Genomic DNA, 118788 nt, shown 5'->3' with positions numbered 1-118788 from the left:
CACATAATAAACTTTATATGTGACTCACTGTGTTTGCGGATCAAAGTTTTTATCCCCTGAAAAATCTGAATCATCTTTATTGCCATACAAACAAGGAATTTGACTCTGGTACACTTTGCTCTTTGGGATTGTTTTTGCATTACAGAATATACATATTTACAATTTACACAGGGGTTGAACACTGAAACTGAAACACCTGTCATTTTAGTGTGGGAGGTTTCATGGCTAAATTGGACCAGCCTGGTAGCCAGTCTTCATTGATTGCACATTGCACCAGTAAGAGCAGAGTGTGAAGGTTCAATTACCAGGGTAAGAGCACAGTTTTGCTCAAAATATTGAAATGCACACAACATTATGGGTGACATACCAGAGTTCAAAAGAGGACAAATTGTTGGTGCATGTCTTGCTGGCTAGCCAAACCTTTGGTCACTCATGCCAATGCCAAATGCTGGTTTCAATGGTGCAAGGAGTGCAAATCTTGGGCTGTGGACAATGTGAAACATGTATTGTTCTCTGATGAGTCCACCTTTACTGTTTTCCCCACATCCAGGAGAGTTACGCTGTGGAGAAGCCCCAAAGAAGCGTACCACCCAGACTGTTGCATGCCCAGAGTGAAGCATGGGGGTGGATCAGTGATGGTTTGGGCTGCCATATCATGGCATTCCCTTGGCCCAATACTTGTGCTAGATGGGCGCGTCACTGCCAAGGACTACCGAACCATTCTTGAGGACCATGTGCATCCAATGGTTCAAACATTGTATCCTGAAGGCGGTGCCGTGTATCAGGATGACAATACACCAATACACACAGCAAGACTGGTGAAAGATTGGTTTGATGAACATGAAAGTGAAGTTGAACATCTCCCATGGCCTGCACAGTCACCAGATCTAAATATTATTGAGCCACTTTGGGGTGTTTTGGAGGAGCGAGTCAGGAAACGTTTTCCTCCACCAGTATCACGTAGTGACCTGGCCACTATCCTGCAAGAAGAATGGCTTAAAATCCCTCTGACCACTGTGCAGGACTTGTATATGTCATTCCCAAGATGAATTGATGCTGTATTGGCCGCAAAAGGAGGGCCTACACCATACTAATAAATTATTGTGGTCTAAAACCAGGTGTTTCAGTTTCATTGTCCAACCCCTGTACACATATCTAATAAAAAAGGTACATTTGCAACATCTGTATGCTGTTGTTTTGTACTCTATTAAATGTTCAACAGAGAAACAGCTTGGGGGAAGAAACTGTCTCTGTGGCGGCTGGTTTTAGTGAACAGTGCTCTGTAGCACCACCTGAAGGTAAAGCTCTGAACAGTTTATGTGCAGGGTGTGTGGGGTCTGCAGAGATTTTTCCAGCTCTTTTCCTGACCCTTGACCTGTATAAGTCCTAGATGGAGGGAAGGTCAGCTCTGATTATTCTCTCTGCAGTCCTGATTATTCGTTGCAGTCTGGACCTGTCCTGTTTGGTGGATGATCCAAACCACACTGAGATGGATGAAGACAGGACAGACTGAATGATGGCAGTGTAGAAGATGACCAGCAGCTCCTGTGGAAGGTTGAACTTCTTGAGTTGTCTCAGGAAGTACAGTCTCTGCTGGACCTTCTTTTGAACAGTGTCTGTGTGAAGACCATCTCAGGTCCTCAGAGATGGTGGTTCATAAGAACCTGAAGTGGTCCACGGCCGATACAATGTTGTTGAGGATGGTGATGGGGGTGTATGGGGGTGGTGTTCTCCGAAAGTCCACCACCATTTCCACAGTCTTGAGTGGGTTCAGTTCCAGGTAGTTCTGACTGCACCAGTGGACCAGCCGATCCACCTGCTGTCTGTATGCAGACTCATCACCGTCCTGGATCAGTCCAATGACAGTGGTGTCATCTGCAAACTTAAGGAGTTTCACGGACGAGTCCGATGAGGTGCAGTCATTTGTGTACAGAGAGAAGAGGAGAAAAATCAGAACTTTTGATGAAGTCCAGGATCTGTTTGTTTCTTTTCTGGTTTTAGATGTTTTGAATGTTCATCATCTGTGCTCTCTGGAACTAACAGAACTGCTGGTTCCAGCTGCTCAGGTGGACCACCATCTATGCAGGGGGGCGGGGTTATACTTTAGCTGTTCAGGTGGAAAAAACCAAACCTGAGTGAAGTTTTTAAATGTTCAATTTACTTCTCAGTGGAAACCATGTGAGCTTGTTTTCAGTCGGGTTTGAATCTGTGAAGAAATTATAATTATTGTTAAACTGAAACAAACATTAAACCTGTCAGACTGCTTGATCTCTTCATCCTCATCATCAGAATGTTTAATTGCAGGTTTTTATAGATCGATATTTAAGGAAGTCTTCACTAGAATAACTTCCTGGTATCTGCCACACCATCAGAAGCTGCTGAGGTTCTGAAGTTTCAGAACATTCTTCCTCAGGTTCCTTCAGTGTTCTGTGCTTTTAAAAGAGCCTAATGTCTCCTGACCTGTAGGGATGTACTCCTGAGTCACCAGTGTTGAGATGTTCCATCAGAAGATGAGCTTCAGAGTCTGGACTCGAAGAAACATCTGAAATCTGTTCAGACTTCAGTTTGAGATCCAGCTCTGCCAAAATCAACAGCAGATTAGGACTGTGGGAACCGAGCAAATCACATCCGTTTGGGTCCTGATGGAGGAACAGGAGACAAGGCGCCATCATCTGGCCACATTTGGTACTGCATTAAACCAACAACAGCCGATTTCAGGTCCAAGTTGTGTACCTGTTCAGGGTGGTTCTGTGTGATTTACATCAGGTTCTGTTCTGGTTTTCATGTTTGAACTTTGATGCTTGTAGGTTTTTGGTGAGATTTGCTGTAATTTTTGCTGAATCTTCAGACTGCTTAAATCAGCTCCTCTGATGGAAAAAGTTCTATCCTCCTAACTGGATTATTGGACTAGACCCGTTATTATCTAGACCCAATGCTGCTGCAGTCAGTGGACATGAGTATCAGAACTGGACCGATGGAAGGGTGACATTAAGTTCTATATTGATTCAACATCGGAAACTTTTACTTCCTACATTTATTTGATTTAACAATAAATGATGATGCAAAACATGGAAGAAGTTTCTATGCTGACGCTCATCCAACCAGAAACACCCGGATGTTACGTGTTGGCGGATTAACTCAAATCAGTCGGAACCAAATTAGCAGAAAAAGAACCAAAGGCGTAGTTACTGTGGATCGCCTGCAGGAGGCGGTAAATCAATGTGTTTATTTCCAAGTGTTCCTGAGAAGTTTGTGTTCCTCGTCAGAGTAAAAGCATCTTTGAAGTCATCCAGAAAAAAAAAACTGTGACCCAGTTAGAACACTGGGAACACTGGGACCGAAGATTTTTATGGTTTGCATTCAGTTTGTTGGGGAACATTTGTTCCATCAAATAAACAAATCCTTTGACAAAGGGTTTAATTTTTATAATACTTGTTCTTACGGTGCATCACTAAACTATATCAGGCCTTTGATTGGTCTCTACTGATGCAGGAAGAAGTCTTGAAGGACCAATGTTTAATCTGCAGGATCAACAAAGTTCTGCTGTGTGTTGATGACCTTCCTGAGGAAACATCTGATTTGTTTTTGTCCTGAAACTTGTTGGAAACATTTAAAAATACTTAATAGGGTCTGAATTGTTATGCTCAAGTTATGTTTAATAATGTCTGAAATAAAATGTATTGTGTGGCTTGGTGGCCTGGTTGGCAGGCCTTCTGTGTGTGTTTAACTTAGATATATCAGTCAGTCCAACTGACACTTGATAGAATGTGTGTTTTGTTTTTCATGGACATGCCCGGCTTTTCAATAAAAACTGCTGAAGCCGGGGAGAAAGGCAGAAGCGTTCGTGGTGAGCAACAACGGGGCTGCAGCGTTTCTCCTGGCCGGCCAGAATAACTTGACTGCGCAGTCTTTTTATTTTCTTTTATTATTTAGTTTTACTAAAACAGTATAGCAGGACTTAGCTTTACCAAAACAAATGAGCACGCAGGAGTTCTAGGTAACAAACTCCAACAAACTCCAGGAAGGGTCCAGTTAATGATCCTAATCTGTTTGCTTTTTGACATCAGACCGGTTTTCTGCTGGTTCCTCGTTATCAGATCTCAACCCCCCCCCCCCTGTCAGCATGCAGTAATCAGAGTCTTCCTGCTCAGCCCTCCATCTATCTCTATCCACACAGAAACTTCCTGTAGAAGCCCCACACTGGCTCATTCACAGCGTCAAGCTTCAACACAGCCGTGGAGACAGTGTTGGAGAACCTGTCATCTTCCTCAACGTGGGAACCAGGGCCAGAAAGTGCTTCTGTGATGATACATTAAGGACCTGAATGTTTAGATGTTCTTCTGATTTGAATGCATGAGTTAACAACAGACTGCTGCAGAATTTCACACTTGATGGAGCAGAAACATCTGGTCTTAAAGAACCAGAGTTGGCCTTCCCAGCTGTAAACTCAGATTGTACCTTTACTCTGGAAACATTTTCCTAACCCTTACTACATCACCACACATCCAACCCTAAAAGCCAAGGTGGTTCTTCATGCTGAAACCTCACCTTCATGTTTTATAGTAAATCAAACCAATGCCATCACCTCAAACCAGACTGTAGCCTGTAACCTAAGAACTGTCCATCATTTTGACCTTTGACCCCATGAGACTAGTAACTGGAGTGATTAGGATAAGCCCAAACCCGGCGGGGTACACCCCGGACACCGGTCCATCAAAGAGCAACATGGAGACAACCACTGGTACCAGAGAGCAGTTTAGAGTAACCAGTTAGCCTAACAGTCATGGATTGTGAGAAGAGGCCCGAGAACCCAGAGAGAACACTGAAATCTCATGTTTAAATTTGTTTTGACATTGGATTTTTTCCACTACATAAGGATTCTTAGCTTACTTTAATTTTAGGGGAAAGGTTTGGAGAATGAGATTCACACCGAGTCTGAGACCCCGTCAGTCTTAGAACGTCCAGATCAGCCGGACAAAAATCAGGAATATAAGAGCAGAGAGGTCCCAGCTGATAGTAGATCTTCCTGGTCTGCAGTCTAGACTCCTCCTAATGAAACTGATGCAGCTGATAGGAATAAAACTGAATTTGTTCACATTTAAAATGTCTGAGAGCTCAGTGAGCGTCCTCCCAGCCTCAGCCTGAAGGGATGTGGTGATCACAGAATAAAGTGAAGAACCCGACACCATAGCTGAATCCTGCTTCTTACTGAGGCCTTCACTAACCTTTGCTTTCAAGCACTGGTTCCTCATTCTGGTGTTGTCTGAAGAAACCAAGGTTAGCAACAGACTGTTCTGATTCTAGACATTTCTCCTGTTACGTCAGTGGACGCATTTATTGGAGATGTTTAAATGTGATCCCTTAATTCCAGCAGAAAGTGGTTATACTTACCAGGAGTTACCAGTTACCAAGAGTAGGGGCATTAGGATTACCTGGGGCTACCAGGTCTACATGTCGGCATTAAACTTTCCTCAGATTCCAGGTCCAGTAAGATCCCTTTGTTTTATTGTCCTCTTGGGGTCATGAGGTCAGATTATTTCACTGCCATTGAGGTAGTTTCAGGTAAGGTCAGGCCCTTGATGCCATTTAAGAGCCCCTTAATGTCTGGTTCAGGTCCTGGATGAATATTTTAACTACTTTTGAAAACCTGGTTACTTTTTCAAAACGTTTTAGATCATCGATGACTGTGTTAGGTAGTTTCAGACACTTGATGACAGTTTATGGAGGCTCCTGGTCATTCGTTGCTGTTTCAGGATATTTTCGACCATTTAAAACGGTTTCAGGAAGTTTCAGAACCTTGATGACTGTTTCAGGGAGTTTTAAATCCTTAATAGCTTTTCTGGAAACGTTAGACTCTTATTTCTGGAGGTTTTAGACCCTTGATGACAGTTTCAGGAGGTTTTCAAACTTTTGCTGACTTTTCAGGAAGTTTCAGGTCTTGTGTGATTGTTACAGGAGGTTCTGAGTGACAGATTTTTGGGTGCCCTGCTGTTCTATGCCTTTAGGAACATTGTTCTCTCTCTAAACGTTCACCATGTTTCCATGTGTTGCTGAAACACACAAACGCGGAACCTTTGAGCCGTCTTCATGCAGCAGCGCCTTTACTGGTCTTTTTGTTTCTATGCCAATGGCAACGGTGAAGCTCAGGTTTGAATGCTCGCTGATGAGGTGCTTCCTGTCAGCTCACCTGAAAGCCTTTCATCATCAGAGGGAACAGCTGCCACCTCTGATTGGGTATTGTTCGGCTGACAGCGGCATCAGATAACCTGTGAGATTTATCAGTTCATCTTTCGGAGGAAGCTCTGGTCCTCACCTGAACTGAAGCTCTGTATCTGAATCAAATTATTCAGTTCTTCAAAGACACAACACTGGCAAATCCCTTGACTTCAGGAGTATTTTCTTAATTTGATGATCAAAGGTTACTTAACAGCTTTAGTCTGGTTACTATCAGCTAAAACTAAACAAAATGCTTTAGTAGATTACAGAAAGTCTGGATCACAGAAAGAACCAAGGGCTGGATTAGAAGTATGAAAAGGACTGTATATTCTGTCCTGTGGATTATCTCACCATCTGTGCCAAGAGCCCACAGGAACGTCTAGAGAAGAATAACATGTCTGATTTGGAGTCTTCCTGAAGGTAGAAAAGAAAACCAGATCAGTGACCAGCAACTGCAGGAAAGAGGAGGTTAAGACAAGCTGCAGATCCACCAACCATAGCTGGCAATAGAAAACAAAGCTTTTCTCTAAACAGCTTCAATCTGCAGCTGAGTTAATGGTGCAGGTTGATCTTCAGAAGACATGCTCAGATTATGCACAGAGGTGGGAGTGTGATGATGAGTGGCTGCAGGACAAGCCTTGGGGATCTGTGGAAGTACATGATTCTACAGGATTCTGGTGTTTCAGGATCTGCAGCATCCTGCAGCAGGTCTGCAGAGAAGCAACATTTTAAAATAAACACAAAGATCCAAAACATGACAGATTTTCTCAGAACATCAAACTGACCTTGAAAAAACCCTGAATCTGACTGAACACCTTCAGAGGATAGAAACTGATGATGTTCCAGAGTCAAAAAGGGAAAGAAGAGAATGAATGCACAGAAATATTCTGCAAATTTTATGAACAGAATTATATATAAAGGGGTTGTCAATATTTAAAAACTGTGACAAAAATGGTCTTCCATGAAGCAACGTGGAGTCTATTAGAGCTAAAGCTGATCTGTCCAAGCTGATAATCCGGTTGATAAACGCATCCTTGATACAGATAAAAAGTCCAGATCAACACCTGACAGGTGTTAAATGTTACTGAGCGTGCTCAGATGTTTGTAGAGAGGTGTTTGTAAAAACCAGAAAAGGAGAGCGGAAGTGAGACAAAGACAGGAAACTGAAATAAAATGTGAGCTGAGAGTGTGAGACAAAATTCAGTTTCACACACACACACACACACACACACACACAAACTTATAACAGGAGTGTGTGTGTGTGTGTGTGTGTGTGTGTGTGTGTGTGTGTGTGTGTGGGTGTGGGCGGGTTAACTCACTCACTCAGACATGATTTCATTTCAGGACTAGCAAGCACAGCTTAAGAATAAGAATGAAGGAGAGAGAGAGAGAGAGAGGGAGGGAAGGAGGTGGAGAGACTTGATATAGACAGAGGTTCATCTGAGCGCGTGCAGAGGAGTGTTTCAGCAGACGGAGAAGTCAGACTGTCTGCCTGCAGAGGACAAGGACAGCTGGACAGATCCCCTTCATCCACAAACATCTGGAAGCATCTTCAGTCTAAAGACCAACAGGTCAGGGTTCCTCCTGTTTCTGTAAGCTGACCGAGCTGCATTTATTTATTAGCTGCCTTCACTGTTTAACAGGTTGCAGGACATCTATAGCTCAGAAAACCTCAGAGTACTACAGAGTACTACTGGGCAATGGTACTACAGCTGTTTTTCAGTTTGTTGTTTAACCAAAGGGAGAACATTAAACTAAAGTAATGATTGAGATTAACAACAATCAAGTTGTTAACATATTTTTATCAGAGGAACTGAAGCATAGCTCCGGACAGAGGTTTCCATCCACTTCTCGTGGACATGCTTGTAATTGTCCTACCAGTTAAAATGAATGTTACCAATTCTGCCAGGTAGACTGGTCAGATATCAGCCAGAATGATGCCAGAAGCTTGTTCAGAGATACAAAAAGCCTTTGGTTAAAGTACAACGTTCAAAGAAATATTAAAGAAAATATTAGGGATGATGTTTTTAAATATATCTGTCCTCTTCCTAGAAGCTACACCTGGCCTGGCTCTGTGTCTACCTGTGACACCTTCCTGGAGAGGGGCATCGTCTGAGCTTCTGCTGGCAACAACTTAATGCTCACCTTCTACAGATGATCCACATAGCCCTGTCTTTCAGTGTTTAACCCTTTCTCTCTCCTAGACATGGCTACTGACTGAGCTTCTACTGTAACTAACTCTATGTTCTCTCTTTCAGACTCTAACCTTGAAAACTGGCTCAGAGTTTATCTGTTCTTTCTTTCTAGGTGAAACGACTAAAGGAGCTACATCCATTAACATTTACTTTTCCTTCCCATAGAAAGTACTCCTGGATCAGTGCTTCTGTGTTCTCTTTGTGTCTCTGCTCTGTTCTCTCAAACCCCCAGTCGGTCGTGGCAGATGGCCGCTCACACTGAGCCTGGTTCTGGTTCTGCTGGAGGTTTCTTCCTGTTAAAAGGGAGTTTTTCCTCTCCACTGTCGCTACATGCATGCTCAGTATGAGGGATTGCTGCAAAGTCAACGCCAGTGACTGTCCACTGTCTCTACATGCTCATCCAGGAGGAGGGAATGCTGCAAGTCACTGACTGGATGAAATCTGCTGGGTTTCCTTAGACAGAAAAACTTTTTATCCAATTTGAATAAATAACTGAATCTGACTGCACTGTTCAATTGTTAGGATTAATAGGAATGTATGAACCTGACTTTGTAAAGAGCCTTGAGACGACATGTGTTGTGAATTGGCGCTATATAAATAAAACTGAATTGATTTGAATATTTGATGCTGTGTGAAAAGACTGGCTCTGATTAATAATCAGATAAAGCTCAAGTGGTCTTCATGTAAAATGATTCAAACTGGTGACTGTAGACAAACAGCAACAGAGTTTGTCTGAGAACATGAGGCTATTCCACCTGAACTGACAGACAGCAGTAATGATGGAGATTGGATTAAGTCTCTTATTAACATCACAGATTGAAGCGAACAGGTGAGATCGACAGACAGGTGACAGCCAATCAGCTTGGAACATTCTTCAGGTGATTTCCGACCGCTGTTGCTCATTGGGTCGAGCAGTCTGACAATGAGAAAGTTGTCAGTTGGATTCCAGCTCCCCCCAACACATGTTGAAGTGTCCTTTGGCAAGACACTGAACCCCAAGCAGCCTGTTGATCTGTGTACAGTTGTATGAATGTGTTAGTGTGAATGGATGAATGAATTCAGTCCTTTCGCCAATAAATAATTATGATTTCATTGTTCAATCCATACCTTCAGCGATGTTTGACTCAGGCTCTCATTCCTCCCAGGTCGTCATGACAGTAGAAATGTTTGTACTGCTGAGCGTCTGCCTTAGTACATGTGTGGCTTTCAACGTCGACATGTCGTTTCCGGTGCTGAAGACAATCGGAAGCAAGAGTCTGTTTGGATTCTCAGTCGCTCTGCATGAGGATCTGGAGACGGGGAACTTCCTGTGAGTGAACACTGCCTTTCTAATGCATACACTCCCACCAATCTGTCCCTCCTGCTCCGTCCGTTTCAACTGTTGTGTCCTTGGGCAAGACACTTCACCCGCCTTGCCTGCTGATGGTGGTCAGAGGGCCCGGTGGGACCCATTGTATGACAGCCTCACTTCTGTCAGTCTTTTCTAGGGCAGCTGTAGCTACAGTGTAGCTCACCACAGTCAGTGTGTGAATGGGGGGGATAACTGATTGTAGTGTAACGCGCTTTGAGGTCCTCGGACTACATAAAGCGCTATACAAGTGCAGGCCATTTACCATTTCTCATGCGCACACCTGCACCCATCAGCTACACTTCTCCTTCTAATGCACACACCTACATACACCTGCACACGTCTCTCAATCCACTCCTACTTTTGCACATACATGATTATCTGTCCCTCACCTGAACGCACCTGCATGCTTCCTTTTAATCCACACACCTGCACTCCTGTACACACTCTGTATTGCTGGGAGAACACACCTGAATCAAACAAATGGTACCTTGTAGGGCCTCTGTAGAACCTTAGGAGATGCTGAGTAGGTAATTTAGCCATTTGATTCAAGTGTATTGGGTAAGGGACGTTTCTAAAACATAAAGACACTGGGCTCCAGGGACTGGAATTGGACATTCCTGGTTTAGGACCATCAGAACCATCTAAATGGATCTTTAAGAGGGTGGCTGATGATGCACAACATCCTCTCAGTAATTTGTAGGATCTGAAAATCTGTCACAGAATTCATTTCAGGATTTCTTCCAAACGTCTGAGAATTATGGAGCGGATTAATTATTTTTACATTTTAAAGATGCTCAGAGCAAGCTGGCATCCTAATGTTCAGAGGTAATTTAGGGTTTTAGGTTTCAGAAGCACAGTTGAAGGTTGTTTGTTTGGGGTCTTCTGTATGTTTCAGATCTGTCTACCTAAATGCAAACTGCAGCTCAGAAATGAGCTGTTCCCATCGCAATCTGTTCTAAAATAAAAGAAAGCTGTGCCCTGACTGGCCCTCAGATGCATGTACTAAACATACGTGACTAAACATAACAGCGGTTGTATCAGTTTCCTGTAATGTTGAAAGTGTTCAGCCATGCAACACCGAAATGTGGTCTGATATGTTCTTCAACAGAACCTCAGTTCTTTTCAGTCTGACTCTGACACCGAGTCAGTTTCCTTTTTTACAGAGACAAAAAGCTTTTATTGAATGGAGGTAAGGTTAATACACTGCTCAGACAGCCCAGTAGACCAGTCCCCATCTTCATCCTTTCACCACAGGTGGGCACCAGCTAGTTACAATTGTTTGAGTAACTGTTAAAAACATTTACTTCTAGGAGTAGTTTTACTTTATGTTTTTACTTGAGTAAAGGTATTCTGAAACATGCTTACTTGAGTACAGTTTTTGGCTATTTCTACCCACCTCTGACCTTCGGCAATTAACAGCCGAACTTCCTACCTATCCACAGCTACTTTTTCCTTTTCTTTGTCCATTTCATACCTGGAAGCAAACCATGTCACACCAATCCACTGAAACAATGGAGAACCTGTTTATGTTGTTAAATATTTTAATGAATTGGTTTCCTGTTTAATCTGGTTCTGATCATCAGTTGGACCAGGGGAAACCAAAATAATTCTGAGCTTCTTCCTGCTTGTAGATGTTATTAAGTGAGATCATCTAACCACTCTTTGCCACCGCAGACTGTGAACTGATTATAGAAATGTACTTTATTGGTTCATTGGTTGTGAAACCAGGTACAAAACGTTCTGCAGACGGGTCCATGTTGATGCATGGGCCGCATGAAATGTCCTGTAACAAAGAGTTTTATTTCATACCTGGACATGTCAGGTACAAAATGACCAAAGGCATGAACTGACCAGCCCCCCATCAGAATCCATCCAGTATCACCATCTTCAATTACAAGAAATATCCACACGGTTCATCCAACCAGCCACCAACCAATGGAAACTGCTGCTTGCCTGCAGATTCTAACAAACCATCTGGGTCTGAACACACTCAGGACACTCTAACCCAGGTCAGTCAGGTCTAGATCCCAACAGCAAGAACCAGGACTCAGTGGTAATAACAGGTCCAGCCCAGACTCAGAACTGTAGGAGACAGTCTAACATCAGAATATTTTTGTCTTGGTGTTGAAGGAGTTGTTGCTCAACCATGTCTGGGTCGGACCCGATCAGTCTGGGAATGCTGTTTCCCTTCAAAGGTCTGGAGCTCATCTTTCCATGCAATGTTGATGGTTCACTGCTGTCTTCTGAGTGGTTCTTCTGGTTTCTCCACTGATGATGCTCAGGCACAGTTTTATCTCCCAGTTTGTGATAACTGGTTTTTCTCTGAGGAGGCTGACTCCATCCAGCTGTTGCAGACCCGTCTCCATCTTCATGAAGCCTCTGAGTCTGCTCTGAGACTCACGCAGATAACTCTCCATGACGAGGAGGGTTCATCAGATCAGATCCCAGTAGAGTGCTGCTCTGTCTGAATGTGCTGTGCAGCGCACCGAGTCAGCTGAATGCCCTGCAGTGTTAATAATGTGTCTGAATTCTCCTGCAGCCTGAGAAAACCGCAGCAGCCCGAGCAGAGCGGGGCCAGGGAGGGGCCGGAGGGATCATTCTGGACAACAATCTCGGATCAGAAACGATGGGACTGAACGGAAAACCCTGGATGGAAAGCAGCAGCTTTCTTTTTCATATTCTATTTTTTGTTAGAGATTTCATTTGCAGCAAATTAAATGTGGGGCTAGCATTGAGCTACATGAAGGGATCGTCCTTAATTTGATACTAAAGCAATCTCCTTGAAGATCCTGGTTTCTGAGGATCAAATATGTTCACTTGGTGTGAACCGCGTAAAACCAAAGAAAGATTGGAAGGGATTTATGTCTTCCTCTACCCAGGAGAATATGTTAAAACCATACAGAGAATACAGAGACACGTCTGCACCAGGACCTGCTGATAGCTGTTAGAACCATGGAGCAGAGATTACTTTGGGACACCTTCGGCCGTGTGTAAAATATAGGCTTATATTCACAAACTTTACTGAGCAGAGGTGGAGCCAGCTTCTCTGGGCTCAGAGGCTTCTGGGATGGACCATCACACTGTGGGAACATGGATCTGATGGATCAGTCCTCCAGATGTTGCTGGAAAAGGAGCATTCAGCCTGTTGTCAGCAACCAGTCCCTGCAGCCAGACTCTGTGATGGTAGGAGGGTGCATCATGGTATGGGCTGGGATCATTTCCTCTTCTCTGATGGCAGCTTTGACGCAGAAAAATAAAGCATCTTTAGAGCAACATTTGCAGCCTTTAGGACCACATCTTTTCCAAGGACATCCATGACAATGGAAAACCACATTTTAAAGGCTGACTGTATTGTTCAAGGGTTAGTTATTAATGCATGTGCCTGACTTGAAATCTATATGATTCGATTGAATTGACTTAGCCCATTTTAAAATTACCCACCTTTCACACAATGCAGCAGGAAACAACACTCTCCCAGTATTTTTACCTCTGCCTTCCTCCCTCCCTGTTGGTTGGAGTAAGGGGGAGTCAGGTTTAGCCTAAACCGGCTCAGTTATGGTTGAGGTCCAAACACACCCTCCATTTCTGCTACCTGTATGACCCCTTCTCTTTTCCAATGGTTATAATCAGTCTGACAGAGGGAGGTATCCTGATTCTTGTGGTTTTTACTATAACAATGACCATCAGTGGGCTCTAGATGGACACACTTTATCAGTTTATTATTTTACTTTGTACCCCTATACGTGACCCGTTCTAAAATAGCCGAACTCTAACACCCAGTAACAACCCAACAAACCTATACCATTCCAAACCCTTTATGAAGTGCCTTGAGACGACATGTGTTGTGAATCGGCGCTATATAAATTAACTGAATTGAACTGAACTGAAAGGCCTTGTGAGGAAGACCAGGGTACAGCTGCTGGACCGGCCTGCCTGTAGTCTTGACTGGTCCCCAACAGAGAATGTTGGAGGAGACACCGCACTGCTGGACCCACGAAGAGATGTTTGTAGGAAGAATGGGACAAAACAACTGGGACTGGGATTCATTCTTTGGTGTCCTGAATGACAGAGCAGCTTTAGGAAGTGTTTCAGAAGGAAGATCAGAAAGTTTATTTTGGACATGCTGCAGCCTGAAATGCAGACATACAGCCATGCTCTGCCTGGTTCTGGGAGGGTTTATCTCGTACAGCATGTTGTCTGCCGGTGCGTCAGCCTCAGACTCAGTGTGATTTTAAGCAGTTTCAGACGCTGACAGGTCACATGGTACCCCTCCCATCCCGGTGGTACAGGCCAGAGGACTCCCTGATTGCACCGTGTTACTCGGACTCTGAACATACGTGTTTCATTCCACACTGAGCTGCGGCTTCCTGAAGGAGATCCTCAAACAGCTCAACCTGAGGTCACCCAGCTGCCTGTCTCCATCGTCACCATGACGACTGTCTCTTTATGTTCACTAATTAGATTGGCTGTGGGTGTAGCACACACAGATTGATGTTTCTCTGGAGGTTCAGGTGCTGCTGCTCCCTGCTGCTCTGGGATTGGCTAACCAGCGGATCAATGAGCTTTTATTGATTCCTGAGGACAGAATATAGACCCTGAAGAGCTTCCAGGAGACCACTGATGAGGTCCTGTTTGTACAGAGGAATGTTGGATAGCTGCAAGGGCTTGTATTTGTTTCTGGATGTGGTTCCAGCACTGTGTCCTGGAGGTTCTGGAGTTCAGGAGGAGGCAGGATGAATCCATGGGGTCTCACAGGTCCTAAGTGCTCCCTGGAGACCTGGAGGATGTTGCAGGAATCAATAACTCATCTCATTTATATGCTTCTGTTGCTGATTGACACAGCTGTGATGTCATCACCATGAGAACCTACCTGAGCAGAGAACAGATTAGAGGTCACAGAGGGAACACAGGAAATGATCACACCCACAGATTTCCTGTCAGCGAGAAGCACAACGGTCTCTCACTGACGCCCCATCACATAAATGGGGTGTCATCTTTTCTCCATGTGGACCTCTAGTCCTCCCTATGCCAGACCTACATCCCAATAATCCCAGTAAACCCTCAGCCTGGTTTCATGCTCCTTTAAGTGAATTCCCAGCTGTTTGGACACATTGTTCCAGTGTTTCCACTCCAGTCCAGTCCAGTCAGGATGGGTCCTATCCGGTCATGTTTGACTCACACTGACCTCTAAACAGTTTGTTGTCCTCCAGCTGATTTGTCACATGACCTCAGCCAATCAGAAAGAGCTACTAGTTCCCAGCCTGTCATTATGTCCATTACTGAGTGTCGTGTCTGTCCTTCAGACTCATTTATTCTGAGACACCAAAGGAACATGACTCAAATATAAACACGGTCAGTTTAAAGCTTCAATGACCTCCAGGAAGGTCAAAGACTCCAGATTTTCAGGAACATTCTTGGTTCCTTCAACAGTTCACCAGCAGCACTTCTGAGTTTTTCCTTCTGTAATGTAACTGTTAGCTTCAGTGTGTGAATATGCAACCAGCTGTTGGGAAGGTGAAGCTGTAATTCTGGAACTCTCCTCTTCATCACCTGCAGCTCGTCCAAAATGTTGCTGCCTCTCTGCTGACCTGTAAAAGAAGATGTGACCACATTACGTTCATTGTCCTCCTTGCACTGGCTGCCTGTACGTTTTTAAGATTTTACTTTTGGTTTTTAAATGTCTAAATGGTCCGACACCTCCTTACTTATCGGACCTCAGGCATGTTCCCAGCAGAACTCTGAGGTCAGGTAACCTGCTGCTTTTAGATGTTCCTAGGACTTGCCCGGCGAGCCGAGGACACAGAGCTTTCTCTGTTGCAGCTCCCAAACTTTGGAATGATCTCCCACTCGCTGTAAGGATGGACCACACCTGGAATGATTTTAAATCTCCTTTATAGACTCCAGTTGTTCCAGTTGAGCAGAGGTATCAGGCTGGTTTTATTAACAGTTTTCTATTTTCTTATCTTTTTACGGTTTAATGCCCTCATTCTATTAATTGGACTATTGTTGTATTTTATTGCCTATTTCATGTTAATCTTTTTTAGTATTTTATTTTATGGACCTATACAGCATTGATTGATTGACTGACTGATTAATAATGTAGAGATCCATTAGGGAAAACCTTTAGGACTGAAAACACGGTTCCATTAATGCTTTAAAGCCTAATATAAAAATTAAACATCGGATTTTAAAAATCTTCTTGGACAGTTTTTTGTATCATAACTGATACATTAGACCTCTTAGGTCATGCTTTTATCATATTTTCAAATGAATGTCATAAAAATATCCAATAAAAACAACTAATACACTCACCAAAACAAATAGACCTAAATTCTCACGATTGATTCACAGTTTTTCCATCAAACATTTAATGATGTTATTTTCAAGTTTTATGACTCTATTTCCAGTTTTTAAGACTAGTTTTTAGGTATAATGAGTTTTCAGAAGAAGGATTTAGCCACCCGCATCGAATCCAGGTCCCTAATGTACAACTCCCATCTCCTTGAATGCTCTCCCACAGGCTGATGGGAGAGGACTCGGTCTCTCCATTCTGCTGGCAAGGCCTACACCACGCTGTAGACCATCCAGACGCTCCTCAATGGTAGAATGACCTACCAAGCGCTACCAGAACCGAGGCAATCCCTGTCTATCTCCAAAAAACTCTTGAGGACCCACCTCATCCTACCCTGTACTTCCCTATCCCTTCTACTGCACTTCCTTCTGTGCCTACTATCTATTTCTACACGGTCTTCATGACAGAACCTCAATAGAGGTCTTCCTTCTAAGTAGCTGATTGTTAGCTTTCATATGGTCTGCATTGTTACATCATCATTAGTAAGTCACTTTGGATAAAAGCATCTGTCCAATGCAGAAAGAGAAACGTTCTCCATGAAAACTCTGCTTCTGAGAAGGTTTGATTAGCTATACTGGACTTCAATCTTCTCCCAGACGGCAGAAGATAAGCCTAGGATCCAACACAACAGGTTTTTCAGAAACGTATCACCTTTTTTTTAAGTGATAAAGGTCCAAGAAATGCAAAGATTGTTGGTGCTGCATTATTCCTAATGTTCTGGCAGCTGTTTCTAATCTTCCCTGTGTTCTCTCTGTCATCAGTCCAGTTTACATGGAGACATGGTGGATTTGGTGATTTCAGAATCTGTCCAGCATCTTCAGATTTTGATCGAGCTTCCTTGCGGTGTCCAACTAGAGTCCATTCCTCATTCAGGAAACCCCTCCATTTCTGTGCTGTTGTTCCCAGTTCTGGACTAGGACTGTGTCAGAAATTGGGCTTGGGTTGAATTGAGTTTATAACTCCAGTCATCTGTTTTCAGAACACGTTTAGAGATTCCAGGATTGTTTTAACATCTGGAACTCAGTCCCAGGAACAATTAAAGCCATTCCCACTGTTTGGAGAAACATTTAGAGTTAGCTTTCAGATGAGACCAGAACCAGGCATTTACTGAGGATGGTCCTGGAGCAGAAGGTTCTGGATTACACAGTTCTGAAACACATGGTACCAGAACAGAAGGTTCTGCTACATATTCTGTTGAAACAGAATTCTGGATCCTGTTGGGATGTTAAAATAATCAAACAGGTAACATTGCCCTCCTTTGTTGCTGACAGGCTATTGGTGGGAGCTCCCAAGGAGAAGGCGGAGCCTCATGTTCCAGCCAATCGAACTGGAGGAGTGTACAGCTGCCCGGTCACAGCTAACCAATCAGACTGCAGTAGGATGAAGCTCATAGACCCAAGTAAGTTTCCCCTGTTAACATGTAACTTGTGTCGTTTCACAGTGATGATACCATGAATGAATGCTGAAGCCTCAGTGTAAAAAATATTTTTGCAAAGTTTATAAAGTTTCAGAATTCGCAGGTATGGAAAAACTGCAGATGACTCAGACCCGGCATGGTCTCCAAATTTCCAGTAGAGTTTAATAGAGTTCTCTCAGTCAGATCTTTGGGAATACCATTCCAGAATCTTAATGTTTGCCTGATTTATCCATGAATATCTAAATCATAAAAGTCCTGACATTATGTTGCATGCTGTCAAAAAATTTATAATAACTAAAGAAACTTTGATCAGCGCTGCCAAAATAAGGTGGAGAAACGTATCTAAGTTGACCCTCACTGACCTCTCCCTGAAAAATAACAGCAAAAATAATGGTCCAAATTAAATTTGGGCCCCATTAGGATCGCCAAGTCTGGCAGTTATATAGCAACTAATCCCAAAAAACAACCCTCTGAGTCTTGAAATACTGGTGAATATTTGAAGGAGTTTGCAGGATTTTGGGACGTGTTTGGAGCTCATCCTGAAGTGTGCTTTGGTTTGACACACAGGTCCCACTGCAGAGTGCCTTTGGATTTATAGACTGATCGAGTGGGCGGTAGAATCTACATGAATGGGTTGATCCAGGAAGTCCTGTCAGAACATCGGACTGTAATGAGATCATCTTAGTTATTAACTGCAGTTTTAATGTATCCTAAGGACATAATTAGACATTTAAGAACAGAACTGTGGTTTAATGGCAGCTCCTCTGTGACAGGTGAGCTCCATGTCAACCAATCATAGAGATGGAAGTGGAATAAAGCCTGACAGTCATGACTCGGGGAAAAAAACCCTATTTCAGCTGCTTGTTTCTGGACTTTCAGCTGATTAGGTGACTGATTTGTTGCAGCTAACGATGAACCCGACTGCTGCCTGTGATCTTATCGCCATCTTGGTGCATTATGGGTAGTCCATCAGTCATTGAGCCGTGACAGCCGCTGTCTGTTTCAGGACAACACAACAGCACTTACACATGATAAAGATCCTGAGTGGGACATGTTCAGTAATAACCATATATATATCCCAGAGCTAATATTTAACACACCAAAAATAAACAAATAGAGAGTATAAAGCATGACACCTGGTCCATGATGACTGAAAACCTCAAACAAAAATATATTTTACCTCCTGGTGCTGTTTTAGTTTACAAAAACTGATCCAAAAGGAGAAGCAGGGTATGATCCACACAAAAGGATCAAACTCTTTACAGGCAAGACTCTGCAGGTATCAGACAGCATGTTGGATGTTAAAGTTCATGACAGGACAGGTAGAGAAACACTGAACCGTGGCCAGTATGGCTGTTTGGATGGGCTGAGGGAGAAATCCTCAATATGGCGGCAGGATTTAGATTTAGGTTGCAAATCTGAGTCTGAACAAAGAACAAGACTTCTGGAATAATCTCCTTAGAACAGATCAGACCAAAGTTGAGATGTTTGGTTATTATGCACATCACCATGGTTGGAGAACATCAAACACTGTATCAGCAAAAACACCAGCTCTATACCCACTGTAAAGCATAGTGGTGGATGACTGATGGTCTGGGCTAGTTTTGCAGTTACAGGATCTGGGAACCTTGCTGTTGCTGAGAAGACCTTGAACTCATCTGTATACCAACATATTCTAGACTCAAATGTCCCACAGCTGAAGCTTGGTCCAAACTAGGTCATCAATAGGACAATGGTCCTGAACATAGGAACAGATCTACAACAGAATGGCTGGAGAATAGAATCAAAGCCTAGTCAAAGTCCAGACCTCATCCTGATACACATGCTGTAATGAGAGTTGTATCTCTGGTGGGATACATCTCACTAAGGCCAGGCTATGGCTTTCCATCCTTCACTCTTCTGTCTCTGTGCTGTAGCAGACCTGAGGCCCTCTGAAGACCTGATTGAGGATATGTGGTTGGGAGTCTCAGTAGCCAGTCAGGGCAGACCTGGAGGGAGGGTCCTGGTGAGTCTTTGTTCTCATTGGCTGATTATTCCTGCCTGGTGACCGGCTGTTTAATGGCTTCTTTAGCTCTCGCCAAACTTGACTGAACTGAACCAGAACATTGTGGTTTACCTCCATCTCTGTAATGAAAATGCCTGAGTAACTGACTTCATGTTCATTAACCACCAGCTGTAAGTTATCCTGTGTCATATGTCCTGGCAGGCCTGTGGTCATCGGTTCGTTAAGGTGCACAACGGGGATGGACGGATGATTGGCCAGTGTTATCTCCATAGAAACGGCCGGCGTTATGTTGAAGATCAGATAAACTGGCAGCAAATCCAGCAGCATTGCGAGTAGGTCACATGGCCTAGCGTTATTGTGTAAGAGGAAACCTCAGCTGACGCTGAGCCTGCTCTACTTACCTGTGTGTGTGTTCAGTTACAGGGAGGATCATACCGGTGAGGGCATGTGTAACATCGGAATCTCTGCCTCCATCACGCAGACCGACGCCATCTTCGGCTCACCTGGGAGCAACGAGTGGCGGGGTACTTGTTCTGTTCAGTCCTGCCCTTCTATGATGTCACCTTCACCTGTCTGGTTACTTGTTACAACCTCACCTCCAGGTTTCCACATCCATGCGCCTCCAGGCGTTCAGTCCCTACATGGTGAACCGGTAGCGCAGTCAGGCTCCAGGGCGTGGATGAACCCTGGACCCTGTGTTTGATCTCTGTGGTTTCTCATGCCTGAATGACTGAACATGGCTTCAGGTTCAGCAGAGAGAATCAGTGAGGTCCAGTTAATGTTCATGAACACAGAAACCTCAGAGATCATCTGAACCCAGTGAGCTGGATGGTGCTGAACTTCCTGCATCATGCAGCTCAGGATGGCAGCTCACGTGTTCACCGATGGTTCCTGGAAAGTATTATAAGAATTAAATCAAATCAAATTAAAGGTGAGAGAAAAAATGTGAGGAATGGTTATGGGAACCTGTGATTCCAGGATTACAGTGTTTTAGGAAACTTTGCTTGTTGTTTCCTTCTCACTGAGCACCTTTCCAACCCAGCCAACCAGCTGTGGAGCTGCTCAGGGGATTCAGTTATATTTAAGTATGACTTGGTTTGTTGTTATTTTTTATTTATTTATTAATATCTTATTCAAATTACAATCTTGTTCTCAGTAATGTCCCAGAGACCTGTTGACGCTGCAGTGTGTGAACAGTGTGTGAACAGCCTATTTCAGGTCACCCCCAACATCTCAATTAGACCAAGATCTGGCCTTTGACTAGGCCCAGAATGTTCCATTTCTTACTTCTCGGCCAGTCCTTGGTGGATTACTGGGGTGTTTTGGGTCATTGTCATGTTTTTTTACAGATGGCGTCACATTTTCCTCAAGCTCCCTCTGATACACGGTAGAGTTAATGGTGAACTCTGTGATGGTGAGCTGGACAGGTTCTGATGCACCAAAGCATCACCAAACCATTAGACTTCCACCCCTAGGCTTCACAGATAAGATTATCTTGCCCAAACACATCTGTCCAAAGAACATTGTTCTAGGTCTCATCTTTGTTCTATGTTCTCGCTGGTGAACTTTAACCTGGCCTTCATGGTGTTTTTCTTGGAAAGTAAAGGGTTCCTCCTTGCACACCGGCCATGGAAGTTAAACGGTCAGTCCTTCTGATTGGGTAGTCAGACCTGGGCATGTTGGCAGATGGTTTGAATGTCCCCCTCCTCTAGACTGTTTTCACTACACTGATTTAAGTTTCTTCTGAGACCTCTTTAAATCCATTACCAGATCCATAAGCTTCTACAGTCTTCTTCTTGAAGGCCTCAGACAGATCTTTGGATCTCCCCATGGTCTTCACTCTCATTTCAACAGTTAGGAGCACCAAACTAAAGGTCTACGGTTTAAACAGGACAAAACTCCTTCAAAATGCAGAATAATGATAATGATAAAAGTCCTCTAATGGTTTTAATCACACCCTCCTGATGTGATTAACCTGTGTGTGATTTTAGCCATTTTAAGTGGAAATATGAGGATGTCCTAATTTATTCTTCAGAAATTGTATGTTGAGTACAATGTTAATGGTCATTTCTTCAGTTTCTGCTGTTTATTCATATTGCTTGAGATTTTTCACTATAGCTAAAATGTCCAAGAATGATACACATACACACAGGCTGCTGCAGGGTGTACATATCTGATCAAATCAAATGAAGCACCTTATACCTTCACTCTATGCTCTGTGGAACTTCTCCATGGTTCACATGTGGCTCAAATTCAGGCAGATGTATTTAAGTTTAAATCAGAGCTACGTGTAGATTTCAGGTTCAGTCACATCTAAAGGTTGTGTGTGGAGCATCGATGCTGAACATGCACGTTTGCTCAGCAGGACCACATGCAGCATTGTGTTGCTCTAAATCCACACAGTTAAAAAACTCTAAAGTGATTTTTCCAATGAGTAGAAACAAACTCCGCCTCTAGTTTCAGCGTTTTTTTTCTCCGGGGTTTTATTCATGTTGTAATTGTGTGTGTGTTCCAGGAAACGTTCACGCCTTTTGGATGAATCCAGATGACGAGTATGTTTGGAAGAAGAACTCGTTTGACAACAAGGACCCAAGGTGTAGGAACACGTATTTAGGTGAACTGTCCCTTTCAGTAACTCCTCCACTCATCAACCTCTGATCTGAGCTTCCTTTTTCTGAAGATCTTATCTCCTTGGATGTGCATCCAGGAATCAGAACCTGCCTGGAAACTTTGGTCTTTCTGGGGAATCAGTGATCTGCGATGATCATTTAGACTCAGCTGCTTACATTATTTGAGTTGTTTTTTTATTCAGTGTCTTAAAAACTGAACTTTGTGTTCTTGCAGGATACTCAGTCACTCAGGCCCATCATCTTCTCTCTGCAGAGAATCAAACCATCGTAGCAGGTGAAGCTCCTCCTTCATTCCTTCATCGGCTCTTCAGGTCAGCTGATGTGTTGACTGATGTGTTGCTGTGTTGGTGAACAGGGGCTCCCAGGGACAATACAATGGATGCTCGTGGTTCTGTGATGCTGGTGGTCAAGCGGTCCGATGATCTGGTGATTCAGCAGACTCTACGAGGTCAACAGGTTGGCTCGTACTTTGGTAACGCTGTGGTAGCCGTGGACCTCAACGGTGATGGGTGAGCGGTCACAGAGTTTCTGCTGTCGCCTCCTATAGATTAACAGAAAGACAAACGCAGAACCCACCTTCAGATCCTGGGTTCCTCAGGGGATGGAAACTGGAACTCCATCAGTTCATTTTTGGTTTTCTGTCCTGCAGCTGGAACGACCTGCTGGTGGGCGCTCCTTTTTACTTCAGCCGTCACCCAGGGGCGGGCGGGGCAGTTTACGTTTACATGAACGGACGAGAGAAGTTCCACTCTGAAGCCAGCGTGGTTCTGACAGGTCCACTTGGCTCTGCTTTTGGAATGGCTGTTGCTGCTGCAGGAGACCTCAACCAAGATGGCTTCCAGGGTGAGTCAGCTGCATGGTGCAGATGTTTAATCATCAGTAAATATTAATCAGTCAGGGTGATGTGATGTTGTGTTTCAGACTTTGCAGTGGGAGCTCCTTTCCACGATACAGGATGTGTAATGATCTGGACCGGGAGCAAGGAGGGGGTCTCTGTAGAACCGAGTCAGGTATCACACACAAACGTTGGTACTGTCTGGTTTCAGGATTGGTGAGACAATAAACAAAACACCCACCCACCCACCCATCTGTCCATCCATCCATCCATCCATCCATCCATCCATCCATCCATCCATCCATCCATCCATCCATCCATCCATCCATCCACACATCCATCCATCCATCCATCCATCCACGCATCCATCCATCCATCCACGCATCCATCCATCCATCCATCCATCCATCCATCCATCCATCCATCCATCCATCCATCCATCCATCCACACATCCATCCATCCATCCATCCATCCATCCATCCATCCATCCATCCACGCATCCATCCATCCACGCATCCATCCATCCACGCATCCATCCATCCACACATCCATCCATCCATCCATCCATCCACGCATCCATCCATCCATCCACGCATCCATCCATCCATCCATCCATCCATCCATCCACGCATCCATCCATCCACACATCCATCCATCCACACATCCATCCATCCATCCATGCATCCATCCATCCATCCACGCATCCATCCATCCATCCATCCATCCATCCATCCATCCATCCCTCCAACAATCAATCCATCCATCCATCCATCCATCCATCCATCCATCCATCCACACATCCATCCATCCATCCATCCATCCACCCATCCATCCATCCATCCATCCACGCATCCATCCATCCACGCATCCATCCATCCACGCATCCATCCATCCACACATCCATCCATCCATCCATCCATCCACGCATCCATCCATCCATCCACGCATCCATCCATCCATCCATCCATCCATCCATCCATCCATCCATCCATCCCTCCAACAATCAATCCATCCATCCATCCATCCATCCATCCATCCATCCATCCATCCATCCATCCCTCCAACAATCAATCCATCCATCCATCAATCCATCCCTCCAACAATCAATCCATCCATCCATCCATCCATCCATCCATCCATCCATCCATCCATCCATCAATCCATTGGATGGACGACATTGTTGCAAATAAGCGCCGTTTAACTAAATAATCTGAACTGAAACTATTTCTGTAGTTATGCTGCTATAGGATTAGGCTGCTGGAGGACATAACGACCACTTTCACTCTCTTCGCTACATTCTCACACTACTCTCCAATTTTGCATTATTTGCTGTTATTTCAGCTTTTAACTTTGTTCTCTCTATTCTCTTCCTAGAAGCTACACCTGGCCTGACTCTGTGTCTACCTGTGACACCTTTCTGGAGAGGGGCATCGTCCGAGATTCTGCTGGCAACAACTTAATGCTCACCTTCTACAGATGATCCACATAGCCCTGTCTTTCAGTGTTTAACCCTTTCTCTCTCCTAGACATGGCTACTGACTGAGCTTCTACTGTAACTAACTCTATGTGCTCTCTTTCAGACTCTAACCTTGAAAACTGGCTCAGAGTTTATCTGTTCTTTCTTTCTAGATGAAACGACTAAAGGAGCTACATCCATTAACATTTACTTTTCCTTCCCATAGAAAGTACTCCTGGATCAGTGCTTCTTTGTTCTCTTTGTGTTTCTGCTCTGTTCTCTCAAACCTCCAGTCGGTCGTGGCAGATGGCCGCTCACACTGAGCCTGGTTCTGGTTCTGCTGGAGGTTTCTTCCTGTTAAAAGGGAGTTTTTCCTCTCCACTGTCGCTACATGCATGCTCAGTATGAGGGATTGCTGCAAAGTCAACACCAGTGACTGTCCACTGTCTCTACATGCTCATCCAGGAGGAGTGAATGCTGCAAGTCACTGAGTGGATGCAATCTGCTGGGTTTCCTTAGATAGAAAAACGTTTTATCCAATTTGAATAAATAACTGAATCTGACTGAACTGTTCAATTGTTAGGATGAATTGGAATGTATGAACCTGATTGTTGTGAATTGGCGCTATATAAATAAAACTAAATTGAATTGAATTGAATCCATCCATCCATCCATCCATATCCCATAAAACAGAATATGAGTTTATGCCTGAAAGTAAATTAGCACCATGATCATTCTGGGTTCCTTCCACCACATTAAGTCTGACTCACAAGTAACACCTCACCTGTCCCCCTCAGATGATCCAGGGCAGCACAGTGTTTGCTGGGTTCAGGACCTTTGGGTACTCCCTGGCTGCAGGCGTGGATGTTGATGGGAACAATTATCCAGACCTGCTGGTGGGGTCTCTGGATGATACTGTTGCCCTCCTCAGGTACCATGGGAGTGTTTCTCTGAACCACAGTATACAGACCTTTTTCTTTAGCTTACGGGTTTTTATTTTCTGTTGACCAACTAATTCCTCAGATCGCGCCCTGTTGTCCAGCTGAATAACAGGCTCAGAGTTTCTCCGGATGTCGTCAACCCAAACGACTGTGACTTCTGGTGAGATTCAAAGGAAATGCAGACTGTTCCGGTTTGCTTTAATCATTATTATTGTGTTAATTATTAAATAACAGAGTCTGTCTCTCAGTATCCAGGTGGAGCTGTGCTTCTCCTTCAAGTTCAATGCTGGAAAAAGCATCAACAACATCTGTGAGTCCACAATTTGTTCACTATCCTTGATATGAAGTCTTTAAAGTGTTTTTGACATCGAATTTTCACAATAAATCCAATTACATTTATGGAAAGGAAACACTGATCAAATATTTTAAAAATAAATTCTTGCCACTAAAATGAATAGTTGTTGGGATATATGGTCATAAATTTCCCTAAAAAAGGCATTTCCAGACTACTCCCTAGTGATTTTGTTGCACTCTTAGAAAGGGAACCGTGGCAGTAAACTGACTGCTGCTACAATGGCAGCAACACAGACAGTCTATTGTTGCTGGATGCTGGAGCACAGCTGGAGTCAATATTCATGAACCTTACCAGGCCACCAGGAAACAGAAGCAGCACAACATCCGGATTTTCAAAATAATTCACTAGAGACGGACTAGATCTGGCTTTATATATATTTATAACTGGCTTTATATTAGCAGTTGTTAACATTAGATCAATTAGATCAGTTACTGGGTTAACTAAGGTATTATAAACCGAGCAATTAAACATTAAATGCACCAAATATAGCTTCTCTGCTCTCAGTGAACTCATTGTAGAACAAAACACATGAAAACATCTGGATGCATGAAATGAAAATGAAGCAGTTCAAATGGTGTGAACAGCGAGGCTATAGACTCGGCTTCAACATCCTCCTTCGTCTGTCAGATATCTGACCTCTGACATCATTTCTCTGGTGAATTCAGAGGTTTTCTTGTTCGAAGCGGTTTGCTGAGAAGTCCTCTGATCACACCTGGCTGTGGGACCAGCCCATCTGTTCCTCCTCAGTTTTCCAGCTCTGATCCAGGCAGCTCTGATCCTCTTCCCTTCAGGAAAGTAGTGCAGACTAACGGCTGCTGTCGTAGTGTTGCTGCCACCACCAGCAATGCACCGTTTCACCATATTAACACTGTTTTTAACACAACTTGGCTTCTACCTGAACCGTTTATCGTTGACGCTCACACAATGAATGACCAGAGACTTCCCCTTTCACGTCATTTCCAGGCAACTTTGGACTCAGAAAATTTAACATCTAAATATGCTTATTTTGTGGCACAATTGTCTTTTATTACATCTTTAATCCTAATATCATGTCAATTATTGACCAATTCATTCAGTATTAAGATGTTTTCTTTCTATTTCTACATTTGTGGGAAAAGCGCGTCACAGGCACTTTAAAGCAGCAGAACAATCCTGGAAGGTAGCCATATAATGCAGTTTTCTGACTACATGGAGCCTAAATGTTCTGTACAATTCCACTGTATTGTCTTTCAGAGCAAACATGCATTCAGTCTTTTGTGTGAGGTGTAATAAGATATTTTAGGAACAAGACACATCACTTTCTATGGTCCAACACAGTCCACTGGACATAAGCTGTGGTTCAGTTTTTCCAGAAGCAGAGACACATTGAAGTAGAGTGGTGTAGAGTCGGGTTACTGAAAGCAGAAGGTCCGGTCCGGGTTAGAACTGAAGTTAACGGCCTTCTTTTTGAGACATGTCATCTGATGCTGATGAGTTTGGCCCTTCAGACATGGGTCGGCTTCTCACACAGACTGGAATATTTCTTCATCTCAACCATCAACCTATCCAGCTACATTTAACAGCCACTTCTCTACAGGGTATTGCTGCCATAGAAATATAAATATAAATAACATCTATAATCAGACCTCCTGCTGCTGTTTCACAAGGAAGCTGCTGTCTTCAAGGTTAAACTTCAGGGATTAATATCCAGCAGTTTTCTGACTAACCCTCAAGGCCCATGTAGATGCAATCAAACTGGTCCTGGATCTGCTCCGTCAGTTCCTCCTGCAGCTGCCGACTGATGCAACAAGCTCGTTAATGACAGCTGCTTCCTGTGTGTGTTGTTAATTAGCTCCTGCTGCTAATCAGCACACACTCTTTTATGAGCGGTGTGTCTTTATTGTGTGCTGTTAATTTGTCCAATCTGAGGGAAGGTCACCCCGTTGCTATGACAACCTGCACCGCCCACACGGCAGATGACATCATGGCGTGTCCTTGAGTGTCCTGGTGTTTCTGTGGATGATAAATCACATGAAATAAACTGATATTATTCCATCTGCGACACACACTCACACACACTCTGCGAGCCCTGTGTGTGAGTGTGTGTCTTCTGTGTCGTTAATCTGACCAATAAGAGCCAAGGTGACCCCCTTCCTGAGTGAATGTCCTGAGGTGAATAAAGTATCAATGAGTCGCCGAGGAAGTAGAGCGACTATCATCTGAGAGTAAAACTATCCCGTCGTCCCTCATGCATGAACCTCAGTAACATTTCGACTCATTTAATTTCAAATCAAATAGTTTTTAGTGTGCATGTTCCATGAACATTTTCTGAAGTTTCTCATATGAACAGAGGAACAAGCCCTGGGTTAGTTAACCTGATTTAGTGTAATTACCAGTCTAATCACATTATTAAATCATCATATGAAGGTCAGTACAGTGTTCCGGATCTAACTTCCCCTGGCTTTCTAACTGAGAAACAGTCCCTACAGAACCTGAAAAATCACAGGTGGAGTTCCTCAGGGCATGGCAGGAGACACCCAGACCTCTGGAACAGCTAACACTGTTGGCACCCCACTGAACTCTTGGTAGCTCTCAGCCTTTCTTCTGCAGATGTCCCAAACAATGAGAAGGAGAATCCATTATAGGAAGAACTTTGCATCAGTCTGTTCATCCTTGAACCTCTTGGAGAGGTTGTCTTCTTTGCAGCCCTTCTTGTCACAAATGAATGTTGATCGAGCTCTGCACCGGTGATGCTGCAGTGCCATGTTCAGGAAGAGATGGTTCTGGAGATTACTGGACCGTCGAGGGCAGCAGTGCCCAATTCTAGTCCTCAGAGCTGCTATCCTGCAGCTTGTAGATGCATCTCTTCTCCAACATGCCTGAATCAAATTTTATCAGGTGTGCTGCATCTGAGGCTGTTATGATGCAAAGTGATGCAGCAGCACAGATGTCATGAAAACTGAAGCTGCAGCGTCAGTCCAGAAGGTTTTGGCCCAAACTGTAACATTTATGATGTTCTTAAACCTGAATCTGTGTTTTTTAAAACGTGACTTTAGTCTGTTTTTGTCTTGCAGCCGTCAACTTTACTGTGACTGCTGATGTCACCAGTCTCAAGCCCCGCCTCCGTTTCCATGGCACCAGAGAGAGTGTGTACTCCAGCATCCTGTCAGTAAGGAATGGAAAGTGTAAAACCCTAAGAGTCGGACTGCTGGTAAGACATGCACACAAAGAGAGAGCGCCACCGGCTGGCAACTGAGCTCATTGCACATGACAACAGGAAAAATGCTTTAATTCACACTGTTGACTAAATGCTGCTTCTTTAATCACACAGAGCTTTGATATTAATCATCACCTGAGAGTTTGGATAATATACTGACCTCCGGAGAGGACCCAGTGCTGCTGTGTAGAGTTCTGATGGTTGTGTCTGATAACAGTGAAACTGTCGGGTCAAAGGAAGTTTACTGGTAGAGAGATAAGACGAATGTTGGTTTGACGTTAATCGAGTGTTAATCAGTCCACTGGTGACAGAGTCCACATCCTGGTTCTCCACACTTGAAACAGAAACAACAAGCTGTTAGAGACTCAGATCCTGGGTTCCTGAGTTGGACCGCTTCAGATACGGTTGGTGGATGTTGGGCCTTCAGGAGGTGAACAACAGCTTTAAACATTTCTCTGAGTGCTGAAGTCAGATCCCAACATGATCATGGCTTGTTCCGTCACCTCCTCGTTTTGGTTTTTGACTACTTTCCTTCTACTCTTGTCATGAAGATCTGCTGATCTCATGGTCCCAGCAGCACCTAGAGCATAAAGTGGTATCTGGCATGCCACTTTTGAAACTGGCCACTTTTTGCTCCCGCTGTCTCTCCATGGTCTGACATTTCAGATCATCACATCAGATCTGCTGTTTCAAACTCCCACTGAGATCATCTTCTTATCCGTCTGAACACATAACCCATGTTCTGATGAACTAGATGAAATAATCTCTCAGGTTCTGTTCGTCTATCTGTGTTCTACAGAGTACCATCCAGAATGTGGTGGAACCTCTGGTGTTCTCCCTAAAGGTCTCTCTGCATGAGAACCTTCCCAACAGAAGCAACATCGTCCAAGACCTAAAACGCTTCCCCGTTCTAAGCCAGACACCTCAACCCATCAGAACCCAGGTCAGCCACTGTTACATGTATCAGAGCTTTAAGAAAAATGTCAGAACCTCCAGAACTTTGGGAACTCCAGGTTCTTCCGCAAGCATGTCTTAGTTCCCACAGATTCTGATCAAAACCCAAATAGGATCAACAGAACCAAGATATTAAAGCTACAACACTTATTATTTTTAATAATTATTGTTTAATAATTATTATTTTTAATAATATACTTATTAAAGATAATACCCAACAGAACCCATGGGGAAGAAATACGTTCCAGGTGAGAACTTAGCAGAAGTCAGGTCCAAAGGGTTAAAAAAGGTTCAGATCTTCCCTAGTTCAAAAATCTATTCTAAGCCTCCAAACAAGATATTAAAGACAGAACTGAGTTCATAATTAAAGATTACCTATCAGAACCAGGTCAGAACCTAACAAGAAGTAGAATGTTGGATTCCCATCAGAAACCACATCAGAACTGATGAGAATCCACCGTAGAACTAGACTGAAAACTTTCAGGCTTTGTGTATAAACATTGGAACTGACACAGAACCATTTAGAACCTTTGATTTCTGTTTTTCCTCATCATTTAGATCCACATTCAGAAAGCCTGCGGTTCTGATAATGTCTGTCAGAGTAACCTTCACATGATGGCCCAGTTCACAGATGAGAACCAGGAACCCTTCCCCAAGTGAGTGACACAGCTGATCAAATCATGTCAGAATATCGGTTGGATCAGAACCTGTCTCTGTTGAGACAAAGACAGAAATACAACAGGGAGATGAAGATGAAGAAGAAATGATACTCTGATGAAGATCACCAGCTGGACTGGTGTGAGGGTTTGTCATGCAAGCAGGACCTGAAGACTCTTGCAGCCACAGTCAGGTTCTTGATGTCCTGTTGTTGATCCATTTGTCTCCAGGCGTAACGGCAGTCAGCTGCTGAACTACACCAGCAGCATCAGGAGGTTACTTCTGGAGGTCAACGTCAGCAACACCGCGTCACCTGGTCAACCAGCAGAGGACGCTCACAACACCGTCCTCAACATCAGCATCCCGCCGTCGCTCATTTACTCTGGAGTCCAACTAAAGGCATGGAGATGAACTTCTGTTTTCCTGTGGTGAAGATTTGGTTGGAGAAGATGCAGAGCAGAGTCAGTGGTGGAGGGTTAGTCTTTGGACAGATGGGGCACACCTGTAGCTCTAAGCCTGAAAATCTTCCAGTAAGACAGAAATAATGCGTTTAGTTTTACCTCTAAAGAAGGCTCCCTCACCAGAAGGTCCATTTCCAAATGAATCCCAGTTTACTGGATATTAACCTGATCAGTCACTGTCAGAACATTTAACTGGACACATGGACTCAGAGGTGTGCTTCACAGGAGTCTCGACTAAACCCTGAAGGTTCAGGTTCTTAAAATGTTCTTGTGTTTCTGTTTCAGGGGGATAAATCAGGATCTGTTGAGTGTTTTGTTGAAGGTGTCGCTCTTCTCTGTCAGCTGGGGAATCCTTTCAGAAGCAACCAGAAGGTAAAGACCTGGTCCTGCAGCCCATTCAGTACCAGCTGTAGCACCACGGTCCTTCTGAACCCTGCTGAAACTCTTTTCTCTGCTCCTGTGTTCCAGGTTCAACTGTTCATTAAATTTGAGCCATCTGAGCTAGCTTTGGACACCAGGGAGATCCGGTCTCAGCTGCGGCTGTCCACGTAGGACGTCCACCCACACGTCTCTGTCTGGGTTTGTGCAGGGAGATACTGATGTGTGTCTCTGTGTGTCCTCAGGCTCAGTGAGCAGTCACACCTGTCTCCCGTCTCTGTCTCCCTGCTGGTGGAGTATTCCCTGCAGGCGGCTCTGACTTTGTAAGAACCAACACAACGTACTGATGTAGAGTTGGTAGGAAACAGGCACCATTCTGACAAAGCACAGGCTGAACCATAACCTGATCAGAAGTTTTCCTTGGTACTGAAAACCCAGAGGCCACATATGCAAAGGAACCCTTTTTATGGCCGTACCTCTTAATTCACATTTATTTAACTTCTTTATCTGTAATCTGGCCACAGAAATAAAGGTTCTAATAAATATTTTACATTCTCCTTATTTTATGTAATATTTTTAAAGCTTCATGAGGCGAAAACAAACCTCACCAAGGTTAGTAATATGGTGCCATCATGTGACTATAAATTGAAGAAGGATCAGTTTTTTTATTTTTAATGGGTCAACTCACGGTAGCAGGTTCTGTTCTCGTGGATCAAAGCAAAAAACAAAACTGAATAGAAGTAGTTTCATTGAAGCTGTCTTCTGATTGGCTGTGTCCTGTTAGAATCAAACCGGGTCCGATCTTCTTCAGTGGTCATGTGATCGGTGAGCAGGCCATGAAGATGACCGAGGACATTGGCAGTCTGGTAGTCTTCACCTTTCAGGTTTGTTTGGACCATACAAACTGCTCTAGACCTGAGACAGGACAGGTGTGACCAGGTGTTCTCCAACAGGTTCATGTCCTGGGGAAGCCTCTGGGTCACCTTGGCAACCTGGAGGTGGAGTTTGATTGGCCCAAGGAGGTGACGAATGGAAAGTGGCTGCTGTACCTGACAGAGATTCGCTTGGACGGCACCTCAAATTTTCATTGCACCCATAACGACATCATCAACCCTTTAAACCTCCTGGTAACCATGGCAACTCCTGCCTCAGACACTCCTTTCAAAAAAACAGTAACAATAACACAATAACAGAATAAACGCTAGATGTGTTTGTACCAAAAGCAATGGATGTTATGGCACCGTAAAATAAACTCACTTCCTGTTTGTTCAGATGTCCGATGAGGAGAAGAGGATGATGAGGATCCTGAGGGTGGAGGAAGAAGAGGGAGAGAGGAATCAGAAGGGGAAGACTCTCCCTGTCCTCAGCATGCAGAGACAGAGGAAGACCTTCAAACTGGTAAAGATATGAGGATGGACAATTTAATATGTCCACTAAGTGGAGGGTTTGCACATTAACCTGTGGTCCAAACTTGGAGCTTCAGCTGTGACAGAACCAGTACCAGAAAAGCAGTAGGTGTCAGTGGGAGGCTGCTTCCAAACTCCCAAGCTGCACATGACTGTTTAAAAATGTGGTTAGCACTGTAAGGCAAACAGAGAGAACCTTCTGATGGATGTTAGACAACGACTCAGTGGTTCAGTTTATGGTTCTGGTTGTTGGAGTTCAAATGAAAAGTGATCATCCTAATCTGTGTTGCAGAGCTGCAGCAGCGGGGCCAGATGCATAAAGTTCTCATGTCCTCTGTTCAACATGACCAACTCTGCAACTCTGACGGTGAAGAGCCGACTGTGGAACTCCACCATGACTGAGGTACCATCACCCAGAACTAATCATCTGTCAGGTCCTACCAACACTCACTGGCTTCAACAGCTCAGTTAGTGTCATGGTCACTTCCTGTGCAACGCATATGGTGGTCCAGAGGTGCAAAATATTCCCAAATCATACCAAACACAAAACACAAACAGGACAAATAAACCAGGTAAATAAAACGGACAGGATCACACCACCAGGAGATGTCAGTGCCATCATGTTGCTGCAGAAACTGAGTCTCTACAGTTTGTGTCTTACTGCCCTCTAGTGGCCACAGATTAGTAAGCTTCCTCTTGTGTTTCAGGACTACAGCGATGCGAGCAGTGTGTTGGTTCAAGGCAAGGCCACTTTGAAGCTGAAGACCACCAAGAGCACCATCAACATGAAGTCGTCCCCCTTACTGGTACCAATCTGCTGCTCACATTACCGGCTGATGACCTGCTGCATGTTCCCTGAGTCTCTGCTTCATGTCTGCAGATTGATGTCAACATTTACCCAGAGTCTGGACTGCAGCAGAACTTTGGCGCCCCCTTGTGGATCATAGTGGTGTCAGTCCTGGCTGGAGTGCTCCTGCTGGCTGTAATCTGCCTTCTCCTTTGGAAGGTAAGCTGAGCTGCAACATGTGAACAGAAGGTTTGCAGTGAAGCCTGGAGCTAGTTTTCAGGATCCACCACTGACCAAATAAGACAGCCTCATTATTTCATCCCCATGACATCATTCACCCCATAAAGTGTTATGTTGCCCCCTGCTGTTCAGTGTGGCTTCTTCAAGAGAGCCAGCACCAGGGAGATGTACCAGGCCAAGACCCAAAGGGCCCACATGAAGAGCCAGCCGTCTGACAGGGTCAAGCTGACCGAGGGGCTGTGAGGGTGGGTAGGCTGCTGCAGGAGAGCCCTGCTGTAAGGACCACTGACTGGCTGTTTACTGCTTACTGGCTTCTTACAATCTGGATACTGACTGCACAGACGGCTGCAAGGGAAACCTCCTGTAAGCACCACTGCCTGGCTGTTTACCACTTACCTACTGGTTACAAACAGCTAACAGCTGCAGATGAACTCTGCTTTAAGACCTACTAAGTGGCTTTTCAATCCTTACAGCCTGCTTTTTACAGACATGTTGCTGACAGCTTAGAGACTAGTTACTGGCTGGTTACTGACTGTACTGGCTGCTGCAGGAGAGCCCTGCTGTAGTGCCTATTGTCTGCTTTACAAACTGTTTACTGACTGCTTGCTACCTAAGAACTGACTGGCTGTCTTGCTGGCTGTTTTTCTGCAGGTGTTTCATTCTACCTCACTGTTCTTTCAAACTGTCTCTTTTTAAATCCATTCCTGGTCGGAGTAACAACTCATCTTTCACTGATGAACAGATTGTTATATTCAATATTCAGTTATGTTTTGGAAAATATCTGTCAGTAGATCAAATTCCATGGGAAGTGACACTTTTGAGGCCACACCCAGTAGGTCTTTGTAACCAATCAGAGAATATGTGGATGTGTTAAAGACTGAAACGTTCACTTCAGAAAGGTTAGAGAAGGTTTAGCATAAAGCTAAGTCTTTTTAGGCTGTTTGGTCTCTGAATAATAAAATCCCTTCTGCATATTTACCTGCTCTCTAACTGCAGCCCTAATCCTACCCGTTCACCCGTTCACCTACTTACCTGTCCAGACACTCACCTGTCAATCTTCTCACCTGCCCACTGACTCATCTGTCCCCGGCGGTTGTGTGAAAACACAATGTTTCTGTTTTCTCTGCAGTGTCGGTTCTTTGTTCGTCAGGAGGCGTGGCAGACAGCGGTGCTCCAGCAGAAAAGGATTATGGGTAGCGCTGAGCAGCATCAGCACGTGGACGATGACGGTTTCCTGATCCAGGATCAGGTGACCTCGACCCGGAACAGGAACAGCCAAAAACACTGGGTCACTATTTGGACTGAAATTCACTGAGAGATTTCTGGTATCCATGGAAACAGATCCTGAATTATACCAAACTGAACCGAACCGGACCAAATCTGATCAACACTGCCAGTCTGCTGTCATGTGCTTCACCTGTTTACCATAAGTGCATTCAGAGGTGGAGCTGTGAGGTCCTAAAGTGTTCTTATTGGTCAGATTTTATTGACCTGTGTGTGATTGGTCCTCAGCCATCTGAAAAGGTCAATCAGACACTGATTACTGAACTAAAACTGATCAAAAGGAAGCTTTTGAATTTAAAGGGCTACCTTATAAAACAGTGGAATGGTCCTTTAAGGACCAGATATTGCCACAGGGTCAGCGTTTCCGTTTGTGCTGCCTTCATGACTCGTCTGTAAATTTGTCCTGCTGCCTTCAAGTGCTGCCTGGTCCAGTGTTATTCACATTGTAGATATGACTTTACAGTTTTGTAATTTTTGACAGCAGCTCCTATTTGTGTGTAAAAGTATTCACTGTAGTGTTGTCTGTATGTTGATGATATTAAAGTATTTTTTATAATTCACTGGTTTATTATCATACTGGTGTGGGACTGCAGAGACTCTTAAAGTGACCGTGATGTTGATGCACTGTATGTAGGCCCCCAGAAGACTTCTGACTGATCTTCAATATGGCCTCCATTCTGGAAGCATCTCTGCAATGTGGCATGGAGCATCCTCCTGATGGAAGAAGCTGCTGCCTCCTTTTTTCATAAAGACATGGACTTGGTCAGAGTCATTTTGATGACAAAACCATTAAAACGGGTGGCTGAGAGCAGCTGTTTTGAGAATCTAGTCATAAAAAAATACTTTGTGAGCAAAAACAACAGGATAGAAGTGGTAAGGTAGTCTACATATGCTTGGCCAGGGCATTACTGATATGCTCTTTTGTGAGTGACATCATGACCTTCATAAATATTTTAAAAGTTTGTCAGCCAATACATAGCAGATGAATGAGAATTCATCTGCTATGTTCATGTTAAAGCTGTGAACTTTGTTTAGAATGAATGAATTGGTGCAACACTACTTCCTTTTTTATGTCAAACACTTAATAAACCTTTATTTACGTTTACTAAAACAACAAAAATCATCTGAAACCCCGAAAAATTATTGAATGACAAAAGATAAATTACTTAAGAGCTGGAGCCACACAATGTCTACAAAACAGAATCCATGCATTGTCCATACCAGCTTGTGATTGCAGAGTTTCTGGTGTCTAACTCCAGTGGTTGTTGGGCAAGAGTCGGGGTACACCCTGGCCCAGTTCATCACGGTCAAGACACCACAACTCATCAACGATTGCAGAATCCTGCACCCGTTGCAGGTGTGTCAAAAGAGACTGATGCCAAAATAATGAGTTACTATGAGTCTTATTATTTTTAAATTCAGTTTCAATTCAATTCAATTCAGTTTATTTATATAGCGCCAATTCACAACTCATGTCGTCTCAAGGTTCTTCACAACAGTCAGGTTCATACATTCCTATTAATCCTAACCTAACAGTCAGATTCAGTTATTTATTCAAATTGGATAAAAAGTTTTTCTATCTGAGGAAACCCAGCAGATTGCATCCAGTCAGTGACTTGCAGCATTCACTCCTCCTGGATGAGCATGTAGAGACAGTGGACAGTCACTGGTGTTGACTTTGCAGCAATCCCTCATACTGAGCATGCATGTAGCGACAGTGGAGAGGAAAAACTCTCCACTGTCACCAGCCACTTTATGAAGCGCCCCTCGCTAGTACCAGACCCACATTTTACCTTCAGAACAGCCTTAATTCATCAATGTGGTGTAAAGACTCCATGATGAGAACCCCTTGTTCCACCACATCCCAAAGGTCCTTTGGTGACCGTGGAGGTCATTGGAGTTCAGTTCTCATTGTCATGTTCAAGAAACCAGTTTGAGATGATCTGAGCTTTGTTACATGGTCCATTATCCTGCTGGAAGTAACCATTAGGAGATGAGTCCACTGTGATCACAAAGGGATGGACGTGGTCAGCAGCAACATTCAGGTCGGTTGATGGGTTCAAATGAAGCTCAGCTTGTACTGCATCAGTTTTCTAGTGTTCTGAAAGCATCTCAGGCTGGCGCTCATACCGACTCCTCCACTGTTGCTGTCAGGTTTTCATCTATCACATCACCAGCGGTGAAGGAAAGCAGTTTACTGCTTCTTTATTCCCTGGCGTTCAACACAGCAGGAGTTATTTGCTCTTCTGCGTGAGGTTTCGTGTCAAACATTGTCTGCTTTTACTGTATTTACCAAGTCTACTTATTCTCTTAATCATTTGTTGTTTTTAAATACGCTTCATAAATGATTATTTCTAAAAATAATTTTTGACATTTTATGATAATGAACCAAAGTAAAAAAGATAAAAGTAGTAGCTTTGTGTAAGAGAAACGTTTGCATCTTTGGGTGTAGAGAATACAAATTTAAACAGAGAGAGCTTGTCTCTATGTAAAACTAGGAGTACTCCGTTTAGGACAGATAAGCAGGACCGTATATTCAAATGTGAACTAAGAGCTTCAACTGTGAAACAGCTTTCAACCCTGCTGGTGGGTATCTGTTAGAGTCAGGGCAGGAGAATGTGATAATATTGGGTTTAAGCAACATTATTTTTGTTCCAAACACTTTATTCATCATGAAAAGGTTCACTTTTAATGACAATTGCAGACAAAACATTTTGCACTAAAACAAAAATACATCAAAGTGTACTCTTTGCAGGTAATGACGTTAAATTGTAAACTCTTCCATATATAATGCACGCTCCAACAGTCTCTTATACAGGTACTGAACATTTCATACCATCACAGTTTTGCTCATTTCTTGTGGCAGACAGATCCATTTGGTATTTGGCTTCAGCAAGTCCAAACTGGACTGTCGGTATCAAACCGCCATAAGGATGTTCTGCACCCAATTTGACCACCTATAATTTAAAGAAATGTTCATAATTCACTGATAGTCTAAGAGAATTTGGTTTTATGACTAAAATTATTCAAATCTACCAGCAGGAGGTCACTTACAGTTGTTTTAATCAAGTTTCATAATTAGTCATATTTCATAAGAGTCACTGGACCAAACTGGGATCAGAACAAAATTCCATGGGAATAGACAACAATAGGTTTCCATGAAATAATACACAATTGCATTTAACAATTTCTAAGATTTTAGCATTTTATGACTGTCTTGAGCATATGGCATATAAACAGTTTTATCTTCAACTACTCGTACTCGTACTCGTACTCGTCATCTTCCGCTTATCCGGGACCGGGTCGCGGGGGCAGCAGACTCAGTAGAGACGCCCAGACGTCTCTCTCCCCAGACACCTCCTCCAGTTCCTCCAGGGGAAGCCCAAGTCGTTCCCAGGCCAGTCGAGAGACATAGTCCCTCCAGCGTGTCCTGGGCCGTCCCCTGGGTCTCCTCCCGGTGGGACGTGCCTGGAACACCTCCCGAGGAAGGCGTCCAGGAGGCATCCGGTATAGATGCCCGAGCCACCTCAACTGGCTCCTCTCGATGTGGAGGAGCAGCGGCTCTACACCGAGCTCCTCCCGGATGGCCGATCTCCTCACCCTATCTCTAAGGGAGTGCCCGGCCACCCTACGGAGGAAGCTCATTTCAGCCGCTTGTATCCGGGATCTCGTTCTTTCGGTCATGACCCAAAGTTCATGGCCATAGGTGAGGGTAGGAACGTAGACCGACCAGTAAATTGAGAGCTTTGCTTTTCGGCTCAGCTCTCTCTTCACCACAATGGACCGGCACAGCGCCCCCATTACTGCGGCAGTCGCACCGATCCGTCTGTCGATCTCCCGCTGTGTTCTTCCCCCACTCGTGAACAAGACCCCGAGATACTTAAACTCCTCCACTTAAGGCAGGAACTCCCCTCCAACCTGAAGAGGACAAGCCACCCTTTTCCGGTCGAGTATCATGGCCTCGGACTTGGAGGAGCTGATCCTCATCCCAGCCGCTTCACACTCGGCTGCGAACCGCCACAGCGCATGCTGTAGGTCTTGGCTAGAGGGGGCCAGCAGCACCAGGTCATCTGCAAAAAGAAGAGACGAAATCCACTGGTCCCCAAACCAGACCCCCTCCGGCCCTTGGCTGCGTCTAGAAATCCTGTCCATAAAACTTATGAACAGGACCGGCGACAAAGGGCAGCCCTGCCGGAGTCCAACATGCACTGGGAACAGGTCCGACTTAGTGCCGGCAATGCGGACCAAACTCCTGCTCCGCTCGTACAGGGACCGGATGGCCCCTAATAAAGGGCCCCCGATTCCATACTCCTGGAGCACCCCCCACAGGGCATCACGAGGGACACAGTCGAATGCCTTCTCCAGGTCCACAAAACATGTGAACCAGTTGGGCAAACTCCCATGAACCCTCGAGTACCTTGTAGAGGGTATAGAGCTGGTCCAGTGTTCCACGGCTGGGACGAAAACCACACTGTTCCTCCTGAAGCTGAGGTTCGACTATCAGCTGGACTCTCCTCTCCAATACCCTGGCGTAGGGCATCTTCAACTAATAATCTTATTTTATAGAATAATTCAATTCAATTCAGTTTATTTATATAGCGCCAATTCACAACACATGTCGTCTCAAGGTTCTTCACAACAGTCAGGTTCATACATTCCAATTAATCGTAACCATTGAACAGTTCAGTCAGATTATAGCAGCATAACTACAGAGATAACTCAGGATAAACTAAGCCACTCTAACTATAAGCTTTATCAAAAAGGAACGTTTGAAGCCTAGCCTTAAAAGTAGACAGGGTGTCTGCCTCACGGACTAAAACTGGGAGCTGGTTCCACAGGAGAGGAGCCTGATAACTAAAGGATCTGCCTCCCATTCTACTTCTAGAGACTCTAGGAACCACCAGTAAACCTGCAGTCTGAGAACAAAGTGCTCTGTTAGGAACATATGGACCAATCAGATCTCTGATGTATGATGGAGCTAGATCGTTAAGGGCTTTATATGTGAGGAGGATAATTTTAAATTATATTCTGGATTTAACAGGGAGCCAATGAAGGGAAGCTAAAATAGGAGAAATATGATCTCTCTTTTTAATTTTCATCAGAACTCTTGCTGCAGCATTTTGAATCAGCTGAAGGCTTTTCACTGCATTTTGTGGACATCCTGATAGTAAAGAATTACAATAGTCCAGCCTTGAAGTAACAAATGCATGGACTAGTTTTTCAGCATCACTCCTGGACAGGATATTTCTAATTTTGGCAATGTTCTGGAGATGAAAGAAGGAAATCCTAGAAACCTGTTTAATATGGGATTTAAATGACATGTCCTGGTCAAAAATAACACCAAGGTTTTTTACTTTATTATCAGAGGTCAATTTAATACCATCCAGGTTAAGTGATTGACTAAGCAGTTTCTTTTTTAAAGACTCCGGTCTTTAAATGCAAGCACACGATACAAAGTGCCGGCAAAAAACAAAATATTAACATTGATTTAAAGTGATTGTAGAAAACATGTATCACTAGTACAAAGTGATAAAGAGATATACAGAAAGCTTTCAGGCCAAAGACGGTTTACAACTCATTAGAACAGTGTCTAATAAAACATACAAAATATTTCACAAAATAAAATGTTACTAATAAACAAAACTAAGGTTTAGATTAAATTAATATGTTATCTTACGTTGAAGCTCCACCTCACGGGAGACTCCGCCAGGCGTTCCCAGCAGACACTCAAGATTAGTTTGGGTCTGCCAGGTCTGACCGGCATCCTCCCCCACCATCGGAGCCAGCTCACCGTCTGGTAGTGGTCAGTGGAAAGCAGTCGAAGTCCACTAACGACCTGAACACGCCCTCCCCAGTTAAAACCCCCTGATGCCATCATTTGGACCTCTGTCACTTCAGGCAAATAAGGCTAAATTGTATTTTAATGTTGGGATGGTGTGGCCTTTCTATAGAAAGGCAATAAATTCCTAATTTCAACTTCAGAGTCACTGACTCTAACTCAACAACCATCATCCAACACTGCTTTGAAACTTAACTGACCTGCAAGATTGTGTTCACCAGCAACCTTTGCTTTGGACCACCAACCACCTCTCCATTGTATTCCAGGTCTGCAGTCTCCATTTACCTTATAATTGAATTTATTTTTTAACGCATAAGAGCTGTTGCGCTTATTTTTTATCATGTCTATAAAGAGCTTGTGATGCAGGATTCAGTGGCGGGGGAACCCTTGACCCCAATGAGTTTCAGCTATGCCCATTTTAAATAATACAAAAATGTCATATTCTAAACAGTTGTTGATGGAGGTACATTTTAAATTTAGATCTATTCTTAAAATCTAAACGTTTCCAACAGCTTTGTCTTGAATTGATTTTTTCTAAATGGGTTTCTGGACCAGCAGAATATTGAAAAGCAGCATATCTGGGTAAAATATATTTTCAAACATTAGCAGACAACTACATGTAGCTGCAAAAACACTGTATGATTTAGGAAATATTTTATAATGTAATAAGTATTCGTCTAGTTAATCATTCCGGATGTGTGTGGTTGTGTGTTGTGGGGGAGGACGGTGGCCTCTTAATCATTTGTTGTTTTTAAATACGCTTCATAAATGATTATTTCTAAAAATAATTTTTGACATTTTATGATAATGAACCAAAGTAAAAAAGATAAAAGTAGTAGCTTTGTGTAAGAGAAACGTTTGCATCTTTGGGTGTAGAGAATACAAATTTAAACAGAGAGAGCTTGTCTCTATGTAAAACTAGGAGTACTCCGTTTAGGACAGATAAGCAGGACCGTATATTCAAATGTGAACTAAGAGCTTCAACTGTGAAACAGCTTTCAACCCTGCTGGTGGGTATCTGTTAGAGTCAGGGCAGGAGAATGTGATAATATTGGGTTTAAGCAACATTATTTTTGTTCCAAACACTTTATTCATCATGAAAAGGTTCACTTTTAATGACAATTGCAGACAAAACATTTTGCACTAAAACAAAAATACATCAAAGTGTACTCTTTGCAGGTAATGACGTTAAATTGTAAACTCTTCCATATATAATGCACGCTCCAACAGTCTCTTATACAGGTACTGAACATTTCATACCATCACAGTTTTGCTCATTTCTTGTGGCAGACAGATCCATTTGGTATTTGGCTTCAGCAAGTCCAAACTGGACTGTCGGTATCAAACCGCCATAAGGATGTTCTGCACCCAATTTGACCACCTATAATTTAAAGAAATGTCCATAATTCACTGATAGTCTAAGAGAATTTGGTTTTATGACTAAAATTATTCAAATCTACCAGCAGGAGGTCACTTACAGTTGTTTTAATCAAGTTTCATAATTAGTCATATTTCATAAGAGTCACTGGACCAAACTGGGATCAGAACAAAATTCCATGGGAATAGACAACAATAGGTTTCCATGAAATAATACACAATTGCATTTAACAATTTCTAAGATTTTAGCATTTTATGACTGTCTTGAGCATATGGCATATAAACAGTTTTATCTTCAACTACTCGTACTCGTACTCGTCATCTTCCGCTTATCCGGGACCGGGTCGCGGGGGCAGCAGACTCAGCAGACTCAGCAGAGACGCCCAGACGTCCCTCTCTCCAGACACCTCCTCCAGTTCCTCCAGGGGGAGCCCAAGTCGTTCCCAGGCCAGTCGAGAGACATAGTCCCTCCAGCGTGTCCTGGGCCGTCCCCTGGGCCTCCTCCTGGTGGGACGTGCCTGGAACACCTCCAGAGTAATGCGTCCAGGAGGCATCCGGTATAGATGCCCGAGCCACCTCAACTGGCTCCTCTCGATGTGGAGGAGCAGCGGCTCTACTCCGAGCTCCTCCTGGATGGCCGAGCTCCTCACCCTATCTCTAAGGGAGTGCCCGGCCACCCTACGGAGGAAGATCATTTCAGCCGCTTGTATCCGGGATCTCGTTCTTTCGGTCATGACCCAAAGTTCATGGCCATAGGTGAGGGTAGGAACGTAGACCGACCAGTAAATTGAGAGCTTTGCTTTTCGGCTCAGCTCTCTCTTCACCACAATGGAGCGGCACAGCGCCCCCATTACTGCGGCAGCCACACCGATCCGTCTGTCGATCTCCCGCTCCATTCTTCCCTCACTTGTGAACAAGACCCCGAGATACTTAAACTCCTCCACTTAAGGCAGGAACTCCCCTCCAACCTGAAGAGGACAAGCCACCCTTTTCCGGTCGAGTACCATGGCCTCGGACTTGGAGGAGCTGATCCTCATCCCAGCCGCTTCACACTCGGCTGCGAACCGCCACAGCGCATGCTGTAGGTCTTGGCTAGAGGGGGCCAGCAGCACCAGGTCATCTGCAAAAAGAAGAGACGAAATCCACTGGTCCCCAAACCAGACCCCCTCCGGCCCTTGGCTGCGTCTAGAAATCCTGTCCATAAAACTTATGAACAGGACCGGCGACAAAGGGCAGCCCTGCCGGAGTAGTACATGTAGCTGCAAAAACACTGTATGATTTAGGAAATATTTTATAATGTAATAAGTATTCGTCTAGTTAATCATTCCGGATGTGTGTGGTTGTGTGTTGTGGGGGAGGACGGTGGCCTTTAACGGCTTGTTGGTAGAAGCTTTTGTTCAACCTTTCCATCTTTACTCTTGACAAGAAAATGTTCTGTATAAATTGTCAAATGAATTGTAACAAGGTAAATGTAAATAAAACATATCCACAGAGAAGCTCTTTGCCTACATGTGCCAGGGCAGTTTAACTCTACAAAAAGGACATCTCAAGAGGAAATCCGAATTGAGTGATAACCTTTTTTTAAATCAAGGTTGGATCCAGCATCAAAGTAGACCTGTCTCATTGATGTAATAGAAACCCGTGTTGGAAAGATCTTCAACCATCTGGATTATCTGCGTGTCGGGCCGTGTGGGTGGGTGGTTGACCGTTTGTGTATAAATAAGTTAATTTGTGCACAGATATATGTGAGAGAGTTTGTCACCTGGAGTTGCACAGGTGTTAGAGTGACGAGAACGATAGGAAGCCTGCAGCACCCAAGAGCAGCAAATGACAGGTGGACTTGGCTCTGCAAGCCACAGCAGCCCAAGGTCCGCACAAACCAAAGAAGACTGCCAGATTACTTACTAAAGATAACTGACATACTTTACTTGATGAATTTCATGCTCTTGATCATGTGCTTGCTGATTACCATGTGGACCAAACTAAGAGGTCTGAATAAATAACCTCTGGTCAGCTGTATGAAACTGCCATTCAGGTCTTACACAAGCTAACCTTAGCTGAAGGTCCCAGAGTCTCTGACGTCTCAGAGACGTAGGAGATATGAAAGATAAACATGTTCTATGATGTTGTGGCACCTGAAGTGTCCAGTCAGGTTCCAAAGTAGCCAATGAAAGCCTGTGCCACCCCTGTAGCTCCACCCCTCCATACAACCATGGATATAAAATACCTGTGGGATTCTGGGAGCACTTTTCCTAACAAGAGTGAGGAATTATCCTCAGAATTTTCATCACTTTATTCAGACTCTTGTTCCCATGATTATGAATAAAACAGTTAATAAAGTTAGTCTGGTTCCACAGATGAGTTTACAGATATTAAAAGTCAATTTAGACCCAAAACAGCTAATCTTTCTGTTCTTCATGGCATCCAGCCTGACTTGTTCAACAGTTTTTATGTTTCTGTTTCCATTTGAGCAAAAAGGTGGGTTGTGAGAACACTTGCAGCTCTGCAGATGGAACCAGCCTGCTGGTTGGAGAAACTTCTGACACACTCAGAGGACATAAAGAATCAAACATAATGTCCTTTTACAGTTACTGCTGTGATTAAAATGCAGAATCAGGAGTATAAAACTCCTGCTGTGGTTCTGTAGACGTTCTGACCAGCGGCTGAAGATGTCCACCTTACTGATCAGTCCTGATTGATCCTTCCTCAGACTGATCAGAACCCAGACGGTCTGGCCTGAGAACATTTGGGGAATTCTTAGAACAGATCAAGTGCCTTAAACTGGACTCAGACCAGTAACACAGTGTTGGCCAGAATCCGAAAATGATACCAGATGCAAGGAAGAAGATGCTGATTCTCTAAAAATAATTTATCATCTATCATTCCAGGAGTCATCAGGATGGCTTCCCATAAATGCTCCCTCCTGTTCTTCATCTTCATGTTTTCCTCCATCAGAGCTGACGATCCCGCTGCTCTGAAAGTCCGGATCACCAACCACGCCATGAACATGTGTAAGATGACCTACAGTCTAAACATGGAAACAAAGCTGTAAATTCTGGTTATTGAACAGGTATCTAGAGTTTTGGTAACATCATGAAGCTGTTTGTGTTTCCACAGTGAGAGATGAAGCTCAGGCCATGTTCCAGGAGGACATGGCTGGAAGAACGTTTGAAGGCTTCCAGTTTTGGAGCTGTAATGTCAGCAAGTAAGAGACGAGCTCGACTGAACGCCCACTGACATAAAGTCTGATTCCACTAAAGTAACCAGCGCCTGATTCAAGAGTCTAATTCCAGATTTTTGTCCAGTTCAAGAGTTCAAAAGTCTGGTTCTAGAGTACTAACCAGTCTTATGTCTGATGACTGAGTGTTCAAGAGTGTGATTACAGTCAGACTCTAGAGCGCCAACAAGAGTCTGATTCAAGAGTGTGAACTACAGTAGGATTCAAGGGGCTGATTACAGAGTCCGATTTAAAATTCTAATTCAGGTCCAGTTCAACAAACTGATTCCAGAGTGCCAACCAATATGACTAAACACCCTGATTTCAGAGGCTGGTTTCACAGTTCGATTTTAAATTAAATTCTGATTCCGGTCTGATTCTAGAGTGCCAAGAAAGTCTGATTTAAAAGTCTTATCATTTAAGATTTCTCAGCAGAGTCCCGTTCCACAGTCTGTTTCCAGATTGCCCACCACAGTACTGATCTAACACAGGAATCTAATTCCAGAACCTTGTGTCTGAGTCTGATTGCAAAATTACATTCTTAACTCTAATTCTAGAATCTGATCCTAGATCTCAAATTTTTTATATTAAAGTCAGATTACGAAGAATCTGACTTCGGAGTCTGATTCCAGATTTCCATTAAAGAGGGACATTCCAGAGTCTGGCTCCACAGTCTAAATTAAAACTTACACTGAACGTTTGTTGCCATTTAAAGAATCTTCAGTGAAAATTGTCAGAAAACTTTTATAAAAGAAGCTGAGTTGGTTTTAGAGTCCATCATTGAAGACCAACTCACATGGACCAATCAGTTTACTCTGACATTGTTAAGAGCTGATATCTGTTCTGGAATTAGTTGAACTGGGTTAGAAAATCAGGCCTCATTGTGAGGAACACCTCATCGGTTGCTCTCTTCAAAATGATGATGAAAAGGAAGCTTCAGGTTCTGGTTGGAGGGTCGGTTCTTCATGAAGCTCAGTGAGTGAACATCTTAAACATGAACTGCATCAAAGTGTCTTTTCTTCTCTTCTGTGCTCAGTGTGAACTTAACTGAGGTCAGCGTCAATCAAGCTCATCTGCAGTTCGTAGAGAACTACGGCTTCCAGTTCATGATCAAGAACTTCAGCTTTACCTTGAACTTTAACAGCACCAATTGTTCTTGGTAAGTACTCAGTCCAGTCTGGTCCAGTTTGACAGAAGCAGCAGACTGAGGGTCCAAACTGTTGGGGAGTTCAGTAACATCAGTGAACAAACAGATCTAATGATGTCCTTAGATAATCTGGTCAGTGATGTGTTGGCTGATCCAAAGCAGAAAGGAAATGATTAAACTCCTCAGACTTTACTCCACAAGAACCCACTAAAAGTCAAATTCCTGCTGTGTTTAGTATTTCACTTTAAGCTGCAGCAGCCAAAGCAGACTTATCTGATTTCAGAAAGCTTTGACCATGGTCCTGATCATTGTGAGTGAAGTGGTCTGTAACGCTGTTGCAGGTTACCCGCTGAAGTCAGCATTACAGGCCTGTCTGCCACCATGGAAATTGGTCTGACCAGGAATGAAAACAGACTGGCAGCCAACATGAGGACTTGCCAGGCTTCAATAGACCGAATAAGATTTGTTGGAACGAGTCTACCCAGGTAACCGTCATCTGGACTATAGATTCTGGGTCTGTGAAGGTTCTAATTTCTTTCTTTCTTGCTTGTTTCCAGGATTATTAAGGCGATAGTTCAGTGGGTTCTGGCTCCATTTGTGAACAATGTGGTTTGTTTCCATCTCTCTGAACCTGAATGTTGAGTCACATTGAAGTTAATTAGAAATGACACTTACTTGCTGACCAGAGATCATATACCTGAACCACCTTTAAAAGCAGCCAGTGTTTATTGAGCAGTAGGAAGGTTAACAGGACTCTCTATACTCTCTGGTTACAGTTCTGCCCCGTACTAAAGGTAATCGGCCCGTTATTGGTCAACAGGAAGCTAAACACAATTCCAATGGTAGCAGAGCTCCTTCCAAACTATGGCATCGGCTTCAACTATTCCCTAACCAGAGACGTCGAAGTAACAACCACAAGCCTGGACATGTCTTTCAAAGTGAGAAAAAAAATGACTAAATCTTTGGGTTATTATTTTAAATAGAGGAGGGTTTATTACGGATGCTCAGGGTTTTATCAATGTGACATGCTTACCTCTGTACGGTACAAAATACTGAAGACAAACTGAATATTTTTATCCTACTGGAAACACAAACATCTCAACTTGCAGCCTGCATGAAATGCAGTTACTTGTCACATTTTTCCTATATATATTGAAGGGATGGACAATATGAACACATATTTACAGGTAATAAATCTTAATATAAAAAACTATTTGATTCCTTACAAAACATTGACTCTAAAAATGTGTTAATCTCTATTTTTCTGTTAATTATGCTTAGTTATGATTCTAAAGCAGCTCATCAGTTTTGTGCTGTGTGAGTCAGAAACCTCATGCAGAAGCACACCTGGAACTCTTAAACAATTCATTCAGCCTCTGACATGAAACCCAAAAGAAAAATGTCAAACTGAGTTCAAACAGGAAGCTAACTAAAAAAAAGGTTTTCAAGAAAAACAAAACAGAATGAACTAAAGGAATACACCTAACAATGAGCACATAGAAAGAACTGATGTGGCAAAACCCAAAAGGGAACAATTAAACAGAATATGGCAAAACCTTTTGAACATAACCAAGCAAAAATGCTAAAGAACATGAACACAAAGGAAAACCAAAACCTAACACCTCTGGATAGTGAAACCCAGAGGGTTAGTAGGGAGACAGCCAAGGGTCATGCAAGAAGAGGCAGAGATAAGATACCTTAGGGCTGGGTTAGGCTGGGTGTTCAGGGCACAGAAACAGAGTTGATGTCCAGAGATCAGAAGCTTGGTAGAAGTCAGATGAGGGCAAGACAGGAGAATCCGTGCCACAGCAACATGGTTGTAATGAGGAGCTCAAACAAGGGCAGGAACAACTGCTGGGCATCTGCTTTAGATATTTTAGACACTGGAGAGACTGGAGAGCGCTAAAATAGGGGAGATTATAGGTGAGTGAAATCCCGCTGACTGCAGCAGTGGAGGTGGTTGTTCTCACAGCGGAGAGCAGGGTGACTCAGAAGTAGGACATGCTGAATTACTTATTAAAAGATTAAAATGAATAATCAATTGAGTTTATGTACATGTTTTCAATTTACATCAAATAAACAAACCTGATCCACACAAACAGTCATTTGCCCATGTGTTGAATTTGGCCTTTAATAAGAAAATGTCTATTTCAGTCATTAGAGATTTGACTTGGACAGTCAGACCAGTGAGAGGTCAGCAGACAGATGATGACTGGCTGTAACGCCAGACAGCACTCCCAGCACTGAATAGACCTTGGAAGGGGTTACCACGAGGCAGGCTGGTCTCACCATTGAGGAACGGGGTGACAACCTGTCAGAGCTGATGGATGCTGGCATGTTGTTCCTCAGTCAGTTTTGTTAGTTTCATGATTACAGCATCCAGCGTGTCATATGTGCCAGGTCCAGGCGTACAGGCAGCCACAGCCCCCTCCTATGGCGAATGGTGGCATGGAGCCGGTTTTCACAGAGGACGCCCTGATGGCATACGTGGGCATCTCTGAGTTTTTCTTCAACTCTGCTGCCAGATCCCTCTATGAAGCAGGACTCATGGAGACAAATTTCACTGAGGTGAGGAGAAGCTCCATTATGTTGGCGTGATAAAACATCGGCAGAGAAAACTGACGAGGTTTAAACTGATTATATAATTTTCTTGTTTGAGATTAAGAAATCCTTCGTCTTTTATGCCAGATAAACTCAACGGCTTCAAAGATCATTTTAAAATTCAAGCAGTTCTTCACAGTGAGTAGAATCAGATTTATACCAAAAAAAATACTGATGATATTCGAAAACAGGGGGAATCCATCGCTGAGCTCCTGTTCAGTATCAGTCCTTCTGAAGCCAGGACTGAAGCATGATGCTGTGTTTTCACAGCAACCGTGGAACCTGAAACAACCTCTTGAAGCTAAGGTGAACATCACTGAGGTACCCAGCATCAGCATCACGCGTGATGGTGTCTTCTTCAACATGAGACCCAGAGTTACGGTCATTTCTCCTGGAACTCGAACACCCAATGTCTTCTCCTTATCTGCGGTAACACAAACAGACCCACAGAGGAGATTCAGGTGGACCACCATACTCTTCCTCTTAATTATCTCCATTTCTGCTGCAGGTGTGCCCCATCAGCTTGATGGTTACTGTTGAGGGAAACCGTCTTACTTTGCCTTCTAGAGATGTCAGGTATGAGAACACACAGGAACATGGAGGGTTCTTGGACCTTTCAGACACTTGAAACAGTTTCTTCTCTTTTCCAGATGTCGACTAGTAACCAGCAATGCTTTTAAACGGTTCTTGGTAAGAATGTCTCTTCTTCGTCTGTTTGCAACCACATTCTGACCTCCCTGCAGTAATCACTGAATACTGAATTCTGTGTTGGTGCTGAGCAGGTGGCACCTCTGAATGCTCTGCTGAACAACAGAGCCAAAGCGTTCCTGTCAGGTGAGATGATGGAGAGCAAACACACTGGCTGACCAGCAGAGATCCAACCTCAGGAGGAGGTCAACACAAGTACAGTTTTCAGACTTAGAAAGTCTGGGTTCAATCATCCAGATTCATTCACAGATTCATTCCGCCTCTGACAGAGATATTTAGACACATCAGAGTGGGCAGATTAAACCCTCCTGATCCAGTCCTGATCCATTAAACTAACCTGGGTCAACAGTTCTCCAGGCTTTCTAAAAGTCTTCCAGAGTTTCTCTTAGGATCTTGGCTGCTTTCCATTCATCTCTAGTCCAGTCCATGATTTTTATGTCATTGCACATGTACATTACAACAAAATTTGTCCTCTGCATTTAACCCATCCCTTATAGGGAGCAGTGAGCTGCCATTGTGCAGCGCCCAGGGAGCATTCTGGGGCTAAGGGTCTTGCTCAGAGAGCCAGAGTAGCAATCTGTAGGATACGAACCCGGGCCCTTGTGTCTCCTCTGGAACGCAAACCTCCTGCTCTAACCACTTGACCACCACTCCCCTCTGACCTATGACCGATTCCACCTCAAAAGGGCTCCGACTATTCCCAAAGAGCTGCCAGCTGTACACTTGAAATCTTGATGATCAACTGAAGGCTGATGTTAGGTCCTGCAGCAGAGTGTTGTTGGCTTTGTTGCTGTTCCTGAAAGACCGGACTGTCAGACATACTTTTTCTGCTGGAAATGAGTGTCCTAAGGTTTGTTCCTGCTTTTCATGCTCTTGTGGTCAAGAGCGGTACTCCTGACCCAGATCTGCTGTCTGTCCGATGGTTCATTGCAGCAACCTACTAAGTTGAGGGCAGTTGTTGCCACAAGTTGAATAAAACGTAGTACTAACCTTGACTTTGGTAACTGCAGGGTTACAGTGCTGTTCAGGTTTCACAAATGGGTGATGATGACCAGACAATCTGGACGCAAACTGGATGAAAAGAAGAACCCTCTGGCAGACCTTCAGAAAACCTGAGTAAAACTCAGCCGACCCGGTTCTGATGTGGAAACAGACAGTGGTGAATTGGAGATTTCTGACCAGTTTAAAATAGAAGCTGCAGCTGAAACCACGAAGGAGAAGTGTGGACAGAGATGTTATTATTAGGTGACCAGCTGAGCAGAAGCTTAGAGTCAGACGGATGAAGCACAGCAGGCAGTCATCCAGAACCAGCCAGCTACAGACAGATCCATTAAAACAGCTTCAGAAGGTGATGATACTGAGAACATAAACTGTTTGTGCAGGCTTGTTTAGTAATGAAGTGAAGATTCCTGTTCCTGAAGGAGTGAACTTCACCCAGGGAAACATCCGATATGAAAAGGTGAGTCTTTCTGGAACACTAAACTATTTTAATTAGAAATCAATCTGCAGGTCAGAATGTGGATTATTGTTAATTGGATCCAGATTTGTTAAACATTTACTTAAATGTTTTCTTCTCTGAGTCTGGACAACGGTTCCTCAATTAACCAAGTCAAGTTTATTTACAGTATATAGCGCTTATTAGCAACAAGGCACTCAAAGCGCTGTACACGAGGAAAAACATTACAATGATACAGAAAATCAAATCCAATGACACTAATAATCCTTGGGAGTTTACTGGTAAGAGCTGGTTCTCATCCAATCTTTCTAATAGAGGTAATTAGCTCATTAAGTCCTCTGTGGTAAGGAATTCATCCTGGGCTAGAAGAAAGATGATAATATTAATCCTGGAGGTCGCTGGTATGAGGCAGTCAGCAATCATTCTGATCCAGGAGGATTTAATTTAAAGTTTTAAGTTAAATGAATCTGTTAATTCAGCAGCTACGTTCTGACTGTGAGGTTAGAACGTTCAGATGTTTCATCCATATTCATACGGCTTCATCAGGAGCTCAGCCTTATAGCTGAGCTCCTGATGAAGCCGTATGAAGAATAGATCTGATGGTCCATACCAAGAGTGTAGTCACAGCTAGATTAAGAAGGTCAACGGTGATGATCAGCTTAGTTTCAAGCTGAGAAAGAGCACTTCGGATGTAATGTATGTCAGTTGTTGCAGAACACTAAGACAGTGGCGAGGTGTGAGGTACAGGGGCAGATGTGATCAGATCAAAGCAGGTTAACAGATGAGGTCAGACAGGAGTACGCATGGACTACCATGTTTGCAGAGAACATTGTGTCAGAGCTGACCTCCACCTCTCCACGAGGAGCCTGGAGAGGTGGAGGTCAGCTCTGACGGAAGGAAGTCCAGATGTGAATGAAAGGGAGATGGGTGGAGGTACTCAAGGTGGGTGAGTTTAAGTACCTGGGGTCAATGAGCCATTGCATTGAATGGCTTTATGATCCCAGGTATCAGAATTAACTGATTTAGTCTTTTTCACCTGATATCAAACTATTTTATGTCAATAAAATTATTGTAAAGGTCTTGAATTGTCAGTTATCCACCCACAGATACTGAGATGATCATCTGTGTGCTGCTAAAGACACTGAAGTTGGCACTAGGACCACCTCGCTAAATATTTCTGCAAACCTTTACTTCCAGCATTGTCTCTCTACTCGTTACTTCCTGTTATTAAACCAATTTCTGTCTGGCCCTCTGTGGCCTTTCCTGCATGCAGGGCTTTGTAGTGGTTGGAGGATCCCTGAGCTTCACCCCAGCTGGGAGGCAGAAGCTGTTGAACTGGGGGTGAGGTCCCGGCGGATGAACAGCCCCGGATGAGCCGAAGACAAGAGCCTTCCTTATCTCCAGCTTTCAGTACCAGTTTTGTTCAGAAATAAAATCCTTCAGCATCTCAAGAGTCTGTTTTCTATCTGAAACACCCGAGCAGAACCAGCCAATAAGAGCCATGGGTGTAGGATACATTTCTGGGGCCCTATGCTCACTTGACCATTAGATCTCTACATGTTTAGAAGACAAAAATAGAGCCAACAAGGTTCCTCCCCTCCGGCTGCTGCTGTTACCTTAACCTGTGTGTTAGTTCAGTTGTTCTCCTCACCTCCATGCTCAGAGAAATCAGTTTTTCTTTCTTGGTTGCCTGATTTCCCTTACGTGGGGAGAGATGTTATATTTTTCTGTCACTCTGAGCATAACTTAGTTTAATCAACTAGGTGAGAAGACACCTGTTATTGTAAATGGAAAAATCTGACGCCCAACCACTTAATTCAGCCACTACAATTTTATTATAACAATTAATTTATTAGACATTAAACAAACATTTTTATTCCGGGTTTGATGTTCTTCTCTGAGTGCGCCCTGGGTACACCGTCCCCCAGTCAGGTACACCAGACCAGATCACAGCTTCAGTTCATCTCAGGTTCTGTTGTCCACCAGACACACCTGAAAGGAACGGGCCAATCAGAGCACAGCTTCAGCTCAAACTGATTCTTTGAACAGGAAGCTTATCAGAGCTGCAGCTGACCTCAGATCGGTTCTGTGAACAAGCTCAGTCCAATTCACAATCACTAGAGAGTCTAAGACACGGTCAGATCCCAGTCTTCATCCTCAGCCTCCTCTTCATCAGCAGGACACTCTGACAGGGAAAACTCGTTCACCTCAAACACAAACACACATCCGTGTTTTACTATCTTTATGAGGACTTTTTGGTTACTTCCATTGACTTCCATTCATTTTCCTTGATTTTTAGTGCCTAACCAGTTAATACCTAACCCTAACCCTAACACTAACCCTAACCAGTTAATACCTAACCCTAACCCTAACAATAACTCAATTCATACCCTAGTCCTAAACCTAACCCCTGTCCCAAGAACGGAATTTGAAAAAGTGAGGACCAGGAAAATGTCCTCACTTTGCGATAAAAATACGAAAAATGGTTCTCACTCAGCAACAAGTACAAGAACACACACACACACCTGGAGCCAGGTGAGTACACGTGAGCTTACCTGCAGGATGTCTTCAGTCTCATCAGCTTCTAACTGATCTGAGGTCTGTTTCAGCTCCACCATCACTTTACCATTACCTGCAGCAGCAGATCTGGGATCAGCTCACATACAGTACTGTGGTTTCACTATAACAAGACCTCAGTATTACTGTAATGTTTTAGTGTGATATTACTGTAGTACATGTGTGGTACCTAGAAGGATGAGCAGCACTGAGGAGAAGGCCTGGACCAGGGCTTTCTCACGGACCGACCTCTGCAGCTTACAGCGTCTCTGCAGGAGGACCTCTGGACCTGCACACACAAAGAGACATCAGCATGAGCTCAGCTAAACGCCACTGTCTCATAAAGCTCTGCTAAACATTGGAGCAGAACCAAACCCTGACAGAAGCAGAAAGAGGCTCTGCAACAGAAATATAGAACAGCAAAGGTTCTCATGTGGACGCTGACTGGACTGACCTCACTGACCTCTGAGACGCAGGAACAAGGAAACCATCTTTGTTCCCAGTTTCTGCTGCAACATAAAGCAGCAGGAACGGATCCATAGATCAGCTCCGGATGTAAACATCATCATTCCCCAGCAGGTTCTGTGAGGATCTCGGTATAACCAGATCCAGCTCAGGGACAGGTGCTCGAATGTTCTGTGCTTTCCATCCTCCTCCATCAGAGAACCTGCAGAACATTTTCCTTCTTGTTCAACATTTAACTGCTGGATTAAAGCATTATGAACACAGAGGAGCGCAGATGGGTTGATGTTCTTAGAAAACTCGGTCCTGAAAGAAAACCGGACCCTCGCATCAGCTGGGCAGGTTCTGCTCATGTCCAACACAGCGCGGTCACCAGTCTGGTCCGTTGGCTGTTGACTGACAGTCAGGTTCTATGAGTGGGGCGACAGTAGTAGGGATTCGTCCTGTAATGGTGGGTTGCCGGTTCAAACCCCCGTCCATCTCAGTCGTTGTGTCCTTGGGCAAGACACTTCAGCCTCCTTGCCTGCTGATGGTGTCCAGAGGGCCCGGTGGCGCCGATTGTATGGCAGCCTCACTTCTGTCAGTCTGCCTCAGGGCAGCTGTAGCTACACCACTGTCAGTGTGTGAACGGGTGGATGAATGGGTGGATGAATGGGTGGATGAACGGGTGGATGAATGGGTGGATGAATAAGTGCTGGTTCCTAAGGAGTTTCAAGTTTGATTTCTTCAATAATCATTTAAACACTGTTGCTAAGCAGGTAGTCATAGGTAAAAGGAAGTACACCCTTGATCTGTTCCAGGGTGTAAATATATAAATGTTCTGGTCTTTAAAAGTTTGTGAAATTCTTCAAATCTAATCCAATATGTACAAAACCACAAACTAAAGTTTCTAATATGTCAGTTTTTTATTAAATTAAAACAACTAAATACACCCTGAACCATAAATGCATCTAAGGGTGTATTCACACCAGGAAAGTCCTTTGGTTCGCTAGTTTGGTCCGGACCAAATGTGAACTTTATTTTTGTTATTTGGTGCGGTTTGTTTTCACTTTGTACTTTTTACAAGTGAACTATTACTTGTAAACAAAGCCACGCGGGTGACGTTCATACCTCCCATTGGACAGAAATGACGGGGGCAGGACAGAACACAGACCTGGAAATGTAGGAAAACAGATCCAACAAAAATTCTCTTTGATTTTCTGGACTGATTGGATGCTCTGGGTGACGTCATTTCCTGTTTTCGCTATTGTGAATTGTTTGGTGTGTGAAGCTCTCTCGTTTGATCTGATTTCTCTCTACTATAATATCTCTTACTTGTTCTAATACATAAGCACGTTAAAACACTTAGTTTCTGTTGCTGCATTTAACGTTTGGAAACTCTCCGTGTTTTACAAGTTTTTCTAGTAGTGGTAAAGGGTCGCTAGCTTAGCTTTAGCTCCATCATGGCTACCCGTTCTGCTGTTTCTCTCTCTGAGTCTCCTCCTCTCTCCTGCTCTGTGTCAGATGTTCAGTTACTCCTCTGCCTCCTTTAGTGATAATGGGACGTGTAATAAATGTAGCATTTTTGTAGCTTTGGAGGCAAGGGTGTCAGAATTGGAGGCCCGGCTCCGCGCTGTTGAAAAACCAGCAGATAGCCGAGGCCCCTTAGCCAGCGCGGAGCCACCGAGGGTAGCTCACCGTAGCTGTCCTCCAGCAGAGCCCGCGCAGCCGGGGCCTCAGGTCGGCTGGGTGACGGTACGTAGAAAGCATAGTCCTAGATCCCAGCCCACAGGTCACCACCAACCCGTCTGCGTTTCTAACAGATTTTCCCCGCTCAGTGACACACCCGCTGAGAAGCCAACTCTGGTAATTGGCAGCTCCATAGTCAGAAAGTTGGCACTAGAGACACCAGCGACCATAGTCAAATGTCTGCCAGGGGCCAGAACGGGCGACATCAAATCCTACCTGAAACTGTTGGCTAAGGATCAGCGTAAATACAGTAAGATTGTTATTCACGCTGGTGGTAATGACACCCGGTTACGTCAATCGGAGGTCACCAAAGTTAGTGTTGCTTCGGTGTGTAAGTTTGCTAAAACAATGTCGGACTCCGTCATTTTCTCTGGTCCCCTTCCTGATCTGACCAGTGACGACATGTTTAGCCGCATGCTGTCATTCAACCGCTGGCTGTCTAGGTGGTGTCCAGAAAACAATGTGGGCTACATTGATAACTGGCAAACATTTTGGGGAAAACCTGGTTTGATCCGGAGAGACGGCATTCATCCCATTTTGGATGGAGCTGCTCTTCTTTCTAGGAATCTGACCGAATTTATGAGTTCTCCAGAACTCTGACAACCCAGGGTTCAGACCAGGAAGCAGGGTCGTAGTTTAACACTCCTCTCTGCAGCTTCTGTACTACTACCCACCCATTACCCTATTAAGACAGTGTCTCGCCCACGGCCAAAATTAAATATATTAAAAAATAATCTAAAAGGAGGAAATCAGGAAAATCTAATAAAAATAAACACAACACAGACTAAAAAGAAAAATAAAACAATTAAATGTGGCTTACTGAACATAAGATCTCTCTCTTCAAAAAGACTTTGCTAGTTAGTGACCTGATTTGTAACAATCAGATTGATTTATTTTGCCTCACAGAAACCTGGCTGCAGTAAGAGGATTATGTTACTATAAATGAGTCAACTCCTACTAATTATTTAAATTTTCACATTCCTCGAAATACTGGGCGAGGAGGAGGAGTAGCAACCATCTTTCAGTCTGATTTATTGATTAGTCCCAGACCAATCAATAGCTACAACTCTTTTGAATATTTAATCCTTAGTTTTCCTCATCCAAATTGCAAAGCATTAAAACCACTTCTGTTTGTTGTTTTGTACCGTCCACCAGGCCCTAACTCTCAATTTTTAGATCAGTTTTCAGACCTTTTATCTGATTTAGTGTTAAATACAGATAAAGTTATTATAGTGGGGGATTTTAACATTCATGTAGACGCTGAAAGTGATAGCTTAAATATAGCGTTTAATGCTATCTTAGACTCAATTGGCTTTGCTCAAAACATTAACAAACCTACCCACCTTTGTCTTCATTCTCTGGACCTTGTGCTGACGTATGGCATTGAGTGTAAAGACATAACAATATTCTCTCATAACCCTGTCCTGTCTGACCATTTCTTAATAACCTTTGAGTTTAATTTAACCGAGTACTCCACACCTGAAAGAAAATTTCATTATAGTAGATCATTATCAGACAATGCTGTAACAACCTTTAAAGAATCTGTTCCACTTTTAATTTCCTCATTATCACTGAAAAGCACAGTGGAGGGCAATAATTCTGTTTCTACCCCTTCACAAATTGATTCTCTGGTTCATAGTGTTTCATCATTGTGTGATGCATTAGACAATGCAGCCCCCTTGAAAAAGAAGGTAATTATTCATAGGAGGCTAGCTCCCTGGTTTAATTCAGAGCTGCGTACTTTAAAGCACAATGTTAGAAAATTGGAGAGAAAATGGCGCTCTACACACCTAGAGGATTCCTACTTAATCTGGAAAAATAGCCTACTGTTGTATAAAAAGACACTTCACCAAGCTAGAACAGCTTATTTCTCATCATTAATAGAAGAGAACACAAATAATCCTAGGTTTCTCTTTAGTACAGTTGCTAAACTTACACAGAGTCATAGCTCTGTTGAGCCATCCATTCCCTTAGCTCTTAGCAGTCAAGACTTTATGGGATTCTTCTTAAATAAAATTGATTCTATTAAAAATAAAATCTTTGACATACTCCCAAAGATGATTACTTCATCCTCATCTAGTGAGACAACATTGGAAATAACTGTAGAACCTGATCTGTGTTTGGACTGTTTTGATCCTGTGGAGCTTCCTGAGTTATCAGAAATATTAGCTTCATCTAAACCTTCAACTTGTATGTTAGACCCAATCCCAACCAAATTATTTAAGGAAGTGTTCCCTCTGATAACCAGCCCCATTTTAGACATGATTAATCTATATTTAGTAAATGGATCAGAACCACAGGCTTTTAGGGTGGCTGTAATTAAACCTTTACTTAAGAAACCTTCGCTTGATCGAGATTATTTAATAAATTACAGATCTATATCCAATCTTCCATTCTTATCTAAAATTCTTGAGAAAATAGTTGCTAATCAAATGTGTGAACATTTATACAGCAATGACCTGTTTGAAGAGTTTCAGTCAGGTTTCAGAGCTCATCATAGCACTGAAACAACTCTGCTGAAAGTCACTAATGATATTCTTATGGCCTCAGATAATAGACTTGTGTCTGTTCTGGTTCTGTTAGATCTCAGTGCTGCATTTGATCCAGTCGACCATAATATTCTCTTAGAAAGGCTGGAATATGCTGTAGGGATCAGGGGAACAGCGCTAGGCTGGTTTAAATCTTATCTGTCTGACAGATTCCAGTTTGTTCATGTAAATGATAAATCATCTTTAAACCCCAGGGTTAATTGTGGAGTACCACAGGGTTCAGTACTTGGGCCAATTCTCTTCACTATATATATGCCTCCAATAGGTCAAATTATCAGGCAGCATGGGATAAATTTTCACTGTTACGCTGATGATACTCAGCTTTACTTATCCATGAATCCTGATGAACCCAACCAGTTATGTAGACTACAAGCATGTCTTGAAGACATAAAAACTTGGATGACGTTAAATTTTTTGCTTCTAAATTCAGACAAGACAGTAGTTGTCGTCTTTGGACCGGAGTCTTTAAAAAAGAAACTGCTTAGTCAATCACTTAACCTGGATGGCATTAAATTGACCTCTGATAATAAAGTAAAAAACCTTGGTGTTATTTTTGACCAGGACATGTCATTTAAATCCCATATTAAACAGGTTTCTAGGATTTCCTTCTTTCATCTCCGGAACATTGCCAAAATTAGAAATATCCTGTCCAGGAGTGACGCTGAAAAACTAGTCCATGCATTTGTTACTTCAAGGCTGGACTATTGTAATTCTTTACTATCAGGATGTCCACAAAATGCAGTTAAAAGCCTTCAGCTGATTCAAAATGCTGCAGCAAGAGTTCTGATGAAAATTAAAAAGAGAGATCATATTTCTCCTATTTTAGCTTCCCTTCATTGGCTCCCTGTTAAATCCAGAATATAATTTAAAATTCTCCTCCTCACATATAAAGCCCTTAATGATCTAGCTCCATCATACATCAGAGATCTGATTGGTCCATATGTTCCTAACAGAGCACTTTGTTCTCAAACTGCAGGTTTACTGGTGGTTCCTAGAGTCTCTAGAAGTAGAATGGGAGGCAGATCCTTTAGTTATCAGGCTCCTCTCCTGTGGAACCAGCTCCCAGTTTTAGTCTGTGAGGCAGACACCCTGTCTACTTTTAAGGCTAGGCTTAAAACTTTCCTTTTTGATAAAGCTTATAGTTAGAGTGGCTTAGTTTATCCTGAGCTATCTCTGTAGTTATGCTGCTATAGGCTTAGGCTGCTGGAGGACATAATGACCACTTTCACTTGCTCTGCTACATTCTCACACTACTCTCCAATTTTGCATTATTTGCTGTTATTTCAGCTTTTAACTTTGTTCTCTCTTTTCTCTTCCTAGAAGCTACACCTGGCCTGGCTCTGTGTCTCCCTGTGACACCTTTCTGGAGAGGGGCATTGTCCGAGCTTCTGCTGCCAACAACTTAATGCTCACCTTCTACAGATGATCCACATAGCCCTGTCTTTTAGTGTTTAACCCTTTCTCTCTCCTAGACATGGCTACTGACTGAGCTTCTACTGTAACTAACTCTATGTTCTCTCTTTCAGACTCTAACCTTGAAAACTGGCTCAGAGTTTATCTGTTCTTTCTTTCTAGGTGAAACGACTAAAGGAGCTACATCCATTAACATTTACTTTTCCTTCCCATAGAAAGTACTCCAGGATCAGTGCTTCTTTGTTCTCTTTGTGTTTCTGCTCTGTTCTCTCAAACCCCAGTCGGTCGTGGCAGATGGCCGCTCACACTGAGCCTGGTTCTGGTTCTGCTGGAGGTTTCTTCCTGTTAAAAGGGAGTTTTTCCTCTCCACTGTCGCTACATGCATGCTCAGTATGAGGGATTGCTGCAAAGTCAACGCCAGTGACTGTCCACTGTCTCTACATGCTCATCCAGGAGGAGTGAATGCTGCAAGTCACTGACTGGATGCAATCTGCTGGGTTTCCTTAGATAGAAAAACTTTTTATCCAATTTGAATAAATAACTGAACCTGACTGTTGTGAAGTGCCTTGAGACGACATGTGTTGTGAATTGGTGTTATAGAAATAAAACTGAATTGAATTGAAAATTGAATTGAATCTGTAGACGTGCTGCGTTCAGCTCCTCTGTTCTGCATATTTATGCCGTTATTAAAGCTGCAATATTATTGTGAGGCTGAAGAGCAGCTCATTCAACACAGACTTTGAGACGTTCTATTTATAATTTTGGAACCCCGTCAGAGAACGCGTGCTGAACGCCGACGTTCTCTAAGTGCCTTGTCCCACAACAAGCCGGTAGCGTTGCTAAGCAACACAGCTTATCAGGTATGTTTACCTTACAACACACACCTTTGCTACCGGCTATGGTGGCTTTTTATGTCCAAAGAGACGTACGCTTTTTGTAGTTGTTTCGGATCGGGGCCGGTTTGTATTCAGACTATAAGCGAACCGCACCAGAGTCCGTTTGGAAGCGGACCGAGACCACCTCAAAAAGTGGGTCTCGGTCTGGTTGTTTGGTCCGGACCAGGGTTCGCTTGAGAGTATTCACACCTGCACAGAAGGTCCGGACCAAGGAGGGAAACGAACTCTGGTCCGTTTAAAGCGGACCAAAAGTGGCAAGTGTGAATACAGCCCAAGTTACAGAACATATGATTTAGAGAGGGGTGTCCTTTCTTTTTAACTTGACTGTATGCTATCCTTTATCACAGGATCGATCTGCTTTTGCAGTATAACGTTAAATATAAATAACTGGTTGAATTATTAAAAGGTGCTATTACAACCAGCAAACAAGAACACACACCTCACCTCCACCTGCTCAGGTGGAGCCGTCTCCTCCTCACCTGTACAGGTGAAGCTCTCCTCTACCACTGCGGCTCCTCTGGTCATCACTCCATGCTGAGGGAAGCTGAGCTTCATCATACAGCCGAACCTTATCCTCTGTCTGACTCCACCCTCATCTTCTGCATCCTCACCTTCTTCTTCATTGGTGAGTTCCTTCAGCTGTTAAAGATAAACACAGACAGGAAGTCACCTGCTTACTCTCACTCACCTGGACTAACAGGTGAGGTGTGTGTTTCTCACTGTGATGATGTCACAGGTCCAGCCATTAAAGCCCAGGCAGTGATTGGCTAGTTCCAGGCAGCGGGCATGGCTCAGAGGAGTGTTTCTGCCAGAAGAGAAGTGAGGAGTCTGTTTGGAACTCAGCTTCACCTGCAAGCACAAACACAGGTGGATCCACTGATAATGAGAGCCAACCAGAAGTTTCACTGAAGAAAACTATCCTGTGTGCAGGTAAACACATCAACCAGAGGAGCAACTGGTCACCTTGAGGGCGGAGTTCTGGAGCAGCGGGCATCCATCTGTAACCTTCTGAGCGGTGGCAGCGTGAGCAGCGGAGTAGAACTTGATGATGGCGTAGAAACCAGGTGGGTGGAGCGGAGCATTAGGACTCACCTTCAACAGGTAGATCGGTCCAAAGGAGGAGAAGACGTGAAACAGCTGCTCCTGAAACAACAAACAGCAGCATCCGTGTGGGTCTAATGGTTCTGATCCAAAAGCTCAGCAGCTCATAGAATCTGACTGTCAGTCAAACCCAGAACAGACAAATCATGGAGCTGAAAACTTCTCATGAAGAAGCATCACATCACCAGCAGTGGACCACACATCAAACTGTGATCTGATTGGTTGTTCTAACCCACAGCTCCCCCTACAGGCAGCTGCTTCCAGGAGACAAACATCTAGATGTCTGCGGCAGGAACCTCCAGAGTCAGTTAGAAGACAGGGAGGATGTGGAATATCACATTAAAAACCAACAAAAACATTACATAGTCAAACAAATAAAACATTAGGAAGCCATGTAGAGGTATGAAAATACAGAGCAACATGGCAGCCTAACTGATAATAATTTAAGAAATCATGAAGTCAGAAAATATTCTAAATATAACTAAAATAAAATGGTAAATGGACTGAACTTATTTAGCGCTTTTCCAGTCATACAGACCGCTCAAAGCGCTTTACACTAGAGCCACATTCACCCAATTGCACTCACTAACGCTCACACATTCATACACCGATACGCAGATTGGTAGGCAACTTGAGGTTAAGTGCCTTGCCCAGGGGCACATCGACATATGGCAGGGGAAGCTGGAATCAAACCCACAACCTTCTGATTGCAAGACGACTACTCTTCCTACTGAGCCACAGTCGCCTAAAGGTACTTAAAAAAAAAAAAAGAAGATTGAAGAATTATCCATAAAAAATAAAATGTAGTAATAATAATAAGCATCGTTATTTGTCATTGCAACCTGTACATTCCTATGAAGTTTGTCCTCTGCATTTAACCCATCCCTACAAACACATAAATATACAGAAAACTATATTAGAAAAATAAAAAATGATAATAAAAATAAAAACAAATAATGAAAATAATATTCAGAAGTCATTCTGAACATTTAAGTTAATTTCACTTTAATCAGTACACAGTTCTACTGATTTCGATCCAAAAACAGCTGGGACCATTCTGGCTTTCCTGTTAGAACCTGATCCGGTCACAGTTTCTGGTCTGAGTCATTAGTTCGGACTTACATAAACCTGATCGTGGGTCAGAACCGGTGGGATGTCCCAAACGAACACGGTCTTGTTGCTGTCCACCGGAACCCTGAACTCCAGGATGTCCACCTCCATCCCAGGTAACAACAAACCACACTCCGTTTAAAAATCCAGAGGTTTTTTAGTTCGCTTCTGTCTCAGCTGAAAACCGGCTCGTTCAGAACATGAATCAAAGAAGGTTTCTGTTTTCAAACACCTACCGAACAATTCGGCTTGAAGGTGACCTCTTCACACCTTTCAACTGAGGATAAATACGACAAAGCTGAACTTTTCCTGCTCACATTTCCTTCTAGTTTGGGTTAAAATGGCGGGTTTCCGACTGAAATGTGGTGGGCGGGTATTTTCATCACTGAGAGCCAATCAGACAACGAACAGCAAAGGGACGGAGTCTGTGATGCGGAAACACTTCATAATAATAAAAAAAAAAGCCATATAAATATATATGTATGTATGTATGTGTATGTATATATGTATGTGTGTGTATATATACAGGGGTTGGACAATGAAACTGAAACACCTGGTTTTAGACCACAATAATTTATTAGTATGGTGTAGGGCCTCCTTTTGCGGCCAATACAGCGTCAATTCATCTTGGGAATGACATATACAAGTCCTGCACAGTGGTCAGAGGGATTTTAAGCCATTCTTCTTGCAGGATAGTGGCCAGGTCACTACGTGATACTGGTGGAGGAAAACGTTTCCTGACTCGCTCCTCCAAAACACCCCAAAGTGGCTCAATAATATTTAGATCTGGTGACTGTGCAGGCCATGGGAGATGTTCAACTTCACTTTCATGTTCATCAAACCAATCTTTCACCAGTCTTGCTGTGTGTATTGGTGCATTGTCATCCTGATACACGGCACCGCCTTCAGGATACAATGTTTGAACCATTGGATGCACATGGTCCTCAAGAATGGTTCGGTAGTGCTTGGCAGTGACGCGCCCATCTAGCACAAGTATTGGGCCAAGGGAATGCCATGATATGGCAGCCCAAACCATCACTGATCCACCCCCATGCTTCACTCTGGGCATGCAACAGTCTGGGTGGTACGCTTCTTTGGGGCTTCTCCACACCGTAACTCTCCCGGATGTGGGGAAAACAGTAAAGGTGGACTCATCAGAGAACAATACATGTTTCACATTGTCCACAGCCCAAGATTTGCGCTCCTTGCACCATTGAAAACGACGTTTGGCATTGGCATGAGTGACCAAAGGTTTGGCTATAGCAGACCAGCCGTGTATATTGACCCTGTGGAGCTCCTGACGGACAGTTCTGGTGGAAACAGGAGAGTTGAGGTGCACATTTAATTCTGCCGTGATTTAGGCAGCCGTGGTTTTATGTTTTTTGGATACAAACTGGGTTATCACCCGAACATCCCTTTCAGACAGCTTCCTCTTGGGTCCACTGTTAATCCTGTTGGATGTGGTTCATCCTTCTTGGTGGTATGCTGACATTACCCTGGATACCGTGGCTCTTGATACATCACAAAGACTTGCTGTCTTGGTCACAGATGCGCCAGCAAGACGTGCACCAACAATTTATCTTCTTTTGAACTCTGGTATATCACCCATAATGTTGTGTGCATTTCAATATTTTGAGCAAAACTGTGCTCTTACCCTGCTAATTGAACCTTCACACTCTGCTCTTACTGGTGCAATGTGCAATCAATGAAGACTGGCTACCAGGCTGGTCCAATTTAGCCATGAAACCTCCCACACTAAAATGACAGGAGTTTCACTTTCATTGTCCAACCCCTGTATAAATATATATATACACACACACACACACTGCTCAAAAAAAATACAGGGAACACTTAAACAACACAATATAACTCCAAGTAAATCAAACTTCTGTGAAATCAAACTGTCCACTTAGGAAACAACATTGATTGACAATCAATTTCACACCTGTTGTGTAAATGAAATAGACAACAGGGGGAAATCTTTGGTGATTAGCAACACACACTCAATAAAGGAGTGATTCTGCAGGTGGGGACCACAGACAACTTCTCAGTACCGATGCTTTCTGGCTGATGTTTTGGCAGATTCAACTTTGTACAGAACAAAGTATTCAATGAGAATATTTCATTCATTCAGATCTAGGATGTGTTATTTGAGTGTTCCCTTTATTTTTTGGAGCAGTGTGTGTGTATGTATATATATATATATTTACAGTACAGACCAAAAGTTTGGACACACCTTCTCATTCAAAGAGTTGTCTTTATTTTCATGACTATGAATATTGTAGCTTCACACTGAAGGCATCAAAACTATGAATTATAGGAATTATATTCTGAACAAGAAAGTGTGAAACAACTGAAAATATGTCTTATATTCTAGGTTCTTCAAAGTAGCTACACTCTTGGCGTTCTGTTGATGAGCTTCAAGAGGTAGTCACCTGAAATGATTTTCCAACAGTCTTGAAGGAGTTCACAGAGATGCTTAGCACTTGTTGGCCCTTTTACCTTCACTCTGCGGTCCAGCTCACTCCAAATCATCTCCATTGGGTTCAGGTCCGGTGACTGTGGAGGCCAGGTCATCTGGCGCAGCACCCCATCACTCTCCTTCTTGGTCAAATAGCCCTTACACAGCCTGGAGGTGTGTTTGGGGTCATTGTCCTGTTGAAATATAAACCAAATGCAAACCGGATGGAATAGCATGCCGCTGCAAGATGCTGTGGTAGCCATGCTGGTTCAGTATGCCTTCAATTTTGAATAAATCCCCAACAGTGTCACCAGCAAAGCACCCCCACACCATCACATCTCCTCCTCCATGCTTCACGATGGGAACCAGGCATGTAGAGTCCATCCGTTCACCTCTTCTGCGCCGCACAAAGACACGGTGGTTGGAACCAAAGATCTCAAACTTGGACTCATCAGACCAAAGCACAGATTTCCACTGGTCTAATGTCCATTCCTTGTGTTCTTTAGCCCAAACAAGTCTCTTCTGCTTGTTGCTTGTCCTCAGCAGTGGTTTCCTAGCAGCTATTTTACCATGAAGGCCTGATTCACACAGTCTCCTCTTAACAGTTGTTCTAGAGATGTGTCTGCTGCTAGAACTCTGTGTGGCATTGACCACTCGTTTTTCTTTACTTAGCTGCTTTTTTCTTGCCATAATACAAAGTCTAACAGTCTATTCAGTAGGACTATCAGCTGTGTACTGTATCCACCTCCTGCACAACACAACTGATGGTCCCAACCCCATTTATAAGGCTTGAAATCCCACTTATTAAACCTGACAGGGCACACCTGTGAAGTGAAAACCATTTCAGGTGACGACCTCTTGAAGCTCATCAACAGAATACCAAGAGTGTGTGGAGCAGTAATGAAAGCAAAAGGTGGCTACTTTGAAGAACCTAGAATATAAGACATATTTTCAGTTGTTTCACACTTTTTTGTTCAGTATATAATTCCACATGTGTTAATTCATAGTTTTGATGCCTTCAGTGAGAAACTACAATATTCATAGTCATGAAAATAAAGAAAACTCTTTGAATGAGAAGGTGTGTACAAACTTTTGGTCTATATATATATATATATATATATATATATATATATATATATATATATATATATATATATATATAAATCCTAATATATAGGAAATATATACTTTATATATAATATATATGTTTAGGTATAAACATATATCTATAATGTGTATGCATGTATGTATATAGACAGTAGTTGTTCTTTTAAAGAATGATTTGTGGATTGTAAATGGTCAACAAGTATAAGCCTTGGCTTCTGCCTATTTCTTTTTTGGTAAATGATCTGTATATAAAAGATATAATGGTGTTTTATTTTGTTTTTCTTCTCTGTATTGTTGTAAATTTACCAAAATAAAGAGAATTTATACAACATATTTTAGACTACCTCTGTTTCAAAAATGCTATGTGCAAACAAAAATAAAAACACATTACATTAAAAGTCTATGGATCAACAATAAAATATAAAGAAATATTGAAAGAAACCAGCATATTATATTCAATCAGAGCAGGAAACCTGTTGGAAGAGATATTCTCTGAGATGTTTCTTGTTCACTGCCCAGGGGCCTCATGTCGTGAAGAGCACGGAGCTTTCATACCAAAAGTTGGCGGTAGTGAGAAATTCTGAAACTTGCGGCGCACAAAAAAAATCAGATGTAGAAACCGTGCCTAGACATGTCACCGCACTTGTAGCCTTCATACATCCCAATTTGTGGTGAACTGAGCTCAGCTTGGACCACCTGGTCCCCGCCCATGAATACATATGCAAAGTAGTAGAAATAACCGCACGGCACCCGCAACGTGTCCAAATAACCATGGCAATGGTGCTGTGACAGTCACAGAGAGACTTTGTCCACACCACGAATTACAGCAAACCAGCAACTTCTTGAATAACATCAGCGACTCAAATCTGACTGAAAATAAAACGTTTGTCGGCTCGAACCCGTTTAGTTCAATAATGTCTGGATCGGATCCTAACTGCGCCATCTAGCTGCTGCACAATTATAATTCATTGCTGATCATTATAATAACATGAATATGCCTTCTATATTTCTATGAGGAAGACGGTCACTTAACACACTATGTGAAGTATTTAAAATCTTTAAAAGCATTCAGGTCGTCACATAAAAAATTGAAAACATCCTGGAATCAGCCATCACACACGGAGGTTTGTTTATTATTATAGTATAAAGGAATCCTGAACTGAGGAGGCTATCATTGCATTAGTGAGACACATCTACACATCACTAATAAGTTTAACATATATTGCATGGAGATGCTTTCTATTCACTAACAGATGGGGCCCTTGTAGCAGTATGGGTGCAGTCTATAGCTCTGATTATATTCCTGCTGCAAATAAGAGCCACAGTTTAAGGGAACTTTAAAATCTAAGCAACATTTGGATGAGGCTGACCCATATGGCTGGCATGGCCCGGCTCAAGAATGACTGTTAAATACCCGACCTGTTAGTCAGCTCCCTCTGAGAAGCTCCGGTTAAAGGACCACAGCGTAGCGAGAACTGGAACTGGTACCGGAGACTCATGGTTCCTCCTCTGGAACACTGAGGCCAGCTCCATGCTGAACTCCAAGATGATTGTCCTGGACAATCTAAACTGGATAATAAGCCCTGCATCCTCATGTACCAGCAGGTCAGTACGATCTCTGAATAAAATGCTCGCTCTGACGTCTTCCATCCTCCAGCTCAACCAAAGCTGCCATAGTTACATAATTAGGAGCAACTATAGAAGCTATTTATGGACATGTATGATTGTGTCCAGCTTCTCCACCTTAGGAACCATCAAACCTGACGTGTTAAGAGTTAATCTGCTGATCCGACACTGTTTTATTCACAGTGAGAATGAAAGTGCCCCTTAGATTATTCACATGCATTTTATGGTCGTCAGCGCTCAGACCGATGAGCATTTCCATCTACAGGTGACAGAGACAGAGGAAGTTTCACAGTTTCCATCCGACTGAGGCTGTTTCCATCATTTTCTGAGGTGTGTTACGTTATTGAGGCTGAATATGATTCAGTTTCATCGCTCTGATTTAAACCATAAACCTCAAGCTCATGAAGAAACATCAGGTTTGATTGGCCATGAATGAAATAAACTGAATGCAGTCATGTTTCAGTGGATTTAGTGGAGTTTTGGTTCTCTGTAGTTTATTATTGTCGATTGAAATATTTTGCATGGCTGCCGCATATTTTCACGGCAGGTCAAAGGTTTCAGTGAATTACCGCACACTTACACGCAACGTTCATTTCTGTACATGCCGAGTTGTGCGTAAAACATTGCGCCGCAGGGTTTTTGTGCGTAAGTACTCTTCATACATGAGGCCCCTGGTGCAGATCTCTTTTGAAGACCTTAAGGATCCTTCCTTGGCTTTCATCGTGGACCTACAGAAGCAGTTGGTACAGAACAAGTTGGTCCACTGATCTAAAAACGTTTGTTGGCTTGAAAAAGTCTGTCAATCCAGTAGGTGGCGGAAATGCACTTTATGCTGGTTGCAAAATGCAAAAACGAAACCACAGAATAAAAAAAGCAAAAGAGCAAATCTGGGTTTTAAGTTTGAAATTAGTCACTGCGACCCAAGGCTGTCGAAACCCCAAATTCAGTATTTTCTACTTTAGTTTATATCAAAGTAAGGCTGATTATTGATCCCAGCTGAAACAATTACATTTAAAAGCAGGACAGGGTCCAAAATAGAGTCCTGAGGTGCTCCACAGCAAAATACCTTCCTAGCTGAACAGAGATGTTCCTGTTTTCCTGTTTGACCTGTCTGACTTGAGAGTAACTATTTGAGTGCAGTGCTCTTATTGCCCTCATACAACCATATAACTCTATTTCCAGACCAGATGAAGGATTGTTATGTTCTGTTGCATCAGAGGAAGCAGTCAAGTCTAAAACAGTTGTTTCCAGAGTTAAAAGCAGCTTATTAAAGGCTTTAAAAAGATCCATTACTGTTCTGTGGCAGAGTTTAAAATGGAAGATGAGACTGAAAGTTACAAATAACCCTCAACAATGGCTCAGTTAGAAACTGCAGCCTGGATGGATGGATGGATGGATGGATGGATGGATCAATTTGAGTCTGCAGTACAACTTTTCTTTACTTTCCTTTCCTTCATCATGCTACTGTAATGTACTTTTTATGTTCTTTTGTTTGTCAATGTAAAGCTGTAAACACGTTGAATTGTCTTGTTGCTGTAATGTGCTCTATAAATAAATGTGCCACGCCCCGACCCGGAGAGAGCAGTCCACCTTTTCTGGGTTGAGAACCAGGGCCTCAGACTTGGACGAGCTGACTCTCTCATCTCAGCTGCTTCACACTCAGCTGTTAACCACTGCAGCGCACGCTGAAGGTCATGCCATTAGGAGGCTACCAGAACCACATCATGTGCAAGAAGCTGTACTAAAATACAGATGTGAAAATGTGAATAAAATGGGACCAAACTGGAACTCATTGGATGGTTTTAACAACGCTGTAGTCCATCTTCTCATATGACTGGTAAAACAAAGTTGTATATGCAGCCGAGAGAGAAGGAGTCACAGAAAATCTAGCTTGGTTTGAGGTTCTGACCTTTTCCTTTAGGTTCCAGCATGTTCACCTGTTCTGTTGACTTACTCTGATTGGGCAGCAGGTGAAAGTGTAAGGAGTGAGTTAATAAAACATGACATGCAGACTGTACAGATGGGTCTCTCCAGGACAACGAGCTGCAGCGTCATGATGCTGACAACTGCTAAACTCAGATTTAATTCAAAATCATTCAGAATCCGCTGATCCAAACTTCACCTCAGTCTTCCTGTTGCAGCTGAAGTTGAAACTAGCCATCCGAGGAGGACTTTTTTTTGTCACATTCTCTACAACTGCAGCTTCCTGCCTCATTTTTGTGCTGTCTAAATCTGAAACCAGGACTCCACTTCCTGTTGTTTGTTGACTCGTCTTCTCTGTAAACCTAAACTGAAGCATTTCGGGGTTGAACCACATTTGTTTTACTCTGATTCACATACAGAGTAAAAACTTCAGCTCTCTGTGGATAGGTTGTCCACGAAATCTGAACCTGAGAGGAAACATTAATACAGAGAGTTCAACGTTTCCAGCCTGTTTCTGTGCTCACCAAACACGTCAGCAGGACAGAAATGAGCAGCCTGACTGCAGCACATAGGGGTAAACGATAAAAATGATTTTCAATTGCTCTTTAAATATTTGGAAACAATGTTTCTGAATCGAAAGAAGGAAATCACATCAACAATAAATGACTGCAAAAATTATTTAATCTGTGTTTTGTGGAAAACAATCAAATTCTAAAATAACCAAGAAATGTGCATTGATATGAGTGTATTAATCTAGTTCTGACATATTTTTATATGTAAATAAATGCTAATGAATTTTTAAACTTCTGTTTTTTTCCCAGACTGTGGTCTGGAAAACTTATTGTTGCTGTTTTAATGTTTTCCTGTTTTTTCCTGCTTGAATGGTCAGTTTATTTCAGTCAAAGTCCAGCACCAGATCTCATTAAAGTGCCAGGTTATTATATCATAAACATGGCTGGGCAGATTTATTTTAAACAAATGATAAATTGATAAACTTTTCTTTCAAACAATGTACTTCACAGGTGTCCATAAAGTGTCTCTGAACTCGTTCAATAATAAGTTATTTATCTGACAGAAATCGGTGCTTTTCCATTTTAAAAGTCAACATCAGCCTCTGCTGCTGTAACCACAGATGTCCTTCAGGGATCTATCTATCTACAATATCTAATTAAAAAAGTCCACTACTTAATGATTTCTTTATTTTCCGATCTAAAGTATGATTTTAGAACGGAGAGAAACTGTGCATTTCAGGTGGAGTCACATTTTCCAGGCTGGTAGTAAAATAATCGCCCCATGAGGTTGGTTTTCCAGAATGGAAAATTAAAATCTATTACGGCTGCAATATGTTGTAGATAATTTATATATCAGACATAGTGATACCTTCAGGAAATAACTGTGGTTTTGTTGATCTTTTGTTGGTTTGATTCTCTGCAGTTGTGTCTAACGTCCGTTAATGAATATGTTGCAGTGTTTGGAGCCATAAAATGCAGTGTAATACATTTCTATCAGTTGGTGTTACTAATGCTAGCTAGCAACAATTAACAAATATCACTGGTTTGTCGACGTGCAGCTGGAACACGGTTAAAATGGGTTTGAAACGAATCTGAGATCCGAGGCAAATGGAGCACGCCATTAATTTAGCAGATATGGAGTTTTGACGAAAATTCAGACTGAAAGACTCACCTTCACCCGCCGGCCATCCTTTGACTCCACCGTGCGTCTCTCCTCTTCAATCAATCAATGATTGATTGAAAACACATCCAATCAGCGTCAGATCCGGATGTGTCTTCAATCAATCATCCTCAGATGCTTCGCTTTTAAGGACCTCCAGTCATGAATTCCCGCTCTTCAGCTGAGCTTCGACCCTCCTCCGCCCCACCTCCACCATCTCCAGCTCCCTCACCTTCTTACGCCTTCACTCCACCACCAGTATCGGAACCCAAGGACTGAAGACTCATCTAATACTTTCATTCAAGCTCATGTCATTTTCAGCATCCATGTCTTCCTCCGGGGTCCGAGCGCCAAAGATATAAACTTTTATCAATAAACTTCCTGAATCGCCATCTTTGTGTTTCTTGTTGTGAGTCTTTTCAAGTTGAAATGCGTTTCCACGCTGATGATACTGTGATCTGAACAGCAGAACCTTCTTTGAATCCAGCTTCTGAGCTGCTCAGTCTCTCCAGCTAAAACGGTCCTGATGTAAAATCCTCACTTTCTTTATCTAGAAAGGAGCTCGTCTGTATTTTTTCCAGCTGAAGTAATGTGGAAGTAAATTAAAACTTTAAAGACTCTGTTTATTAATTTGTTCCTTCTTTCTCTTTAAAACTATAACTTTCCTCCTGTCCGAGTATTTCACTTTAAACTACAAAGAAATAGATTATATGAAAATTTTTACCCAAATGATTCAGTCCAACACAAGAAATGCTGCCAAGTCACATCTTTTCAAATTCTTTAGGTGATTTTTTTGTTGACTACAAAAGAAAAATCCGTTGATAACTTTCATTATTTTATTTTCTAAAATATTTTATGACATTATGTTGTTGTCATTATTACACTTTCCTTAATTTCTTGCCATAAAGTTTATGTGACTTGTTTGAAAAGCTCCATTGACAGAAGTTTAATACATTTTGCTTTATATTATTTAATCAAAGTTTTACTTTAGGATAACCGTGTATTCTTATAGGTTCTGGTTATTTAGTTTTAGCTCCACAGTCTGACACAGAAAGATTCAGTTTTTAATAATTAACTTCATTAGCTGTATTTCTGTTTTAACGGAGCTTTCTTTGTTGAGTCAGCACCAGTGGAGAAGTCACTCTACCTGTGGCTTTGATGAGACGGACTTCTGAGGGAGTGAGGTGGGGATAAAAACGGAAATTTCCAAATTTCAAAGAATTTTGGTACGAGTTTCAGTTTCAGCTGAAGCTTTATTTAAGCCACAACATGACAGCGACACTCATCAGAACCACAACAGCAACCTGTCAGAAGAAAAACCTGATCTTCCAGGACCTTCAGAGCGTTTTGAGTCTTCAGAACCAGCAGGACCAGCTTGTTTGAAAGTAAGTTCTTTTGTGCATTTTAAAGTTATTTTTATACATCTACACATTTTAGAATTTATTCAGTTTTATGTTTGTTTTTCATGAAGTTATCAACTAAAATAAAAGAATTCACATCTTCAATGAAAACTGCAAACAGAACACAAATGTTTGTTTCTGAGCTAAGAATTTAAAAATATACTTAAAAACATTAGGTGGGACAATTATACAATTAATTATTTCAAAGAGTTTCATTTAGTCATGCCTTAGTTATACAAGTTATACATTTTTTAAACTTATCTAATTTTGTCGATGAAATTCATTTAATTTTTTTATTAAAATGCAATTTATTACATGTTAAACAGAGCAGATTTTTTTTGGTACGTTTTTGACACTTGATCTTCGCTTTTTGCTGATTTATCTCTGATATTTTAAAGTCACTGGTTATTTTCTGCTATTGTCCTGATTTTGACCTCCTGATCGAAGCTGAAACTTCCTTCAATTTTCCCTCCGGTGATCCAGAAGTCTCAATGATCTCTTGGAGAGGTTCTGATGCTCTCCATCGCTCAGTTTCAGTCCAGTCTTTGTTCTGGAGCATTTTACTGATTAGCAGTTGTTAACCTGAGCATCATTGATGATAAAGAATCAAAACTTTAGTTGCAATAAAATTGTTATTTTGGAATTTGGGAATTTTTGTAAAGTTTATTGTAGAGATGTTTGCTGATGTAGGCCCAGTTCAAGCAGAAGTCATCGGAAAGCACTTTACAGAACAAAAAAGTCAAATTAGATCCAGTTCTAATATGATACCGTCATATTCAGCTGATGGTGAAATGCTCATTTGTGCAAACAGCCGAGCAGACTGCAGAACTTTCACTATGATGTAACCCCTCATGCTGAACAGACAAGCTCAGAAAGCTGCTGGTGAACTCCCAGTTCATCTCCAAGTTTACCTCCCAGTTTGCATCATGATGAAATGGAAAGGTGATGATACTTTGATGACTGGAGCATCATTGGTGGGTCAGAGCTGGTTTCCACGCTGCAGAGGTGGAACGTTCTGCCACCAGTGGAGGCCCTGCAGGAGCATCTGATTTAAGTTTCATTTCAGCGCGACCCGATCAGTTTGGGAATCAGTGATCTCAGTGACTCACTCGCATCTTCTCACTTTCAGGCCTTCATTATTAGTTTCCACTCAGGCCTCCCCAGCTGATGGCGGCAGCTCTGAAACCTGGCGTGCAGTCATGACGAATGTTTCCAACTCGTCTCCGGCGCTTTCTGCCCGCCATCAACATGGAAACACGATCATGGCAAGAGTTGCATTTTTACGCCTTATGGCAGCAATGCAGCATGCAAGCGTAGCTCAGAGAGGCGTCTGTCCTTCAGCTGCCATCGATCGCAGGTCACACAGGTCAGGGGTTGGGATGTCACTTCCTGTAGAAGCAGCGCTTCTCAAGTTGAGGCTCACAGCAGATACTCTGAAAGAGGTGAAGGATTGTCGGTTCTTTTAGGTCAAAGGTCAAGTGAAATTTAAAAATTTGGGTAAAGAACTGTTTTTGCATCACATGAAATCCTTTGGCACAGTCTAAATGTAAAAACAAGCTGTAAATAATTTCTTCCCTGCCAACAAAAAGCCTCGTCTGAACCCTGAGGGGATCTGAACAGAGCCGCTGTGACTCACCTGGTCCTGGTCCAGGTTTCTGCGGCTGCAGTTTCTGACTCACTCAGGTGAATGGGTCTGATTGGTCCTGACATTCTGGCAATCTGCTGCTGTTCTTTCTTCCAGGTCACCTGAACTCACCTGAGGCTGCCTCCTCATACAGAACACTCCTCAGAGCAGACTAGGACTAAATCCAGAACCATGTCACCCTTCTCAGTCCTCCTCTTCCTTCTGCAACTCTGCTGCCTCCAGATGATGCTGGTCTCCATGCCAACCTGTATGCTGCCAGGGAAAGTCATCAAGAAAACCCACGAGCAGCTTCATGACCTGGTAGGTTCATGATTCCTAACAGAGGGCTCTGGTTCTTTCCTCCTCTCCTCCTCTTTATCTCCATCTGGAAACATCACCACAGCTGATGTTTCCAGATGGAGATAATTCAGGAAGCTCTGAAGCTTTTCATGGACCTGGAATGATCCAGATGATTTAACCCAGAGAGGTCTGGTTCTGGGTTCAGATTAGTAGAATTTCATGTTGAAGTAGAGGACAGATTGGAGGAGGAAATCGATTTAACATCATCCTTCAGGATCTCCATGACATGAACAGCAAGCGGAGCCTCGCTTTGAGTGCAGCAGGGATGTTCTGATATTTCCTGATAGAGATAACCAAGTGTTGAAGCTTCTCCTTGTTTGAAATCAGAAGAACCTTCCTGCAGATAAACCATTTTTAATTAAACCCTGCTTCATGTCCTGTAGGGGACGCAGATTCCAACACATTGTCAGGAACCCAACAGTGAGATCCATTTCCCAGACTCTGCCCTTTTTGCCACGTCAACCACACACGATCAGGTAAGCTTATCACCTCCCCACAGCCAGTCACCGAGCTGGATGGTGTGATCCTTACCTGTGATTGGTTCTCTGCAGTGCCGCTGGATGTCGCTGGTGGTGTACGAGTGTCTGCGAGGGGCGGGGCTTATTTTCGCAGAGTATGAGCTACCTGAGGGAGAGGGCGGAGTCACATGGTCCGAGCAGAAGCTGGACGTCTACCTGAACCTGCAGGATCGGCTGGTGGAACACCATCAGTGTGTGAGTACCAAAACCAGAAACAGTGCAGACTGGACCAAACCAAAACAGAACTGATGTTGAGTGTCATTGATAATAAACTGGTTTTCTACCTGCAGCTGAACACCACAGAGGCCTCGGGAGTTTTGTCGCCGTACTTCAAGAACGTCACGGCTGTCATTGATCAGCAGGTAAACCAGCCATCCACCCAGCAGACATCTTGATCCAAACCGGACCATTTAAACTTATTCTGAACCTTTTATTTACTGTTTGAGACATTAAACAAGTTTGTATTGGTCAGAACTTGATTGATCCAGAAAGCATTTTCTGATAGCAGGTCCAATCAGAACCAACAACATTCAGAACTAAAGTCCCTTAATAAATTAAAGGAGAACCTTCAGTTTCTATGATGCTGTTCTTGGATAAGAATCGGGACTGGGTCAGGCTGTGAACTGACTGGGTTTTCTCATGCCAGTAATGTTCAGACATCTGGAAATATGTGCATGGAAACTTTCAGTCATTCCCACGGGTCGGAGGATTATTTAGAGCCAGAAGTAAATAAATGAAGTGGGATCTGGAACAAATAGACTGGAGTAGGTGGTTCCAACACAGATAATACTGAAGTAGATTATTTTGGAATCACATTGGAATTGGTGGTTCTGGAAGGAAAGCTCTAGAACAGGTGGTTCTGGAATGGACAGCATTGAAACAAGTGGAACTGGAACAGATAGAACTGAAACAGATGGTTCTGGAACATGGCTCTGATTAGTATGGGTTATTTTTCTCGATCTGGAAAGCTAAAATGTTTCTGCGTGTTCTACAGGATGGTTCTGCTTGCGGCTGGGAGATTCTGAGGAGGGATCTGCTCCGCGTCTTAAGGATCACGCTGCACAGAGATCGGAACTGCTTCAACTGGACCAGAGCCCACTAAAGACCACGCCCAGTGACCAACGTGCCTTTGATGAATCTTGTTTACATCTTTTTCAACTATTTCTACTTCATATTATTTATTTTGTATTATTTATTTTGTATTATTTATTTATTTATTTAGATTAAGATTTTTTACATCATGACGTTAAAATATGTTTTATCATCATGTTGTACGTTTTGTTTTGTTCAGTTGTTAAATTAAAGAATCATAAATAAAAAAATCTGTTTGAATTTTACTGTAAAATACACTTGCAGCCATGACTACGGCGGCTGGGAGAAGCAAACCGACATCACAAAATCTGAAACATTTTTACAAATCACAAAATCAACCAGAAAGGGAATGCATCAACTCTGAGGCTGACCCGCAGCGCTCATGGCGACCCAAGATGGACAGCAGTCGAGTGGCGATTTCGGTTTTTCAGATGCTGGACTGCAATAGGTGTGGCAGTTGATAGTCATTCTTAAAACATATTTTAAGTGCTAAGAGATCAGAAATTATTGCACAATAAAACATGATATCATAAATATATGTTCAGCAACTTAGTAAAAGATAGGAAAGGATTAGGGTTAGGAAAATGTTTAACACTGAGGGCTTTAACTTTGAAATTCCACATCAGATCTCGATGTAATTTGATGAGAGGAATCTGGAAGTGTTCTCTGTCAACCTGAAGTGAGAGTAATCACAGGAAACAAACCGTTTTGTTGCAATAAACACACAAACTTAGGTAAATAAATGTAAAATGTCTTAGTTTAGGGGCTTTACATTTGGAATTCCACATCAGATGTTGGTGAAATTTTATGAATGATATCTGGAGGAGTTCTTCTGTCAACCTGATCACCAGAAACTATTTTGTTTTAATAAGCGTGGAAAATTTAGAAATATTAATGGACGTTCTCAAATAATGAACACGCAAATGACCACATAAAACAGGGACAAAAATAAATGTCATATCCACATATTCGCAGGTGGACTTTTAAATATCTAAAATAAATAACAGCAAGAATGACTGAGTCAGTTCACATTAAAAATATCGCTTTTAACAAAACCGTCTGAGGGCTGATTTGACCATCATTTTCGAAGTGGAGGCTGGCTCGACCGCAGTAAAGTAGCAGAGGCAGAACAGAAACACAAAGAAACACAGGCAAGTATCTAACAGGAATAATTCTAGAAGTATGAAGAATACTAAAACAAAAACGAATAAACTAACAAGAAAAACACCCAACAATAAGCACAGGGAAATAACTTAACTAAGCATAAACTTAAGGACAAAATACACAGCTAAGAAATGGTTGAAATACACACAGAAAATAAAATTAAAACACCTCAGGATCATGACAGTGATTGATTCTGTGACTAAGTTTAGATTGACTCATTTTAAAAATCTCTCTTTTGACTGTATGGGGTTGTTACTAATAACCCCATAACAACACTGAGGTTTCTGACATGCTGCGTAGTGTTCAGTCTTATTGATTCTGGATAAATGCTGATTTCTAACCTTTTTACCATGTTTGAAAACAATAACTTCTATCTTGTCTGCATTAACTTGAGGAAATTCTGACCCAACTCCCTCACTGGATTTGTGGACAAACTACCAAGTGACACAGAACTCTTGGAGTCATCAGCATTTGGTGAGAGATTTTGTTTTAGTCCTAGCTGTGGGAAACCTGTAGATACTGAATGAAAGTGGCCCTAGGAAAAAAAGCTTAGAGGAGCCCCACATTGGGTCTGAGTTCACTCACATTTTTAATTTTCAAATGCCACAAAGTAGTCCCAGTTTGCCAAGTCGGATCCAGTTTAGTTCAGTATCAGAAATTCCCACCCAGGTTTCCAGTCTAAATGTTCTGACCAACAGTAGATCCAGTAGTATTTATGCAAACGCTTTGATGCATCTCTGTTCTATGTCATTTATACCCTGAATTAGGTCAGGCTCAGTGGGGTGATTGGAAAACCCTGAAGTTCCACTGCCACGTCATGAAAGCACAGGTACAGCTGACATTTCCTGCTGTGTGTTTTCCTTAAAGGTCACATACCAGGAATGTGGTCTGCTCTGCTGGCCACTAACCAAACCCCCGATATGATGTCACAGTGCCAACATAAACACTGTTACGACCCTGCAGTTTCTAAGGAAAGTACCCAAAGCCATAGTGTTGCTAATTTTAGATACCCCAACATACCCTAATACCGTATTACTGTCCAGCTGTCCTTTTACCAGTTTTCATTTGTTCTTAGTGTTGGACTCGGCTAACACTGTAAAATAGAAAAGACATTGGGTGCAACATAGGATGGAACTAGCGTCTCAAAAAGAGGTCCACCAAGAACCGATGAGCCTACTTGGAGAATGCATCCCACCATCAGTTACCACAGCAACAGATCCAGGTAAGAAACAATCCCGAAATCACCTCCACAATGCTGGGTTAACGCTGTGCGACAATCATCTCATTTAGACAAAATCTTTTTGGCAGAAATCTCTGGTTGGGAGCTTGAATCAGGGGTCTGTGGCTTTCCTAGTGGGACAGATCCACAAACCAAAGATTTTCTGACTAAAGGAGACCTGAACCAAATATTAAGCAGTGTCAGATATTTTCTGGGGGATCTGTGCAGTGTGACTGTTGCTGTGACAGACGTCTGATTATTGTTCTGTTTAGAATCACGTCGCCAGGTTTCATTGCACTAAGATCTCTGTTGGACCTTTCTGAGGGGATTCTGCTGCAGTAACAAGTTATTCAGTTTGACATCTTCTGTTGGACGGTGTGATGGGGGAGCTTGCTCTGCATGTTTTAGGAAACCATGCTCCAGGAGATAAACAGTCTCTGCAGTGACTCAGTGACATTCCTGCTGAGTCATCAGGTTCAGCCTGTAGCACAGACGGTTTGTACTCATCAGGGAGATCAGGTAAATTATCCTGCTGACACACGTCCTCACCTGTTGCAGATGTGTTTGTCAGAGCCCTTAGAGACAACCTGAACTCAGGTTAGATATTTATGAGGATCCACAGCTGCTGCTGATCTGCAGCATCAGGATAAACCTTCAGCCTTCTCCAGTAGCTGCTGAGATCTTATTTCAAGGTTTGCAACAGGAAGGAACCAAGGAGCACATAGTGAAGTGCAGACCTCATGGAAACCCGCCTGGGGACAAATACAGCAGAAATCTTCTCTGAGTGGTCATGAATTAAAATATTAACTTCTGCTTTGTGTGCATCATTAATTGTTATTGAATTTGCGTTCCTCAGACTGGCTGAACTTTGATAAACTGGCCTGAAAGCTGAATTTGTTTCTGATCAGAAAAACAAATCTGTCTGTAACTCCACAGTTAAATCCATCCAGTCTGCCACAAAGACCTTTTTAAATTAGTTTAAAGACAACTGATCAGGAGGTCAGAGGAAGATCTGCAGACAAGCAGCTTATGATCTAAGTTCTCCTCTGTCCATGCTGACTATCTCTCTGTGCATCATCAGTAAAATCAGACCCTCTCTGATTCAGTTTTTCCCTTGGATCAGACCATGGTTATCTCAGAGTGAACCCTCTACAGATGCAGGTGCTGAACCTGTCGTAGCTCCTGTTTTTTCTCCTCTTGCATCCCATGGCTGCTTAAGCTGTCTACGGAAGGCTTTCTGGTTCTGCAGCAGCTGTTCAAACAGGCTACAGGATTATTCTTCATATGGGCTCCTGCATTTCTCTTAGGAATGTCATCTGGTTCTGGCATTGCTACAAGGAACCCTGATTCCCGAATGGTGTCATTGGTGGATCCACTATGGTGGAACAAGCAATCATCTAAGCTGGGGGATTGTTTCTCTTCTCTCTATGCTCTCCGACCACCTCTAACTGACATTGACTAGACTGGCCTGTTCTGACTGACACTCCACGCTGGTCGTCTCTTCAATGAATGCAGATATAAGAACTTCTGACTGTGCAGCACCTCTGCATGCATCCAGCTGAGTTGAATCCTGATTCATTGAACTAAACCAGGTCAAAGTTTACTTTCACTTAATCTCGTCTCATTCAGACTGTCAACTTTGGCTGTTTGGAGGCTTTAACTGGAGCAGTTTATAGTCTGACTGGCACTCTGAGTCACAGAACAATGACTCTATAAATACCACGGAGCTAAAACCTTCTCATCAGTGGTAATACCTCTGGATCCAGTATTCCTTCTTTGAATCCTGCAGGTCGGAGCATGTTAAGGAAAATAGTGAGTAAACTCTAATAAATCTGTTTTAGTGCATGGACCACACAATGAGGCCTGAGTCTGATCCACAAATATTGCTGTCAGACAGACCTGAAACACACAGCTTATTGTTTATTGCCGTTAATTATCACAGATTACAGCACCATTATGAATAAAATAGGAGTTAATGACCAGCAGGAGGCGCTGTGCCTAACAGCTCCTGGGTTATACAAAAAGGATGCTCCAGACATTTAAATACATTCTTCTTTTAAGATTCTTCAATGCAAAATAAAACCAAGTTTTTCTAAAAGGAAACTGGCATTTTGCAGCTGGCTGATTGACCTGATAGGTCAAAAATGTCCAGGCTTTAATTGTGAAAGTTTTTTGTAGGAAGTAGTAGAAGCAAGACCACATAGCAAACCTGATATGGACCAAACACGGACTCATTTGTTGACAGTTTGGATCATTGGTATAAAACATCTTATATACACTTTTTTTAAATAAAAACCAAGCTTAAAAAGGGAACTTTCACTGCTCTAGGTGGTGATTGGATACTGAGAAAGATGGCATGCCTCAAAGCTGAGTGTCATTAACGAATTAATCAATTTTGTTCTGGATTGGAAAAACTTGTTAATGTTCGTTCGTTCATTCGTCGTCTTGCGCTTATCCAGGACCGGGTCGCGGGGGCAGCAGACTCAGCAGAGACGCCCAGACGTCCCTCTCTCCAGACACCTCCTCCAGTTCCTCCAGGGGGAGCCCAAGGCGTTCCCAGGCCAGCCGAGAGACATAGTCCCTCCAGCGTGTCCTGGGCCATCCCCTGGGCCTCCTCCCGGTGGGACGTGCCTGGAACACCTCCCGAGGAAGGCGTCCAGGACTTGTTAATGTCGTGTTCCCAAAATGCATCATGACCACTTCACCTGAATTTCCCAGTTCATTCCCTGCAAAGTGTGAACCCTTCCACTGATCCCTGGTTCAATCTTCCCCCTCCGACATGCCTCAATTGTCGTGATGGCTCTTAAAATAACCTTATAAGAAAATCCTGCTGTGTGTGATGTGTTAAGAGTGATCGAATCTGCTCGAAATGACGTTGGGACCACTCGGACCTCAAAACAGGGATATTCAACATGTTGGATTGTCTTGCCCCAATGTCCTACCTTGTGGGTTGTTCCCCGAGGACAAACGAACCTGTTGAACGTGACGTGTAGCCAATCAGAATGCGAGGTGACAGAAACGCAGAAGGGAATTACTCTGAACTCATGTTTAAACTTGCGAGGTTTTGCGAGATTTCCCGCCTGACATCTGAATGTTTGTGAGTGAAATCTGTTCGTGTGGTGTGTTGTACTTGCTGTGTGGCTGGACACACACTGTAGGACCAAACTTGTTATATATTTTTTATCATCACTTGTGAGGTCTCTCAGGTTTTGAAAATCATTTGAAAATTAGAAAATTCTGCCGTCTGAACCAGGCATAAGCCAGCCTGTGGGTGGAGTTTTATTCATATGTGAGCGGTGCCTCCATTGGCTCCTGTTGCTCGGGTTCAACGTAGTCCTGGTTGAAGATGACTGTGTCGGCTCCCTGTTTGAACCTGTGGATGGCCAGCAGAGACTGGAGCGCCTGGAGACACACAGGACGACACAGGGTCATGTATGAACCAATCAGTGAGAACAGGGAAGGAAACATGTCAGGAAAACAGACAAAGTGGTTAACAGTTATGGAAATATTAATAACATGTCCTTAATCAGTGATGAGCTCTGAACATATGAGAAAGGGCACATAATGGATGTTAACATGTTGCAAAGAACACACTAAAATGTTACAGCCTCAGACTGAACATGTAAAAAACATCAATATGATGTGCATGTCATAGCATGCACATGCAGGATGATAACAGGTCCGACTGGGTTCATGCATGATGTTAACATGTTAGAAAGAACTTTTTTAAAATGTTACGGCCACGGATTGAACATTTGAATAACAACAGCATGACCAACATGTCATAGCCAGACCATGCAGGGCGATAACACATTAGAGCATTCGTGTGCAGGACAATGACACGTCAGAACATGTATGTGAAGGATGTAAATGTATTGAAGCTTGCCCACGCAGGACATTATTCTGCATGAAAGAACACATGTCGACCTTTAACATGTCAGAACAACATGATGGATGTTAATACGTTAGATGGAACACAGATACTCATAGCATGTCACAGAGAACATATTACAGGTGTGGCTTACTCTCGCAGCTGATCAGAACACAGGAGAAGATCCTGATGGACCACAGGAACAAGGTCAGGAGTAGAACCAAGAGCAGAACCATGATCCTGATTACTCATTTTTAGGTAATGTGGATCATGAAAAATCTTTGTATGAGTGACAAATTTGGCACAGGTGTTCAAACATAGATGATGCACCAATCAGAGTGAACCAAATGTTTTCCAGCCAGGAACATTCTGGAAAAAGTCTGGTTCTTACTGGAGGTGTTACAAGCGAGTCGAGAAGGTGGTCAGAAAAGTGAATGATACTGCTGTCATCATGGAAAAGAGCAGAAAGAACAGGAGATTTAGTCAAAATGATTAAAAATGATTTCCTAGTTGGTTTGAAATGTGTTTAACTGACAGAAATAAGAGGAACTTTTTCAGGAGGAAAATATGGAAGACCAACCGTTAAACGTAGAGGAGAAAATGATGAAGAGAAAAAGAAGAGAAAGAAACATCACATTCACTCTTCTAACGTTCTTTTTTCTGGAAGCTATCGATTATCAGGAAAACATAGCAGCACCATCAGAGTAGCTGGAAGCATCAAGAGGAATGATGGAGGAGGAGATGAGGATCACAACATGCAGAGAGACGAGAAGAAACCAGAGTTTATGTTCAGAAACAGGTCTCAATATTTTTGATTATCTTGAATCCCAGACAGGTTACTGAGAACATCCTGGAGAAGATTCTAAGAAGAAGGAAGTCAGTTGTTTACAGTAAGAGTAAATGTTTTCCAGAATCCCCAAGAGGGAACAAGGAGAATAAAGGTTGAGAATCTCTTTGCAGCGCAGATCTCCAAAACCGTTCTGATCCTTTGGGTGGACCTGGATGGACCTTGATGGACCTATGAGTCTCACCTTATAAAAGATTAAAATATGAATGACCTTATTATAAACTTTGTGAATAACCTCGAAATGGCAAAGTGCTAGTATTGATCCGGTTCTGGAAGGAAGAACCCAGACTAGAACAAAAACCATGATGAGAATATGAGAAGCATGACCAACAATGTCAGAATAAAGACCAGACTAAAGGACCAGGACAAAGGGTTAGAAACAGGACTAGAACATGAACCTGACCCAGACACAGGGGTAGAAACAAGACAGGACCAGAGCAATGACCTGTATCTGGATCTATTAAAACAGTTCAGGTTCTTTCAGTAATGTGGTTCACATGCTGATGGATCCCTTGGGTGTCAGCTGCAGCCGGAGGACCTTTAGAGCCTGAATGGATGTGGTTCTGATGGAGCAGACCAGCAGCAGTGTGCTGGACCAGGTACCTTAGCTAAAACTGGCACTACCATCTGTCTGTGAAGCTGTTTGGACTTTGTACAGTGTGAGGTAACATAATGATGATACAGGGACACCTGGTGGTGGTTAGAAAATAAAACTTTTAAATAGAAACAGGAGGTGAAAAACTGAAACTAAAAGTAGTTTTTAGAGGGAAACATCACCTGCTCAGATCTGCTCCTGTGCTGACCCCAGACCTGACACCAGGTGATCTACAGGTGAACTTCAGCTTTAAGATGTTACAGCAGCACACACTTGAACTGTTCAGCTGTTTAATCATCATTTCACAACAGAACACACAACAGAATCATATCAGCAACAGGTTACAGACAGCAGGGATGATGGAGGTCAGAACCTCCCAGTATGTTAACCCAAACTTGGCAATCTCCTGATTATCTGATTATTTATCTAACCCTAACTACTAGCTCAACAGTCAGCCAGGTTTACTGGTTCCAGTTCCAGTTCTGGGTAAACCAGATGGAACATCAGAGGACCAGTCAGGATTATAGATGGGGAACCACAAACTGTAACCTTGCTCTGTGGAGATGATCTAAATGTTTCTGAAACCAGCAGAGGTTGCTGCAGATGGATCAGGAAGGAAAACAGAAACAAAGTTGAACCAGTCTCAGATAGTGGCTCCTTCAGCTACAGAAGAGGGTCTCTCTGTCCAGCAGACAAGGTTCTGTTTGGTTCTATGATTTTACTAGAAAACTCATCAATCAGGAGGAGAATTTCAGTCAGCTCTGTCTGCACACTAAATGCTGCTCTTGATTGATGAACAGTCATGATTGATTCTCAGCATCTGATGAGGACATCATTTTGTTTCCATGGCAACATGAAGGCACTTTATGTGACAGGCATTTAAAGCGAACAATCAGAGTTCAGAAGGAGTTGAGGAAATGAATGGAGCAGAATGCTTGTCCCTGATTGGTTGTGTGAGAACGGTTAGGCTTTGTTTCAAGAGAGAGGAGGCGTGAACAGTTTGTTGTATTCTTCTTCGTACGAAACTCTCTTCAGACGCTCCAACGACAGCAGAGTGACGCCTCCCTGCAGAGCACATGAAATAACAACACGGAACACAGAACAACAGAAACACACAACAACATGGAACACAGAACAATACGGAACACAGAACAACACGGAATACAGAGCAACATGGAACACAGAACAACATGGAACACAGAACAACATGGAACACAGAACAACACGGGACACAGAACAACATGGAACACAGAACAACATGGAACACAGAACAACACGGAATACAGAGCAACATGGAACACAGAACAACACGGAATACAGAGCAACATGGAACACAGAACAACATGGAACACAGAACAACATAGAACACAGAACAAAACGGAACACAGAGCAACATGGAACACAGAACAACACGGGACACAGAGCAACATGGAACACAGAACAAAACGGAACACAGAACAACATAGAACACAGAACAACACGGGACACAGAGCAACATGGAACACAGAACAACACGGGACACAGAGCAACATGGAACACAGAACAACAGAAACACAGAACAACATAGAACACAGAACAACATAGAACACAGAATAACATGGAACACAGAACAACATAGAACACAGAACAAAACGGAACACAGAGCAACATGGAACACAGAACAAAACGGAACACAGAACAACACGGGACACAGAGCAACATGGAACACAGAACAAAACGGAACACAGAACAACACGGGACACAGAGCAACATGGAACACAGAACAAAACGGGACACAGAACAACATAGAACACAGAACAAAACGGAACACAGAACAACACGGGACACAGAGCAACATGGAACACAGAACAAAACGGGACACAGAACAACATAGAACACAGAACAACATAGAACACAGAACAACATGGAACACAGAACAAAACGGGACACAGAACAACATAGAACACAGAACAACATGGAACACAGAACAAAACGGGACACAGAACAACAGAAACACAGAACAACATAGAACACAGAACAACATAGAACACAGAACAACATGGAACACAGAACAAAACGGGACACAGAACAACATAGAACACAGAACAACATAGAACACAGAACAACATGGAACACAGAACAAAACGGGACACAGAACAACATAGAACACAGAACAACATAGAACACAGAACAACATGGAACACAGAACAACGTAGAACACAGAACAAAACGGAACACAGAGCAACATGGAACACAGAACAACACGGGACACAGAACAACATGGAACACAGAGCAACATGGAACACAGAGCATCAGAAACACACAACAACATGGAACACAGAACAACATGGAACACAGAACAAAATGGAACACATCATCAAAAACATGAGACACAAAGACAAGATATTAGCCAACGTAACAAATACGAACATAGAAGAAAACAAAGAGAGAGGAGACGTGTCAGTGATCTAAATAATCATTTCATAAATGAAAACATGTCTATAGTAAAGTTGGAGGCTGGACAGGTAAGAACATTGCCAGCAGGTCCTGCAGAGACCAAAACCAAGCTGATAATCAGTAACACAGTAATGAATGGACAGAACACAGAGTGTTGGATCAAAGTAGTTAACTCTGAATCAGTGCAGCAGAGCTGAGCTTTCTCTGTGTAACCAGCTTCTAACAAACCAGAACCTCCTCTCAGAGATAACAGGTACCACACTGGTGATTTGGGTGAAACCCGTAATACCCCTGTCTGACCAACAGGTGGCAGCAGGCAGACTCCGTACAGCTACATACCCAAGTAAAGATGGAGAAGAAGCAGAAGATGATGGTGGCTCTAGCGGCGTCGGCGCCTTCATTCAGAGGGTTGTCTTCAGGTTTAGAAATCTGCCACTGATTTGCCAGGAAGCAGAAACCCACAAACCAGATGAGAGACCAAAAAGCTGCAAAGGAACACACATGTTATATGTTGAAGTCAACATGGAAACAGGAATGTTCTGAACCTTGACAAGAAGAATCTCACCCGACACCCCGATGTCCACCATGACGGCCTTCTTCCTGTCCTTCACTCCGCTGATCTGAGGAAAATAAACATCCAGTGCCAGGAAACCGATGGTACAGAGGAAACACAGCGTTCCTATGGCAACAGCATAGTTACAGGCATTCTGGTTGCGGTTGAAGATGCAGTACTCCTCCACCTCTTCAGGGCGGTTAACATAACCTTCGTTAGTGATGCATCCCAAGATCACAATGGAGAAGAGCTGCAGGCAGGGAGGATGCAGTTAGCGCTATGCTAGCATACTCCTGTGCTGTTTAGAGATGGCTCGCTGCTAAAAGGAGAAAATATAAAAAGTCCCAAATAGGCAGAAAAAAGTAATTTGGTCTGAATTTCTCTATCAGAGTCCTACTGTGTGGTACGTGACAAAATAAACCATCTATCTGTCTAAACGACATTCCCACTGCGGTGTTGTTTAAAAAGGGTTTTCCTGCCATTAGCCCTTGTGTGGCCCAGGTGTGGTTCGAAGTTCTTTAAAGCATGTTGATGTTAAGGCATCATTAAAAAAAGTGCAATGTGGATCCTACACTGCATTAAAACTACAGGTCTATCTGCAAGATTACTTTTATGTCAAAGCGTCTTCAAAAAGTAGTGGCAGGACAGTTCATTTCTTTTTGGGAAAGCATAAGATCTTTGACAAATTTCAGTCTGGCTTTCATAAACTCCACTCCACAGAAACTGCTCTACTCAAAGTTTCTAGTGACATTTTGATGTCAGTTGACTCTCGATTATCCACTGCAATGGTTCTTCTGGGTCTTACATCTGCTTTTGACACTCTTTATCACAGTATTTTGATTAACAGGCTCTGGATGTAGTCAGTCTATCAGACGTGGTATAACTCTGATCTTTCTTGCACAACGTTCAGTGTTTTTGCAAACCAGATTATGTCAGACTCCCACAGCTTGCAAGTGAGGTACCACAGGGCTCAGTATTAAGGTCTATTCTCTTATTTTTGTATATTTTCCCTCAAGGCCAAATAATCATGCAGCTTTTTGTCATGTCTTATCATTTCTATGCTGATGATATTCAGCTCTACTGTTCTTTTAAGTCAAGTGAATATTCAGAATTGTCCTCCTTGATAAACTGCATTAGTAGTATCAAACAGTGGCTCTAATTATTGCCCCTGAGAACAGAATAACTTATGGCTGGCTATCTTCAACTTCTCCTGGACGTTATGTAAACATCACGCTCTGCTCCCTCTGCTCCCTCCATTCCCTGAGGACATCTGTGGACCTGCTCAGAACTTTGTGGCCGGTTGATGAACCTTCCATCGTATCATCAAGGACAATGGCCTCTGTGACAGAGCTTCACGGACTTACTTGCACACACTCACATGCTCATATAAACATATGCACCCCTTCACACCACATTCACCAGATCCCCTGCATGTTGTTTCGTATAAATGTTGCTTCTTTGTGCTGAGGTTTTTTTTTTTTTTGCAATCTCAAACTGTATCCTGCTAAGGATAAAGTGTGAAATATGATTTTTTTCCCTCTTCTTATCTAATGTGGTCTCTTTTCTCATCTAGCTAAATGTGTGATTTCATTACTTTTCATAGATTTTCAGATTTCTCATAAGGATTACCAGCGAAAGCCAAATATTATTATTAGTATTTGAAAATTTGGACTAAAGCTGTTTTTACACCAATGACCAGAGAATTTTAGATTTCTTAAAAGGATTATACTTCAACTATATCATACCAGTGACAGGCAAACATTATTAGTATTTAAAAAGTTTGACTAAGACTGTTTTATACCAGTGACCCAGCTTATTTGAATGATGGGACCACAGCTGCCTCATACCAGTGACCTCAAGGATTAATATTATTATTTTTCTTCTAGCACAGGATGAATTCCTTACCACAGAGGACTTAATGAGCTAATTACCTCTATTAGAAAGATTGGATTAGAACCAGCTCTTACCAGTAAACTCCCAAGGATTATTAGTGTCACTTGATTTATTTTTCTGTTTGATTCTCTGTATCATTGTAATGTTTTTCCTTGTGTACAGCGCTTTGAGTGCCTTGTTGCTGAAAAGCGCTTTATAAATAAACTTGACTTGACTTGATATCAAGCAATACCTTGGTTTACTGGCCTCTTCTGTCAAACCACACCTCAGAAACCTTGGTATTAGTTTCGATTCTGCCAGGTCTTTGGAGTGCCATTCTTGAGGATTAATCAGAAACTGTTTTCTTCAGCTAAGAAATATTGATGCTTACATTTATTGTACAGCACTTTGAGGTTTTTGACCTGTGAAAGGTGCATATTAATAAAGTTTACTTATTTACTTCCTCCTATGTAACTCAGTAGAACATATTCTGTCCCCAGAGCAAGAAGTTTAACTAAACTTACCTGCGAGGAAATGCAGACAATCACTTAACAGTTGAACTTTACCATCACTCTGAGGCTAAAACATGTCAAATAAAAACTCATTAAACTTTTTAAATTAATTAAAATGGTCCCAGACTCTGGTTTTCAGGGACTTGTGTCCCACAGTTTCTGATTTAGCTCCTATTTGATATGGCTGAATTACTTTCTCAACATGATCACAACATTCTCTTACAAAGGCTGGAATAAGCAGTAGGGATCAGGGGAATAACACTAGGCTGGTTTAAATCTTATCTGTCTGACTGATTCCACATTGTCCATGTAAATCATAACTCATCTTCAAACTCAGGGTTACTTGTGGAGTACCACAGAGTTCTATGCCTGGGCCAATTCTCTTTACTATATATATGCTTCGAGTAGGTAAAATTATCAGGCAGCATATGATACATTTTCATGCTATGCTGATAACAGCATAACAGTGCTGCAGAAGAGTTCTGGTGAAAATTAAAAAGATAGATCATATTTCTCCTATTTTAGCTTCCCTTCATTGGCTCCCTCTTAAATCCAGAATAGAATTTAAAATTCTCCTCCTCACATATAAAGCCCTTAATGATCTAGCTCCATCATACATCAGAGATCTGATTGGTCCATATGTTCCTAACAGAGCACTTCGTTCTCAGACTGCAGGTTTACTGGTGGTTTCTAGAGTCTCTAGAAGTAGAATGGGAGGCAGATCCTTTAGTTATCAGGCTCCTCTCCTGTGGAACCAGCTCCCAGTTTTAGTCCGTGAGGCAGACACCCTGTCTACTTTTAAGACTAGACTTAAAACTTTCCTTTTTGATAAAGCTTATAGTTAGAGTGGCTTAGGTTATCCTGAGCTATCTCTGTAGTTATGCTGCTATAGGCTTAGGCTGCTGGAGGACATAATGACCACTTTCACTCTCTCTGCTACATTCTCACACTACTCTCCAATTTTACATTATTTGCTGTTATTTCAGCTTTTAACTTTGTTCTCTTCCTGGAAGCTACACCTGGCCTGACTCTGTGTCTACCTGTGACACCTTCCTGGAGGGGGGCATCAGCCAAGCTTCTACGATGATACACTTTCAGTGTTTAACCCTTTCTCTCTCCTAGACATGGCTACTGACTGAACTTCTACTGTAACTAACTCTATGTGATCTCTTTCAGACTCTAACCTTGAAAACTGGGTCAGAGTTTATATGTTCTTTCTTTCTAGGTGAAACGACTAAAGGAGCTACATCCATTAACATTTACTTTTCCTTCCCATAGAAAGTACTCCTGGATCAGTGCTTCTTTGTTCTCTTTGTGTCTCTGCTCTGTTCTCTCAAACCTCCAGTGGGTCGTGGCAGATGGCCGCTCACACTGAGCCTGGTTCTGGTTCTGCTGGAGGTTTCTTCCTGTTAAAAGGGAGTTTTTCCTCTCCACTGTCGCTACATGCATGCTCAGTATGAGGGATTGCTGCAAAGTCAACACCAGTGACTGTCCACTGTCTCTACATGCTCATCCAGGAGGAGTGAATGCTGCAAGTCACTGACTGGATGCAATCTGCTGGGTTTCCTTAGATAGAAAAACTTTTTATCCAATTTGAATAAATAACTGAATCTGACTGAACTGTTCAATGGTTACAATTAATTGAAATGAATGAACCTGACTTGGAATCTGTCTGGATGACTGGACAGGATTGACTTTGTAAAGCTCCTTAAGTTGACATGTGTTGAGAATTGGAGCTATGTAAATAAACTGAATTTAAAGCTGAATTGAAATGTTTCAGTTAAGGAGGACCTCAGATGAACCCGATGGCTCGTCCGAACACCAACAGAACTGGGTCAGTGAAGCTGGGACACAGACCCATTTCTTCTTCTCCTGTTATAATCCCTGCAGGTTCGCAGGATGACTTCCATTATCATGTGTCCACAGTCATATTATTTCTGGATGGAGCTTTAAAAGTCACATGACTTCATCTGATGCAATCAATAAAACTTAATAAGATTTATTCTTCATCAATGATCTTATCGGGTGTTTTCAACCTGAATCCCTCTCAAAGAACCTGTTTTTGCTTCTCCTCTATCTGAACATGGACACATTCAGACATCTGATTAAAGTTCTGATGAATCTGGTAATTATCAGAACCAGTCTGGTCTATCGAGGCGTCCTGTCAAAGCAGAGTCTGGGACAACAAGCCTTTGTACACGAAGTCTTGTGCTGAGCCTCAGGAATGTTATAGCCAGTCTCATGACAGAGTCACACTAAACCAGCTGAAGCTACAGGAAAACAAACTGACCTACCACAGCTCACAGAACCACAGAACGGACCACAAGTCCTCTGTAAAGACACAACCAAACACGCAGGGAGAAACCCAAATGTAAATCATCCCATAATGTAGTTCTGTAGAGATAAGTCATATGTCCATCTAGCGGATCCTGAGTAACCTGAAGACCTCTACAAAACTGCATGTGGGAGAACTGGTACTGGGTTCACCAGAACATGCTGGTCCTCCAGAACTAAACAAGTATTGCATCAGTCATATTTAAACAAACAAGATGGATTGAGTGAAGGAGCTAATGATTGGGGTGATGGTAAGAAGGCCTTCCATTCTCAAAGAATTAGAGCTCTTTACAAAACATAAATCATCAGAAAAACCAAGTAATCATGCTAAAAGCTGCTCAGCACAGAGGGTTTGATTACTTGTTTGATTATTACCAAAAAATATTTTTCCATTAATTATTGAGTGTAAAAATATTTTTGGACATGCCATTTTTTATTGAAACACATAGAAATGGGTTCATTGATTTTCCTTTTACTTTCTTTTACAATCTTTTGGGAGATGTTTGCCTCATTTTCTATAAGAAAACCCTATTTTCTGCTGAAACAATCATAAAACGATCTTGCAGCTTTATCCTCTCATGTATTGTAAAGATCAAACTTAGGACAAAATGCATAATGCCCTTTGGGTATAACCCCATCCTGTTTGTGTTTCAGCTCCATGTGATGAAGATGTAGAGAGGAAGGCAGTTCTTGTTTCTGCTGTGCGGCTTCCAGCAGAAACCAAACATGAGGAGTTTCACCGTCACTGATCTGAGTTCAGCTAAACACCTCTGAGGCCCTTCAGCCCACAAATATTTACAGATGATCAGAAAGGACCTCAGCTTTGATTTGCTCTGGAGGTTTCCGAGTTCAGATAAGAAACGATCAGGCAAGTCGTCCAATCAGAGAAACACCTCCCAAACCTGTCCAATACACACCAGGACTGAAGGTTTAGTGAACATTAGACCTTTCAGCCTGCACCTCTACAGGTGCGACCTCCTTGTAACAATTGACTGTTAGGAAGCAAACCTAAGCTCATCATCCACCCATCACACCTGCAGGAGTCCTCTGGTTACTCCACCCCCTCCCTCTCTGACATCAAAATGAGACTCACCCAGCAGAGGATCCTGATCACTGTCTGAGGCTGCCTGATGAAGGTCAAAGGATCGAAGGCGCCACCGGCCTTCCCCGCTCCGTATGCCTGGAACCCGTCCATCCACACAGGCTGCTGGCCCAGGCCAGCTCACAGAAGTTCACACCTCCTCCACCAATGCACACCCACTGGAAGAGTCTGTTCTAGAGGCTGGTCCCAGTTCACTGCATCAATCTAGTCCAGTTGGTCAGAAGTTATTTCCTAACTGGTCAGTGTGCTCACTTCTTCCTCCTGTCTGCTGTTATAAACTGCTCAGTAATCTGTACTAATCCTCTTCATCCTCCCTTAAAGACTCAGGGTTTTGCCTCCCTCAGTAGTGTCTGACAGGCTGAGGACTGACTCCAACCAGCTCCACCAATCACACAGATACATGCATTATGGGTTTGGTTGGTGGGAACAGTCACCCAATCAGAGTGAAGGAGGTGGAGTTACAGAGCAGGGGAGGAGAAACTGCCTGGAAGGCACAACTCAGGGCTCAATTTCCATGTGTTTTGCAGCAGTTTGATCAGTAGTTTATCATAATGTCAGATATTTTGAGAGGTTTAGTATCAGTTGTTTAGCATTAAACAAAAGAACAAAGCCAAGTCTCTGATAATAAAATCATTCAAATGTCTATATTTTAAAAGGGTTGTAATCAACAACAAAATAATTGAGAAGTCCAAAGAACAAACCTGCATAATGTCCTACACCCAAAATCCTCATCAACATGACCACCAACATGTGTTAGACGAGAGGTGAGGCACGCCCTGAACCGGTCACCTGTCCATCAACACAGAGACACACAGGACAGCCAACCATGCACACACTCATACCTAAGGATTATTTAGAGAGACCAATTAACCTAACACTGTCAGGAAGGTGGTGGCGTTCAGAGTAAGACCTTGGTGCAGACAGGCAGGCAGAGACAGTGTGAGAAGTAGAAGACATTTAATACAAAAGAAACTTACATTCGGGGATGAGGTGACAGGCAAAACACCTGAGCAGGCCTGGCATGGACAGCAGACATGGTCAGACTTGGCATAGCATGAACAAACAGTGTCAACCAGAACAAAACAGAACAGAAGAGTATATATAGATGTGAAACAGGGAGACGGATTGGCATGGTGCACTGAATGAAACTGATTACTAGCTGACTGTGGCAGGGGGTGGGAACAATACATGAATGAGCTGAACAGATATCCAAGAAAACAAGGTAACCAAAGGAAAATCTCACAGATGTAACAGAACATAAACTAAAATGTGCCATGAACAAAATACAAGTAAAGGAAATAACCTAAAGGAATGAACTAAAGCACCTCCTTGAAAACAAACACTCATGATCACAGAAAAACCCAAAAACAAAAAACCGAAACACCTTCAAATCCTGACAAACAGTCATGTTTCTTAACAGTGGGACAAAGCAGGAGAACCTGGAGAGAACCCATGCATGGGTAGAACATTAAAAAGAACAGCTTTCTCTAAATTTTAGTCAGATTCCTGTTTAGCAGGATAGTGATAAATAAGCTAAATATTTCTATACTTTGCATTTGTAAAGACAACGTAACCTTGAATGATGACAAGGTCGATCTTTAGTGTGTTTTAATAACTACAAGCAGTGATGCATGTTGTGTTTTCTGTCCTCCTGCTGACAGGCTGTATGTAGCAAGTTCTTAATAACCAACTTATCTCTATATTAACAAGGCAGATGATGAAAATAAATACAACTGATGGCAAAATGAAGAAGAGATTGAGGTTCCATTGAGGTTCAACAAGCTAATATGAAGGATTTTTGACTCACAACAGTTGTGTCTCAATTCAGTGACTGGATTCTGCAATCAGATCACACCACCGTGATGAAGACTGTCCTAATGCGAATACTCCTCTGTGCGTAGCCCTCTTTCTGTGCAAAAGAAGGACAGTAGTAGTTGATCCTTTGTGGCCTCAAATATCCCATAATTCATTGCACTGATTATGACCTCATACACAGATGGTTATTTGTTGAAGTGATGATGCTTTTAAATGGATTTGGTGAAATATAGCCAAGAAGCTGCTGATGCATATTTTAAAGGGCCTTCACAGCTGATGTTGGTAAAAATGAGGTTTTCACCCCCCTGGTGGGCAAAGTCAGAAATGCTCATGTTTTTAATATCAACTGATTTACATGGGTTGGACAATAAAACTGAAACACCTGGTTTTAGACCACAATAATTTATTAGTATGATGTAGGGCCTCCTTTTGCGGCCAATACAGCATCAATTCGTCTTGGGAATGACATATACAAGTCCTGCACAGTGGTCAGAGGGATTTTAAGCCATTCTTCTTGCAGGATAGTGGCCAGGTCACTACGTGATACTGGTGGAGGAAAACGTTTCCTGACTCGCTCCTCCAAAACACCCCAAAGTGGCTCAATAATATTTAGATCTGGTGACTGTGCAGGCCATGGGAGATGTTCAACTTCACTTTCATGTTCATCAAACCAATCTTTCACCAGTCTTGCTGTGTGTATTGGTGCATTGTCATCCTGATACACGGCACGGCCTTCATGATACAATGTTTGAACCATTGGATGCACATGGTCCTCAAGAATGGTTCGGTAGTCCTTGGCAGTGACGCGCCCATCTAGCACAAGTATTGGGCCAAGGGAATGCCATGATATGGCAGCCCAAACCATCACTGATCCACCCCCATGCTTCACTCTGGGCATGCAACAGTCTGGGTGGTACGCTTCTTTGGGGCTTCTCCACACTATAACTCTCCTGGATGTGGGGAAAACAGTAAAGGTGGACTCATCAGAGAACAATACATGTTTCACATTGTCCACAGCCCAAGATTTGCGCTCCTTGCACCATTGAAACCGACGTTTGGCATTGGCATGAGTGACCAAAGGTTTGGCTATAGCAGCCCGGCCGTGTATATTGACCCTGTGGAGCTCCTGACGGACAGTTCTGGTGGAAACAGGAGAGTTGGGGTGCACATTTAATTCTGCCGTGATTTGGGCAGCCGTGGTTTTATGTTTTGTGGATACAATCCGGGTTAGCACCCGAACATCCCTTTCAGACAGCTTCCTCTTGCGTCCAAAGTTAATCCTGTTGGATGTGGTTCATCCTTCTTGGTGGTATGCTGACATTACCCTGGATACCGTGGCTCTTGATACATCACAAAGATTTGCTGTCTTGGTCACAGATGCGCCAGCAAGACGTGCACCAACAATTTGTCCTCTTTTGAACTCTGGTATGTCACCCATAATGTTGTGTGCATTTCAATATTTTGAGCAAAACTGTGCTCTTACCCTGCTAATTGAACCTTCACACTCTGCTCTTACTGGTGCAATGTGCAACCAATGAAGACTGGCTACCAGGCTGGTCCAATTTAGCCATGAAACCTCCCACACTAAAATGACAGATGTTTCAGTTTCATTGTCCAACCCCTGTAGTTCGTCTGCACATCATATTGATATAACACAGACTACAGAGAAACTATCTTCAACACTTCCATCTAGTGATTAAAACCAGTAAATACAGCTTCTACATTAAATAGAACTGACAACCACATCAAATTCATTCAATTAATTTAAGATTTATTCATTTATATGCATCACAGAATGAAAATCTACACTGCATTAATAGGAGCAGTATCAGGGTCTTCATGCATGCAGAGTGTTTGATGAAAGAAAGAAATTATAAGGTTATAAGAAGGTTAAAAATAGTAAAACGCAGTAAAAATAGTATAACCATTGTTCACTCAAACACATCATAGATGGATTGTGGGTTGTATCCTACAGAGACACGGAAGGAGAATAAGTGAATTTAAGCTGCATGTGGTTTTAATGTTGTTTATGTTTTAGGACCCTGAAACAGCCTGTTGCACTGATCCATGACTGTTCAGTCTGTGCATTTAAGATGTTTGTGACTGTTTATTGGTGGCCAGATCAGAACGAGATGTAAAATGTAATATTCCAGCCGTTATATTGTGGTTTTCACAGTGTTGACTAAAGAAGAGAGCGACAAAGAGTGAAATTAAAACTTCAAAAGACACCTGTATGATGTCTGGCCATCATTTTATTGCACCTGTGCAGCTACAGTGAGGGAAAGTGGTCATTATGTCCTCCAGCAGCCTAAGCCTATAGCAGCATAACTACAGAGATAGCTCAGGATAAACTAAGCCACTCTAACTATAAGCTTTATCAAAAAGGAAAGTTTTAAGCCTAGCCTTAAAAGTAGACAGGGTGTCTGCCTCACGGACTAAAACTGGGAGCTGGTTCCACAGGAGAGGAGCCTGATAACTAAAGGATCTGCCTCCCATTCTACTTCTAGAGACTCTAGGAACCATCAGTAAACCTGCAGTCTGAGAACAAAGTGCTCTGTTAGGAACATATGGACCAATCAGATCTCTGATGTATGATGGAGCTAGATCATTAAGGGCTTTATATGTGAGAAGAATTATTTGATGTGAGCTGAATATTTACAGCAGCAGTGAAACATGAGTAAGATATTAACAGCTGATTGTAGCTTCAGGTGAAGATGTGTTATTCAGTCATGTGACTCTCCTCAGCCAGTTGATGCTGTCCATTATCTTCACCATCATCATCATCATCATCAGTGGGGGGTCTGGTGCGCCTAAAGAAGCCCAGCTATAAACACAGACATATAGATGGAGGTTTATTCCATGTGAGTGAGAAGGAGGCCTTAATAAAAAGAGTGGATGGAGGTTGGTGTGAGCTACTGATGGGTTTCAACTGAACTCTGAAAACTTGAAGCAAGCTTTAAGAAAACAGAAAGCCTCCGAACACACCATCAAGATTTTTCCTGGACGGTGTGTTCTCAGGTTACAGGTTCTGATGAAGTTAAAGGTTCTCAGACTAATAGTCTGAGAACCTTTAACTTCATCATGCTGTGCACCAAACTCCACCAGATACCTTCTGATTAAACGAGATGTTTAAGGCGACAGCACCAGAAGTTACTGATGATCTGCTACTGAGAAAACAAAGCCCTGCCTGATTCAACCAGAACCCATCAATTAAACCCAGAAACAGAACAGCATATATAAACTGATTGATTGATTGATTGATTGATTGATTGATTGATTGATTGATTGATTGATTGATTGATTGATTGATACCTTCCAGAAGATGAAGCAGAGCAGACAGAGGAGGAGGAGTCCAGAGATGACTGATAGGATGATGTAGCTAATAGGAACGGGCTTCTCTCCATGAGGCGGACGCCACACCACACTGAACTGAGTCTGTACACACACACACACACACACACACACACACACACACACACACACACACACACACACACACACACACACACAGTTCTGGGTTCTGGTCGGTTATTATTTATTGATCTCACTCTGTGTCATTATGTGTGTGTGTGTGTATGTGGGCTTGGTGTGGGTGTGTTGATTACCTGTGTCTGTCCACTGCTGAGCAGCAGTGGTTGGACCTTTGATGTTGCGCTGGTGACATCATAAGAGGCGGAGGAAACAATGTCATAGTTCAGGTAAGGTGTCTGCATAAGAAAATACACGATGACATCAGCATCCCACCAGTCTCTGTGTATAGGGCGGGGGGGGGGGGGGGGGGGGGGGGGGGGGGTTGTATGTGTACACACAAACCTGCATGAGCGTGTCCATCGAAAGACGGGCTGAGACTTTTATCACGGCACTAAAGCCCCGCCCCAAATCCATGACATCACACTCAAACCTGACACACCTCGTCTCTCTGCTGCTGCAGTTCTGAAACACAGACACAAACAAACAAATACAGGTCCTTCTCAAAATATTAGCATATTATAATAAAGTTAATTATTTTCCATAATGTCATGATGAAAATTTAACATTCATATATTTTAGATTCATTGCACACTAACTGAAATATTTCAGGTCTTTTATTGTCTTAATACGGATGATTTTGGCATACAGCTCATGAAAACCCAAAATTCCTATCTCACAAAATTAGCATATTTCACCCAACCAATAAAAGAAAAGTGTTTTTAATACAAAAAACGTCAACCTTCAAATAATCATGTACAGTTATGCACTCAATACTTGGTCGGGAATCCTTTTGCAGAAATGACTGCTTCAATGCGGCGTGGCATGGAGGCAATCAGCCTGTGGCACTGCTGAGGTCTTATGGAGGCCCAGGATGCTTCGATAGCGGCCTTTAGCTCATCCAGAGTGTTGGGTCTTGAGTCTCTCAACGTTCTCTTCACAATATCCCACAGATTCTCTATGGGGTTCAGGTCAGGAGAGTTGGCAGGCCAATTGAGCACAGTGATACCATGGTCAGTAAACCATTTACCAGTGGTTTTGGCAGTGTGAGCAGGTGCCAGGTCGTGCTGAAAAATGAAATCTTCATCTCCATAAAGCTTTTCAGCAGATGGAAGCATGAAGTGCTCCAAAATCTCCTGATAGCTAGCTGCATTGACCCTGCCCTTGATAAAACACAGTGGACCAACACCAGCAGCTGACACGGCACCCCAGACCATCACTGACTGTGGGTACTTGACACTGGACTTCTGGCATTTTGGCATTTCCTTCTCCCCAGTCTTCCTCCAGACTCTGGCACCTTGATTTCCGAATGACATGCAGAATTTGCTTTCATCCGAAAAAAGTACTTTGGACCACTGAGCAACAGTCCAGTGCTGCTTCTCTGTAGCCCAGGTCAGGCGCTTCTGCAGCTGTTTCTGGTTCAAAAGTGGCTTGACCTGGGGAATGCGGCACCTGTAGCCCATTTCCTGCACACGCCTGTGCACGGTGGTTCTGGATGTTTCTACTCCAGACTCAGTCCACTGCTTCCGCAGGTCCCCCAAGGTCTGGAATCGGCCCTTTTCCACAATCTTCCTCAGGGTCCGGTCACCTCTTCTCGTTGTGCAGCGTTTTCTGCCACACGTTTTCCTTCCCGCAGACTTCCCACTGAGGTGCCTTGATACAGCACTCTGGGAACAGCCTATTCGTTCAGAAATGTCTTTCTGTGTCTTACCCTCTTGCTTGAGGGTGTCAATAGTGGCCTTCTGGACAGCAGTCAGGTCGGCAGTCTTACCCATGATTGGGGTTTTGAGTGATAAACCAGGCTGGGAGTTTTAAAGGCCTCAGGAATCTTTTGCAGGTGTTTAGAGTTAACTCGTTGATTCAGATGATTAGGTTCATAGCTCGTTTAGAGACCCTTTTAATGATATGCTAATTTTGTGAGATAGGAATTTTGGGTTTTCATGAGCTGTATGCCAAAATCCTCCGTATTAAGACAATAAAAGACCTGAAATATTTCAGTTAGTGTGCAATGAATCTAAAATATATGAATGTTAAATTTTCATCATGACATTATGGAAAATAATGAACTTTATCACAATATGCTAATATTTTGAGAAGGACCTGTATAAAGAGGACAATGACTAACAATTGATATTCAGCTCACAGGTGTAACCTAGCTCAGTTTAACATCCAAGAAACACACACCTGTAAGATTCTGAACAAACTGAAGGTGTCTTTAGGTGTGCAAAGAAACCACTCATCACAGATTTTAGAACTACTATAGTTATAAAATATAAAATAGTTATAACTATTTGTAACTATGACTCTGTAACAGAGCGGCCGTAGAAGAACAAAACAGTTTTTACCACATGGACAGTTTGTCTGAAGGAGTTTGTCTCCTCCTGCTGGATTGACTGAGAAACTGTAGTGAAGTTACCTAGCAGCTGGAGACAAGTCAGAGACAGGTGAGGTACAAACAGGTGAGAGTCAGACAGGTAAACTAGAAAGAAACATAACATACCCATAACGTACAGACATGAGGTGTAAACAGGTGAGACACAGACAGGTGAACGACAGATAAAAGCACTACAGACAGCGGAAAGACAGACATGTTATGTACATACAAATGATGTACAAGTTACATTACTAAAATGTAACACATAGTTTCTGTACCTCTAAAGGCACCACCTCTGATGTGTTCAGGGTGTGACAACTCAGTGATTCTTCTGAGGGGGTGGAGATGACATTGAGCAGGAAGTGATGTCGCCAAGTAGAAGGAAAGTCCACAGTCAGTCGGGCATTGACAGAACTGGGACCCTGATTCTTGATCTACAAACCGACAGAATCAATGTCATCAATAACATCAGTGTCAGTGGTTTCAACTGACAGCATGATGAGCAGGACGTAACTTCCCCAGCAGGTGACTGGGTGAACTGCACCTGTAGATCTACAAAAACCTGGACTTCCTGTCAACAGCAGCAGACTAGCAGAGCCCCTGCAGCCCTCAGAGATCTACAGCTCTGCCTCATGTGGTGGTCCAGCCTGTTGCAACGCCTCCACAGATCAAACGAACATCTAACTGTGGGTCCTCAGCAATATATGGCAGAAGTGTCTCCTTGACCAGGCTTGATTCCCTTGACAGGTAGCTGACCTTTCAGCTAGTGAGCTGGGCCCAATGTTGTTCTTGTTCTTGCCAAGCCTAAACTGATCTTTATTTGTATTATCCTTAGTTATCAGGTGTTGTTGGAAACCTCACCTCATACACGTGCTCGACCAGTGGGCCAACTTCCTCCAGTCTCTGAGGGTTCACTCCAGGCTGCCAGTCTAGGTCAGGCAATAGGACTTCTGAAGGGACAGAGCCTCTGCAGAGGCAAAGATGTCTTAATACATTTAGTCTGTAAATTCAGTCCTAAATCTAGAAAAATGCTGGATTATACCCTCTGATCTCCAGCGTGGCCTCCGCCTTCACCCGAACCTTCACTATCACCTGGTTACTGCTGGAGTTCACGGAGTTCTTACTGAGGTACAGGAAGGTGAACAGAGAGTAAGACAGAGGGAAATCAGATTTTACCAGGAAACAAAGGATACCTGTTTGTACCTCCGAACTCTGAGGCTAAAAGTGATGTGACTCTCCACCTCCTCCAGGTGGCCGACACTAAACAAGAGCCCGGTCTGCACCTGCAGACAGATAAGGAGACAACACAGGATGATGCATTAACCTCTTATCATCATCGTCATCGTCATCATCTCATGAACCGACCACTTTAGTCAAATTACATTTATTTATGCAACACAAATTCACAAAGAATAGAATTTCGAGGCACTTCACACACAGATCTAATTAGAATTATCCTTGTAAGACAAGGAATGTATTCTTGTAACACGTTGTAACCAATAATATGTTGTTTTATTTATCCAGTATTTTAACATCGGACTTGCTTTGACCTCAATCCCCCTGGACTGAACACTAGTATGAACTGAGTAGTGTTCACAGCAGGGGTTGGCAACTCCAGACCTCCATGGCTACGCATGTTTTAGATGTTTTCCTGCGTAACAACACCTGACTGCATCATTAACAGGTTCCTGCAGAACTTGGGGACAGGTTAATCAGAACATTTAAGGATTTAAATCAGGTGATGGAGCTAAGACACGTTAAAAATTTGCAACCTTCCAACGTTAAAGATGGAAGTGAACCACCACCTAGTTTTCGTTGTAATGTACATGTGCAATGACCAATAAAGATGATTATAATTTAGAAGTTCATAGGAATTTAACCACACAAAATGGAGAATCACTCACTTTCTGTTTTTGTTTCATGGGGTTTCCAAGGTCACAGGTGACAACAACCGTCTGGTTTTCTTTCCTCTGAACACACACCAGCCGGTTTACACCCTGCAAATTAAAAGCAATAGCACACATGCAGTGTCCTGAGTGGCTGTTTAAACTGTCCACTTTAAATCAATTTGTGTGGCCATGTTACCTGACTGCTCTGGAAGTGTGTGTGTTCAGGGATTCGGACCACCAGTTCGGTCTCATAAGCACCCTCGCCATCGTTCATAGCCGATACTGACAACAACACGGACTGATCGTCTCCGACCAACACGCTGTCTGATACACTAACACATATCAACATACATCATCACAGACCATGAGAGACGGCCAAAAACAATATATCAGTACATCAGTCTTTCAACCATTGAGTAGAGAATGGTAGTTTCTGCCCATGAAGGGGTTGGGACAGGGATGAAATCTGGGATGCATTTATATGGAGATGACAAAGTCATTTCTGCAACAGTTTTTTCTCTAAATGTATTTTTCAGAAAGCTCTATCCTTAAAATATCCTGTTGTCATAAGAGACAAATATATGGCTTTCAGATATCTGAGTTACTAAATAACTGGCTTTTATAAAACTGTAATTTCCATGAAGGCATTTGATTTGGAATTAAAAACAAAAGGAATAAAAAAAACTTATAATATTCTTGTTTGCATCTTTGGAAATAGTTTTCACAATTAAGTCTGGAATAAAACTGTGTAAATGTGCTCTCTATCTAGACTATGGTGATAGTTTTAAATGAAGAACTGAAGAGAATACAGTTTATCTTCTGCAGAGATGTTGTTGGCCTCTCCAGCCCTTCATTATATGATAGTAGCAGTCACTATAACAGGTTAATTAACTATGAAATGTTCCAGGAGGCTCGCTGAGCTTACACTGCAACCCAGCAAGCTGCTTATATCACAAAAAGAAAAATTTTACAGTCATTTACAGAGATATTCAGTTCAGGACTGAGCTGATCTGAAATTTGCTGTGGTTGTTTTCATTTTTCAACTGAGTTGAACGCAGTGCTTATGGATCATAAGGTTCATTCATCAAAGTTTCATTTACCTGCAATGTCATCAAGAAGTGTTTAAATAAATTATGAACCTCGCTGTGAAATTATTGGATCTTTTAAGGCTGTATTCACACTTGCTACTTTTAGTCTGCTTTAAACGGACCAGAGTTTGTTTCCCTCCTTGGTCCGGATCTTTTGTGCAGGTGTGAATACACTCAAGCGAACCCTGTTCGGACCAAACAATCGGACCGAGACCCACTTTTTGAGGTGGTCTCGGTCCACTTCCAAACGGACTTTTATGCGGTTTGCTTATGGTCTGAATACAAAATGGCCCCGATCCGAACCAACTACAAAAAGCGTACGTCTCTTTGGACATAAGGGTGTATTCACACCAGGAACGTCCTTTGGTCCGCTTGTTTGGTCCGGACCAAAAGCAAACTTTATTTGTTTCATTTGGTGCGGTTTGTTTTCACATTGTACTTTTTGCAAGTGAACTATTACTTGTAAACAAAGCCACGCAGGTGACGTTCATGGCTCCCATTGGACAGAAATGACGGGGGCGGGACAGAACAGAGACCTGGAAATGTAGGAAAACATCTGTAGACGTGCTGCGTTCAGCTCCTCTGTTCTGCATATTTATGCCGTTATTACAGCTGCAATATTATTGTGAGGCTGAAGAGCAGCTCATTCAACACAGACTTTGAGACGTTTCATTTATAATGTTGGAACCCCGTCAGAGAACGCGTGCTGAACACCGACGTTCTCTACGTGCAACAAGCCAGTAGCGTTGCTAAGCAACACACTGCTTATCAGGTAGGATTACCTTACAACACACACCTTTGCTAGCGGCTACGGTGGCTTTTTATGTCCAAAGAGACGTACGCTTTTTGTAGTTGGTTCGGATCGGGGCCAGTTTGTATTCAGACCATAAGCGAACTGCACCAGAGTTCGTTTGGAAGCAGACCGAGACCACCTCAAAAAGTGGGTATCAGTCCGGTTGTTTGGTCCGGACCAGGGTTCGCTAGAGTGTATTCACAGCTGCACAAAAGGTCCAGACCAAGGAGGGAAACGAACTCTGGTCCGTTTAAAGCGGACTAAAAGTGGCAAGTGTGAATACACTCTAAAAAGCCACCGTAGCCGGTAGCAAAGGTGTGTGTTGTAAGGTAATCATACCTGATAAGCTGTGTGTTGCTTAGCAACACTACTGGCTTGTTGTGGGACAAGGCACGTAGAGAACGTCGGCGTTCAGCACGCATTTTCCAACGGGGATCCAACATTATAAATGAAACGTCTCAAAGTCTGTGTTGAATGAGCTGCTCTTCACTCTCACAATAATATTGCAGCTGTAATAACAGCATAAATATGCAGAACAGAGGAGCTGCACGCAGCACATCTAAAGATGTTTTCCTCCATTTCCGGGTCTGCGCTCTGTCCCGCCCCCGTCATTTCTGTCCAATGGGAACAAGGATCGTCACCCACGTGGCTTTTTTTACAAGTAATAGTTCACTTGCAAAAAGTACAATGTGAAAACAAACCACACCAAATGAAAAAGATAAAGTTCGCTTTTGGTCCGGACCAAACAAGCGGACCAAAGGACTTTCCTGGTGTGAATACACCCTTAGTTACTTTCTTGACCATAGATCAGTGGTTCTGTATCTCAGAACCAGTCTTCATCAATTAGAACTATAAATGCAGAAGTTCTGAAGGAAGGACAATGATGGCATCATGTTTACTCACGGTTTAGCGCTCAGCTTCAGGTCAGGAATGCAAACGTTATCGTCCCCACAGTCCAGAATCAGCCTGCTCTATAACACAGACACTCAGTCTTTATTTTCATATGTACTGAGACTCTGATCTTGGGTTCAGTTCCCTGACAGTAGGCTGGCTCACCTGGACTGTTGTGTGAGTCTGTCCATGCAGCAGAGCATTTTGGGTAGAGTTCAGGAGGCTGATCTCAGCAGTGATGAAGATCAAACTCAGTTTATCCCGAACCTCCTCCTCAGACTGAACACACACAAAAAAACAGCGGTGTAAAGTCTCTATACCATCACTATTAGAAGACCTCCACCCTACAAACTGATTGATGAACTTTCTTAATGACATTTGATGTCTCCGTGACGTGATGATTCAAACAGACAGCTTTAGGTCTCCTCAAAATTAGCGACACCTGCAGCAGATTAGATGTGCTCACATAATTAGCTTTATCACTCACCCTCAGGTATGCTGTGTGATTGGTACAGGCCCAGCCCACCTGCCTCTCAACAACCAGCTCCATTGACTCCTGTGGCTGATTGGTCGACAGCAACAGAGTTCTTCGTGCCATTGGCTGCTTCATTGTGTCGAGCTGTAGCTCCACCCTGAGACCTGCCACAGCCAATCAGCAGACAGACAAAAAATTGAGATCACCAATATTAAGATATTTTGAAGTACCTTGAGGACACATTTACCTGTCTGCTGAGGGATTTTGTGACCAGAGACATAGACGCACATTCGAACAGCAAAACTGAGGAGATATATATAGAACAGAAATGCAGATACATCAGTTACTTGTTTTCTGCATAGAAATAATGCTCTAATGTTCAACAATATGCTGATGACCTAATACTTTACATTGAAGCTCATTCTAACATCTTTAACACCCAAAAAATCTCTGAACAAAGAGCATTTTAAACAGTCACATTTTTATATGGGAATATATCACCCGTGTCCCTACTGCAGGGGAGTTGAGTTTAATGTTTCCCTGTTTCAGTTACAGCTTTATCAGCACTGGTTAGAGTTTGAAAATGTCTCTTTTTTAAGAACACACTGATTGTACGAGGTATGGGAACATAAAGAGAGACCGAGCTATAAAAAAAAAAACACCTCCACCAAAATTCAGAACATCTGAGAGAGGTTCAGTTATCATCTAACCACTGGTAGAACTGGTGTTAAAAGTAATAGAACAGGTTCTCAGATGATTCTTAAGGTGGTTTCAGGGTCTCTTAAACCACCAGTATGAAATTTACTGGCTCAGGTACAGAGAACATTGGGTAGAAATCTCTGAACTAGGTAAGCCCCCCCCCATATGTATGCTGAGAGACCTTCAGTCAGCAGTCATAGGGAACATTTTTAACCGCCTGAGCTGGTAGACATAAACAAGGTTCTAATACTGTCAATTTAAATCATGTCTAAACTGGAACCAGAACCAAGCAATAAAACGTGTTTTAAAAGCCTCGATTACAAGCAATCAGAGCCTTTGTCCTAAAATATCTTAATAATATAATAAAAATTATATTTATTTACAAGTGATAAAAATCTTTCTCTGTGATTTCATTGTTATTGACCCAACAAGTTGTTTCCTTAGAAAGATTTCTTTTCCAATTTCGCTTTATGTAGAAATTAAAACACTGGACTGTAATGTACTAACATGTTACTGTGGTTTAGAACTGGCTTGGATTGAACTAAGCTGTCATGGTTTAAACTTAACTGAGCTGGATAACCCATGTTCCCCTTTTCCCTCAACCCTGACCAGGAACAGCAAGGTATAGAAAGATAGACTGATGGACAGCTGGACCATGTTTAGCTTTTAATGAGTAAAATATTGTAGTTCTTGGTTTAAGAAGTCAAGTTAATGAAACGTTTGAAGAGTAGTTTAGTTACCATGAAACAGGTATGTTTCTGTGATGACACAGTTTAACATCTGGATTCAGGAAGTCCGGCAGCAGTGAGACAGAAACTCTGGACTGGATCACAGCCTGAGACCTACACAGACAAACCCAAGGTTTTCTGGAGTTACGTCTTTAAACTGAAGGCAGTTTTCCTGTAAAAACAACCATCTTATTCCTTAACAACATAAATCCTTCAAACTGCATGGTGAAGTAGCTGGTAGCACTCCGTTGCCTTGCAGCAAGAAGGTCCTGGTGCCTTATGCCTTGTTCTCTCAGAGTACTCCAGCTTCCTTCCATAGTCCAAAAACTTGACTGTTGGGTTAACGGGTTCTTTAAATTTCCCTTAGGTATGAATGTGGGCGTAGATGGTTGTTGGTTTTGTGTCTCTGTGTTGCCTTCTGATGGACTGGAGACCTATCCAGGGTGTACCTGCGCCTCGCACTAGCACCTTGCAAGGATCAATGGGTGTAGATAATAAATGCAATCCTTTAAAAAACTATCACCAGTACCAAGGAAATTATATTGGTTTGTATCAGGAAGAGTGTTTAATGTTCCAGCAACAGATGAGGATGATCTTTATTACATATTCAAAGAAGAGAGGTGAATCTATATATTTCATTGTAATAGGATTTATTTAGCAATCATTTAAATTAAATACGCATAATCAAATTATTGTAATATTAATTATAATGATTTAAAATACAAAGACATTAACTCAAAAATATACTTCTACAAAGAAAAAGGGGAAGGTTTTCTGGAAAAGAAATACATCTTTAAAAATATTATCTAAGTTGATTAAAGGTTTAACTTTTATCTAGTCTACAGCTCACTTAGGAGTTTAAAGAAAGGGTTCTGAGCTAATGTTAAGTGAGAGGAGAGCTTGGGGGAAGAACAAAAGGGACGGAGAAATTCAGTTTCCAAACCACTTGGATACATTAGGTTCTCACACCAGAACCAGGACAACAGAAAGGGCAGGAGAGTTCTTATTTTATAAGTCCACATTCAGTCTGTTGTCACTAACAGTACTAAGTGCAACTACGGTTCACGCACCTCCCACAGGGAAATATAGGCACAGCAGCTGTTGTTTGGCAAAAAAGGTCTCTAAGGCTTAGTTCACACTGCTGGCAAATGCAGCCCAAATACGACTTTTTTGCCCACATGCGACCCATATAAACTTTTTCATGGCAGTCAGAACAGCCAAGTTTCGATCTTTTAACCTCCAAAATAATTTGAATTGTGCCACCTGATATGTGGTACTGAATCGGATACACACTAATTTGATCCAATTTTCACGTCATTGTCCTGGTTCCGACTAGCATCCACACGGACTTCTCTAGCAGTCAGAATATTGTCAGCTCTAATCGCTAAACAACTTAATATTAACACAGAGACGCTGACATCCATTATTACGTCCATAAAGAGTGTGCTGCTGTGTGACATCTTGCCTTCTCCTTCTGGGCATGCGGGTCGCTTTGGGGTCATGAACTGTTCACACTGAAGTCTGATGGTAGTCGCATTTAATTAGTAGCTTGAACAACCACGTAAAAAAAGAGGTGGGTTGGTAAAACAGAAACACAACTTTCCAGGGACTTCAAAAAGCACTTAGGCGAAAGTAATTAAAGTATAAATGTTACAAAATATTTATCACAACGATTCTGAAGAATGAGATCAAGCTTCGGTTTGGAGTCAGTCAGGCTTCTTCCTGGTTCTTTTGTTCTGATTTTCTCTGCATCTACAAACCAACAGCCAGAGATATTGGGGAAGGAGACATCACTGGGGCCTTATCAGCCAATCAGAATTGGACTATTGACAATGTGTGACCCTGTCGAGTTACAATGTGTTTTACTTCCACATTCTTTTAACTAGAAACAGAAGAATGTAAACAAGCAACCATTGTGGATAAAAGTATCTCCTGGCTAGAGCTGTTTCACCTTCAAGGTTTCTAACCTAATTATTCTAATGAGTGGCAGTGCTCATTTCAGTGTTTAACACATTAATCGATATTCATATGTCATGTCATGTCTTGTTAACAATTAATGGATTATTTTAAAAATGTTTTCTGAATTTCTAAATTAACAAAACAAGACCATTCAATTGAGAACATCCTTACTCTGTGTTAGATGTGTCATTAGTTTAAAAACTGATAAAAAGCTGAAACTGTAGGTCATCTGGTGCCTCACCTGTAGAGAAAGGCTCGGTCTGCACCCCACGCCCCAACCAGCAGATCTACAAACACACAGACAGCAGCTGATTATTGATTAGTGTTTATCTTTCAATGAGCTGGAGTTCCTTAACATACCTGGGTATCCATTCCCATCAAGGTCCACACCTGACCTGAGAGAAAATCCAAATGCTGACCTCCTGGAAGGCAATGGGCTGTCAATCACCTGTGAGGGCATGGCTGATAGACCGTTGCTGTTGCCCAGATAAATAAACACCTGCCCTCCACCAATGTCACCTGACCATGGAGCTCCAACAGCGACATCTGCACACAGAGAGACAGTCTCTGACTAATAGCCTGCATTATTTCTGACACAGAGAGCCTGCATATCTAATTACCTTGGTAACCATCCATGTCCAGGTCACCCAGCACGATGAGGGCAGAGCCAAACCGACCATACAAAGACTGACCGATCAGTGATTGGTCGGGCTGTGAGGGAAAGGAGGCTTGTCTCTTCTGCAGGTATAAAAGCACCTGAACAAAGAAAGATTCAGAGTGATGATTGATCTTGAAGCAAGCCAAGAAATTAATTTAAAACATGTTTTTAAGTAGATTTTTATGAGTTTTTTGTCTGTCTGTCTGTATGAAAGATCCTGCTTCCTGTTTCTATAAAGTAAATATGACCACTCATCAATGACAGAATTTCTGCAGACCTCACTTCAGGTTTGTCTTGTTTTCTTTCTGTCTGTGCTCTAAGTTTAGTTTCAGTTACTGACTATCTTTATCCTCTATTTGGACCCACCACCTGTAAGGGGGAAAAGGGGGAACATGCTGATTCCCGGCAGCGTAACGAGGCTTTGGGAATATTGAACGTCCCCTCGTTGGTGAAAAAGAAGCAAGGTGGATGAGATTGACATATACCAGCTAGATATGGTTGGACTCACCTATACGCACAGCTTGGTTCTCTTGGAAAGAGCATACTGAGGATCTTAAATAGCTCCCCAGGGGCTGGAGAGCCAAAGGGGAACAATATTCTAGTTGTTCCATGCACCAGACTGAAGACCAAAGGGGACAGAGCCTTCCAGATCTGCAGCACCAAGGCTGTGGATCAGTCTCCCTCTTCAGCTACATGAATTGGGGCTTTATCTGCTCTAATATGAGCACTGCTGGTCTGTGGTGGTAAATGAAGAGCTGAGCCAAATGGCAAAAGCTCTTGATTTATTGATCTGCCTACATTCCAACCATACCAAAGGTCATGAGATTTGGATTGTGAATTAAAGAATGAGATCCTGGTTCATCTGCGGAAGCTCAGAGTAGAGCCATTTCTCCTACAATAGAAAGGAGTCTGTTGATGTGCTCGGGGCATGTAATCAAGACGCCTCCCAAATGCATGCTAGTGGAGGAAGGGGACCCTGGAGCAGACCAAGAACTCGCTGGAAAGACTTTATATACATAAACTAAGGATTTTTGTTCAAACCAGTCAATACAAATGAGGCTGAAGAATATCATCTATGAAGCAACATTTTTATAGGTAAAATTAGTTTATATTCAAACAGTAACAACCATGAAGATCTGAAGAATGGACTGAAACATCAGACTGGTGGAAAACATAAACCCAGTGTTCACACCTGTCCCCTCTCCTGCAGCTGCTCCATCACTCTGTCCATGAAGAGAGGAGCTCCAACCAGCACATCATCCAGACTGCACCAACCACAGGGGTAAACCAAGAACCACAGTCAGAGACACAACAGAAAATAGATCCAGCCTCTATCTCTCTAAGGGAAACAGGAAATCTGCTTAAAACAGATGTGTTCTCACCCATCACTGTTAATATCGGCTACGGCCACGCTGTGTCCAAAGTAGGACGCCACCTGCAGGAGACCGAGATGTCTCAGGTCCACATTCAGTTCATAAACATCTAAACAGAATGGAACACCTTGAGATTTCACCTGAACTCCCATGAAGGTGTGGTGAACTCTCAGGGAACTCCTCATCCTGCCATCATAGATCTTCACCTGGTAGAGCAGACCAACATTAGAGTCTCGCTGAGCCTCATCTGAGCTTCGCTTGTCACATCAGAATCACGGACTTTACTGCTGAACTCAGTCCAGCAAAAGCCAAAACTTACAGTTCCTGCTAAGTTCCTGTCATTAGGAACCCCGACCACATAATCTGATCCACACAAACACAAGAAAAGATTAGATTAGATTAGATTAGATTAGATTAGATTAGATTAGATTAGATTAGATTAGATTAGATTAGATTAGATTAGATTAGATTAGATTACCCGGTGTGGAGTCTCCAGTCAACAGACCACTGGCAACAGAGTAACCTGACAAACAGACATTGAAATCCACTTCCATTTAATCTAGAAATAACCATGATATGTGCTGCAGAGCAGAGTAGAAATGAAATACTTTTTAACTTTTCCTGTGTCACTTTACTGCATTATAAAGACAACTGAAGACGTTGTCGTCTGCATAAATGTTTGATAAATTCTTCATCTGCAGATTGTTCTTTGTGCTTTTTTACAGCTTGTCTAGAAAATTCTGCTCTAGTTTCTAAACGCTGGTCTTAGTTTTTTATTATTATATATTATATGACGTACAGTACATTTCAGTTTTTTATTTCTTGACACTTCTTGCCAAGTCCCAAGACTAAATGATCAAGTTCATTTCCACAATAAATCAAATTCAGACCAATACAATCATATAGAAAGTTTATCTGATCCTAAATGTAATGCCAGACAGTCTAATTAATAATATGGTTGAACGCTTAGCCAATGAAGGAGGTGTGCCTTCAGAATAAAAGCCCCTGTGTAAATGGAGCATCCATTCAGAATAAAAGCCCCTTTTTCAATGGTTTTCAGCATAGTGTGTGCTCTGTTTCTCTTACCACGGTAAAGGTCGTAACCTCCCTGTTCATCTGACTGGTGGATTCCGGTCACATACTGAATGGGTTCATTGCTCCGTCCACTGTTGATGATGTCACTGACGCCCACTGTGATCACCTGACCTGAAATCAGTGGCAATGCCGTAAATACAGAGCTGGTCCCTCAGGGGACCTGACCGGTTCAAAGTGGGTGTCAGACCTTATAGGTCAAGAAGTTGCCCAGAACTGGAATCAATCCATTTAAAGATGTCAGACTGACTGAAATCTTATGAAAATTAGTTTCCCAGCTAGATTTCTCCAACCTGATTATCTCCTTCATGCTCAGTCACGTCCAGCCAATTCCTGTGACTCTGCATAGGAAATCAACTATTTAAAATAACTGGTACAGAATGCTAAACTGGTTCATATTGGTCTTTTTTATGTCAGACTGGTGGATTAATTGTAGATATGTAATTGTACTCAAACAGTCACAAAACCATTCCCAAATTAAACAAAATAAACCAGTGGCTCCATAGTGGCTCACCAGGGGGAGCCTTTAACTGGTGTAGTTACAGTCAGTAAAAAGCAGGGGTCTCTCTCACCCTGGAAGTAGAAGCTTCCTGGAGCTCCAAGCACCAGCCGACCGTCCTGCAACACAGATGGCTGAGGTTAGTATCATCCAGCCACAAACCATCCTGTTTAAAAGTCTAGATCCATCCTTTTGTTTCTTTATAGTTTCATTCAAAGGAGCCAGACTTTTCTGGTATCATTTATAGTTACTATATATAGTAGTATGTAGTTACTATTAGTTACTATTATTATTGATTATATCAATTATTGTATAATAATTATTATTATTAATTATCGTCTTACTAGTTACTATTATATAGTTACTCTGAGGTCCAATTCTATTATGGACAAGTGTAGGATAGAAACAAGAAACGTCTCAGGCCTAAAAAACGTCTTTCCAGGATAAGAACAGCATCTGAAATAAAGTCTTTGTAAACTTGTAACAAATCCAGCAAAGTCCAGATCTGGAACCTGATCCTTCAGCTGATCATCTACGGTGTGCAAAGTTTTCATCTGATGGAAACTAGAAAAGGGTTAGGGGTAATCTGGACTGAAACTGAGGAAAAGCAGCTAAATTCCAAAGAAAAGAGTCTCAGAGACTCTGACCACCCCACCTCACCTTGGTAATATCCGTGCTGAAGCCAACCTCACAGTAGCGGTGATCATTTCCTAAACAACAAAAGACAGAACTAAGTCTCTGAGATGGTTTACAGGTTTCCTTCCAGGTGTCCGTTTGCCTTACTGTTGTTCATCCGCTTGTAGTCATCCTCCATCAAGCTTCCTCTGCAGGGAGAGAAAGGTGTGGAGCTCCTGGTCATGTGGTCCAATAGGAGACAATTTCCTACAGGTGTTTTCCCTGACTCAGCCCCTCTCTGTTTAACGTTCCAATGAAATAGTGGTGCACACGCCTAGAGGTGAAGAAGCACACGGTGATTCATTTCTTTTCCTAACGTCCCAACCCTGAGTCCTGATGAGACGAAGGTGCCAGTCATGTTCTGGTGTGTTCTCACCAGCAGGTGTGTGCTGCTGACGGAGCGAACAGAAGCGCCAAACCACTGGCGACTCTTAAAGGAGTGAAAGCTGAGATCTGAGCTGCTGTGTTCTTCGTCACCTGTCACAGACAACTGGAGAGTGAGACAAGTGTGGCAGGTAGGTCTAATAACGACAAAGGTGAGATGGGGAGGCAGGTGTGGGATTGAAACAGGAGTTAGTGGGAGACAGGGTGTGAAACTGAAAAAGACGTGACAGTTAGACACAGGTACAAATGAGATAAATGGAAGAGTGAGACAGGTGAGGTTATAAAATCAGGTGCAAAAGTAGGATAGGTAATTTGTGGAAATCCACTGGTCCAGACAATCAGAATTTTCTTCAGACATTCTGAGCTGGCGAAGAAGAAGCTCACCTGTCAGGTCAAAGTCGATAATGTCACAAGCTCCTCCAGGTGACCAGGTACACAGAAACACAGCCCCTCCTTCTGTCACTCCTGGCTGGCTGGTGTTGGCTTTGGGAGCTCCGATGACAATGAAGAACCTTAAGAACCAAAAGGTCTGAGTTCCTTCCAACCTACTCTAGCTTTGGCAGGGAAATTGTCTGACCTTTTTGTGTGCACCAAAGCCTTGCACACCTGAATCTTGTCTATTCGTCTCATTCACCAACCAAACTCAAAGAGTTATAGTTAAACCAAGCAAATATCATAAATGAGATGGTATTCAGGGTCTAGGGGAATTTCTGCCTATGTTTATGTAAAATATCGCCAGATGTAAGTACGTCTTAAAGACCAGGGCCCTCATATGTACAAACCCTGCATGGATTTCTAACTAAAACAAGCTTTACCTTTATATCTAGAAATGCATTGAAGCATATTTGTAGAATTGAGAGCACAAGGGGCTTTTGTTAAAATGCTGTTTATAGACATTAGCTCAGCATTCAACACAGTCATCCCACAGCAGCTTAAACACAAATTGGACCAGCTGGTGTTCAACACCTCCCTGCAATAGACTGCTGGACTTTTTGACGAGGAAACTTAGGCAGTCCAGGTCAGCAGCAACACCAGCACAATCATTCTAACCATGGGAACCCCCCAAGGATGTGTGCTGAGCCCTTACCTCTTCACATTAGTGACCTATGACTGCGCACCAATGCACAGATCCAACCTCAGCATTGAGTTCACAGACAACATGGCTGTGGTAGGTCACATCAGCAATAATGATGAGACAGACTACAGGAGTGAGGTGTCTGGCTGTCAGAAAACAGGCTGGTGGATCCTTTCTGAAACTCTAAGATCTTGTCATCTTCAGGGACCTCCAGAATCCTCTCCATCGCAAACTGCATCTTATAAGCCACTTTGTGCCCTTCTGCCCCCTGCACACACCACTTTGGAGGTTTACAGCTGCTAGATTTAAACTACTTCACCTTACCGTAATGTACCTTGCGTTATATAGAATAAATTGTACTGCATTCTGTATGTCCTGAATATATAGCAACCTGAAAATAAAGCTGACTTTGACCTACCAGACTCCTATATCATTGAACTTTTGCAGATGGTACATAGCAATTTACCCATTTCAGTTTGCTTATCAAGCAAGGAAAGGGATTGAAGATGCCACTGCTACATTGTTGAATCTTGTTGTTGGATGTCTTGAGGGCATGAATGCACATCTCTGTTTTATTGACTTTTCTTCTGAACTTTTTAAAAAGGCGGGGTGCAGCAGAGGTTTGTGCATATGCAGCTTCGGTGTTGGAGGCCCTGGGGGTTTTGTGACATCCAGACAGCTTGCAGTAACTACATTCTGCTTAAAGCTGGTGGTCATTTTAAAGAAGGAGAATAAAAGGAGAAAAAAGCTCTGCTGTTCTGCTGGCTTTACAAAAACAGGGCAATGATGTCACAGAAGGCAAAACTGACTCTCTCCCAGTGAGGTCCAGTGAGTCCATCATCTGAGCATAGAAAGAGGACCTACTCAAACATGCTAAGACATGGCTGTGGACCTAAACTGATGGGCCAGGAAAAGAGAGCATTTATCAAAAAAGTCACCAAAAGGCCAAAGCTAACTCTGGAGGAGCTGCAGAGCTCCACAGCTCAGATGGTAGAATTGGTAAACAGAAAAACTGTCAGTCAGTGTTTTGGACCTGTTTTCAGTGTGCTTCAAGACATCTATGAGACATATCAAACATATAGAAGGTACTCTGCCCAGATGGGATCAACATTTTTCTTTCTTGCCTACATGTAAAGCATGAGTGGATGAAAACTACGCCGTTAGATGAAACTGAACACAGGACACAACCTGTTAGAGCCTACAGAAGACTGTGTTGAAGGTTCACCTTCCAGCAGGACAACAACCCTAAACATACCGCCAGAGCTACATTGTACACCAAAGCATTACTTTTAACGCATTAGAATGGCCTAGTTAAAGTGCAGAACTAAATCCAATTGACAATCTGTGCTAAGACTTGAAAATGTATCTTTAGCTGTGTTCTCCATCCAATCTGATGAAGCTTGAGTTGTTTTACAAGAAGAATGGGCAGAAACTTCAGCTTGAAGCTGGTAGAGATACATTCTAAAAGACTTTCAGATGGTTCTACAAAGTTTTGATTCAGGAGGGCTTAATACAAACCCAGGACACATTTTAATAACTGTCTTTGTGCAAAATGTCTAATACCATGAATCATCTTCCTATGTGTTAGTCAGGTATTAAAATCCCAATAAAATGTTGTTGAAGATGTTGGAAGAATGTTTAGGTCAGTTAAATGTTCAGTGGATCGGGTCATGTGAAGAACTTACGTGTTGTTCAGAGAGTGAAAGTCAATGGAGAATCCAAACAAACTTCCTGTTGGTCCAGTGAACATCACAGGTTCTTCTAGCAGGTTCAGACACACAGTCACAGTGACACACAGCAACACACACACACACCTGAACACACACATTGCACCTGTCTGCCTGCCTGTCTGTCTGGAGACTGAAGCTGAGATGGTAAAACACGCTTATATAAGTCCTTTCTGTGTGTGTGTCCTGACAGATGACTGACAGCTGGCGTTGTGGGTTTAGCTGCTGTTTCCTGTTGATAGAAAATAAAACTAAAAGACTTCTTATCTGCTGAGGTTAGTGTCCAGTTGGTGGTGAGTTCAGGAACATCCTGGAAATGAAATGCTCTCTACTGATCTTTAATACTTTTCAGAGCCTGTTACCATGAGGACTCCCTTCACTCGTTAATCCTCTGTTCTGTTCTGTGTCGTTTTGTCAAACAGAAGCTTTAACCAGCAGGTTTCCAACAACAGATGTTTGAACTACTAAAAATATTTTCATCTAAACTGGTCAACCGATCACAACCAAACACTTTACACAGTTTTTTTTCAGCACTAGTGGCCTTTATTTTTGACAGTAGGTAGAAAGGAAGGGGGGTAGAGAAAGGGGGAGACATTCGGTAAATGTCACCGGGTCCGGGACTCAAACCCGGGACAGCTGCTTCGAGGACTGTAGCCTCTGTACATGGCGGCGGGCTTAACCCCTACAGTTTTTACCACACCGAAACATCCGTTTCTTGATCCTGTCATACTGTTACAATGCAAAAGGCTGAGGTACTGAACCTTGAACTTTGCCCTGAGTTTCCAAGCCTTGACCCTAAATCTGAGGTACCAAACCATAAACCAAAACCAAGTGTAACGCATAAAGACTAGGCAATTTGACTGGGCTACAAATGCAGTATCAGAAGAATGTCCTTTGAAAGAGCCTGAGGGGTACAAACCAAGAAGCAGCAAACTCAGTTTTAGTTTTGGTGCATGTATTAAAGTGACTGGTGCAGATAACACAATAAACAAAATGGACTGAGTGACAAAGCTCAATTCAAAATCCATCAATATAAGTCCATGATTCTAGCTCGCCATCTGTGAATCCAGGTGAAGAATCTTGTCCAAAAAAAAATAAAAACAGACCTTTTCAATGGAGTAAGGGTGACTTAACTTCATGCACCGCTGAATGGCTATTTACAGCACCATACCAATGGAGTTTGGAAGATAAATCGCCGCCAGTTCATGCCATCGAGTTTGTATAGAGTGCAGATTTTACAATCTGTTCGAGACACGCCAACAGAGCACGCCACAGCCACAGTGAAGACGGACCCGGAAGTTTCCTCTGACCTTTGACTTTAAGGAAGCTGAACAGAAACGGGTTGGGCCACGGAAAAGTTAGTCATCTGACTAAACACAGATTACACAAGGAATGTATGAAATAATAAACCAAGAAATGACATAGCTACCAGACCCCAAAACTACCATATGAAGCAACTCCTGAAACTACAACTGAGATATGCATCAAACAGTAAACCCAAAATAGAAGAACATACCAAACAATGAGTTACGTGTACCTTTAAACCCCTTCCAATCGAAATA

General features: G+C 42.7%; 5 protein-coding genes across 12 annotated transcripts; 2 read left to right on the top strand and 3 right to left on the bottom strand.

Moving 5' to 3' along the window:
* The first annotated feature begins 7596 nt into the window (after positions 1 to 7596).
* On the top strand, positions 7597 to 35677 carry LOC124863994 (integrin alpha-3-like). Of its 5 annotated transcripts, none has more exons than XR_007037241.1 (29): positions 7597 to 7787; positions 9557 to 9720; positions 17386 to 17513; positions 19448 to 19536; positions 19738 to 19868; positions 19954 to 20060; positions 22052 to 22150; positions 22381 to 22440; positions 22522 to 22675; positions 22816 to 23009; positions 23088 to 23176; positions 25256 to 25389; positions 25482 to 25559; positions 25648 to 25709; positions 28808 to 28944; positions 29750 to 29893; positions 30463 to 30560; positions 30792 to 30960; positions 31308 to 31394; positions 31491 to 31570; positions 31646 to 31723; positions 32185 to 32284; positions 32354 to 32527; positions 32673 to 32798; positions 33099 to 33209; positions 33514 to 33612; positions 33687 to 33812; positions 33966 to 34196; positions 34963 to 35101. XR_007037241.1 is itself a non-coding variant. In XM_047358592.1 (29 exons), exons 2-28 carry the CDS (start codon positions 9563 to 9565, stop codon positions 34074 to 34076), a joined length of 3123 nt encoding a protein of 1040 aa, XP_047214548.1. In that variant the 5' UTR covers positions 7597 to 7787; positions 9557 to 9562; the 3' UTR covers positions 34077 to 34078; positions 34963 to 35100. The 5 variants fall into 5 exon arrangements, 4 of the variants coding, with proteins under 4 accessions (XP_047214548.1, XP_047214547.1, XP_047214549.1 ...); XM_047358592.1 differs by having other exon boundaries at positions 33966 to 34078; positions 34963 to 35100; XM_047358591.1 differs by lacking the exon at positions 33966 to 34196 and having other exon boundaries at positions 7599 to 7787; positions 34963 to 35677.
* A 5343-nt stretch (positions 35678 to 41020) lies between these two features.
* On the top strand, positions 41021 to 52913 carry LOC124864675 (phospholipid transfer protein-like). Its single transcript, XM_047359547.1, has 15 exons — positions 41021 to 41222; positions 45222 to 45344; positions 45451 to 45538; positions 46587 to 46709; positions 47039 to 47182; positions 47255 to 47306; positions 47474 to 47635; positions 49098 to 49265; positions 49386 to 49436; positions 49569 to 49727; positions 49807 to 49874; positions 49949 to 49988; positions 50081 to 50132; positions 51389 to 51465; positions 52736 to 52913. The coding sequence occupies exons 2-15, from the start codon at positions 45233 to 45235 to the stop codon at positions 52805 to 52807; spliced, it is 1368 nt and encodes a 455-aa protein (XP_047215503.1). The 5' UTR covers positions 41021 to 41222; positions 45222 to 45232; the 3' UTR covers positions 52808 to 52913.
* Positions 52914 to 53278: 365 nt separating this feature from the next.
* Positions 53279 to 63645, bottom strand: LOC124864639 (RAD52 motif-containing protein 1-like). Of its 3 annotated transcripts, none has more exons than XM_047359497.1 (8): positions 63290 to 63645; positions 62030 to 62209; positions 61787 to 61915; positions 61546 to 61705; positions 54209 to 54307; positions 54018 to 54094; positions 53526 to 53669; positions 53279 to 53454 (listed from the first exon to the last, which is right to left on the bottom strand). In XM_047359497.1, exons 1-7 carry the CDS (start codon positions 63386 to 63388, stop codon positions 53589 to 53591), a joined length of 825 nt encoding a protein of 274 aa, XP_047215453.1. In that variant the 5' UTR covers positions 63389 to 63645; the 3' UTR covers positions 53279 to 53454; positions 53526 to 53588. The 3 variants fall into 3 exon arrangements, with proteins under 3 accessions (XP_047215453.1, XP_047215454.1, XP_047215452.1); XM_047359498.1 differs by having other exon boundaries at positions 53279 to 53457; positions 53529 to 53669; XM_047359496.1 differs by having other exon boundaries at positions 53537 to 53669; positions 63290 to 63642.
* A 17665-nt stretch (positions 63646 to 81310) lies between these two features.
* LOC124865051 (synaptogyrin-1-like) lies at positions 81311 to 93879 on the bottom strand. Of its 2 annotated transcripts, none has more exons than XM_047360056.1 (4): positions 93556 to 93879; positions 87757 to 87994; positions 87531 to 87676; positions 81311 to 82844 (listed from the first exon to the last, which is right to left on the bottom strand). In XM_047360056.1, exons 1-4 carry the CDS (start codon positions 93655 to 93657, stop codon positions 82722 to 82724), a joined length of 609 nt encoding a protein of 202 aa, XP_047216012.1. In that variant the 5' UTR covers positions 93658 to 93879; the 3' UTR covers positions 81311 to 82721. The 2 variants fall into 2 exon arrangements, with proteins under 2 accessions (XP_047216012.1, XP_047216013.1); XM_047360057.1 differs by lacking the exon at positions 81311 to 82844 and adding an exon at positions 85032 to 85820.
* A 4029-nt stretch (positions 93880 to 97908) lies between these two features.
* LOC124865050 (integrin alpha-IIb-like) lies at positions 97909 to 117337 on the bottom strand. The gene is made up of 31 exons (XM_047360055.1): positions 117185 to 117337; positions 114809 to 114936; positions 114417 to 114517; positions 114149 to 114314; positions 114026 to 114075; positions 113439 to 113484; positions 112861 to 112980; positions 112253 to 112297; positions 112094 to 112137; positions 111915 to 111980; positions 111784 to 111836; positions 111594 to 111666; positions 110364 to 110499; positions 110104 to 110289; positions 109985 to 110030; positions 107797 to 107898; positions 106605 to 106660; positions 106370 to 106521; positions 106048 to 106161; positions 105895 to 105962; positions 103307 to 103442; positions 103126 to 103218; positions 102425 to 102504; positions 102264 to 102344; positions 102083 to 102188; positions 101500 to 101655; positions 101193 to 101270; positions 99193 to 99312; positions 98985 to 99086; positions 98692 to 98814; positions 97909 to 98203 (listed from the first exon to the last, which is right to left on the bottom strand). The coding sequence occupies exons 1-31, from the start codon at positions 117325 to 117327 to the stop codon at positions 98099 to 98101; spliced, it is 3075 nt and encodes a 1024-aa protein (XP_047216011.1). The 5' UTR covers positions 117328 to 117337; the 3' UTR covers positions 97909 to 98098.
* Between the last annotated feature and the right edge of the window lie 1451 nt (positions 117338 to 118788).

This window comes from Girardinichthys multiradiatus, chromosome Y (assembly GCF_021462225.1).
Source record: "Girardinichthys multiradiatus isolate DD_20200921_A chromosome Y, DD_fGirMul_XY1, whole genome shotgun sequence".
Classification (NCBI taxonomy): domain Eukaryota; kingdom Metazoa; phylum Chordata; class Actinopteri; order Cyprinodontiformes; family Goodeidae; genus Girardinichthys; species Girardinichthys multiradiatus.
This window is presented reverse-complemented; position numbering and strand designations above follow the sequence as displayed.

What these genes read in the sequence shown, in the direction of transcription:
- LOC124863994 (XM_047358591.1), top strand. Translation starts at nt 9,563, where the DNA reads ATGACAGTAGAAATGTTTGTACTGCTGAGCGTCTGCCTTAGTACATGT. An exon ending in TCTCTGTAGAACCGAGTCAG is followed by an intron (nt 23,177 to 25,255) that starts GTATCACACACA and finishes TGTCCCCCTCAG; the next exon opens with ATGATCCAGGGCAGCACAGT. An exon ending in AACCAGGAACCCTTCCCCAA is followed by an intron (nt 30,561 to 30,791) that starts GTGAGTGACACA and finishes ATTTGTCTCCAG; the next exon opens with GCGTAACGGCAGTCAGCTGC.
- LOC124864675 (XM_047359547.1), top strand. Translation starts at nt 45,233, where the DNA reads ATGGCTTCCCATAAATGCTCCCTCCTGTTCTTCATCTTCATGTTTTCC. An exon ending in GTTGGAACGAGTCTACCCAG is followed by an intron (nt 47,183 to 47,254) that starts GTAACCGTCATC and finishes GCTTGTTTCCAG; the next exon opens with GATTATTAAGGCGATAGTTC. An exon ending in TGGAGACAAATTTCACTGAG is followed by an intron (nt 49,266 to 49,385) that starts GTGAGGAGAAGC and finishes CTTTTATGCCAG; the next exon opens with ATAAACTCAACGGCTTCAAA.
- LOC124864639 (XM_047359497.1), bottom strand. Translation starts at nt 63,388, where the DNA reads ATGGAGGTGGACATCCTGGAGTTCAGGGTTCCGGTGGACAGCAACAAG. An exon ending in TCCAGAACTCCGCCCTCAAG is followed by an intron (nt 61,916 to 62,029) that starts GTGACCAGTTGC and finishes TTGTGCTTGCAG; the next exon opens with GTGAAGCTGAGTTCCAAACA. An exon ending in GGACCTGTGACATCATCACA is followed by an intron (nt 61,706 to 61,786) that starts GTGAGAAACACA and finishes TATCTTTAACAG; the next exon opens with CTGAAGGAACTCACCAATGA.
- LOC124865051 (XM_047360056.1), bottom strand. Translation starts at nt 93,657, where the DNA reads ATGGACGGGTTCCAGGCATACGGAGCGGGGAAGGCCGGTGGCGCCTTC. An exon ending in GGTGGACATCGGGGTGTCGG is followed by an intron (nt 87,677 to 87,756) that starts GTGAGATTCTTC and finishes GTTCCTTTGCAG; the next exon opens with CTTTTTGGTCTCTCATCTGG. An exon ending in TCTTCTCCATCTTTACTTGG is followed by an intron (nt 82,845 to 87,530) that starts GTATGTAGCTGT and finishes GTGTGTCTCCAG; the next exon opens with GCGCTCCAGTCTCTGCTGGC.
- LOC124865050 (XM_047360055.1), bottom strand. Translation starts at nt 117,327, where the DNA reads ATGTGTGTGTTCAGGTGTGTGTGTGTGTTGCTGTGTGTCACTGTGACT. An exon ending in GGACATGGATGGTTACCAAG is followed by an intron (nt 110,290 to 110,363) that starts GTAATTAGATAT and finishes CTCTGTGTGCAG; the next exon opens with ATGTCGCTGTTGGAGCTCCA. An exon ending in CCATGAAACAAAAACAGAAA is followed by an intron (nt 102,505 to 103,125) that starts GTGAGTGATTCT and finishes ATCTGTCTGCAG; the next exon opens with GTGCAGACCGGGCTCTTGTT.